The sequence below is a fragment of the Schistocerca nitens genome, chromosome 9, assembly GCF_023898315.1.
Source record: "Schistocerca nitens isolate TAMUIC-IGC-003100 chromosome 9, iqSchNite1.1, whole genome shotgun sequence".
Lineage (NCBI taxonomy): Eukaryota > Metazoa > Arthropoda > Insecta > Orthoptera > Acrididae > Schistocerca > Schistocerca nitens.
In genome coordinates this window covers 334,696,061-334,840,239 of record NC_064622.1, presented here as the reverse complement: position 1 = coordinate 334,840,239, position 144,179 = coordinate 334,696,061, and the positions used below count along the sequence as shown (strand labels likewise).

The 144,179-nt window shown below is 43.1% G+C and overlaps 1 protein-coding gene across 1 annotated transcript; it reads right to left on the bottom strand.

The window, feature by feature from the left end:
* Positions 1–64,353: 64,353 nt before the first annotated feature.
* Positions 64,354–65,802, bottom strand: LOC126204223 (uncharacterized). The gene has a single exon (XM_049938620.1). The coding sequence runs from the start codon at positions 65,800–65,802 to the stop codon at positions 64,354–64,356; it is 1,449 nt and encodes a 482-aa protein (XP_049794577.1).
* Positions 65,803–144,179: the final 78,377 nt, after the last annotated feature.

Genomic DNA, 144,179 nt, shown 5'->3' with positions numbered 1-144,179 from the left:
TACATTAACTTTTCAAAATGATATCTTGAAGGTGGCCTCCATTCTGCTCTATACATTTGGAGAGACGAAATCGGAAGTTTCGGTCCACTTTTTCCGACATGTCTCTGCCGATGTTGGCAATATCAACACAAATATTGTTCCATAGCTCAGCCGAGGTGTGCGGGCGATTGGTATACACTAAGGATTTGAGATAGCGAATAAGAAAAAGTCGCATGGCGCTAAATCTGGCGAGCGTGCTGGCCACTGGAGATCGCCCCTCAAAGATATGAGACGATCGGCGAAGTGTTCTTATAGCATGGTCATCGATGTTCGTGCCGCGTGAGCTGTGGCGCCATCTTGTTGGAACCAGACATCATCCATTTCTTCAAGTTGTGGAAGAAGAAATTCGGTCATCTGAACATAACGTTTAGAAGCGACCGTCACTGTCTTATCGTTCTCCCCGAAAAACCATGGGCCAATAAAGACCAACTTTAGACAGTGCACACCAAACAGACACACGTTCTGTATGCAGGGGCTGCTCATGAAATTCTCGGAGGTTCGTGCCACTCCAATACCGCATATTTTATATATTGACGCAGCCAGACATATGAAAATGTGCCTCGTCGCTGATGAATACCAAGGCGCCATGAGGCAGCTCGTCGATCAAGGATCCACATGCATTTTTTTTGTGAAACAAAATCATGTGGATGAAGTGTGTGCACCACTGCCAGTTTATACGGATGCAATTTCAAATATTCATAAAGAATTCGTGTCACTGTGCGTTCAGAAATTACAAGGGCAGCTCCATGTTTGCGTGCAGATCACTTGGGGGAATTCAAAACCGACATCCTTACCCTCTCGATGTTTTCAGACGTTATGTTGGTTCTTGAAGGTCCTGGTTTCTTTTTCTGCACATTTCCAGTATCCACGAAGGTGTCTACCCACATAACAATTGATTTCCTATCAGGAACACGACCTGCAGGCACGATGTTAAACTGTTTCCTGAATGCACGCTGAGTTCCTATGAGCGAACGTCCGTTTGAAAAGTATGCCGCAATCGCAAACGCACGCTCCTCTCTTGCCCACTGCACGATCGCTACTAAACTAACCTTTAAAAAAACGTTAAGTTTCGCACTTTTATTGCACTTAAACCCACTCAACAATGAGTAACAGCCGCTGTGTGCAGTGCGTTTCAAATTAGGAAGTTCCCTTCCCGCACCCTGTAGAACGCGAACAAAATGATCTTGAGAAACACGCCAGGTGGCATGTAGAAGGTAACCTCCCCCTTTATATGCAAACGCAGTTTGTGTTGCGTTCATCCAGTGTATTCTCAGTACCGGAAGTAAGGAGGTGCGGGCTGGTGCTATGTTAACGCGAGTTTAATTGCGTGCTATTATCGAATTTTTAAATGCTGAAGAAGTGACTCATAATCTTAGTTTAAAGGCTACTTATGGTGACTATGTTGTTGATCCAGGGTGTTTCAGAAATGACCGGTATATTTGAAACGGCAATAAAAACTAAACGAGCAGCGATAGAAATACACCGTTTGTTGCAATATGCTTGGGACAACGTTACAATTTTCAACAACAGATGGCGCTGCAAGTGATGTGAAAGATATAGAAGACAACGCAGTCTGTGGGTGCGCCATTCTGTACGTCGTCTTTCTGCTGTAAGCGTGTGCTGTTCACAACGTGCAAGTGTGCTGCAGACAACATAGTTTATTCCTTAGAACAGAGGATTTTTCTGGTGTTGGAATTCCACCGCCTAGAACACAGTGTTGTTGCAACAAGACGAAGTTTTCAACGGAGGTTTAATGTAACCAAAGGACCGAAAAGCGATACAATAAAGGATCTGTTTGAAAAATTTCAACGGACTGGGAACGTGACGGATGAACGTGCTGGAAAGGTAGGGCGACCGTGTACGGCAACCACAGAGGGCAACGCGCAGCTAGTGCAGCAGGTGATCCAACAGCGGCCTCGGGTTTCCGTTCGCCGTGTTGCAGCTGCGGTCCAAATGACGCCAACGTCCACGTATCGTCTCATGCGCCACAGTTTACACCTCTATCCATACAAAATTCAAACGCGGCAACCCCTCAGCGCCGCTACCATTGCTGCACGAGAGACATTCGCTAACGATATAGTGCACAGGATTGATGACGGCGATATGCATGTGGGCAGCATTTGGTTTACTGACGAAGCTTATTTTTACCTGGACGGCTTCGTCAATAAACAGAACTGGCGCATATGGGGAACCGAAAAGCCCCATGTTGCAGTCCCATCGTCCCTGCATCCTCAAAAAGTACTGGTCTGGGCCGCCATGTCTTCCAAAGGAATCATTGGCCCATTTTTCAGATCCGAAACGATTACTGCATCACGCTATCTGGACATTCTTCGTGAATTTGTGGCGGTACAAACTGCCTTAGACGACACTGCGAACACCTCGTGGTTTATGCAAGATGGTGCCCGGCCACATCGCACGGCCGACGTCTTTAATTTCCTGAATGAATATTTCGATAATCGTGTGATTGCTTTGGGCTATCCGAAACATACAGGAGGCGGCGTGGATTGGCCTCCCTATTCGCCAGACATGAACCCCTGTGACTTCTTTCTGTGGGGACACTTGAAAGACCAGGTGTACCGCCAGAATCCAGAAACAATTGAACAGCTGAAGCAGTACATCTCATCTGCATGTGAAGCCATTCCGCCAGACACGTTGTCAAAGGTTTCGGGTAATTTCATTCAGAGACTACGCCATATTATTGCTACGCATGGTGGATATGTGGAAAATATCGTACTATAGAGTTTCCCAGACCGCAGCGGCATCTGTTGTTGAAAATTGTAACTACTGTAATTTCGAAAGTTTGTCTGCCTGAAAATGTACTGTTGTTCCAAGCATATTGCAACAAACGGTGTATTTCTATCGCTGCTCGTTTAGTTTTTATTGCCGTTTCAAATATACCGGTCATTTTTGAAACACCCTGTAGGTCTGCTGTAAATCAATCGGTGTTTGGTACCTTGGAAAAGCCATAACTGTTGATGAAACACGCAGTAGGCGTCCGATCACTGCAACAGCCGATAAACATCTCAAAATCATCGACGATTCGATTCAAAATGACGGGTGTATCACTTAAACGCAAACCATAATGGAATACCTTACTGAATATGTTACTGAACAATAATCTTGCAACATGACAACACTAATCCACACACCTTGCACACCACTGAAGAGGCTGTGCGAAATTTGAGCCGATTCCGCATTCTCCTTATTCCCCCGATCTCGTGCCTTGCGATTTTTATTTCTTTTCTTCTACTCAACAGAGACTTAAAGGGACCTAGAACGATGAGGTGAAAGCAACTGCCAAGTCAAGTATTCGAGAAAAGTCGGAAGAACTTTTCAGAGTCGGAATGAAAAAGCTTGTTACACGTTGGGAGAAATGTGTTAGTCTTAACGGTGACTATGTTGAAAAATAAATACATGATTTTGGGGCTTAGGAATTGTGCTTTAAGTCCTTTTCGCCACATCTTCATAATTTTTTTGTCGTGTTCTACAAGCATGCGTGCATTACTTTTCAGCCTCCTCCGTATTTACAAACGGAATGTTATAAGTGACATTTTCGTGATAATTCCACTCATATTTGGTAAAATCATAGATACTTGATGTTTTATACATGTTACGGTATGCATATCAGTATTGTGTAAACATTTTTCAGCAAAAAATCAAAATGGGAGTCTAGAAAAAAATCTAAAACAGCTGTTCCTACGACTACGAGTTTGTTGAAAAGAATAATCAGGTAGCATAATTCATCAGAACCCAGATTTTCTTCAAACAGACTGCTTTTGTGAAATTATGTCTGGCAATCAAAACAGCATCTACATATATGGCATTCTACACACATCAAAAAAAGGTTTGCATCACCTCGGTTCAGAGAGTTCCGGAACCTGTACAGAAAATTGGGATAGAGATCAACATAAACATCATTTCCACCCTTTTTATTGCTCATTGCATGTTGTACCACCATACAGCGAGACCTTCAGAGGTGGTGGTCCAGACTGATGTACACACCGGTACTTTTAATACTCAGTAACACGTCCTCTCGTATTGATGCATGCCTGTATTCGTCGTGGCATACTATCCACAAGTTCATCAAGGCACTGTTGGTCCAGATTGTCCCACTCCTCAACGGCAATTTGGCGTAGATCCCTCAGAGTGGTTGGTGGGTCATGTTAACCATAAACAGCCCTTTTCAATCTATCCCAGGCATGTTCGATAGGATTCATTTCTGGAGAACATACTGGCCATTCTACTCGAGCGATGCCGTTATCCTGAAGGAAGTCATTCACAAGATGTGCATGATTGGGATGCGAGTTGTCATCCACAAAGACGAATGCCTCATCAATATGCTGCCTATACGGTTGCACTATAGGTCGAAGGATGGCGTTCACGTATGGTACAGCCGTTACGGCGCCTTCCATGACCACCAGCGGCGTACGTCGGCTCCACATAATGCCACACCAAAACAGCAGGGAACCTCCACCTTGTTGCACTCGCTGGACAGTGTGTCTAAGGCGTTCAGCCTGAGGGGGGTTGCCTCCAAACACGTCTCCGACGATTGTCCGGTTAAAGGCATATGCGACACTTATCGGTGAAGAGAAAGTGATGCCAATCCTGAGTGGTCCATTCGGCATGTTGTTGGGCCCACCTGCACCGCGCTGCATGGTGTCGTGGTCGCTAAGCTGGACTTCACCATGGACGTTTGGAGTGAAGTTGCTCATGTTGCAGCCTATTGCGCACAGTTTGAGTCGTAACATGGCGTCCTGTGGCAGCAGGAAAAGCATTATTCAACATGGTGGCGTTGCTGTCAGAGTTTCTCCGAGCCATAACCCGTAGGTAGAGCTCATCCACTGCAGCAGTAGCCCTTGGGCGGACTGAGTGAGGCATGTCATCGACAGTACCTGTCTCTCTCTGCATCTCCTCCACGTCCAAACAACATCACTTTGTTTCAGTTAAAGACGCCTGGAGACTTCCCTTGTTGAGAGCCTTCCTGGCACAAAGTAACAATGCGGACGCGATCGAACCGCAGTATTGACCATCTAGATATGGTTGAACTACAGACAACGGGAGCCGTGTATCTCCTTCCTGGTGGAATGACTGGAACTTATCGGCTGTCGGGCACCCTCCGTCGAATAGGCTCTGCTCATGCATGGTTGTTTACATCTTTGGGCGGGTTTAGTGACATGTCTGAACAGTCAAAGCGACTGTGTCTGTCATACAATATTCACAGTCAACGTCTATCTTCAGGAGATCTGGGAACCGGAATGATGAAAACTTTTAATGATGTGTGCATGATGTTTCAAATTTCATATCCCTAATTCTCCGTAGATTCTATATAATTGTAAAATTCTGTATAATTCCTTTAAATTCTGTATTATCGTAAACATTGTTTGACGCGTTTGTAAGTACATATTTTCTCGAACAGATAAATGAAGCTATTTTTCAATTCTTGAACGACACATTTCTCATTTTTGTTTCGGTTTTCCGGTGTGTGTAATCGCAGAGTTTTCCATACGACCTTTGTCAAGAACATTCACTATGTATTTCGTTTTCGTCGAAAATTAAGTCTTTTATCATTTTATCATTGCTCCTCCAACATTCTGTTATCATATTTCCTTCCTACATCCTGTTATCATATTTCGATTTTTTCGTAAAAAGGATAGTCCCGCACAACCTCACTTTCATCGCTTATGTAGCAAAGTGCACAGCAGACAGCTTAGACTGATGACCCAAAACATCATGAGCACCTGCTTAATAGGTTGTTTGTCCGTCTTTAGAACTAAATACATCGAAATACATCAGGGATCCGACATTTTGTTGGTGGATTTGTAGAGGTACGTAGCATTAGATGTCTAAGCACAGGTCATGTAATTCGCCTTAATAACGGGCCGCTGCTTTGCGGACGCTGTGATGGCGCCCGACAGCGACCCACACGGCCTCCATACGATTTACGTCAGGCGAATTTGATCGCAGAGACATCAACAGAGTTCACTATAACGCTCCTCAAACCACTGTAGCACGATTCTGGCTTTGAGACTCGGAAAGTTATACTGCTGAAAGGTGACGTCATCGTCGGGGAAGACATCAAGCATGAAGGGATACAGGTGGTTCGCAGCTGTCAGCGTGCCTTCGATTATTACCAGAGGTCCGATGCAAACGCCGCACAATGTCTCCTGTAGCACAATACTGCCCCCACCGGCCTGCGTCCGTGGCACGCTGCTCGTTTCGAGCCGCTGTTCTCCTCGATGACGGGTTTTGTGGAGGCGACCATCGGCCTTGTGTAGCAAAATTGTGATACACGCGAAGAGTCGACACGTTTCGATTGATCGACGGTCGATTCCCGATTGTCGCGAGCCCACTACAATCGTAATTGACGGTGTCGTTGGGTCGACATGAGGACGCTTAGGGGTGGTCTTCTACGGAGCTCCAGGTTCAACAGTGGACGATTAATGGTGTGCTCCGAAACACTTGTGAGTGCACCAGCATTCTGCTCTTTCGGCAGAGACGCTACAGATCACCGTGTATCCTATTTTACAGAGCAGGCAACACCACGTTCTGTGAAGAGTCGTGGACGTCCAACCATTTAGCGCCTAGTGGTATTTTCACTGTCCTCCTTCCACGACAGTAGCATGTGAACTTCGACATTTTTCGACGTTTTCGAGATACTCGTTCGCAGGCTCTGCGTAATTATGATCAGCCCTTTGTCAAAGTCGCTTATCTCAGTGTATTTACCCATTTGCAGCCCATACCTTCGCTATGGTGATCCTGGTTCGTATGTGCTCCGCTTACATACTTTTGTCACCGCGTCACGTGCCCCCAACGCCACCAGGCGGCATCCAACGTCGCGGTGGGCAGTGGTGATAATGTTTTGTCTCATCAGTGTACAACACAAAAAGTTTTCGTGACAAAAGACACTCAGCACAGGGATAAAACGCCAGGGGTGATGCCGTAGAGCCACGAGTAGTCAGTTAAGGAAGCCGATCTTGTATAAAGGTGGACGGACGCAGACCCCGCTTCCACTTTGCGACCCTACAGCAGACGTAGCGCTGGGGAGGCTGACCGGCCGCTCTGCGCTCGCCGCCCCCGCCTCTACCTCGCGGCTCGGTACGCGCTGCGCCGTGCGCGATGCGATGCGCTCCGACCGCCGGCTGCGCGGCAAAAACAACAAACAGCGGGGGTGCCGCCACAGTAGCAGCCGCCCAACATCTCCACTCCTCTGTTCTCTCCTCTTCTGTTACTCTCAAGGAGGACGGCATCCTCCGCGGTCGTAACACGCCACCCCTCTCCGTAACAAAGCTGTCCCGCCTCAGCCCGCCGCGAACAACTTACGCCACTTAAACACGCTACCTGCGCCCGCCAAACTGTTCCTCCCACGGCACTCTCGCATGATTCCCTGCCGCTTCAGCCCTCACGCTAAACACGGGGAAAACTGCCGACTCCCCGTCTTTCCGCTGCAGATGTTCCAGCCTGCCTCCGAGAGGCCGCTACATCGAGGTAATGTGGCAACGCACTGCACAAAATTCGAGAAACAGCGGAAACACCAAACCTCCGATATCAGCTGGCAACAGCACGTGCTGCGATGACGTGCACATGTCGATTGCCGTGCTGTGTGTAAAGATGCTATCCTCAGTGCAGCTGTCTATAGGATGATCCGGAACTCCACCAATAAACTATCAGAGTTTGTCCAGGGATAGTTTTGAGTATTTTGATAAAAGGGATCCCAGGGCTCCGGTTCGTTACAGCGTTATTGCGTTTCATTTTTTTCCTGCTCCAATTAGCCTTGTATCTGTACTGAAGTGAAAATAGTGCATACTACTGCCAATCTCGATGGTACGCGCTTCATGCCCTCTTTACTCCGTTGCCCTCTAATCTCCATCCAATGCCGCTCGGTTCTGTCAAGAGTTTTGTTTTCCGGCAGTGTTACAACCCATGCAAACCAACGTGAACATCGTGAACGCGATATTTCAATATATATAGATATTTTTCCAAAAATATCCATAAAACATTGGCGATGTTTTCTTTCCCGATATATCAACATCGGAATGGCAAAATCTGGTGCCGACATTTTTATTTTACATTATATCTTTTCCCAATTTTCGGTGAATATATGACATTGTAATACAACATAATTTTACTCCAGCCTTTCTCCTTGACTGTGTGAAGCAAGTATAGGTACGATTGCACTGTGCAGTGACGGTGTGAAGAAATAGCACACCAGTTGCGTTAAAAAAAAATTGTGCTTGGCGATTACTACAATTTTTAAACGCAGTTTTAAAAGCAACTAGTGTGCTAGTTCTTCACATCGGCGTTCTCCAAAAGCAGTTACTGAAAATGATGAAAAAAACTCTACATGACAAGATTGGTCTTTACGGTGGGCGGAGACGTGTGTGGGAAAATGCTGACGTAATCGGCGCTCGGCGCTAGTAACAAAAACTGCAATCCTTAACTTCACCATCCAATTTTCACACTACAACTGCCAGGTCGCTGGCGTTGTCTGGCCGTCCCCACCTTCTTGGTGCCCGAAGTTGGATTATTAACGTTTGGAGTAAGTTAGTAACTTGGGCGGCCGATCACATTTTCACAACACTTGCCACACTGAGATAGTGATACACTGCAGCGAGTGCCAGGGAGAGTCGAATTTAAATAACCAGTTCCGTTAATAATAAAAATACTCATTTTTATTGCTCTTCTTTGTTCTACATTAATGGCTCCTTATACATTTCCCTTCTGTGGTTTATGTTTCCGTAATCGTCTAGAGGATGAACGGGTTGATGTTTCAAGAATAATATGAATTCTGGTGGACTTTCTACTGAATTATACACATATTTTCAGGCATTTCACTTCACAATACAAGTCAATAAAATACACGTAACTCGTTCTCCATCCTCACACTTCAAACTCGTACAACCGACTGCCCAAAAGAATAAAGATTTACCTCTAACAACATGTAGCAAAGAAACTACTATCATATGTCGATCTATTTATGCAAAACAATCTTTCGAACATAAATTTCATAAATAAAAGACAATTAATTATCTATCTTCTTTGAGAAGTCTATAATCATCGTTGTAATTACATTAAGTATTTATAAACGTTGACATATAAACATTTTCGTGTAGCCGTGTAGTAGTGTATTTTAGGTTTTTACGTCTTCGGTGCCGTATCGTTCACTTCATATGAACCAAGATCTGGTAGTACATTTATCCCATCGTAATCAGTTTTATTACAGTTTGCAGACATGAAGTCGCCATGACGTGTTCCAGACAAATCCGATACGTGACGAAACCGAGCGACGGACCCATCGGACACCTTTTATTGTGCCACCTATATGCATTTACCACAGTTAGCAAAGTGGTTATCGTCAAGCGTTAACGTGCATCTTCTTCCTTCCAATTTTTGCTCTGCGGGGATAAACAGGCTAATAGCTTGTTCAAATGTATGTGAAATCTTATGGGACTTAACTGCTAAGGTCATCAGTCCCTAAGCTTACACATTACTTAACCTAAATTATCCTAAGGACAAACACATACACCCATGCCCAAGGGAGGACTCGAATCTCCTCCGGGACCAGCCTCACAGTCCATGACTGCAGCGCCCTAGACCGATCGGCTAAACCCGCGCGGCTACTAGCTTGTAGATGCGCAGAATATCAAATAATAAATCAATACATAAATATACAACTCTAAAACCGGCAGTATATTTATAATGTGCTGCTTATTTTTACACGCTGGTATGCCGATATTTTTTCCGTCGATATATCGGATATCTTTTGAAAGATCGATATATCAGATTCCCGATATTTTTTAAAATATTAACAAACCTAGTTGCCATCGAGTCAGGCGCAGTGCTCCACTACAAAGCAAGTTAAAGGGTAAAGTTCTTCACAGTCAAACACTCGAAGGGGTTGTAAATGTCTACTAATTTAAGAAGAAAGAAGCAGTGCCAGGTGTCCCATTAAAATCCACACTGAACGAGTAGACGAAGCTGTATCGTTTACTTCCGTTCGGCGAATCAAAGGAGATTTGGAAAGAGTTCAGGCAGGGGAATCCTCGACATTTTCAGAACCTCGTGAGGAAAGGCCCAGAAGGCCATTTTAGACAATTTCAGTGAGCAAGTCGTCTGATGGGAGATGAATAATTTCAACATTACAGATAAAAGAAGTCCCACTTTAAAGTAAATTCATAAAAAGTTGCAGAGTTTAATAAATTTTGGGATATTTATGAACACACTTCGTAAAAATTGTTCGCTCTGTAGGATTTAGGTGGAAGAAGATGGCTAATAACGAAAAGTTTTCGAGGAACAAAATGGTATCCGGGAAAACAGATTACTTACTTAAAAAGTATCCGAGAATACAGATACGAATGTCATCCACTTGTCTATATGGACGAGATATATGTTCACACTTGTCACACAGCATCCTGTGGATGGAGTGACAATTCACTGTACGGTTTGTTGAAATCTGTTTTGAAACAAAGTAGTATCGTCTTCCACGATGGAAAGGAGAATAATTTTCCCGAGCGCCTAAACAATGTTTAAATTTGACTATAAAACAGGGGATTATTACGACGACATGAACTTGTCAAATTATGAAAATTGGTGCAGGGAGAGGTTAATACCTGATCACTACCTCATCAGGCCGGCCGAAGTGGCCGTGCGGTTAAAGGCGCTGCAGTCTGGAACCGCAAGACCGCTACGGTCGCAGGTTCGAATCCTGCCTCGGGCATGGATGTTTGTGATGTCCTTAGGTTAGTTAGGTTTAACTAGTTCTAAGTCCTAGGGGACTAATGACCTCAGAAGTTGAGTCCCATAGTGCTCAGAGCCATTTGAACCATTTGAACTACCTCATCAGATAAAGCACCTTGCCACAATAAGCAACTGACTCGTGCTCCAACACAAACTCCATTTAGACAGAGATGACGCCCTGGTTAACAGAAAATGGAATTCCTTTCCAGAAGGAGATGCTGGGACCCCAGCTGCATTCATTTATCAAAAAGAACAAACCACGCTACACCACAAATAAAACAGACAGTGAACACAGTCATATTGTGTTACCACTTCCTGCCTACCACACAGCACTGAATCATATTCAGCTGATATGGGTAAGAGTTTCTGAGTGTAGTGATGCATTCAGAACGGACACGTTATTGACAGTTACATATGAACAAAATGCTTCCATAACAACAGAAGACAGGAATAAAAGCTGTGAGCACGTAAATCAAGTTCTCGAGCAATACATTTCAAGGGAAGGTTTACTGGGCCAAGCGCTGGAAATGATCATGAATGTGGGAAGTGGTACATACTCGAATACTTATAGTCATAGTGATGGAAGTAATGCTGATTCCGCATGTGAAGACGAAAGTGAATCAGCTGACACTTCAGTGGAAGTGAAACATACGTGGCTATTGGAAATGAAGAAAACTTTGTTGAAGAAACGTTTGTTCAAAATGGCTCTGAGCACTATGGGACTCAACTGCTGTGGTCATAAGTCCCCTAGAACTTAGAACTACTTAAACCTAACTAACCTAAGGACAGCACACAACACCCAGCCATCACGAGGCAGAGAAAATCCCTGACCCCGCCGGGAATCGAACCCGGGAACCCGGGAGTGGGAAAGAAACGTTTGTATGTGGAAATAATGATAGTGAAAGGTCTATAGTATTATGCCAAAAGATGAGCTGTTTTATTTGTAACGTGCAATGTATCTGCAATTGCTCTAGAGATATGCAAACGTCTTCTTAACAGTGAAGCTGCTATTTCCGATGAAACTGTACGTTTCACTTCGTTATGATTGTAAAATAAAGCCGCTTACATATTGTTATGAGATCGTATACTCGTCCCATCTGTAGCCTCTTTGCTCGTCCGCTAACCCGCGATATCTCTTGCCCTGCCTTGCATTTCCCCTCTTGCGCATACGAGTGTCCTCCTCTATTTGCGTGAAGTGTAATAGTACGTTAACAGTGTCGTACACAGCAGTACTATGGATAGTTTACTGGCGAATAGTTGGCCACTATATGATTCGTATATGGGTTCTCTGTTCGCAATGAAATAGCGACACAACGCGGCTTGCTGAGCTGTATCCGCACCGACGGCAAACAAGGTCACAGCAGTTTTGCGTCTGTACATACACGCCTACGAGAACTTTCATCCTTCTGCTTCATGGTGATTTAGTATTGCAGGTTTCATCATTGTTGTTATGGTATTTTCAGGGAAACGAGGGTGAGTGTGGTAGTTCAAAAATGGTTCAAATGGCTCTGAGCACTATGGGACTCAACTGCTGAGGTCATTAGTCCCCTAGAACTTAGAACTAGTTAAACCTAACTAACCTAAGGACATCACACACATCCATGCCCGAGGCAGGATTCGAACCTGCGACCGTAGCGGTCTCGCGGTTCCAGACTGCAGCGCCAGAACCGCGCGGCCACTTCGGCCGGCCTGAGTGTGGTAGCAAACCGAATAAATCACAGTTACATTTCCGTATTACTCCGTAACGAGCTGCCCGACACCGTAGGTCTGTTACAAAATATTAGGAAGGTATTCCTGAACAATCCCTGAAAGTTTATCGATGGAAATCTGGTTCACCCGGTAATTACAGAACGGCTAAATCTGTCACCCAAATACAACTGCAGGTTGCCTATCTACAGGCTTCCAGGGGAACCAAAAATTTGATCTGCAGTATTTCATACAACTATTGACGGAATTTAGCAATTATAAGAGATAGAACCTTACATTAAAGCCTTAACACAGTAAGTCAAGTGATAAAGTGAGAAACTGTGTACTCGTCTTAATGTAGCGTAACTCACGTGGCCCAAACAACCTGGCCTTTATTTATCCAGTATTTCAGAATCAGAGCAGTTAGCGATTTCCAACAGACTTTACCCATCATTAAAGGTTTCTTGAAACTGCTGCAACCAGTCGGCTTTTGTTTTGTCTTGTAATTCTTTTATTTTCCCGTTACCGGTTTCGAACCGCCCAGCGATTCATCGTCAGATGGTAAATGTTTTATGATTGCTGCAGCAGTGTGGGAGACTTGTAGCTGTGGCAATAAGTATTAACGCCGCACTCAGTGCTTACATGTTTCGTTTATACATCTTGCCACAGCTACACGACTCCCATACTGCTGCAGACAATCAGTAAACGAGTAGTATCTGATGATGAATCGCTAGGCGTTTCGAAACCGGTAAGGGTAAAACAAAAGAATTAAAGAAAAAAACAAAAGCCGACTGGTTGCAGCAATTTCAAGAAACCTTTAATGATGGGTAAAGTCTGTTGGAAATCGCTAACTGCTCTGATTCTGAAATACTGGATAAATAAAGGCCAGGTTGTTTGGGCCACGTGAGTTACGCTACATTAAGACGTGTCCACAGTTTCTCACTTTATTACTCGACTTACTGTGTTAAGCCTTTAATGTAAAGTTACATCTCTTATAATTGCTAAATTCCGTCAATAATTGAACTGAAGAACAAAACAAAAGGCGACTCGTTGCAGTAATTTTAAGAAACCTTTATTCATCACCGTCGCACTGTTCCTCATCCATACTGCACAAAAGTTTTGCACATCATTTCAAATATTCGATCAAAATAATGAAAGGATAAAAGTTTATCACTTCCTACATTTCTGCTGTTCGTGCCGTAAAACATCATCAGGCACTACGTTTTAAATTATTCCTTCGCTACGACTAACTCCATTCGCAACACATTTTACAGACAATATCCAAATACCGCTGCACGTACCTGCTATATATATCGTTGTGCGATGTGTAGTTCCGGAGGTATGGCAGGATAAACATTGACATACGTGGAAAACTAACTACTCTGAAAGCGGAGCTCAAATTACCCAGACTACACTCATCCAACGTTTGACAATAAGAACACTTAGCGACTGCCAAAGTGGATTCAGACCTATTTTTTCTCGCCCAGGACCTCCACAAAATTATGAAAGGAAAAGAGTATATCGCTTACTAGACGTTCGTTATTGGCGCGGTAAAAATTTCAGCATCACGCATGACGTTCTAATTTATTATTTCCTTTTGACTTTTTCGTTAGCCTGTAAGTAAGTAATCGAAATTGATGAAACCAACGTAATCAGGGTTTCGCATCTTCAACTACAAAAGTTTTCCCTGGTTAATGTCAAATATTTAGCAATATTTAGCATATATAGTTAAATATTTAGCACATTAACTCATTTATTAAGTAAACAAATGTTTGAAGCTGCTTTACACGCGGGAACTCGATTGTTTATGGAACCGTTAATGGAAGAAGGGGTTACGGTTTAAAAGCAAAGACGCTTAGCTCCTGTGCGTTCTGTTACCTGCGCGGCACAACACAGATGTTGCCGGCGTCGCGCTGTACTGCCTGCGTATCAAAGACACCGCACATTCTCGGAAGTGAGCTCCTACAAGGCCGCGTGCCAGATACTTTCTCAGCAGATCACAGGACAGAGGTAATTAGTGCAATATACCAACGACTACAAGTTAATAAGAGAGTAATAGAAGTTTAAAATCAAGTCGAGACTGAGGTAATAAGAAACCAAGGTTTTAATATTGGCTGGCGTTTCTTAAGAACTACTAACCTAGAAAGACATTTCAAATGCCCGGGATTCTCTTTTACTTCCCGGGTAGACATCGTAAAGTTCTATTCTAGCGGAGACACCATTTACCTGGGGTTGCTGTAATTCCAAATGAAAACACCGGGGGAGGAGGGCAGGGGGGGGGGGGGTATTACATCCAGTCTTTATGTAAACCACAATGGCTTACTTTTCTACAAAATCATATTTCTCGGTGCCTCGAAACTTCTTAAGTAACTCTTTCTTGGATATGATGTTATCATAGTATTGAGAACAAGAGAGATCTTTATAGTCATAATTGACGAACAAAAAATTCTTTGCACACTGTACTGAAACAAGAAAATATCCTTTCCACAGCAGTATTTTGGGCAAAGAATGCAAAAGAGAATTGCACAGTTTTCAAAAATTCTGAATATTCACCTACAGAGCGACTATTCGTGAAATCGCTCCATCTATCATATACAGTTTTCTCTAAAAATATAGATCTTGTTTCCGATTTGAGCTGTTCGCTTAGAAACAATGTTAGGCGAACGTTTTTATTTCTCAAAGGTGGCTACAGTACTTTACAAACTTTCCCAGTCAAGTTCTCTGTTAAGAGCTAACCAACTGAATACACTTAATACATCGTATTGCCTCTTCCGTTTGCTAATGTAATAGCATTCATATCTTTTCTGAACACGTTAAACAGATGGTCACTGGCACGTTTAGAGATCACGTATTTTACTTTCAGTGGAACAAAGTTACCTTTAGCCGTCTCTTGCAGACTTAACACAGTATCACTCAGGACAGAATAAACTTCCACTGCAGTCTTTTTTTCACCTTCACTTCCGGAACCGCGCTGCTGCTACGGTCGCAGGTTCGAATCCTGCCTCGGGCATAGAAATGTGTGATGTCCTTAGGTTAGTTAGGTTTAAGTAGTTCTAAGTCTAGGGGACTGATGACCTCAGATGTTAAGTCCCATAGTGCTTAGGGCCATTTGAACCATTTTGAATCACCTTCAGTGAGCAATTTTTGTTTGTGCAGGTAATTGGAGACACTATGAAGAAACCATAGGTATCCTTCAGTCAGATGATTTTCCAATAAATGCTTAATTGTAATGGGGATCTTATTTTCAGACATGAATAAGATTTACGAACCTGCTACATTTGCAGAATTGCTTCAGTTGCAGGAATAACTGAAGGCCAACTTCTCTAAGAATGAGAAAATATTGTCTTATTTCCAATTCTCACAAAAGAATAAAATTCAGCCAAGTCTTGTGCTCTCACAGTATAAATTGAAAAGCGAGACAAAAACTTCCAGATCCATCCTCAGAATGTCTGAAGCAATTCTACCAGTATTTTATGTATAATACGAGATGAGCAGCCACGTCCTTAAATGTTGTTCTCCAATTCTTTATTCAGTTTACGGAAGACGTTGTTTGCAACTAGACTGTTCTTGTCCGCCGAAGCTGCCATTGGCGTTATGATCGCCAAATGCAACACACTTTTGTTTCTCTGAAATACTTCCACTATACACTTGACTACAGTGTCTGACATTTCGTTTGTAATATTTTGCACGTCAATAAGTTTAGCCTGCATGCCCCCTCCCCACGTCCATACGAAAGAGCTGAACAACTAAACGAAAAAGTTCAATATTTCCATGGTTACTTCCATCAATAGTAAAACTAAGAAAATTAACTCCTTCCAATTGAACTTTTAACTGATATTGGCACTCAGTGGATAAAATATTGCTGATTATTGCTTCACACTTCATTCTAGCCAACCTTATACTCTCTCTCAATTTATGGCAATTTCAATTTTAGTCCATCAGGTGACACTTGACATCACAGAAAAACAGCTTGACATGGAAGTTTTCTTACTGTTTTATAAACTTGCAACCAGAGGTTAAAATTGAACATTAAAAGCAGAGTATAATCAGAATAAACTGGGTGATTTAGTAACCCTACATTCCTTTCTCATGCAGGCTTCATAAACTGGATATAACGGATTGTGATGCTGCCTTGGTCATCAGTAGCGATGTAGTATCTCGTTTCCGTCCGCAAAGCGTAAAACCTTACTTATATTGCTGCTACAGCTATGAAATGTTTGTGTGTTGTTGCCAGCAACCTGTTAGATGAACTGACGTTTGGCATGCAGTGCTAATGCTTTTCTAAATGTGTAACTAATGTTACTGTAACTTTAATATATGTAATTTCATGATTGATTCGAGATTTCATATTCCTGGCCCCTCGGTCATAACAAAATAAATGAAGTGTCCAGAAGACATGGTCGGATGTCAGTGTAGCTTTGTACATACACAAACCATCGGCGGTTGGTAAAAGGTTAGACTTGCAAACCTCTGTTCAAATGGTTCAAATGGCTCTGAGCACTATGGGACTCAACTGCTGTGGTCATAAGTCCCCTAGAACTTAGAACTACTTAAACCTAACTAACCTAAGGACAGCACACAACACCCAGCCATCACGAGGCAGAGAAAATCCCTGACCCCGCCGGGAATCGAACCCGGGAACCCGGGCGTGGGAAGCGAGCAAACCTCTGTGATATGTACAACAACCACCAGAAAACATTAGCGTTGTTCGTGTTTAGTGTTGTTATCAGGCCTGGTATAGTGTATAAGAAGGGAAGTAAGGAAGGAAAATTAGAGTTTGATGTTCCGTCGATAGCGGCGTCATTAGCGACGGAACACAACCTCGGGTTACGAAACGATGGGGGAGGAAATCGGCCGTGCTTTTTTCCAAAGGGAACATCCCAGCGTTTGCAGTTGTTACGCAAGCTTTTATGTGAAATATATTCCTATAACCAATGGCTGAAAGGTGTATAGTTTCTAAGTCTGATGCTGTCAGTGGCTTTTGTAGTGTTCCTGGAAACAGACAGGATTCATAAAAATGGTACACTGCAGCTGTCTGTCGTTGACAGCCTATTGTACAACCATGTCATTGTGTTGCAGTGAATTTGTACTGAATTAATGAGTGACCAGGAAGTTACTTCACTTCTGTCATAATTATCTGTGTTGATGGTAGACTCCATAAATCCTTCCCGTTCAGGAACTGCTGGCACTACCAGTGGGTTGCAGTGAGTGGAGCCACTCACCACATACCCACAGTATGTCTTCAGAAGTGGGTATGAATACGGCTGATGGAATGGGATTGATCATGTTCAAGTCTAGAACAGTAACCTGCTGTAATGCATTTCTTGACTTATGTTGAAGTATCTGAAATTCAATAGAACCTAGTTGGCCTACTTCTACTGTAGAAGCAGCCAATTTAAGCCTCTGAGCCTCTTCAGATGTTGCGTCAGTTGAGGCGAGGAAGGTGGTGGTGGTGAGGGGGGGGGGGGGGGAGTGATGCATTTGATAACCCTCTAAATGCGAAAACTACTCCAGCCACTGATAGTGGAGACAATGGAATCGATATTGTCGAATGCATATTGACAGCATGCTACATTTGGGACAGGCTCTGCAGTGTGGTAGACAGTTGACAGCTCCAGCTGTCGAACTTTTTTGGATAATAGCTCACTTAACAATAGCATGAAACAGCGTGAAACGTACTCACAGTGGCGAATATGGACAACCATCAGCTTTATAATAGAATGATGACAATGAAATTTGTACCGAACCGGCATTCGAACCAGGATTTCCAGATTATCGCGAGCTAAAGGTTTTCCATGTTCGCAGTTGCAAATTCACTTCACGCATTTCTTTACAGCTGCATGTTCCTTCGGGTATGGACGCGTATATGTAGCAACGTTTCATTGCGTTTCTGAACAACACAAGCACTGCAGTGTCGTACATACGCTCCTGGAAATGGAAAAAAGAACACATTGACACCGGTGTGTCAGACCCACCATACTTGCTCCGGACACTGCGAGAGGGCTGTACAAGCAATGATCACACGCACGGCACAGCGGACACACCAGGAACCGCGGTGTTGGCCGTCGAATGGCGCTAGCTGCGCAGCATTTGTGCACCGCCGCCGTCAGTGTCAGCCAGTTTGCCGTGGCATACGGAGCTCCATCGCAGTCTTTAACACTGGTAGCATGCCGCGACAGCGTGGACGTGAACCGTATGTGCAGTTGACGGACTTTGAGCGAGGGCGTATAGTGGGCATGCGGGAGGCCGGGTGGACGTACCGCCGAATTGCTCAACACGTGGGGCGTGAGGTCTCCACAGTACATCGATGTTGTCGCCAGTGGTCGGCGGAAGGTGCACGTGCCCGTCGACCTGGGACCGGACCGCAGCGACGCACGGATGCACGCCAAGACCGTAGGATCCTACGCAGTGCCGTAGGGGACCGCACCGCCACTTCCCAGCAAATTAGGGACACTGTTGCTCCTGGGGTATCGGCGAGGACCATTCGCAACCGTCTCCATGAAGCTGGGCTACGGTCCCGCACACCGTTAGGCCGTCTTCCGCTCACGCCCCAACATCGTGCAGCCCGCCTCCAGTGGTGTCGCGACAGGCGTGAATGGAGGGACGAATGGAGACGTGTCGTCTTCAGCGATGAGAGTCGCTTCTGCCTTGGTGCCAATGATGGTCGTATGCGTGTTTGGCGCCGTGAAGGTGAGCGCCACAATCAGGACTGCATACGACCGAGGCACACAGGGCCAACACCCGGCATCATGGTGTTGGGAGCGATCTCCTACACTGGCCGTACACCACTGGTGATCGTCGAGGGGACACTGAATAGTGCACGGTACATCCAAACCGTCATCGAACCCATCGTTCTACCATTCCTAGACCGGCAAGGGAACTTGCTGTTCCAACAGGACAATGCACGTCCGCATGTATCCCATGCCACCCAACGTGCTCTAGAAGGTGTAAGTCAACTACCCTGGCCAGCAAGATCTCCGGATCTGTCCCCCATTGAGCATGTTTGGGACTGGATGGAGCGTCGTCTCACGCGGTCTGCACGTCCAGCACGAACGCTGGTCCAACTGAGGCGCCAGGTGGAAATGGCATGGCAAGCCGTTCCACAGGACTACATCCAGCATCTCTACGATCGTCTCCATGGGAGAATAGCAGCCTGCATTGCTGCGAAAGGTGGATATACACTGTACTAGTGCCGACATTGTGCATGCTCTGTTGCCTGTGTCTATGTGCCTGTGGTTCTGTCAGTGTGATCATGTGATGTATCTGACCCCAGGAATGTGTCAATAAAGTTTCCCCTTCCTGGGACAATGAATTCACGGTGTTCTTATTTCAATTTCCAGGAGTGTATGTTAAATAAGAACTATCTTAATAAACTGAAAATAACTACATTATATTAACACGAGCCCAGTGAAGTTAATTTGTCTACTCACATAAGAGAACTGGTCAGGAAATGCTGGAAAGATATAGTATGTCCGCAAAATGAAAAGACAGCAGCGCTCATGTTGGGGGAAGTTGCCTTTCGCATAACAACGCTACAGCTGCCGTATGGGGCGACTAATTGTAAGAATCAGTGTTCGGAGTTTTGCACAGATTTTGCCCATTTGAGTTTCTAGAGTTAATTTTATTAGTAACTCTCATCCTTTTTCCACGTAGATTTAATCCGCTTTGTGGGGAATGAATACCCACCTGGCATGTCCGTGCACTGTTTCGCCATTTACCATAAGGCGCACTGCGGAGGATCGGTATAACCTTGTGAAATGCCCTGTAGTTGCTTCTTATGACGCAGTGGGGTAGGTTAAGACTCCTATATTCTGAGCTGAACTCTCCACCAAGTTTTTCCCAAAATGTAGAATATTCGTTTACATATGACTGAGGATGCGAGTGGAGATTTCTAATTGAATTTACCGAAGAATTTATCGTAAATATGAGTGCCTGCTCAGCTGAGAGCTGCGCTAACCGTTGCAAAAATGGTTTTCACACGTTTAGATTTCCAAGTGACACCAAACGAAGAAAAAGACGATCCATAAATTGCCGCGGAGACATCTGGGAACCAGCACCTGGAACTCAGTTATGTATTGTAACCATGTTTTAGTAAAAGGAGTTATAAACATGAAACCAGCTGTATACAAGTGCGTGTCTTTCCCCAGTTTAAAACTATACTGAAGCAGTTAGTCTTAATTTTTTTTTCGATTCCGATATTTTATCGCAATTAGCAAAGTGGAGAAGAATATTTATTGTGATGTATTTACATGTCGTTACCGTGATCATAGACACATAGATACACAAAGTGAATAATACTTAACCCCATTTCTTATACACGTAGGTACAGTAGGACGAGTAATAATTACTACTTTTTAATAGTAGGTTGGTCATTGTGAAGAAAGCTGTACAGGTAACATAACCGTCAAGAATAAAGATTTGAATGCAACTTAACAAGCAAGCAACAAATTTTCTGTCTTATTTTTGTGTTAGTGAGAAAGACATTTAATAACAGCGTGAATTCCAGATATACAAATTTTACAGTTCGTGTTTGGAGGGGTGGGGGGTTACCCACGTCTCACTACTTGGCAAGAGCTAATTTAATCTAATGGCTCTGAGCACTATGGGACTCAACTGCTGTGGTCATAAGTCCCCTAGAACTTAGAACTACTTAAACCTAACTAACCTAAGGACATCACACACATCCATGCCCGAGGCAGGATTCGAACCTGCGACCGTAGCGGTCGTGCGGTTCCAGACTGTAGCGCCTTTAACCGCTCGGCCACTCCCGCCGGATAATTTAATCTAAGCAACAAAAAGTAACAAAATGTTAGTTTTGGGTAACAGGGCTATATGAACATACTCCTAGGATTGAATTCATGCTCGGTGCAATTCAAGGGGCTTCATAATGACGCGTTTCTTAAAATACCTACTTATGATTAAAAAATAAACATCAGTTTTGCAAGTGCCTATATATGGGCGAAAACAGGTTCTTGCTGCATAGCAACTACATTTGAAGACAGTGGTACCGAGTTCTTAATTCATTACACTTAATATTTAAAAACTACCACGCAAGTTCTAAGCCTACATTTCTATAGCCTTGTAATATTTCATTTCAATTTTTCTGTTGTATGAAAATGGTATTTTAAATGTCTTTGAAGACATTAATAACTGTTCGGTACACTTCACACATTTAATATCAAATATTTTGTAATAAATGTGAATTATTCATAATATGTCGTTGTCTGATGTATAACGGGCTAGTAAATTTGACTATGACTTCATATGGTTTCAGTACTAAGTCTAGTTCAGCTGGTACGGTGCCTCGGTTTTTTTGGACAAATTGATCTTTCAACATCTTGCAGAGTAGACAGTGGTGCAGTGCTGCAGAACATGTGTAACTGGCTGTCGAGTTCTAAGAATTCAGGACTCTGTTCTCAGTTCAGATAAAACTACGCTTACTCTAAGGTAGCGCAGACCATCGTGAGTCTACTGGATATCTAAAGGAATGAAATGATGTTGTCCATCGAGAAAACTTGGATGGCTTTCGTCTCTCGGTAATTCTGCGAACTGAAGACGTCACTGACAAGAATAAGGCCATTACCAAAGAACGGGTTGAAACGAGCTAAATTAGAATTTCAAGACAGAGACTGTGGTATCGATAGTAACGATGCCACATAGTTTCAAAGGTTGGCACTACCACGAGACACCGACGGCAGCGCCCTCTAGCTGCTGCTGTGCAGCTCTACAATTTCCGCTACAGATTCTGCCCATTTCATCAGGTGCAGCCAGCCAGGACACTTCGCTTCAACTTCGCACTACCTTGCAAGTTATGTATTCTTATTGCTCGAGTAAAGGGGATTTAAATTCATATAGCAGTACCGACGTGTTTTAGCTTTTCCTGATCCAACCCCCGCGCCGCCTTCCAGGCGGGATACAAAAGAGACATATTGTTATATAGAACATGCATTTCAATCGAAAAATGTTGTTGTTGAACGAACTGAATCCAGTGTCTTGTGCTTCGTGCAAGCATGATGTTGTCAATTCTCCAGATTCCCTGTTTTCTTTCATCAAGTTTCGTTTAAAGCGAAATACTGTAAATCTTAACAGTTCGTGGTAGCTACTAAACCGTGTAATTCTTGCACTTTTAAACTTATCGTTTTAAAATATTTGTTTGGTTCGGTTTTTCATGTTTATAGAACTGAAAATGAAGGTAGCTCTCAGCCGAAACCAGTTAATGTATGAGTCAAGCCTGCGATGTTGTCTGGATAAATAAAAGAAAAAAGTATAGCATAATCAGTCAACTGTCTATTGTATTCATATGCGTATTACAAACACAAAACTGCGTCATAGTGGTTTCTTGATGTGAGACGCAGCAAGTGAAAGCAGTCTGCCATAAAGGAACCTTTCCTCGCACGGGGCAAAAAGGGTCGCCCGTATCATCAAGTCATATTTTTGGACACGTGTTTCTCGTCTTCCCGAATCTACAAATGATACGAGAGGTGCGTAAATTCTAGCTAATGCCCTCCCGAGACGGGGGCTGTCCCGGCCGCTATCTAGGTGGCGGCAGCAGCCAACTTGCTGTCGGCGCGAGCCCAGATAACCCCCAGCGCGGTGGCTAAGTGGAGGCGACAGATACCGCCTTACAGCTGCGACCCACGAGCTTTCATCAAACGACTCAGCCTGTCCGCTACAGCTGCGCCGCACTACATGAAAGAGAGAGGCAGACTTACTGCGAGTCCACCGAATCAGGGCGGATTTTGACAGGACGTCCACGTAGCTGAGCGTGATGGACTGACGTTCTGGAAAACAGCCACAAAGTCTTTTATTAGTTACGTGAAAGAAAAACGTACAGGGTACCAACCCGTGACGGAACTGCGATGAGATTTTATGTTGAATACGGTGAAAAATTGGCTCCTTTTCCACCTCATATTTATACAGCGTGCTCTAAAAATGGTTCAAATAGCTCTGAGCACTATGGGACTCAACTTCTGAGGTCATTAGTCCCCTAGAACTTAGAACTAGTTAAACCTAACTAACCTAAGGACATCACACACATCCATGCCCGAGGCAGGATTCGAACCTGCGACCGTAGCAGTCTCGCGGTTCCAGACTGCAGTGCCTAGAACCGCACGGCCACTTCGACCGGCAGCGTGCTCTAAAATTTCCCTAAAAAAATTCTAGGAGAGACTGACAAGGGGAACTCTCCATCACACCCTCTCAAATTTAGTAGTAAGATGCCCCAGTGGATAACCCGTCACAAACGTAACACAGATCAAGCATGAAAACAGGAAGAAGGTGTATTGAACTGTGAAAAAAAGCAAAATAAAAACAGTGAACGGTCCAAGAACAAGAAGTGCCACCATAAAGGTCACCAGAACTAGCAGCAGCGTGGGTAATTGGTCATGGTGTTGGATTGCACAACGGGCGCGCCGTGTTCAAAACTCCCTCTTGGTTTTTAATTTTTTTTTCCACAACATTATGAACTGTCACTGAAATGTTTGTTCTCTTTCTGTAGTCCTGACAACTGTCATACTGTACACTGGTTATAGAATATGAGTCATGTGGTAAGAACAGGTTACCGTCGCAAGTAAATGTGATGGATAGCGAGAGCAGGCGAGATACGACAGGACGTCTCACAGAAATCAAAAAAGCTAATAAACGGGTGTGAACTATGTTGCAATAAAGCAATTCAAGAGTCAAGACTTCCAAAACGGAATGCAACTTCGAAAACGTTAGAAACGTATGTTTTGATAGAGCACAGAGAAACTGTGTGATTGCAAACTGTTGTTGCAGCTTATGTGACAACCTATTATGTTTTCATCGTTTCCTTGGAAGCGATCACATTCAGATTCACACAAACGTCTATATATGGGGCAAGGAGGTGCAGCTCACTCACTTGCTAGTCGTACAGATTAGGTGCGTCGGTAAGAGATTCCTATCATATGACACACACGCACTGTCACTAATGCCGTGTATGACACACCAGGCGTGTTTTCCGGTGGAGGATTCGGTTGACTTGTCGCCTTGTCATCAAAGGTTTGCGGTTCCCATTCGAAAGCCACTTCCTTTCGGCTGCTGATGTAGTAGTAGTGCAGAATCAACTGTCATTATAGGTCCCTACTTTACATCTTGCTGTTGCAAACGGACGTTACACCACGACACACACACACACACACATACACACACACACACACACACACACACACACACACACAAATTTGAATAAAGCGAACAGCGGAGAAAAAAATTGGTGCGAGGGAGGTTTGAATACGGCTCTCCCGCATGGCAGTCACTCATCGTAACCACTTAACCGCGAGGCCATTTTGCTTACCACCTGCAATATATTGCACTTCTTGAAACTCCCTCGCAGATTAAAACTGTGTGCCGGACCGAGACTCGAACTCGAGACCTGTGCCTTTTGCGGGAAAGTGCTCTACCATCTGAGCTATCCAAGCACGACTCACGACCCCTCCCCACAGCTTCAATTCTGCCAGTACCTCGTCTCGTACTTTCCAGACTTCACAGAAGCTCTTCTGTGAACCTTACAGAAGTGGCACTCCTGGAAGAAAGACGAGGTACTGGTAGAATTGAAGCTGTGGGAGCCGGCCGGTCGCAGGTTCGAATCCTGTCTCGGGAATGGATGTGTGTGATGTCCTTAGGTTAGTTAGGTTTAAGTAGTTCTAAGTTCTAGGCGACTGATGACCTCAGATGTTAAGTCCCGTAGTGCTCAGAGCTATTTGAACCATTTGAAGCTGTGGGGACGGTTCGTGAGTCGTGCTTGGGGTGCTCAAATGGGCCGGCACGGTAGCTCAGCGTGTTCGGTCAGAGAGCTGGTTGCCCTCTGTAATAAAAAACTGAGTGGAAGGATCAACAAACGAACTTTAACGGATGTCATGTGACGTCCGTAACGACCAAACCCAACGATAAATAACGAAGGAAAATTCCGAAAAAAAAGGAAAAAAAAAGGATGGTAGAGCACTTGACCGCGAAAGTCAAACGTCCCGAGTTCGAATCTCGGTTCGGCACACAGTATTAATCTGCCAGGAAGTTTCATATCAGCGTACATCCGCTGCAGAGTGAAAATCTCATTGCACTTCTTGTTCTTGGACCGTTCACTGTTTCTATTTTTTTGTTGTTGTTGTTGTTGTTGTTTTCACAGTTCAGTACCTCTTCTTCCTGTTTTCATGCTTGATCTGTGTTCAGTTTCTGACGGACTGTCCACTTGGCCCTCTTGCCACTAAATCTGAGGGGGGTGCGATAGGGAGTCCCCTTTGAATTGTCCAGAAACGTCTCTGTGTCAACCATCACAGAACTGCATCTTTCTAGAGGCACTATACGACGCCGCTTTCCCGCAGGTTGCTGGTCACCCTCTCCGTCAGATCATTTACGTATACAGCAAACAAGAGCAGTCCTATCGCACTTCCTTGGGGCACTCCTGACGGTACTTTCACCCAAGTTAACGTATTGTTCTCTGAGAAAATATTCCATATGTTCGGAACTTCGGACCAGTCTCCACTGGGGCATTGTGTAAGAAACTTTCTGAAAATTTAGGAATGTGGAATCTGCCTGTTGCCCTTCATCTATGGTTCGCAGGATATCTTGCGAGAAAAGGGCGAGCTAAGTTAGGTACGGGAGTAGCAACGTTGGACAGTCCACGTTGAAACACCAATAAATCGGACAACTTCATTCACTGTATGGTCGTGGGCACGTCCAAACAGCATCGCCCGTTTCTGCCATTCTGTCTCACCTGCACGTCGATGCATCTCACTGTGCTGGTCAGCTCCTCAGTACTGCATTACTATTCTGTCGTTAACTGTAGTTATCGCTCGTTGCTGCGTTTCTACCAGTCAGATTTCTATTTCATATGAATATGGTACATGAAACGTTTTGTTTTTGAAACATAACCAGTGTAAAAAACTGTCCCAAGATATATAAACTCATCGCACACATCATTCTACTACGTGGCGCAATTACTGCCAGCACCTTCTCAGTGAAACTTTATATTTAACAACTGTAAAAAAATCCATTTCTTCTACACCCACTTTTATCCATTCCTGTCTGCAACATGGTCTGCAGAAAACCCTTAATTATCACTGTCCACGAATACGGTACATAAGACGTCCACGTTGTTGGAACGCCAGCCAACGACGACTTTTGCACGCCGACTAACTGCGCGTAGGTTGAACGCTGTAACAACAAGGACATTTTCACGCGACAGTGAGGTTCTTGTTCCATTGGCTTGGAGCTATGACGTGAAAGAATAAGTAAGCGAATGTATAGAAAGTATACACGCAGAATGTCCGCATGAAACCTCCCTCATTTCCAAACGCAGTTAAAATAAAAGGCTATGAGGTATAGGTACTGGAGCGTCGTCTAATGCAACTCAAAAAGCATTATACGAGAAATTTAACACACTTCTTCATGGGCTACTTTCGTACCCCGTAAAATGCCTACACGATACCGTAACTGCAATGTGGGCACAAGTGTGTGTTGAAAGGTGGCTACACTGAGCCACAGCGCCAGAGATCGCTGGAGAGCATTGTTCCGCCGCCTCCACTGGCAGTGATTATTGAGATGTCGTAGTAGTCAGAGCTTGTCCAGGACTCTTAGTAGTCAGTTCGTGTTCAGATGTGCTAGTAGAGAGTGCTTGCTGAGATGTGATACTGAAAAATTCTTGTTGAGATGTGGTAATAGCGAGTCGGTGTGGAGATATATTGTAATTATGAGAGTGATTTTGGTCAATATATGAAGGTAACGAAACTTGATTTATTTTTCATTATTTCCATGTTTTAAATAATGTGTCATTACAGGTTCAGTCAACAAAGCATCTGGCTTGGGTTCTTGGATTAGAGTGTAATTGTGGTTCTCTTGAGTAATTATGGTATTTGTATTTTCTTTAATTAATTCAGTATAATGTTATTTAAAAATTGTTGTGTTGTTGAAGAAGAACCGTGCCAGATGCGTACGTTGAGTCACACTCCCACACACAGAACAGTTACTCTTGTGCTTGTTGTTGCGTTGGTTTTATAGTTGCTGGGGGCTTAATTAATTAACTGTGTTAATGAAAATTTCCATTTCATTCTTTGTTATTGTTCTAAGCAGTCAGATTGCGTAACAATAACAGTCAGGGCCAACCGTTACGAGACTTCGTAATCGGACAGACAGCTACTAAAGCAAAAAAAAAAAAAATTAAAATTATTTGCATTAATATTTTTATTAAGCCCCCATGCACGTGGCGTCCACTGCTTCGGATCGTCCCTTGGAATTCTTCTGATTGTAGAAATAGTAGACAGTAGGATTGTTGTAGTAATTTGTAGTTAGTAATTGTAGTCTATATTGCATGTGTAGATTTGGTAATTAGCATTCTTCTAATGGTATTTTTCAAAATTTAATTTTTATTGCCTTGTATACGCGTTTGACAATTTAATGCAATTATTTCAATTGTTCGTTAATCGTGTTTGAGGGAAGCATTTCGTGTGAAGGGTATTGTTGGAGATAAAGAGTCATTGTGTGTAATTTTCATATAGTGACGAGTTTTGTATATTGTGTAAATGATTACGCGATCAATGCAAAAGGCAAAAATGATGAATAGTGAGAATGACGAAATTGTTGACATGGCGAACTCGCCAACACAGGAGAACAGTATGTTGAATAATGAAGTGGAAATCAATTTAATAAGTCGGGAAAGTAGTCCGGAACCATTTCAAAATTTTTCTCAATCAGAAAATTCACAGAATACGAGATTAACGATAGAAAATTCTGGAATAGCATCAAACACAGATAGCTTTACAGCTATGACGAATGAAACTGGTTTTGCGGGAAATGTTAGGGGCGAAAGGAATTGCGAACAAGCTAATATGGAGCAGTTGATGGGTGCAATATTAAATTTGGGATCACAAATAGGAACAATTAAAACACAGATGGGAACAATGGAAACACGGTTAGACTCACTGGGATCACAGTTACGATCTGAATTAAAAACAGATAGGGGAACAATGGAAACACGGTTAGACTCACTGGGATCACAGTTGGGATCACAAATAGGCACAATTAAAACAGAGATGGAAACAATGGAAACACGGTTAGATTCACGAATAGGGACATGTTTCAAAAATATGAAAGATGAATTAAAGAAAGAAATCAGAGAAGAAGTACAACCGATTTTGAATGCTCACAATAATAGATTAATTGCAGTAGAGATTAGACAAAGGGAACAGGATAGAGAACAGGAGGAGAGAGATCGCGTGATAGTACAGAAATTTTCAGAGTTAAATTTACAACGTGCACACGATAAGGAAGAAATATTTGAGAGAATCGAGGAATCCGTACCAAATGACAGAATAAATAAACTAACACAACAATATGAACAGTTAACTACCAAATGTGTTAATACTGAAACCCGAGTCGCGACACTTACGGAAGACGTAAATAGACAGAAAGAACAAATAGGTGATTTATCGGAAAGAGTTGAGGAGATTTCAGATAAATTGACAAGTCTTAGTTTAAATGGGGATAGAGATTCAGATGATACAGCTCCATTACCATTTGCAGAAACCGAAGAGTACCAGAACATAAATAAGCATGTTGAAAATCAGGGAAAATTTAATGAACGCGTTAAAAGGGAAGTTGAGGCATTACGAAAGCAAGTCAAACAAATTGAAGGCGAAATCGTAGGAAAAGACAGCAGAAGAAATTTAGAATCACAGATAGCAGAGGGGTTTGAAGAAAGTAATTTATTTCATTTACGGGACACAACAAGAGAGCGCCAGGCGCGCGAACTTGACAATAATCGACATTCAAACTGGGACAGACGCGGTAGGTCTTTGTCGCCACGAGGCGAAAACTTTGACTATAAACACTTTTTGACTGTTCGGAAATTTAAGATCTTCCGCAATTCTAAAAATGACATACATCCATGTGCATGGTTAGATCAATTTATGTATGCACTCCCACCAAATTGGCCACTAAGTCACAAACTGGAATTTATGTGTGGATATTTAGAAAACGAACCGGCGACGCGGATGCGTGCACTCATTAGAGATTGTAATAATCTGAATGATTTTTATCATGCATTTCTATCGGCATATTGGTCCGAAAACACGCAAGACAGAGTCAAACACAGTCTTATTATGCAGCGTAATTTCAAACAGTCTGAATTCCGCACGCCAGCAGAATATTTTGAAGACATGATTCGAAAGAATCAGTTCCTTTCCAACCCTTACAGTCCGACTGAATTAATTCGCATTTGTTTAACTAAGCTGCCACAATCCATAAGACAAATTGCTTTAGCCGGAAGATGTAAAGACGACATTGAGACTTTTAAGACTTTGCTACAAGAACTTGAGTATGACAACGACGACGGGACTTCTTGTAATTTTTTCAGTAGCAGTAATTACAATACATTTTCAGAGAAAAGGGATAGTGATCGGAACGGACGTTATTTGGGTAACTTTGAGAATGACAGACGTAACAGACAGGACAATAGATACCAGCCTTATGACAATAACAGACGTTCTAACAGAAATTACACAGACAATTATAATAACGGTAATTCCTACCGGAATGATCAACCATACGGAAACAGTAATCGGTATCATCAAGATAGAAATTATTCATACAGTAACAGAAATTGTTACTACAGAAATAACCAGGGTAGTAGATACAACAATAATTTCAGAAGTGACAGTCGAAATTACACAAGAAGTAGTTATGCAGACAGACAGGAAAACAGAAATTTTAATAACAGACACAACCAAGAATTTGCATCTAACAGACAGGAAGGACCTAATTGGCATCCTCCACGTGACAGAACTTCAGAGAGACAAGTGCAATTAGTAGAAATTGATCCGCGAAATGACGCGAATAATCAAAGACGTGACGCAAACAATCGACAATGACTAGCAGCTTCGGCTTCTGGCAGCAATATAGACGGTTCAGAAAGTAATGACACTTCGACTTTACACTACGTACGACTGGAAGACATGAGAGACATTTTGTTAGACGAAAAGGAAACTAATGTAGACGCATTTTTACATCCTGTTATTGAAGTATGTGTGGGTAAGAATAAGTTCACTGCAGTTTTAGATTCTGGGAGCCCATTGAACGTCATTAGTGAATCAGTTTTTCGTATATGTGAAAGAACTATTGCCTGTCCCGTGTTACCTATTTCTAAAACTACAATTCGAGGAGCGATTTCTGGAAAAGGTGTGGAAGTTAAACAACAGACCAACCTAAATTTCATTTGTCAAGGATACGAATTTTCTGCTAATTTTATTATTGTTCCATTACTCAGTACACAGATTATTTTAGGTATGGAGTTTCTTAACGCACATAAGGCAATTTTGAACTTTAAAGAAGGAAGTGTGAATTTGACTGTTGCCGGAATGCTGAAATGTTTGAAATTTTTCGAGTGTTTAGCAAGATCTGAATCAGATACAAAATGTTTAAGGTTTCTTACTTCTGATGCTTTTGTTGAGCATTATGACGACAGTGTGTTTATTCATGACAATGACAATAGATACAGGGACGCGATGGATGATGTAATTAATAGCGAAGAATTAATTAATGAAAAGGTTAAGAAAGCTGAAGTGCCAGATGACGTTGCAAGAGAAGAGCTGCACCATATTTTGACTTCACATGCTACAGTGTTTAGTCATCACACAGGAACTATACAAGGCTTACAATATTTATTTAAAGTAAAAGAACACACACCATTTCGCGGAAAAACGTACGCTATTCCTTTGGCTTACAGAGACAAGGTTAAGAATGAACTTCAATACATGTTAGATCAGGGCATTGTTGAGCCAGCAGTCAGTCCTTATACCAGCCCATTACACGTTGTTCTTAAAAAGGATGGGTCAATTCGTTTGGTTCTGGATTCCAGACAGATAAATAATATTATTATTCCTGAAACTGACCGTCCACAAAATTTAGATGAACTTCTTCAACATTTCCATGGAATTAAAGTTTTATCCACGATTGATATGCGCGCAAGTTTTTGGCAAATAGAACTCCACCCTGATTGTAGAAAATATACTGCTTTTTTAGCCTTTGGTAACTGTTTCGGAAATTACCGTTTGGACTTACTGTATCTTCAGCAGCATTCATTCGTAGCTTAAATGAAATTTTACCTGTTTATCTTCGTGACAATATTACTTCTTATGTTGACGACATTCTTATTGCTAAACGTTCTTGGAGTGAGCATAACAAAATTTTGGATTCATTATTACGTATTTTTGCACGAGTTGGCATGACATTGAACTTGAAAAAATCAGAATTTGGTCGTTCTCAGGTGAAATTTCTCGGTCACATTATTTCTACAGAAGGTATTCTTCCTGATCCAGAGAAACTAGATGCTATTCGTAATTATGCTGTTCTTACCACAAAACGTGATGTTCGTAGTTTCCTTGGTGTCTGTAATTTTCTTAGACGCTTTGTTAGATTGGATGATTTGGCCACATCTTGTTTACACATTTCAGTTATGCACACTTTGGTCCCAGAAAATGCTTTCATAAATTACGAGAAAATTGCTACTTCAGTAATATGGAAAAACGTATTCGATCTGTTCTTGCCAAATGCAAATTATGTCAAAAGCTAAGCCGCCAACTGTTTCTCACAGAGCACCGTTGTTTCCTACCATACCAGCGAAATTAAAGGAGATGGCTGCAGTCGATTTGTTCGGTCCAGTGGTTCGTTCTACTAATAGTTTTGCGTATATTTTCGTAGCAGTGGAATTAACATCAAAATATGTGTGTTTTACACCTTTACGCAAAGCAACAGCTCGTTCAGTATCTAATGCTTTCATCAAACATTTTCTTAAGGAAGTTGGTCATGTTGATAAGGTTATATCAGATAATGGATCACAGTTTCGCTCTAAAATTTGGCTTCGTACTCTACGGCGTCGGAAGATTAAACCAATTTTCATTTCACTTTTTCACCCTCAATCTAATCCTTCAGAGAGATGGATGAAAGAAATCAATAAATTGTGTCGTCTTTATTGTCATCAGAATCACAGAACGTGGGATCAGTATCTTCATCTTTTTCAAAACATTCTGAATGAACTTCCTAATGATTCAACTTCTTTACCGCCTATACTGATATTAAAAAATAAAGCACCGATAAATCGCATTTCTGAAATCGTTTCTTTTCCGCCTTCACGGAAACTGCGGCATTCTGAAGTTGTCAACCTGGCTCTACAAAATATTGCATCTGCGGCTGCTAGAAGAGAGAAATCAGCTAAGCGTCCTGGTCGTTTAAAAATCTTGTCAGTTGGTCAAAAGGTGTTAATTAAGTCCCATCGTTTATCTCATAAAGGAAAAGGCTTATGTCGCAAATTTTTTCTGCTTTATAACGGTCCATATAGAGTTCGCAAAATTATTCATGATAACACTGTTGAAGTAGAAACTCTTAAATCTCGGCGCTCTAAGGGAATACATCACATATCGAACGTTAAAATTTTTGTGGAATGATATAATTTTGAAACATTTTTGTGGAATGACATACTTTAGAGAAACTAACAGCTACATGTAAACATGCGGAGAGTACAAGGATACCGCGCTGTGTTTTGGCGGCGGCGCGTACTCAAAGCAACAGTCAAGTCGGCGCGCCGCACAAGGCAGTCGTTGACCGCAAACAATCACTTCTTACGTCACGCGCCTACAGCTGATCGAGCACTCAGTGCGAATGCACTGACAGACGTAAACAAATACACAGTCTAATTTCTCCGAATAAATTCTGTATAAAGCTATAAGGACTTCATAAATTATGTTATTAACGTTCAGTATTTTTCAGGATACGGTTGTATAAAGTATTTAAGACCTTCAGGTAAATTCTGTGCGTGTCCGACGTTAAGACGACTTGCTTTGGAGAAAATTTTCAGGAAGAAGGTCATTTCGAAGAAGAAAGTAATAAACAAAGAAAGGTAACGGTTAATTGAGTTTATTTTTCAGGTAACATAATTCCACTTAGGTACGTACTTCAGACGTAATTTGCTGCTCGCGATTACGTGACTCATACTTTGTGCTAAATTTTATGTTCTATGAATTTACTTGTGAAGCGACGTGCTTGTGTACATTTACTGATTTTGACAATTATTGATTAATGAACAGTGTTATTACTTGTGTATATTATGCATCGCTTGGCTGCTATGCTTTTTCACTGATGTCATATTTTTTTAATTATGTGCCTGCTGTGCTTATTTATTTAAATTATAATTGTCACCTGATTAATTGTGCTGATGTGGTTAGATATGTAAGTTACACTTTGTGATTTATCTGCTTGCGCCTTCATGTTTACTTATTAAGATTACATATGAACATTTATTTGCTTATGTCGATGCGATGCTAATGACCTGTTTATTGTGTAAGGCATGTTTGCTGCTGTGCGTATGGATTTCACATTTACACATTTCTGTTTTGTTGTCATAACTACTCTTCAATTTAGTATATAGAAATGCTGATATACTGTGTACAAACATGGAGTTTAGGTTACACTGTGGTATTAATTATAGATTGTTCGCTTGGCAGAGCCTTGTTATAGGGATTGTGCTGCATCCACTTGTTGACATTCTGTTCTCTACTGGTATATTTACTCGCTATTGCATGTTTTGCTTACGCTCAGTGCCTTATATTTTTAAGATAAGAAAATGAACTGCTATAATTCGACGAACGACATTAGTAAAAGAAAGTCATAGAAGTCACATGAGCTGAGGTTTTATGGAAGCTGTATAAATTTATGCTAATAGGAAGGAAGCTAACGACATGACAGACCAAAACTAGGTTTAGACCATTGACAGTATTACACTGCATTTTCGTGAGCAATTGAAATAGGAAGTGACAATTGACACAAAAAATACTCCACATGTTTGCTTCTGCTATGATTCTTGAAGTGGTGTACACACTGTGAAATGTTATGATCATTCACACTCCGTAATCGTACTTAATTACTGAGAGTTATTCGAACTAAGGTCTGTTAGAGGTCATGTATGCATTTCTTTTATTTAATGATGGACAAGGAACCAAAATGTATCTTATAATTTATAATGAGTAGAAAATTTGGGTCAGATGGATTACACAGAGGTTGTGTGTGGACACTGTGTCTTCGGATTGTATGGGATGATGAATTGAAGTTGCACTAGGATTTTGTCTGTACTTGTTCGAGGAGACTGATTAGAGGAAAGAGTTGTTATGGAAGTGAAATGATATTGGTGCTGAGGTTTATATGTATCGACGTATTATTGAGGTATTGAGATTAGGTGAAGTAGATGATTATTGGAGTTTTCGTGGACAAAAGGTAAGATAAATGATATTGATGATCGACGTATTGAAAAGGTATTAGTGAAGTATTGAGATTAAGTTGATGATTATTGGAGTTTTGGTGGATAAGAGGTAAAGTAAATGAGGAGCATATTTTTTTTTGTTGGTCCATATGGAACAAGGAGGATGAAGATGGCAGACTAGAACACTCAAGTAGAAAGAAGATTGCCTACACACACACTTTGTTAAATCAATAAGCAGTATACACTTTTTTTTTGAAGAGAGGAAGTATTTGCATATCTTGGCTCACTGACAGTTGTTCAGCAACAGTACAATTTGATCTGGCTTGGCAAACATTGGTCTAGACATGATGACTATGACGTTGACTAACTATTATTGACTGTTATACATTGCTGCCACTACTACTTGATACACATAATGAACATAAAATTTCGACAGAATTGCATTTACACAGTTAACACTATTCAATTACACAGTAGCACTAATGTGGATGAAAGATGAATGAGTGTGTTTTGTGTGTTTTCCTTTTATAATCCCAGAGAAGTGATCCCAACCTATCTCCTAAATATTATTTCACTTGTTTGTTGTGGCTTGCACTGACACCCATAAATATTATAGGTTAACTGTTATTGTGTACTGTAATAGTTAATGTGACAATTAACTGATATCATTTGTGTGTTTATTATGATTTGTATGTTTAGTGTAAGAGCATTGATTATATTTTGTTAAAGAAATTGTATGTGCATTCAAACTATTGTTCATGACTGAACTGTCTCAGTAGTTATGGTGAATAGTATGGACTGTTACTTGCACTTTTTCTACATGATTGGTGCCACAAGGACATGTTTAATTTCTGCTGATGAACTGTGTGATCAGTGATTGTAAAAAAAATTATGGACTGTTACTTGTACCTTTTCTACAATATTGGTGCCACTAGGACATGTTTAATTTCTGCTTATAAACTCTGATGAACAGTGTGATCAGTGACAGTGTATTTTATGGAACTGCTTCTACTGAAAAGATGTCACCTGTTGATGTCTGCACCTGCTCAACATTGCTGGGTGCCACTGATGGATTGCTTCTACTGAAATGAAGTCACCTGTTGCTGTGTGCACCTGATCAACATTGCTGGGTGCCACTAATGGACTGCTTCTACTGAAATGGTGTTACTTGTTGGTGTCTGCACCTGCTCAACATTGCTGGGTGCCACTGATGGACTGCTTCTACTGAAAAGATGTCACCTGTTGATGTCTGCACCTGCTCAACATTGCTGGGTGCCACTGATGGATTGCTTCTACTGAAATGAAGTCACCTGTTGCTGTGTGCACCTGCTCAACATTGCTGGGTGCCACTGATGGACTGCTTCTACTGAAATGAAGTCACCTGTCGCTGTGTGCACCTGATCAACATTGCTGGTGCCACTAATGGACTGCTTCTACTGAAATGGTGTTACTTGTTGGTGTCTGCACCTATTCAACAGTACTGGGTGCCACTGATGGACTGTTTCTATTGAAAAAATGTTACTTGTGGTATTTGCACCTGTTGACCATTGCTGGGTGCTACTGCTGGAACTGTCAACTGCTTATTCTTGGGCTATGGAAAGCGTTTATGTGAATATTTGTATAAACTGATTTATTGTGTATTACTGTTTGTGGAAAGTTATGAGACTCTTACCTGCACATATTCGTCATTGCTGACGCTATTGATTGAACTGTTTAACCACATAATACTTGTATAAACTGTTATGTAAAGTCACATGTATGAAAGAATTTGTATTGCTTACTGTATTCTATATAATAGGTTATTGAAAGGTCAGTGCAAAGCCAAAATTTTATCTAGTTATATGATATTTACGTATTAATATTATCTTTTATTTTTGTCTGTATTTTTTTGACGAATTTGGTGGTATTTTCACCACCAATGCTGGCAAAAATACCATCAAATTCTAGCCGTGGAGGAAGGGCATATGAAAGGTGGCTACACTGAGCCACAGCGCCAGAGATCGCTAGAGAGCATTGTTCCGCCGCCTCCACGGGCTGTCATTATTGAGATGTGCTAGAGGTCACTGCTTGGGGAGAGCTCGTAGTAGTCAGTTCGTGTTCAGATGTGCTAGTAGGGAGTGCTTGCTGAGATGTGGTACTGAAAAGTTCTTGTTGAGATGTGGTAATAGCGAGTCGGTGTGGAGATATACTGTATAGAGTGATTTTGGTCAATATATGAAGGTAACGAAACTTGATTTATTTTTCATTATTTCCATGTTTTAAATAATGCGTCATTACAGGTTCAGTCAACAAAGCATCTGGCTTGTGTTCTTGTATTAGAGTGTAATTCTGGTTTTCTTGAGTAATTATGGTATTTCTATTTTCTTTAATTAATTCAGTATAAATGATATCTAAAGTTTCTTGTGTTGTTGAAGAAGAACCGTGCCAGATGCGTACGTTGAGTCATACTCCCACACACAGAACAGTTACACTTGTGCTTTGGTTTCGTAGGTTTTATAGTTGCTGGGGACTTAATTAATTAATTGTGTTAATGAAAATTTCCATTTCATTCCTTGTTGTTGTTCTAAGCAGTCAGATTGCGTAATAATAACAGTCAGGGCCAACCGTTTACGAGACTTCGTAAACGGACAGACAGCTACTAAAGCAAAAATATAAAATTATTTGCATTATATTTTAATTAAGCCCCCATGCAGTGTGGTATTATGAAAACTGTTGCATCTTCTGCGCAAACCGCCAAGGTCATGTACGGGCGAGTCGTGACAGTGTCTTTCACATAGCTCCGCAAGAAGCAGTCACGGGGTCAGGCCTGGAAATCGCGGTGCCCACTTCGTTGCTCCATCACGTCCTATCCGGAGCTTTGAAAATATCGGTCCAGGAAGTCAAGAACATGTAAACTCCAGAGCGCTTGTGCACTATCCTGCTGGACGATCACATTTGTCATACATATCCACATAAAAGATTCCTATTACTGTCCGCTGGATGAAGATAAATGATCCAACTATACTGCTTTTCATCTGCGCAAAACACACATTAACGTTTTCGCTGTCTCTGACATCTTACAGAAAACTGTGGTGGTTTTCCGAACCTTAGATCCGCACGTTGTGCCGATTAACCTTCCCACATTGGAGTTGCTTCGTTAGAGAAAACGACGTTCCTAGATAGTTGGGGCTTAGACCGGATCGTGTTCAGCTTCTCCGTAGAAAATTCGTGAAAAAGCTGCAAGTCGTTTCGCTTCAGTGTTTGCACAGTCGAACATTGTAATCTTGCAAGTGATGTAGTTTACGCAGCACCTTGTAAACTGTTGAGCGATGTTTAGCACTCGTCATACTCGACTAACTTTGATGGGCCTCCTTGGAAGGTTTCTCTGATCTTCTCTACCACTTCATCATATGTGATTTTTCTGCCAGAAGTTGACGTTTTACGTTCCCAGTGGCTAGGAACTTGTCATACCAATCCTTAATAGTTCAGCGCCTGGGGGGTCTGTTTGTACTTCACGTCACAATTTCGTCGGACACCCATGAGTGATTTCGTTTCCCACGCAATACCATGCTTTGGGTTCTCTCTTGAGGGGCAGACATTTCCGATAATTATTTAGCATCTAAAGTCTTCGTGTGTACGCCCTGTATATAAATTAGGAGATGTGATGAAAAAGTAACGGGAATTTTTGTTTTTCTTACAAAATCTTTACTTACTCATCAAGTCAGCTTTGTCCCCTTGAACGTATTCCTCCTCAGATATAACACACTTGTGCGCGTGCGTTTTCTAATCTCGGAAGCATTTCTGGAACTCACTTTTCGTTGTGATGTTCAGCTCTTTCAGCAATTTTCTCTTTATCTCACCATTGTTGGTAAAACGACGTCCTTTCATGATTCACTTCATTCTCGGGAATAGAAAGAAGTCGCAGAGGGTCATGTCCGGCGAATGTTCTGGCTGAGGCAACATTCCGTTTTTGTTTTTTCGCCAAAAAATCACGAACAAGCATTGAGGTGTGACAGAGAGCATTATCGTGATGCAGTTTCCACGAGTGGTTTTGCCACAATTCTGGTCGTTTTCTTCAGACTGGTTCACGCAAACGGCACATAACTTCCATGTAGTAGTATTGCTTATTTGAAAAGCTAACTTCCTTACGTCAGTTACCTAAGACCGAACAGATTCTCTTCAAAGTCTAACATGACATTAACAAGTTCTTCTTCAGTTGAAAGAGGTAATGCTGTTTGTCTCCCATTCATTGCCCCATTGTTGCCACGGTTGACTCCCCGTATAACTTCGCCTCGAATATGTTTTAGAAACGTTTTCTTTGGTATTTCGTATTTTCTGCAGCATTCGTTTAGTTTTATTTTCCCTTCTTTAAAATCCTCCAATGTACGTGCCATACTTTCTGGAGACCATTTCCCGTATTTCCTCCCAGCCATCGCAATGGAAATCTGCAATGAAGAAGGGGAAAAAATAATACCTGTTATGAAACTTCAACTTCCACGAACACCGCGAAATTATTTTTCTTACAGGGTGGCGCACAAAATGTGTTACCAATTGTTTCTTTCACAATTTACGACTCACATTAGACATCCCCCTGGGATCTCTACAGCAGTACGAGTAGAGCTTGGAAAAACAAATGAGTTACGAAATGACGTGTAATTCACGATACTGCCGCTAGGAGATTAGTAAGCAGCAATGGCTGACAATGGAAGACTGACGACACAGCAACGATCGGCAATTGTGTTACTTTTTCATGAAACGAAAAGCCTTGTTGTGACTCAGAGGCGTTTTCGACAACAGTTTAACACACGATGGGTCCCTTGCAAGAAGACCATCCACAGGTTTTACGATAAATTTGTGCAGGAAGGAACAGTATTGGAAGCGAAGCGACCTCGGCCTAAGCCTGTTTGTTCGCCGGAGAATACTGAACCGGTACGAGTTGCTGTACAGAGAACTCCCGGGAAATCGTGTAGAAAGGCAGCAGTGCAACTGGGAATATCCAGACGCTCCGTTCAACGCATTCTTAAAAGTGGCCTCCATATGTACCCATACAAGATGACCTGTGCACAGAAGCTCACTGTTTGATCAGTGGGCGGAGGATAGGGAAGAAACTCTCAACAACGTTTGGTTTCCAGACGAGGCGCATTTTCATTTAGACGGTGTGGTTAACAAACAAAATGTACGCTTTTGGGCCACTGAAAACCCACAAGTGCATCATGAACGACAACATTATGCTCCGTGGATTACAGCGTGGGCAGCAGTTTCCAGTCACGGACTTATTGGACCCTTATTCTGTGAACAGCGAGCGTTATTTGAGAATGCTTCGCAATAGCTTCATTCCACAGCTTCTTGCTGCTGCCTTCCCTTCGACACGCAGTGGTTTATGCAAGATGGAGCAAGGCCACATTCTGCAAACAGTGTGTTGGAGTTTTTACACGAGCATTTCGACATGACGATCATTTCACTCAGGTTTCCAGGTCGCTTCAATGACGGACAAAATTGCCCCCCCCCCAATAGTCCAGACCTCAATCCATGTGACTTTTATCTTTGGGGGTACCTACAGGGAAAAATTTTCCCAAAACGTCCACGTGATTTAATGGAGCTCAGAAGACTTATTCTTCAAGGTTGCAGTGAAATTACGGAAGACATGTTGAAAGGGTACAGTACCGCCCAACATTGAGAATAGGTACGAAATTCTTGTCAGAACAACACACTTTTTGTGTAAAAGTAACTCAATAATTTCAATTAATACAGCGAAGCCGGATACCAGTGTGGGAAAGAATGACAAGTTATTTATTTAATTGATCACATGTGCACTTCCGCAAAATAAATCCCTACATCCCGTTTGGTGAGATCTGTGTGGTGTAAATGAATGAATGTATGGTCGTCTGCTAACCACAGATAGTGAATCGATATGAGCATCTTTGAGTCGATCCTTTGGCTACCTTTGGTGAGATCAAAGAGATGGAAGTTACCAGAGCTTTGGAGCGTCTGAAATGTGGCTGACCAATAAGGTAGCAAGGTGCTTCTCCCACTTCGAGAGAGGTGCGAGAGAACGAAAAGACGGCCATGTTTCAGACTCGGCACTCTGGCGCTGAACCTTCTGCTGTGAAGACCTGTTTTTTGTTGTGCTCCGTAATGAAAGCGTGGAGGCATGGTATGGATGTGGAATACTTAAGAGTAGTTAGAACTAATCATTTCTCTTTCCTAGGATCTTTTGTGGGGAAAATTACAAAGTGAGGCAGGTAATTTTAAAGGGATTATAGTAAACCAACGGTCACAAAGGGACCACGTGTAGTTATAAGTTGAGATACTAGCGTGGGTACAATAAGCTGAAATATTTAAGAATTAATATCGTGTGTACCATAAGCTGAAATATTTGAGAATTAATAGCGTGTGTACAATAAGCTGAAATATTTAAGAATTAATATCGTGTGTACCATAAGCTGAAATATTTGAGAATTAATAGCGTGTGTACAATAAGCTGATATATTTAAGAATTGCGTGTGTATCATAAATTGAAGTATTTAAGAAATATCATTCCGTGTGACGCTGAATTTAAACTCTGAGAGAAAATCAAGGTGAGTCGGCCGTTTTTCCAGCAACGCCACTTGGCTTGCATTGCACAGGAAGACGAGCGTTTATCTCCAGAGTTCACAGTAGGAAACTGGAATTACAAATTGGGGCAGTGTCGAGTGAAACTGGGTTAAATATTGATTGAAGTGGGAAAGCGGAAAATGATGAAGTTGTAACGGTCCTTGTGTATTATTTCAGATTGTTGTATTGGGTATGTCTTGTAATTTGAATATGTGTGTTTTGCATGGGAGTAGCAAGGTAGTTTCGGAAGATTTTGTGGGTATGCCTGTTCCTTCTGCATCGCTCGATCTGGAGGAATGTTTCTGGAGAATGATTGTGAGAGGCGAAGTGTGAGGTATAATAAAAGATCCACCATCCGATCCAGGGAGTGCACAGTTGTGGTAGATAGATTACGAGACCGTAGTATGGAAATTCTCTTATGATATTGTCGTAGGTTGTAGAATTTGTGTGCTAATGAATAAATCAAATAGTGAAAAGAAAGAGATTAGTGGCCTATTTCATTAAATTGTATGTTATCATAATGTCCCGAATTTGTATAAAAGCCGTTAAATCAAAGACAAAAAGTAAGTGTGGTATTGCCAGTGCGTAGTGTGCAGACAGAGTTCCATAGTCAGATGCGTGTTTCCGCTGCGTATTATTCATGCAGGAGGATAATTTATAACAAAATCGTAAGATACGAGAATTCATGTCGCTAATCCACTCGCTTGGCAAACCACCCATCTTGCAGGCCTGACTGCTTGATGCCACAGTATGAGAAAGGCAAGTGGGTGCCTCTCATAATTTCGACCCTGCCAGGATGTTTAAATTGTTAGGATAATTGTTGCCAGGATTATTTATTGGTTAGGATATTTTGTTGCCAAGATTCCGTTTTTGTCACGATAATTTTGTTGCCAGGATCATTTTTGTTAGGATATTTTGTTGTTAGGGTTTGCTGTTAAATTTTTTTTTTGATGGAATATATTGTGATAGCGCTAAGAAGTAAAGTTTTTTCCGTTTGCAATTTCTTTCTGGATTGGTGAGGATCTTTTATTTTATTTTATGTAATTAATTGCAGTATAGCACAAGGCTAGAAGATCGTTTTATAATTTTTTTGTGTAATGTCCGTAGTAACTAGGTCGCAGGCTAAAAGTATAGTCACCATGGAGAATAACGATTCTGGCGTGAATGTAGCAGTGCAGCGGGAAGTAGGTGTTGACCGTGAGTTAATGAGAGGGGACGGCAGGCACTCCGAAGAGGCTGTATTGTTCAGTGGACCGCTGCAAGGGGAGCCTTTGTGCAGGGGGCTTTGTTCACTATCGGGGGCCTTTCCGAACGACGCGGGCGAGCAGGGACTCGGTCAGGTAGAGAGTGAAAGTGCAGCTACCCTTAGCGAAGCAACGGTTTCTCAGGCGAACGAGGTGAGCGCGTCGAAAGTAGGAAATAACGATGGGCTACTGCAGTTTTTACAGAGGATGGATGAAAGATTAGAAGCGATGAATAGGGAGACTAAGAAAGGATTGGAAGCAAATAACGAGAGATTAGAAGCGATGAATAGGGAGACTAAGAAAGGATTGGAAGCAAATAACGAAAGATTAGAAGCAATCAATAGAGATAATAAGGAGAGAGATAGGGAGACTAAGGAGAGATTGGAAACAATGGATAGGGGAAATAAAGAGGCAATGAGGAAGCTCCACACAGTTATCGATGAGCGTTTGCCCGCAGTTAATAATCGGTTAGATGAGGGGGAGAAGAATCTGGATGCGTTGAAGCAAGTATGTGATGCCGTAAAAGAAAAAGCCAATAATCTGGAGGTACGAATAAGTGCAATAGAGAGCGATGTTACAGAACGTAGGGACGTTTTGCCGGATGAGCGAATCGAAGAGGTAGTGGTCAGAATGAATACGATTAGCGCAGATGTAGAAAAGATCAGTATAAGAGGCGAGACAGGTTCTGACAGTACGCAGCGAGAGGTTTGTGCCGATCAGGAGGAGATACAACCACCATTACAGTTTAAAGAGGGACAATTAGAAATAAGTAGGAAACATAGTGAAGAACTAGCACAGTTGCAATTAGCGTGCAGTAGCGGAGGTGACACACCACCAGGTAGATTGCAGAAGGAGAGTGAGATAAACTCAAAAGGCGAAAATAGGCAGAAAGAGGAAGACGAATTCACAGAGTCAGAAGAACGGTTGTGTCGGATAAAACAGGTGGCAGACTCAACTGGGTATAGTCCAAGGCTGTCTCAATTTCAAGATTCATTACCTTCATCGAGGGGACTGCTCCGCAAAACGAAGTTTGTGTATAACTATTTGAGGGACGAGGCTAGAGCGAAAATGCAGGAAGACCTTAAAGACTGTAGTAGCTATTTAAATGAATTCTGGTCGGAAAGTAAGGGGGACCAGGTTACGCAAAGCATATTGATGATGCCAAATCGTAACGAATGTGGTAGAAGGGATTCAGTGTCGTGCTATGAGGAAATGTTCAGACGAAACAGGTACTTGCATGTGACATACGAACCAGCGGAGTTCATTAGGATCCATATAACGAAGTTGCCAGTGAAATTGCGCAGAGGTATAGTGATGGCAGGCAGAGGCTTAGACGATTCCGCGTCATTTCAGCACTGGTTACAAGGATTGGGTAATGAGAGCAATATCGTGAACGGAGACACGACTCATAGGTCAGTTAGTGTCGAGGGTAGGAACGGCAGAAACTATCATAATGACAGGAGAGCGTGGAATCCAGGCATTTTATTCTTGTCACAATGGATTCAAGAATAGGAGAAACTAATCCAACATATCAGCCCTTAATATCTTGCCCTTAAAACACATGCAGCTGGCACTGAAAATTGTCTATGTAGCAGACAAACTCAACTAATATGTAGGAAGGAAAATACCATACTTCTGATCAGAGAATAAAACGGCAGTAATGGAATCTGTTAGGCTGGTATCTCAGTAAAATTTGCAAATTTTTTATTTCGAACAGTAAAGTAAAAGAAATGTTATGTAATAATGCCAATGAGTCCAGTTTAATTAGTGTGATTTGACTATTGTAGATACTAAACACGTAATGTAAGAAGTAAACATTGTGATCGAAGTTTTTAAATTAGATGCCATCTGATCTATAGTATGTCATTGTCGTGGTGACAGTTATAATGAAGTGCTGTGTATGGTTGTTCGGAATCTGGTGTTAGTGAAAGAGGCCACTAGCACCAAAGTTACTAACACTTGGGCTGCCCAATTCTCCCAGCTTGTATATTCTCTGCACACATTTAATTTTCGTGTAAGCACAGATTCCTAACCAGCAAGTTCTTTACTGTGTATAGTGGACCATTCAGAGTGAGGCGGATTGTCCATGAAAATGCTGTACTGATTGAGACGATCAAGGGAAAACAGTCTCGTGGGCTTCATCACATTTCTAACATCAAATTATGGAAAAGTTAAGAATAGATCTAAGGTAGGAAATTTATGGTAGATAGACAGTGTATTTATTTGTGGTGTGTAACGTTGTGCAGGGTCAAATCGAACGTAAGAATTTTCAGGCGGGATGTCAGGAAGTATGACGGAATAGACTGGTCAAATGAGTCATGAACAGGAGTCGACAGAGTGGTGTATGTACGTGTTTTTTTTGTCGTATGAATAAGGATCAAGCAGAAACGACGTGATGAATAATGAGTGAATAAAGATGGTAGATAGAGAAGCGACGTGATAAATAGTAGTGGATAAAGGTGAATTTTTGAGGAGAGAATCGACGTGAAGCAGTGTGAATGATGAAGGGAGATTCGACGTGATGAAGCAGCGGTAAAATAAAGGTGAGTAGAATTGAATAATGTGGAGATGTCTTAGATGTATGTTACAGAGAGGCCTGTGTATGCTGCAATAGAGATCGATGCCAATGGCGAAGGAAGACCAGGAAATGATGGAGTAATGGACGGACGGAGAGCCGAAATACGAATGAAGAGATGAGGACAACTGCACAATGTGAAAGGACGTAAAGGGAGTATGAGACCCAGATGGTGAACGTTGTGGAATACTGACGAAAGATGTAATGTAGGTGTAGATCTAATTCTTAGCATAACAATTGCGATTTGAGAAAAATATTTTTTGTTGTTGTTGAAGCCTCGTACCAGTATAACTAATCAAAACGGTACCAAGAATGTGTACAGCTATTTTTTGCAGGATGAATAATTTGTGTATTTTTTGTTCTTAGATGAAATGTCGCAATTCTAGGTTGATATTAGCATAAAGTGAATGCAGAGGTAAGCCGATGGAGAGAGGTGCCAGAGTGAAAGGACGAATTCGGAGACTGGAAAGCTATCTCCGAAACAGCTTCATGTGTTATGTGGTTGAGTATAAGGGAGCAAAGGTATGGTATGTTGTAGTGAGTGTGGTGGTGTTAAGGTTAACTGACTTCTAAACCTATTCTGTTAGTGTGTTAATGGAATGAATGAGAGGGAAAATGTGATGTCTGGTGAGTGAGAGTCGTAGAGTAGTGTGATCAATGCGCACACTCCTGAAAAGGGGATGCTACCGATCCATAACTAAAAGATTATTGTGTTTTATTGTTTGTTGGGATGAACCTTGATGTGAGGTCAGGATCTGTCATACGTGTCCTAGAAACGTTGTTATATATAATGAAATGTAAAGTATGTGAAGAGATACGAATTTTCAGTCTGTCACAAGCACAGAGGTGCATTATATGTTGTAGATTTAAAGTCACCAGTTTCTAAAATGTTTATTGTGTTAGGATGTTAAAGTAGTTTACTATTTAATAACATGTGGTAGGTAATTGAGAGTTGTGTAGATTATTTTCTCATTTTTTTGTTAGAACACTTTCAAGGGATTTTAATTTCAGTGTGTCATAAGCACAAAAGGTTCATTGTATATTGTAGCGTGAGAATCAACAGTTTCTAATATTTTTCACTGTGATAGGATGTTAGAGTAGTTTACTATTTTGTATTGTAATTATGAGTTGTATAGATTGTTTCTTATTCATTTTGTTCTTTATTTTACACCTTCATGTTTTGTATGAGGGACGACAGGTACAAAGAATAGCACGAGTGTGGGCTATCTATAGAAAAAGGATAGATAAATGTATGTTGTCTGTGTAGAAAACTAGGGTGTATAATTTTATGTTCTTTTTAGAACAAAGATTCTTTTGGTACCAATGTAGCTAATAGATAATACATGTAATCAATGAGTATTTAAATGCTGTATATCCTTTTGTCTGTAATGTTGCGAGATGCACGGAAGATCTGGCTAATTGGGTGTCGTAACGCCCATACCGCTAACGGGCCGAGCTGACGTCACCACGACGACAGGCGACACAGCCGCGGCACTCCCCACTCCATTGTCGGGACGAGGTACACTCCACGCGCCCGCTACAGCAGGTCAACGGCCTGGGGCGACACGCACGTATCACTGGCCATTCATGAGTTCCGCCACCCTTACGACTGGGGAAGGTATCCCGCGGAGGCAACAGCGGGTGGTTTCTTCTGCTCAACGGCGCGCGCAGCGACGCTACTGCTGAATGGACGAGGCGCGACAGAGCCCGGCGAGCATTTTTTACCTGCAGCTATTAACTTGTACTGGACTGTGGAGCCGTGAAACAAGATGACTGCGACTTTCCATAAGGTGGAAAGTGAAGGACTGGTGTTTCCACATTGTGAGAGGTGGAAAAGATGTTGTCCTTAGCAGACAGGACGATTGTTTTGTTTTGTCTTGACCACTGAATGGTGGGATCCATAAACTTTTGGCAGTGACTTGTTAAGTGTGCTTTGTGAATGGCATGTGGGACACTTGGTATACTTAGAGGACAGTTGTCGTTTGGTGAACAATTAGAGTGGGACATTGACATTTGCGTCTGTAGTAGGAGACATTTCTTGGATTGGCGCGGGAATAAGTGCTGTTTGTTGAAACTTACGACTTTTAATTACACCATGAACTGAAAGGACAGAACCGTGGGTAATAGTAGTTGTAGGGCCATTTTTTTTTGGACGAACAGTTTCGTGTGGATGGTACTCTGAGAGTGACTATGACATTTGTGTTTAATGAGAGATACAGTTTACTGTTCAGTGCGTGTTCAAAATGCCGAATTGAGTGACTCAAAGACTTTCGTCCGGGTAACCATGGGAGAGCTTTGACACCGAGACAGTGGTTCTAGGAAAACTATCAGCAACTTTTTGACCCCAAGAAAATCACAGAATGAAATGTTTCCGTGTGACTCGCAAGATAGGGAACAATGTATTTGTAATTGTGTAAATGTTTTTTTTATATGTTTCATTCCTGAAGGGACAGCAAGCGTAATTGTATTTTATTAATATTTGTGTTTAGAATAGTTAGTGTTAGTTTTTTGGTTTGTTCTGGGTTATCAAGTTCACGTAGCATGTTTATTAGAATATTTGGTACAATGATGCTTTAACTATTAGCCAGTGGCGTAATACTAACGTAGCGGCTCTTGTAGTATTGATCAGTAAGGTTGTCACAGGGGAGAAGAATTTGCATTGCACAACAAATATCGGAATTAACTGATGTATTTTGATGTCGTGCATGGTAAATCTTGTTGGTGTTTTGACTGAAGCCACTTATTTTTTTTTATTATCACAGTGGTGACATTTCACATTAAAGTGTAACGAAGGCTAGTTGAAATGCAAGTTCTTGTCGTCTATATGTGTGACAACAGAGAAATAAGCAGTAGAGTAAGATAAGAAAGCTACTGGTGGATTCAAGCACTTATTGCTAACTATTTATTGCGGGTATTGATCAAAGTTGATGGACTGACTAGCTCAGCACCAGGTATTTGTACTGATGGATATAGGATAAGGTTAAACTCACTGTCGAGTAGCTGTGGCAATTGCTTAGGTGATGATAGTTAATGAGGTATGACATGATGTCTTATATTTCATTGTTTTTCTTCTCAGTTTTATTTCTCTGTAGGTTTGAGGTATATTTTAGAGTAATGGTATGGAACCTGACATTCTACGTGTAACTAGTGTACGAATTTATTTCTTTTGTTGATTTTGTTTTGTATTTAGACTTTGCTGTGTAAGGGTTTTTACAGCGCAATTTATGAATGTCAGATTACTTGCTCTGTGTTTGGACAGTGAGCTATTCAAAATTTCATGAGTACAATTAGTATTTTTTTTATTTGTTTTAGAATTATTGAAATTTGGATTACTCATAAAAGTAACGAAGATCCCAGTAACTAAAGCAAAATTTTATCTCAATATTATTTTTTTTATTTCTATGATGTGATGTTTTATTTGTCATGTGGATTGTTATATATTTGTATGTGTACGTTACTCCGGATTGTGGAGAGTACAATATAATTTGATCGTCTATTTGAGGTCACCAGGGGCTAAGGTCTCCTCCTGGTTATTTTGATGAATTGCTACGTTTGTTTTAATACAGTTTTCTTAAAAAAAAAAAAAAAAAAAAAAAAATGTTCGGAACTACCCTCGCATTGCAAGGATAGTACCGTGCCATTTTTTTTCTGCATGGGTAGCCAGTGATGAAAGGGTACAGTACCGCCCAACATTGAGAATAGGTACGAAATTCTTGTCAGAACAACACACTTTTTGTGTAAAAGTAACTCAATAATTTCAATTAATACAGCGAAGCCGGATACCAGTGTGGGAAAGAATGACAAGTTATTTATTTAATTGATCACATGTGCACTTCCGCAAAATAAATCCCTACATCCCGTTTGGTGAGATCTGTGTGGTGTAAATGAATGAATGTATGGTCGTCTGCTAACCACAGATAGTGAATCGATATGAGCATCTTTGAGTCGATCCTTTGGCTACCTTTGGTGAGATCAAAGAGATGGAAGTTACCAGAGCTTTGGAGCGTCTGAAATGTGGCTGACCAATAAGGTAGCAAGGTGCTTCTCCCACTTCGAGAGAGGTGCGAGAGAACGAAAAGACGGCCATGTTTCAGACTCGGCACTCTGGCGCTGAACCTTCTGCTGTGAAGACCTGTTTTTTGTTGTGCTCCGTAATGAAAGCGTGGAGGCATGGTATGGATGTGGAATACTTAAGAGTAGTTAGAACTAATCATTTCTCTTTCCTAGGATCTTTTGTGGGGAAAATTACAAAGTGAGGCAGGTAATTTTAAAGGGATTATAGTAAACCAACGGTCACAAAGGGACCACGTGTAGTTATAAGTTGAGATACTAGCGTGGGTACAATAAGCTGAAATATTTAAGAATTAATATCGTGTGTACCATAAGCTGAAATATTTGAGAATTAATAGCGTGTGTACAATAAGCTGAAATATTTAAGAATTAATATCGTGTGTACCATAAGCTGAAATATTTGAGAATTAATAGCGTGTGTACAATAAGCTGATATATTTAAGAATTGCGTGTGTATCATAAATTGAAGTATTTAAGAAATATCATTCCGTGTGACGCTGAATTTAAACTCTGAGAGAAAATCAAGGTGAGTCGGCCGTTTTTCCAGCAACGCCACTTGGCTTGCATTGCACAGGAAGACGAGCGTTTATCTCCAGAGTTCACAGTAGGAAACTGGAATTACAAATTGGGGCAGTGTCGAGTGAAACTGGGTTAAATATTGATTGAAGTGGGAAAGCGGAAAATGATGAAGTTGTAACGGTCCTTGTGTATTATTTCAGATTGTTGTATTGGGTATGTCTTGTAATTTGAATATGTGTGTTTTGCATGGGAGTAGCAAGGTAGTTTCGGAAGATTTTGTGGGTATGCCTGTTCCTTCTGCATCGCTCGATCTGGAGGAATGTTTCTGGAGAATGATTGTGAGAGGCGAAGTGTGAGGTATAATAAAAGATCCACCATCCGATCCAGGGAGTGCACAGTTGTGGTAGATAGATTACGAGACCGTAGTATGGAAATTCTCTTATGATATTGTCGTAGGTTGTAGAATTTGTGTGCTAATGAATAAATCAAATAGTGAAAAGAAAGAGATTAGTGGCCTATTTCATTAAATTGTATGTTATCATAATGTCCCGAATTTGTATAAAAGCCGTTAAATCAAAGACAAAAAGTAAGTGTGGTATTGCCAGTGCGTAGTGTGCAGACAGAGTTCCATAGTCAGATGCGTGTTTCCGCTGCGTATTATTCATGCAGGAGGATAATTTATAACAAAATCGTAAGATACGAGAATTCATGTCGCTAATCCACTCGCTTGGCAAACCACCCATCTTGCAGGCCTGACTGCTTGATGCCACAGTATGAGAAAGGCAAGTGGGTGCCTCTCAATGTGACGTAGGGTAATCACTAACTTCAGTGTTCGTTTGAAGGAAGTCAGGAAACGAAATGGTGAACATATTGCGCATGTGCTGAGTTGGAACAAATCTCCATGGACGGCTCTTCATTGTAGTATATGTTCCTTTCAGATTGTAGGCGAGCGAGGTGGCGCAGTGGTTAGCACACTGGACTCGCATTCGGGAGGACGACGGTTCAATCCCGTCTCCGGCCATCCTGATTTAGGTTTTCCGTGATTTCCCTAAATCGCTTCAGGCAAATCCCGGGATGGTTCCTTTGAAAGGGCACGGCCGCTTTCCTTCCCCATCCTTCCCTCACCCGAGCTTGCGCTCCGTCTCTAATGACCTCGTTGTCGACGGGACGTTAAACACTAATCTCCTCCTCCTTCAGATTTTATTGACAATAAAGTTTATATTCAAAAACAAAGTGGTAACACATTTCGTGCGCCTCCCTGTAGATTGGGAATATTAGACTCCATAAATGTATTAAAATATTTGGCCTTAATCACTTTCAATGCTAAAGCTCTTAACTCTCACTAGTAAAGATTCCTAAATCGCACTGGTGCCATTTAGGCAACTCAGCAGTGTTGCGATTTCGGCAACCACGCCATTTTGTGAGTTTGTCATGCTGTAAGCTAAACAACTGATTGAATGAGAATTATAACGATGTCAAAGAGTACTTAAATATATCTTAATTATATGTAATAGATATGAATGGATTTATGTTTCGTACCTCAGTAGCAGTCTCCTTACTAAAAGTACACAAATCTTACATGCAAATCGCAACTTTTCTAATAAACCAAATACAAAACAAACTACCACAGCCACTGAAACCAAACTATCATCATGGGAGTCTTCCCTAGTTCAACTACTCCCACTAGGTGGTGCATAAGTATGACCGGTAAATCTAAAAACGTGGTGGTGCGATTTGCGAGCCGGTGCGATTTAGGCTACTTTCCCCTAAATTAAAAGTAAGTTACCTTTATTGATTTTGTCAGTAGGCTGTTTAGGTTTTTATTTTGATAACGCCACGTAGCGCTTTATATGAAAATCACTGACTGTTCTGTGTGAAGTCTGTGGCTGGTTTGCATTGTTGGAATATTTGCTATTGTAGTGTTGGGCAGTTGGATGTGAACAGCGCGTAGCGTTGCGCAGTTGGAGGTGAGCCGCCAGCAGTGGTGGATGTGGGGAGAGAGGTGGCAGAATTTTGAGAGCGGACGATCTGGACGTGTGTCCATCCGAAAGGGTAAATTTGTAATACTGGATATCATAAACTTATATATATATATACAGGGTGAGTCAACTAACGTTACCGCTGGATATATTTCGTAAACCCCATCAAATACTGACGAACCGATTCCACAGACCGAACGTGAGGAGAGGGGCTAGTGTAATTGGTTAATACAAACCATAAAAAAATGCACGGAAGTATGTTTCTTAACACAAACCTACGTTTTTTTAAATGTTTTAGTTTTGTTAGCACATCTGAATATATATATGATGACTTTTGAACATTATTAAGGTAAATACATCGTTTGTTCTCTATCAAAATTTTTCATTTGCTAACTATGCCTATCAGTAGTTAGTGCCTTCAGTGCCTTTAATAAGCCGGCAGTATTGGCGCTCGCTGTATTGCAGTAGTTTGAGTAACGGAAGTTTTTGTGAGGTAAGTGATTCATGAAAGGTAAGGGCTATTGTTAGTCAAGGCCATTCTTTTGTAGGGATTATTGAAAGTCAGATTGCGTTGAGCTAAAAATATTGTGTGTCAGTTTAGTGATGATCAGAATAAGTAAAGAGAGAAATGTCTGAGTACGTTCAGTTTTGCTTAGCAGTTTGAAAATCAAATAACGTAAGAGGTTTATCAGCACAGTAGTTCATTAATTTTTCAAAGGGGATGTTTCAATTTTACCTACAAGTGTTAATTTTATGGAAAGAGTAAATTAATGATACCTTATCGAAACTTGTTGGTAGTAACAAAATATTTGCAATTGTTACGACAGACCCATTTTGAAGAAAGCCTGTTCGAACAAAACTGGGCAGACAACAAGAAGAAAATGAAACCAAATGCCATCCCTACTCTTTTTGATGTGCCAAATCCTCCACTTCCAGTTGCTCAGCTATGTTTGAGAAGTAACGGTTAAAAGTATTAGCGACTAGTGAGGGGTCAGATACTTTATTGCTTTTTCAGTCATTTTCATATTACTGTAATTATCTGACACAGCACTCAATACCCCTTTAATAACTCGCACAGGTTGCTTTAGTTTTAGTTCCTAGGTTTACCAGTTTTTTTTACTTTTTAAATAACTTGTGACACTTCCTTTAAAGCTTTTGAAATAGTCACTAAAATTTGGAACAGTTATAGATTGAGTACTCTTGTAATTCCCTTTTGTGCGGCATGAAATTTTTATGCCTGTTGTGTTCCATTTTAACATTATTCCGTAATTGTTTACGAATGCAACTCTTACTTACTATAAACTTAAGTGGATGTACCATATATAAACGAGAAAATACGATACTGGTAATGCATTTTTACCGTATTTGGTAAACATTTAGAACAGCAACGTACGACTTATGTGGAATGTAAGTGAATGTATCATACCTCGTAATACTGCTCTGATCACCTACTTTAATTTGCTTGCCTCTGAAAGTCAAATGTAAGCCAATACACTTCCTACGCTGTAATATTATCTGCGCAAGGAATTACATTTGATGGTCTTAAAAGCATAGGAAAAAGCGCGAGTGTCCCGTAGAGTTTAAACGAGTGCCTTCAACGTGGGATTCAAAATAGCGAATTGTTCAACTTGTGCTATACGGTGTTCTAGCCACGGTCTGTTTTTCTCGTGGTACTCCTATGTTCTCCTTGTGACGTGAAACGACGTCGCGTCTCGTGTTCGTCTCCACGAAGCAAAAATCTAATCTTTTTTTGAAGCTCTGCACTGCAGTGGAACGTGGAATTCCATGCCGTGACGTCACCAGCTCCTAGTCCACGAGCGTTTTCACGTCCGGTGTGAGCACGGCTGTAAGTCTCGTAGCCGGCAGTGACGCGACGTCAGACGCTGCCGCTGCACGAGCAGAGGGGCGCATCGCGTGTGAGGCGGACGGGCGGGGTTTGCTTTGCTTTGCTTTGCGTTCGCCGTTAGCGCGTGTCCCCCACCCCCTGGCAGGCGGGGCGCAAACAAATGGAGCGCGGGGAGCGGGCCCGCGCGCTGAATAGCCGCTAACGCCGCACAAAGACCGCCTATTTGGACGGACGGCCGACCCGGCTGCCGCGACGTCGCGTGATTAATACGCGACGCCAGTGGCAGGTTAAAATAAAGTGCCGGCCAGGGACGGACGGCTACACGCTCGCTAAACGGCACGGCTCGTCCCGCAAAAGCTATGACAAAGTTACCTCCGCATTTTGGGATGCGCCGGCCAGCAAGAAGGGTGCATGCAGAAAAGGCCACCGAGCGAGGTGGCACAGTGGTTAGCACACTGGACTTGCACTCGGGAAGACGACGGTTAAAACCTGCGTCCGGCCACCCTGATTTACGTTTTCCATGATTTCCCGAAATCGCTTCGGGGAGATGTCGGGATGGTTTGTTTGAAAAGGCGCAGCCGACTTCCTTCCTCATCCTTCCCTAATCCGATGCTACCGATGGCAACCACAAAAGGTCGTGTTTGGTTTTGACGCTTTCTCAAAGTGCAGAGGCTGCTATGTCAGCGATACTAGAATCGATAGTGGTCTGATATAGTTGATCGTCGGTTCTCTGGAATTTCGGCAGGAGGCATTATTTTACTGTTTCACTTCAAAACGCTACCGTTCACGCGTCTTAATGCGAGGCAAGGACACTAACGATAGGTGTTTGGTTAAGCGTCGATTAATTGGCCGTTCCGATTATTTAAGGGGAATTGGAATGGACATTTTTTTCACATTTTCAGATTTTTTCTCATTATAAAATTGCATATATATGTGACAACTGAACAGATCGATTATCGATACCTCACTGAAGTTAACTTTACACATAATAACAATGTTAACTTCAGTGAGGTATTGAAAATCGACCTATTCAATTGTTGGTACATCTTTTCACTGCCTTAAACGCTTCATTGAATAGTATTTGAATTAATTTGCTCAGAGAATGAGTATGCCACGCAAATACGTTTATGAGGTTAAATAGACAGAATATTACATATTTACGCCAAGTAGCAATGATGAAACAATGTATCTCTGATAACTGTCATGCCAATTATGTAAAGGGATAGCTGAGATGGTTTTGTAAGTGATGTAAGATGTGATGAATTTAGTGTTGTTTCACGCAATCAGCTGCATTACCTTAATGTCACATGCTTTGATATGTGTCTTTTTGTTCTTATTTGGAACTGTGGACCAGATGATGGTCTGATCCTAGACCGAGATCAGTCATCTCTAATAAACTATACCGTCACAGCTGCATATCGTATAATGCAGTTCTCAACATTAAGCGATTCATTTAAGGGGAGTTGGAACGCCTCATCCCGACAATGTTAAATTTAGTGAATTGGCCTCCCTGATTTCAGGAACCACTGTGGTCATTGACATGAAACTTTTACGGGACATTACACTGTATGTTCTGAATTTACTGAACTACAATAACTGCATTTCAGCGACTGCTTTCGGAAATACAATTTTTAATTACAAAGTTAAAATTTTGTGTACTTTTTTGTACGTTATCCAAAATAATTTTAATAATACATAACCTTATGTTCTTCTTTTAGTTCAGTGGACTCAGGATATGTATGTTATTACTTCCGGAAAATTTGAATACTATACTCGAAGTGGTTTCTGAGATTTAGGGAAAAATGCAACAGAAAATGAAATTTTCAGGAACGGCTTCTAAAGTTTCAAAAGACTGTAACTCACATCATACATGCTTATTTTTATTTTTATTTTTAATCATTCAGAAGCACCCTGCACCGCACTGTATATCATCCTCTTGATCTTTTTCCAAATTTTTTCTTCTTTCCTTCTTTCTGGACTCCTTAGTTGCCAACTGTGCTGCATACTCTGCTTCATCAATGCGAACCTTGGCCATCCGTTCAAGTTCTCTGATGCAGTTAGCTCCAGGATTAATTCCCATATGCTGTAGTCCTTTCACCCTACCAATGTTGCCATCATTAAAAGCAATAACAACATCACTGACCCCCCACCTTAGTGTCTTCATTCCAACAAAAACATTTTTTTGGCAAGCGAGTCCATATAAGATTGTTGAACGACTCACTGGGATTTTGAGTCCTTCATTCCAACAAAAACATTTTTTTGGAGAAAGCGAGTCCATATAAGACTATTGAACGACTCACTGGGATTTTTAGTCTGACCATGCAGATACTTCTCCAGTAGTTCAGGGTTTGCCAGGACTCTGTAAATAGGTTTTATGGTATCCATGACTGCAGCTGGGATGGAATGTTTATGGCTGCATGAACTGTTTGAGTACTGCGCATTGCGGTAATTGCACCGTGAATCAGGTCCAGGAGGGTAAAGGTGGTGTACTGGTTTTTCATCAGTTGACAGTCTGTGGAAGAAGGTAGCCCATACTGCCTGCTTCATTTTCAACAAATCCTCGGTATTATTTCTAATGGCCATCCCATAATACTGCTGTAGTTCATCTGTCATTTTGCCTGTCAGCCTGCCTCTTACGGTTTTACTATCAGAAAGTTTCTTGTGTCTCCTACTTTGTTTCAACTTCCTCAACCTGGCGCCCATCCTCTTCTGGACATGACTAACACATTCCAGTTTTGTGATAATCTTCTCACCACAAGGCTGAGCGGCTACTACACTGTTATATGCGTGGCATATTCATCACGGCACACATGGTTTCTGCTGCAGTGTGTCCTTTACCAATATGTCTCAATCCATAAAACCACCTAACATTTGCTTCAAAATAATTATTTTTACACTTATCAGAATTCCAAAATGAATATTTACAACTGGCACAACTAATGATAAGTTTCCTGGCTAGTCAATTTGATACCTCACTGTCTTCATCTAAACTAACTGGCACTCCACATACTTTACAACACACACATTCACCTAACACCCTTGTTAGAACGTGTAAGTCTATCAGAATGTAACCTAAACTACCATTTACATCACTTCCGTTTCGAGAAAACCGTGTATCACAACGTTTTATTTTGACCTTCGAAGCACTAATGGGTGTTTCTCTAGATACTGACGAGTTTGCCTGTATTTCATTGTCTGTAACTTCACATGCCACAAGTAGAGCGCAATGCTTCTCTTTATTTGAAAATCTATTACCAGTAAACCCACGTTTCTTGAAAACACTTCGTTTTGGCGTTATATTTTACTTTTTCAGAGATTTACCAATCTGTTCGTAACTTTTCTAGGAAGAACGTTAGCGCTTCGATATACAACGCGTGTTTATACACTCCTGGAAATGGAAAAAAGAACACATTGACACCGGTGTGTCAGACCCACCATACTTGCTCCGGACACTGCGAGAGGGCTGTACAAGCAATGATCACACGCACGGCACAGCGGACACACCAGGAACCGCGGTATTGGCCGTCGAATGGCGCTAGCTGCGCAGCATTTGTGCACCGCCGCCGTCAGTGTCAGCCAGTTTGCCGTGGCATACGGAGCTCCATCGCAGTCTTTAACACTGGTAGCATGCCGCGACAGCGTGGACGTGAACCGTATGTGCAGTTGACGGACTTTGAGCGAGGGCGTATAGTGGGAATGCGGGAGGCCGGGTGGACGTACCGCCGAATTGCTCAACACGTGGGGCGTGAGGTCTCCACAGTACATCGATGTTGTCGCCAGTGGTCGGCGGAAGGTGCACGTGCCCGTCGACCTGGGACCGGACCGCAGCGACGCACGGATGCACGCCAAGACCGTAGGATCCTACGCAGTGCCTTAAGGGACCGCACCGCCACTTCCCAGCAAATTAGGGACACTGTTGCTCCTGGGGTATCGGCGAGGACCATTCGCAACCGTCTCCATGAAGCTGGGCTACGGTCCCGCACACCGTTAGGCCGTCTTCCGCTCACGCCCCAACATCGTGCAGCCCGCCTCCAGTGGTGTCGCGACAGGCGTGAATGGAGGGACGAATGGAGACGTGTCGTCTTCAGCGATGAGAGTCGCTTCTGCCTTGGTGCCAATTATGGTCGTATGCGTGTTTGGCGCCGTGCAGGTGAGCGCCACAATCAGGACTGCATACGACCGAGGCACACAGGGCCATTGAGCATGTTTGGGACTGGATGAAGCGTCGTCTCACGCGGTCTGCACGTCCAGCACGAACGCTGGTCCAACTGAGGCGCCAGGTGGAAATGGCATGGCAAGCCGTTCCACAGGACTACATCCAGCATCTCTACGATCGTCTCCATGGGAGAATAGCAGCCTGCATTGCTGCGAAAGGTGGATATACGCTGTACTAGTGCCGACATTGTGCATGCTCTGTTGCCTGTGTCTATGTGCCTGTGGTTCTGTCAGTGTGATCATGTGATGTATCTGACCCCAGGAATGTGTCAATAAAGTTTCCCCTTCCTGGGACAATGAATTCACTGTGTTCTTATTTCAATTTCCAGGAGTGTATTATGAAACGATACGATACTGTTTTTGACAGTGCTACCAATACAAAGACGTAATTTAACGTTTATAACACAGCAATCCACAGCCTTCTATATAAAAAATTACCGATTTTATTAGATCTTGAAGTAATGTACGTAAAAATTTCAACATTTTCAATCAGTGTAGATTATATTTAAAATATAAAATAAAACACTTCCCATGTGAGTTTATAATTTTCTCACCATAAGGCTGAGCGGCTACTACACTTTTATATGCTTTTGTATATATATATATAAGTGTAGTAGCCGCTCAGCCTTATGGTATATATATATATATATATAAAAGCATATAAAAGTGTAGTAGCCGCTCAGCCTTATGGTGAGAAAATTATAAACTCATATATATATATATATATATATATATATATATATATATATATATATATATATATATATATATATATATATATATATATATATATCTCAAACGCTACCGTTCAGGCGTCTTAATGCGAATATATATATGCACGTCTTCCTGTGCAATGCAAGCCAAGTGGCGTTGCTGGATAGACGGCCGACTCACCTTGATTCTCTCTCAGAGTTTAAATCTAGCGTCACACGGAATCCTATTACACAAAGTAATATTAAGCACACACGCGAGTCCTCAACTGATACCATGGACGAGTACTTCTCTTTATCCTTTGTCTCATACACAGATTGAGACTCACACAGTACTCACCACGTGGAAGTATTCGTCTCTAATTTCAAGTCCTGCACACGCCATTTCTTAAATATTTCAACTTATGATACACACGCTATTTCTTAAATATTTCAACTTATCGTACAAACGCTAGTAATTCAGCTTAACTTAAGCACACGGAAGTATTTCAACTTATTGCTACACGTGGTTTCAATGTGACCGTTGGTCACTTCCGAAGATTACTACAATCCCATTAATGTTACCTGCCTGACATTTAATTCTCCCCACAAAAGTTCCTGAGATAGAGAAATTATTAGTTCAAACTACTCTTAAATATTCCACATGCATACCATGTCTCCACTCTTTCGTCATTACGGAGCACAACTAAAACAGGTCTTAACAGCACAAGGTCCAGCGGCAGAGTGCTGAAATATGGCCGTTCTCTAGGTCCTCTCCCATCTCTGTCGCGGTGGGGGACACACCTTGGTACCCTATTGGTCAGCCACATTTCAGGCGCTCAAAGCTCTGGTAAATTTCATGTCTTTGGTCCCACCAAAGGTGGCCAAAGGATCGACTCAAAGATGATCATATATTCACATTCACTATCTGTGGTTAGCAAACGACCATACATTCATTCATTTCACAGATCTCACCAAACTGGATGTAGGGATTTGCTTTGTGGGAGTGCACATGCGATCAATTAAATAAATAAATTGTCATTCTTTCCCACACTGGTATCCGGCTTCGCTGCATTAATTGAAATTGAGTTATTTTTTACACAAAAAATGTGTTGTTATGACAAGAATAATGAAGTAAGTTGTACCTATTTTCAATGTCGGGTGGTACTGTACCCTTTCACCACCGGCTACCCATGCAGAAAAAAATGGCACGGTACTATCCTTGCAATGCGAGGGTAGTTCCGAACATTTTTTTTTAAGAAAACTGTATTAGAACAAACGAGCAAGTCATAAAAATAACCAGGGGGAGACCTTAGCCCCTGGTGACCTCAAATAGACGACCAAATGCTGTTACTTTACCAAATTATTGACACAGTTGTTGCATTATTGTACTCTCCACAATCCGGAGTAACGTACACATACAAATTTACAACAATCCACATGACAAATAAAACATTACATCATACAAATAAAAAATAATGGTGAGATAAAAATTGGCTTAGTTACCGGGATCTCCGTTATTTTTAGGAGTAATCCAAACTTCAATAATTCTAAAACAAATGAAAAATACTAATTGTACTCATGAAATTTTTAATAGCTCACCGTCCAAACACAGAACAAGTAATCTGACATTCATAAATTGCGTTGTAATAATCTTTACACGGCAATGTCTAATTACAAAACAAAATCAACAGAAGAAAAAAACATTGCGTACACTAGTTACATGTAGAATGTCAGGCTCCATACCATTACTCTAAAATATTCATCAAACCTACAGAGAAATAAAACTGAGAAGCAAAACAATGAAATATACCACAAGTTACATACTGGTTACGTAATATAGTCAACCTAAGACATCATGTCATACCTCATTAACTGTCATCACCTAAGCAATTGCCACAACTACTCGACAGTGAGTTTAACCTTATCCTTATCCACCAGTACAAATACCTGCTGCTGAGCCAGTCAGTCGATCAACTTTGATCAATATACGCAGTAAATAGTTAGCAATAAGTGCTTGAATCCACCAGTACTCTCGTATCTTACTCTACTGCTCATTTCTCTGTTGTCACACATTTAGACGACAAGAACTTGCATTTCGACTAGCCTTCGTTACACTTTAATGTGAAATATCACCACTGTGATAATGAAAATAAGTGGCTTCAGTCAACACACCAACAATATCATTACTGTCCACGACATCACAATGCATCAGTTAATTCCGATATTTGTTGTGCAATGCAAACTCTTCTCCCCTGTGACAACCTTACTGGTCAATGCTACAAGAGCCGCTACATTAGTATTACGCCACTGGCTAATAATTAAAGCATCATTGTACCAAATATTCTAATAGACATGCTACGTGAACTTGATAACCCAGAACAAACAAAAAACAAACACTAACTATTCTAAACACAAATGTTAATAAAATACAATTACACTTGCTGTCCCTTCAGGAATGAAACATATAAAAAAAACATTTACACAATTGCAAATACATTATTCCCTATCTTGCGAGTCACACGGAAACATTTCATTCTGTGATTTTCTTGGGGTCAAAAAGTTGCTGAAAGGTTCCCTAGAAACACTGTCTCGGTGTCAAAGCTCTCCCATGGTTACCCGGACGAAAGTCTTTGAGTCACTCAAATCGGCATTTTGAACACGCACTGAACAGTAAACTGTATCTCACATTAAACACAAATGTCATAGTCACTCTCAGAGTACCATCCACACGAATCTGGTCGTCCAGAAATGGCCCTACAACTACTATTACCCACGGTTCTGTCCTTTCAGTTCATGATGTAATTAAAAGTCGTAAGTTCCATCAAACAGCACTTATTCCCGCACCAATTCAAGAAATGTCTCCTACTACAGACGCAAATGTCAATGTCCCACTCTAGTTTCTTGCGTTCATACAATAATTAGTCACCAAACGACAACTGTCCTCTTCAAGAATACCAAGCGTTCCACATGCAATTCACAAAGCACACTTAACAAGTCACTGCCAAAAGTTTATGGATCCCACCGTTCAGTAGTCAAGACAAAACAAAACGATCGTCCTGTCTGCTAAAGACAAAATCTTTTCCACCACTCACAACGTGGAAACACCAGTCGTTCACTTTCCACCTTATGGAGACATACGAGCCATCATCTTGTTTCACAGCTCCACAGTCCAGTACTAGTTAATAGTTGCTGGTAACAAATGCCCGCCGGGCTCTGCCGCGCGTCGTCCATTCTGCCGTGGCGCCGCTGCACGCGCCGTTGAGCAGAAGAAACCACCCGCTGTTGCCTCCGCGGGATACTTTCCCCAGTCTTAAGGGTGGCGGAACTTATGAATGGCCAGTGGTACGTGCGTGTCGCCCCAGGCCATTGACCTGCTGTAGCGGGCGCGTGGAGTGTACCCCGACTGGCAATGGAGTGGGGAGTGCCGCGGCTCTGTCGCCCGTCGCCATGGCAACGTCAGCTCGGCCCGCTAGCGGTATGGCCGTTACGACACCCAATCAGTCAGATCCTTCCGTGCATCTCGCAACATTACAGACAAAAGGATATTCTTACATTATTTAAATACTCATTGGTTACATGTATGATCTATTATATACATTGGTAATAAAAGAATCTTCGTTCTAAAAAACATAAAATTATACACCCTAGTTTTCTACACATACAACATCAACATTTATCTCGTCCCTCATACAAAACATGAAAGTGTAAAATAAAAAACAAAAGGAATAAGAAACAATCTATACAACTCATAATTACAATATAAAATAGTAGGCTACTCTAATATCCTATCACAGTGAAAATATTAGAAACTGTTTATTCTAAAACTACAATATACAGTGAACCTTTGTGCTTGTGACAGACTGAAATTAATACCCCTTAAAGTGTTCTAACAAAAAATAAGAAATAATCTACACAGCTCACAATTACATACCACATGTTATTAAATAGTAAACTACTTTAACATCCTAACACAATAAACATTTTAGAAACTGATGACTCTAAATCTACAACATACAATGCACCTTTGTGCTTGTGACAGACTAAAATTAGTATCTCTTTATATATTTTACATTTTATTATATATAACAACATTTCTAGGACACGTATGAACCATCCACATGATGTCAGATCCTGACCTGCCATCGAGGTTCATCCCAATCAAACAATACACAATAATGTTTTAGTTATGGATCGGTAGCATTGATCACACTACTCTACGACTCTCACTCACCAGACATCACATTTTCCTTCTCATTCAATCCATTAATACACTAACAGAATAGGTCTAGAAGTCAGCTAACCTTAACACCACCACACTCACGACAACATACCATACCTTTGCTCCATTATACTCAACCACATAACACATGAAGCTGTTTCGGAGATAGCATTCCAGTCTCCGAATTCGTCCTTTCACTTTGGCACCTCTCTCCATCGGCTTACCTCTGCATTCACTTTACTGATCAATGCTCCTGCTAAATATCACTTTAGAATTGCGACATTTCATCTAAGAACAAAAATACACAAATTATTCAACCTGCAAAATAACTGTACACATTCTTGGTACCGTTTTGATTAGTTATACTGGTACCAGGCTTCAACAACAAAAAATATTATTTTTGCCAAATCGCAAATGTTATGCTAAGAATTAGATCTACACTTATATTACATCTTACGTCAGTATTCCACAATGTTCACCATCTGGTGTAACACTCCCTTATTAATTTGGTGTATCCGCTCGTTCGCGGATCTGAATACCAGCCCAAATTAAGTAATTAATTAATGTGACCGTGTACCTAATGGGGCTGGCAATCGGATTGGACTGCTTGGGGGATGTTACATTCCATATTGTCCTTCGCAAATGCTGTAATAATGTACTGTTTGGTGGCAAGGAGGACAACAAACACAGCTTCACTAATCAAGACCTATATTCATACCAAAAACCACAAAGATAAGGAGACAGCCACTGCCTTCGTCAATACACTTTAATAACGGCTAATCTCAGCACAGGTTTCTTCGTTATTCATCGTCGTCACACGCAAAATCCAATCACTGTAATCCAACACTGCAATCCAAATAATGCCGGCGCGGTAGACGCGGAATCTCAATAACGGCACATAATATCACTGAAATCACTCTGTTAATTATACTTTCTCACTTTCCCGTATAATACTAACACAAAGGGGTTAAACCGCGGCGATGGCCACTCCCTTTGTCGGTAATTTTTATCAATTGCTGGCTTCTGCACAGCTCTCTGCCCGCCTCGCGGGAAACTCCAACACACACTCTGACTGAACTGACTCTCGCTCTCGCGACCCAACACACTATCGATAGTTGCCCTGTCGACCTGTGCTGATGCAAACTAAGTAGTAAGGGCCTGCGGACCCCTTACATCCCCGCCCTCGAAAACTTCTTTAGAGCCGCAGGCGAAAAAGAATCGGCAATGGAATTAAACATTGCTACATTTGAACAAAACACACAGTGTAAATAATGAAAGAAATTACAATTCATCAAAATAATCCCTCGACTCCGGTAGTGGGCTGCCTCCACAATAATTCTTACAAAAATTTATTACATCACATAAATGTGGTATATCAAATTACAATTTTTTATCAAGCAGTAATAGTCCTCTCAAGTCCAATATTGAATGAAACACACCACATACACTCAAAAATTATTACTTAAACACATGACATATAAATTACTACACTACAAAATAGTTGTTACAGATTTTGTACCTATTCTCAGATAATCTTCGATAAGAAATATGCAATTCTATTGTAATACATCACAAAACACACTGTAAATAAACATTTCCCTTTTTAAATGTCCGTTTTGCAACTAAATGTCCTAAATATCTTAGCAGGTTTATTCGGGTCCTGGTAGCCCTCACTCTTGACTGGACCTCACCTGGAGTGTCATTCAGTTTTCTTCGGTTCCTCCACCTCTTCCTCTATAATCAGATGAATGATTAAAATGATTCCTTGGGTCATTACTTCCCTCTTCTATATGCATTGTGTCATTCATTCGACTATCCCATCTTCTCTCATGATCTCTTGGTTCTTCACTCCTTCTCCAATCATTTCTCCATTGACGTTCACCACCATGGTTCCTGTATCTATGACTGCCACTTCTTCCTCTATAATTAGACGAATTACCAAAATGATTCCTTGGGTCATTACTTTCCCCTCGGTTTTGATCATTAGGTTGATTGTGTCCCTGTGATCGAACAGATTCCAACTGTTCCAGTATTTTCATCAAGGCCTCCCTATCTTCAATTAGGCTCCCGAATACAGTTTCTTGCATTCTCTGGCTCATTCTTCTTTTTATCGCTGATATCATTACGTCATCACTCAGGGGTTGTTCCAAGGTCTCGTTCAGTTCCCACAAATGTTCGGCAAACTCTCTCAACGTTCCTCTCCATGTGCTAAGTGACTTGCGATGGAGTAGGTCCTCAATTGCTGCACACTGATGGCTTTTGGACCAGTATTTCTTCAAGAATTCCTCTTCAAACTGATCATAATTAGTAGTCCCTTCCTTCTTCCTGACTCCCCAAGTGAAGGCCTCACCTTCCATTCTATCTATTGCAAATTGAATCTTGTCTGAGTCCTTAAGATGTGCTGGGAAAACTCCTCTTAGCCATTTCATAAATATCATTGGGTGCAACCCTCCTTTCGGTCTAAATTTCTGCCCTGTATTACTTTGGATGCACCGATTATCACTGCTCATCAATGTAACGACCTTATCTCCCCCAATGGCTAAGGTGGCATTGCTAATTCGTTTATCAATTTCTTCTGTCTTGTTCTCCAATTGCTGCACTCCCTGTTGTAACTGCTTGACTTCCATTTCAACCCTCTTGTTATCCTCTTCTCGTTGCACGGCTATAGCATTTCTCAGATTGACAGCTAGTTGATTTTGCCTATCTCCTATCCCCTTAACAGCATCGTTGCATTGTTTCTGCATCTGCGTCACCTCGGCGATTCGATGATTGCAACTTGTTTCCACTTTGTTGATTCTTTCTCCCAATTCGGCTTTCGTTTCTTCAATATCGTCTTCTATCTTTCTTGTTAACTTTCCTTCCACCTTCTCCACATCTCCCTGGACTTGGTCTATGCTCTTCTGTAGCTTCCTCTCTCTTTCGTCGATGTCCATCTTCAGTCGTTCTTGTAACTCCTGCATTTCCTTCTTCAAATTATATTCCATCTTCATTTGTGATGTTTTGATCTCTTGTAAATCTTCCTTTAGTGATTCTCTTGTTTCTTGTGAACTCTTCTCTAATGATTCTCTGAGACCGTTCTCTAATAATTTTCGGGATATTTCTTCCCTTTCTCTAGCTTCTTGTGAACTCTTCTTTATCAAGTCTACCAACATCGACCACCTATCAGCGTCCTCTGAAACTGGCTTAGCTCTCATCGTTTGTCCCGGTGTCTCAGGATAACTAGTTGAATGTGCTGATGGGCTTCCTAATGACAATCCACAATCACTGATTCCTGAATCATCTCTGTCCTCCTGTCCTGTCCCTTTCCTTTCAACTACTGCCTCACAGACTTGCTTATCTTCCGTAGACATGTTTGGTTTATTTTCAATACACAGGCAAGTAATACAAAATAACCTCTAGTAACCCAAAACACTCCTAATTACCATGAAACTAATCAAACAGCACCTGCAATCCTTTCAGTTAATCCCCAAAATGATACTACATGCATGAGTACCGAACATCACAACTCTCAAAAACCTATTAATTTCCAATAACAATTTTTTTACATACACAGTTTATGTAAAAATGTTTTAAACAAGATAATCACAACACTCACAAAATCTATAAATGTAAAATCCCCAAAAACAATTACCATTTAGTCAGTGTAGTGTGCATAAATAAGCATGCTATATTTCAGAGTGTGTTTCGCAAATTTTTCGGAAATTACCGCAATTTAGCACTTTTCCTAATGTAAATATCAGTTAAAACTGTTTAATTATCGCGAAGATTGCACACTGCAATTTAACGTTATGTCAACCAGTCGTCTTCACTCACCAACCGACGTTACCGCTAGTCGCGATGTTTTGACGTTTGAGGTGGCCGTGGCGCTGTACTGTCGCTGGAGCTGGGTGAGGTTGCGCTGCCGTGGCGAGTCGTCGTAGTTCTCCGTCGGCCGCTCCGTAGCTCTGCAGGCGGGCGTAGTCCGTAGTTTAGCCGCTAGGTGCCAGGACTGCGCTCGGTGTTTCGAAGTCGCGTCGCTCGCTGTGGTGGGATGTCGTGTGAAATCACCTTGCGGACCGAAGCTCTTTGACGCAACTGCTACACAGGTCTGCGTGACGTCACTCAACAATTGCGTCGCCACAACACATTTCGTCTGCATAACAGTTTATGGGTCCACACGAAGCTGTCCGATTTTCACTGTTCAAAAAGCAATTTCAGTCGAAATACTACCGCTAAACACTTTTTTAACAACTTTTGTGACGAAATCTTGGCTCGTTTTGCTATTTTACTGTTCACACATGTCTTTCTTTAGTGTCCACTTTTCACAGTTTTTCGCGCGGATTTACGCGTTTGCACTTTACAACCCAGTTTATTGACACTATTGTTCTATTTAATATGGCAAGAAAAAAGTTTAGTCACAAACGTAAGATATTATTACTTCGCATTGTTCAAAAAAATGCACTGTTCCTTGTCGCGATTTTAACGTTCATGCACTGTCCCGATTCCACATTGAAAAAATATTTTCTTGCGTTAAGCACGGTAAAATTACCTATTGTTCATTACGATTCGTCCGAAAATTGTACTTGTCCTTTCACGGTAAGCCTAGGGTGTAACACTCCCTTATTAATTTGGTGTATCCGCTCGTTCGCGGATCTGAATAGCAGCCCAAATTAAGTAATTAATTAATGTGACCATGTACCTAATGGGGCTGGCAATCGGATTGGACTGCTTGGGAGATGTTACATTCCATATTGTCCTTCGCAAATGCTGTAATAATGTACTGTTTGGTGGTAAGGAGGACAACAAACACAGCTTCACTAATCAAGACCTATATTCATACCAAAAACCACAAAGATAAGGAGACAGCCACTGCCTTCGTCAATACACTGTTAATAACGGCTAATCTCAGCACAGGTTTCTTCGTTATTCATCGTCGTCACACGCAAAATCCAATCACTGTAATCCAACACTGCAATCCAAATAATGCCGGCGCGGTAGACGCGGAATCTCAATAACGGCACATAATATCACTGAAATCACTCTGTTAATTATACTTTCTCACTTTCCCGTATAATACTAACACAAAGGGGTTAAACCGCGGCGATGGTCACTCCCTTTGTCGGTAATTTTTATCAATTGCTGGCTTCTGCACAGCTCTCTGCCCGCCTCGCGGGAAACTCCAACACACACTCTGACTGAACTGACTCTCGCTCTCGCGACCCAACACACTATCGATAGTTGCCCTGTCGACCTGTGCTGATGCAAACTAAGTAGTAAGGGCCTGCGGACCCCTTACAGTCTCATACTCCCTTTATGTCCTTTCACATTGTGCAGTTGTCCTCATCTCTTCATTCGTATTTCGGCTCTCCGTCCGTCCATTACTCCATCATTTCCTGGTCTTCCTTCGCCATTGGCATCAATCTCTATTGCAGCATACACAGGCCTCTCTGTAACATACATCTAAGACATCTCCACATTATTCAATTCTACTCACCTTTATTTACCACTGTTTCATCACGTCGAATCTCTCTTTATTAATCACACTGCTCCACGTCGCTTCTCTCCTTATATATCACCTTTATCCACTACTATTTATCACGTCGCTTCTCTGTCTACCATCTTTATCCACTCATTAATCATCACGTCGTTTCTGCTTGATCCTTATTCATATGACAAAAAATACGTACATACACCACTCTGTCGACTTCTGTTCATGACTCATTTGACCAGTCTATTCCGTCATACTTCCTGACATCCCGCCTGAAAATTCTTATGTTCGATTTGACCCTGCACAACGTTACACACCACAAATAAATACGCTCTATCGCAACCTTGACAATTTCTGTGTGCCTCTGCTTTCCTGATCGCGGAAAATCTACCAGCTCCCTGACTCGGTCTGGTGGTGGTTCATTCTTTAGTACCGTAATTGGTGATAAACCAGTTGCTCCATGTGGTAGCTCATTGAGGATGTCCTGAAAATCTTTGAGAAAAATACTCCAACTTCTGTGTTGCCTATGGCAATAGATCTTACACAATTTTCCCAGTTCTTTTACCACTCTTTCACTGGGGTTACTTGCAGCATGGTATCGGGATATGAACACCGGTTTTATCCTTCTTCTCTTCAGTGTGGTTAGCCATTGTCTGGATCTATATTGCGGTCCATTGTCAGCTATGAACTTTTCTACAGTTCCTACTTCTCGCAAAAAGTTTTTAACGATCGCTGCTGCCACTGTCCTTCCCGTCGCACGTTTCAATGCGGTAAAAGTCACATACTTTGACACCAATTCCACTGCTACTAAAACATATCTATATCCTTGCACTGACTTAGGTAGCGGGCCAAACAAATCTGTTGCTCCGAATTCCCTCAATCTACCTGGCACTATCGGAAAAAGCGGTGCTTTGCATGAGATAGTTAACGATTTTGCCTTCTGGTACAGTTTGCAACTACCAAGCACGTTCTTGATCCTCCTCTCCATACTAATGAAATAAACTGATTCCCTTAACTTCTTACAGCATTTCCTTGCCCCGTAATGCCCGTAACTTAGGTACGTGTACCAGATCAACTTGTTGACTATTTCATTTGGTATACACAACACCCAGTCCTGTGTGTTCGGATTTCTACGGTAGAAAAGGACCCCGTTCTGAATTGTATAAAAACGTGCTATATTGGCATCTAAGTTCGCTCTAACTCTGTCCTTCACCATTCTCCATGACGCGTCTTTATCCTGCTCTTTCGCGATATTTGTGAGTACCGCCCCTATGTATTTCTCGAACGGCACGCCCTGCATATACAATATATCATATCTGTTCTCGTTTACCTCCTCATCAAAGCATTGACCATGACCTACTGGGTTCCTTGACAACGCATCTGCCACTATATTCTGTGGCCCAGGAATATACATGACCGAAAACTGAAACTCCTGTAAATAGAGTGCCCACCTAGCGAGTCGTCTATGGTTAAGTTTGGCCGACATCAGAAACTGTAGTGACTTGTGGTCAGTATAGATTTTAGTATGCCTTCCATACAAATAGTATCTAAACTTACTAAAACCCCATACTATTGCCAAAGCTTCAAACTCAGTTACCGTGTAATTTCTCTCAGCTTTGCTAAGCACTCGGCTCGCAAATGCAATAGGTTGTTGTATTACTTCTCCTCCTTGCTCTTGCTCTTGGAACAATGTTACCCCAAGTCCACTACGGGAACTGTCCGTGGCCATACAAAACTCTTGCCCTAGGTCTGGATGCCCGAGAAGAGGTGCCGATAGCAGTGCCTTCTTTAACGCCTCATACTCTTCCTGTGCGACAGGGTCCCAATTCCATACCGTTTTCTTTCCAGTCAGCTGACATAGTCTGGGTGTCGCTGCACCCCCAATCTTAATGAACCTCCTGTAAAAATTGATTAATCCTAAATAACCCCGTAGCTGACGTTTTGTTCTTGGCACCGGAAAATCTCTGATTGCTTCGAGTTTGTCTGGATTTGGTATTATTCCCTCTGGTGTCACAATGTGACCTAGAAACTCGATTTCTTTTCGTCCAAATTCAGACTTTCCCAAATTCACGGTCACCCCATGTCTCTCCAGCGCACCGAGCAATATGCTTATCGTTCTATTGTGGTCTTCCCAGTTTCTTTCGGCTATCAGGACATCATCCACGTACTGTGTTACCTTGTCTTTTATACCATTAGGAATGACAGTATTTAGCGCTCTGATAAATGCCGCGGATGATACATTTAACCCAAATGGTAGTTTCCGGAATTGATACGATTTCCCGTAGCACAAGAAAGCAGTGTATTTTCTACACCCCCTATCTAACTCCACCTGCCAGAAACTCATTCTCAAATCAACTGAGCTGAGAACTCTGATCCCGTGGAACTTTTGTAGCAATTCGTCAAGTGTCAGCGGCCGATCTGTCTCTGGCTCTATTATCTTATTAATCCTTCTTGCGTCCAAAACTAATCTAATTGACCCATCCTTTTTTTCAATACAAACTAAAGGGCTGTTGTACGGACTGGATGCTGGTTCGATAATCCCTTGTTGTAGCATGCTTTCGATCTCAGCTTCCACTCTTTCTTTGTACACAACAGGTATCGGGTACACTTGGGCCCTAAACTGTTCATGTGGCTTGACCTTGAATCTATACACAAAATTTCTTATTGTACCCGCAGTATGTTTAAATACCTTTCTATTCTCGTATAAAATTTTCTGCAATTCCCCGTAGACCGTGGACCCTCGTAAATGCCAGATTTTCTCCCTGATCTCCTCCTCCAAACATTTATGAATTTCCTTCTTCTCTTGTTCGAACCCCGTATTCTGTGCCTGTCTACCGGACTTTACCGCCAGACATAATGCTAAGTGTGCGTTATCTTTACCATATAAGCAATCGTCGAATCTTAATGTAATTTCCTCCGAATCTCGTTTCAACTCCATCGAACCATTTCTCATGTTAACGACTGCTTTATATTGGTTCAAAAAATTAACGCCTAATATCCCTTCAACAGTTAGAGATGACACAATCATGAACACTGTACTAAACCTCTTCGCCTGGCACACAAAGTCTACCTGCGCTTGTAACTTCACCTCAATTCCCTTTCCTGTAATTGCCCCTCTCACTGTTGTCCTTTGCAATGGCAACGTTGGCCATGGTTTTGTAAGACTACAACACTTAAACACATCTTCCCTCAAAACACTCATTACACTGCCTGTGTCGATGACACAAGGTACGATTATATTATTTATTTCTACGCTAATTATTGGGTGGACTTAACTCCCCACATCTCCTACCTCCTCTAACAGATTCTCCCTTAGTTTTCCGTAATCGATATACCTAATATTTACATCATTAATGGTCCTGGTTTGTACCCGTCTATCAAGTAGTCACCTTCTTGTCCGTCCGTCATTGTGACAATGATTGTCCTGTCGTGAACCCAATGACTGCCTATCCTCTCTTCGCCCATCATTTTCATTTTCCCTCCTTCTTCCACCTCTGTCCCATCTTCTATTTTCCCGGTTTGCTGGTCGATATCCCCATGAATTCTGCCCCCTATTTCCTCGCCATCTTCCATTTCCGTCATTCCTCTGATTCCATGCTCTCTTGTCATTCTGATAGTTTCTGCCGTTCCTATCCTCAACTCTGTCTGACCTATGAGTCATGTCGCCGTTCACAATGTTGCTCTCATTACCCAGTTCCTGTAACAAGTGCTGAAATGACGCAGATTCGTCTAAGCCTCTGCCTGCTATCATTATATCTCTGCGCAATCTCACTGGCAACTTCGTTATACAGATCCTAATGAGCTCCCCAGTTTCGTATGGCACATCCAAATACCTGTTTCGTCTCAGAATTTCCTGATAGCACGACACTGGATCTCTTATACCACCTTCGTTACAATTTGGCATCATCAATATGCCTTGCTTAACCTGGTCCTGCTTACTTTTCGACCAGAATTCATTTAAAAACTTGTCACAAAACATCTTGTAGCTACTACAGTCTTTAATAACTTCCTGCATTTTCGCTCTAGCCTCGTCCCTCAAATGGTTACACACAAACTTCATTTTCAGGAGCGGTCCCCACGATGAAGGTAATGAATCTTGAAATTGAGACAGCCACAGGCATGGATGTTGGTAATTATCAGGATCCGGAAAACAAGTGTACGATTGTACCGACACGAAGTGCCTCCTACATTCTTCTTCCGCATTTATGTTTTCCGACCTTGGGCTATACCCAGTTGGGTTTGGCACCTGTTTTATCCGACACAACCGTTCTTCTAACTCTCTGAGTTCGTCTTCCTCTTTCTGCCTATTTTCGTTTTTTGAATTTATCTCACTCTCCCTCTGCAGTCTACCTGGTGGTGTTTCACCTTCGCTTCTGCACGCTAATTGCAACTGTGCTAGTTCTTCCCTATGTTTCCTATTTATTTCTAATTGCGCCTCTTTAAACTGTAATAGTGATTGTATCTCCTCCTGGTCGGCATAAACCTCTCGCTGCGTACTGTCAGAGCCTGTTTCGCCTCTTATACTGATCTTTTCTACATCTGCGCTAATCATATTCATTCTGGCCACTACCTCCGCAACTTCATCCCTGTGTTTATTTAGCGCCATTTCCTGCCGTGTGACTTGAGCTTCCACGCTGTCTAATGCCCCTTGTTTATCTGCAAGTAAGTCCTCCACTATCTCTCTGATTCGCTCATCCGGCCACACGCCCCTATGTTCTGTAATATCGCTCTCTATTGCACTTACTCGTACCTCCAAATTATTGGTTTTTTCTTTCATGGCATCACATACTTGCTTCATTGCACCCAGATACTTCTCCCCCTCATCTAACCGATTATTAACTGCGGACAGACGCTCATCGATAACTGTGTGTAGCTTCCTCATTGCCTCTTTATTTCCCTTATCCATTGCATCCAGTCTTTCCTTATTTGCTTCCAATCTTTCCTTAGTTGCTTCAAATCTTTCCTTATTCTCCATATCTCTCTCCTTATTATCTCTATTCATCGCTTCCAATCTTTCCTTACTATCTTTATCCATCGCTTCCAATCTTTCCTTATTATCTTTATTCATCGCTTCTAATCTTTCGTTAGTTGCTTCAAATCTTTCCTTATTCTCCCTAGCTCTCTCCTTATTATATCTATCCATCGCTTCTAATCTTTCCTTATTATCTCTATCCATCCTCTGTAAAAACTGCAGTAGCGCACTGTCATTTGCTACTTTCGGTGCGCTCACCTCCTCGCCTGAGAAACCGTAGCTTCGCTAAGGGTAGCTGCACTCTCACTGCATACCTGACCTAGTCCCGGCTCGCCCGCGTCGTCGGGAAAGGCCCGCGTTTGTGGACAAAGCCCGCCGCATAAAGGATCACCCCGCAGCGGTCCACTGAACAATTCAGCCCCTTCCGACTGTTTGTCTTTCTCGCTCATTAACCCATGGTCATCAGCTACTTCCTGCTGCACTGCTACGTTCACCCCAGAATCGCTATTCTCCATGGTGGCTACACTTTTCGACTGCGACCTAGTTACTACAGACATTACGCAAAAAAAATTATAACGATCTTCCAGCCTTGGACGATACAGCAATTAATTTCATAAAAAAAATAAAAGATCCTCACCAATCCAGAAAGAAATTGCAAACAGAAAAAATTTTACTTCTTAGCGTTATCACAATATATTCCATCAAAAAATAAAAAAAATCTTAACAGCAAACCCTAACAGAAAAATATCCTGGTAGGGCCGAAATTATGAGAGGCACCCACATGCCTTGCTCATACTGTGGCATCAAGCAGTCAGGCCTGCAAGATGAGTGGTCTGCCAAGCGAGTGGATTCTTTCTTATTTGACGAGTAACATGAACTCTAGTACTCACACTTAGTTACAAGTTATCCTCCTATATGATTACTACGCAACGGAAACGCATATCTGACTATCAGTGATTTACAGAACTCTGACTGTACACTACGCACTGGCAATACCACATTTTCTTTTTGTCTTTTATTTAACGGCTTTTATTAACACGTGGCCATCCCACTGAATATGAATGCCGCACACATTATAAATTCGGGACATTATGACTACATACAATTTGAAGGAAAAGTCTACCAATCTCTTTCTTTTCACTATCTGATTTATTCCGATAAATTCTCTAACCTAAACACACAAATTCTATAACCTACAACAATATCACATGAGAAATTCCGCCCAGTGGGCATGGCTTTACATTAGTGAATCTCTATATTATGGTCTCGTAATTATTTAACGCTACAGTGCACTTTCTGGATAGGATGGTGGATCTTTTATTATACCTCACACTTCGACTCTCACAATCATCATCACGAAACTTTCCTCCAGACCGAGCGGTACCGAAGGAACATGCATAACCCGCTAATCTTTTGAAACCACCTTGCTACTCTCCCATGCAAACCACACATACCCAAATTACATGACATACACCACACAACAATATGAAATACTACACAGAGAATGGTTACAACATTATCACTTTCAGCTTTCCCACTTCAATTAATATTTATCCCAGTTTCACACGACACTGCCCCACTTTGTAATTCTACTTTCCTACTGTGAACTCTGGAGATATATGCACGTCTTCCTGTGCAATGCAAGCCAAGTGGTGTTGCTGGATAGACGGCCGACTCACCTTGATTCTCTCTCAGAGTTTAAATCTAGCGTCACACGGAATAACATTAAGAACATATTCATCACACACGCGAGTCCTCAACTGATACCATGGACGAGTACTTCTCTTTATCCTTTGTCTCATACACAGATTGAGACTCACACAGTACTCACCACGTGGAAGTACTCGTCTCTAATTTCAAGTCCTGCACACGCCATTTCTTAAATATTTCAACTTATGATACACACGCTATTTCTTAAATATTTCAACTTATCGTACAAACGCTAGTAATTCAGCTTAACTTAAGCACACGGAAGTATTTCAACTTATTGCTACACGTGGTTTCAATGTGACCGTTGGTCACTTCCGAAGATTACTACAATCCCATTAATGTTACCTGCCTGACATTTAATTCTCCCCACAAAAGTTCCTGAGATAGAGAAATTATTAGTTCAAACTACTCTTAAATATTCCACATGCATACCATGTCTCCACTCTTTCGTCATTACGGAGCACAACTAAAACAGGTCTTAACAGCACAAGATCCAGCGGCAGAGTGTTGAAATATGGCCGTTCTCTAGGTCCTCTCCCATCTCTGTCGAGGTGGGGGAAACACCTTGGTACCCTATTGGTCAGCCACATTTCAGGCGCTCAAAGCTCTGGTAAATTTCATGTCTTTGGTCCCACCAAAGGTGGCCAAAGGATCGACTCAAAGATGATCATATATTCACATTCACTATGTGTGGTTAGCAGACGACCATACATTCATTCATTTCACAGATCTCACCAAACTGGATGTAGGGATTTACTTTGTGGGAGAGCACATGCGATCAATTAAATAAATAAATTGTCATTCTTTCCCACACTGGTTTCCGGCTCCGCTGCATTAATTGAAATTGAGTTATTTTTTACACAAAAAATGTGTTGTTATGACAAGAATAATGAAGTAATTCGTACCTATTTTCAATGTCGGGCGGTACTGTACCCTTTCAATATCAGTGATGGAACAATGTACATCTGGTAACTGTTATGCCAGTTACGAGAAGGCATAGTTGGTATGGTTTTGTAAGTGAAGTACGCTACGTGATCAAAAGTATCCGAACACCCCCAAGAGCATACGCTTTTCATATTATGTGCATTTTGCTGCCATCTACTGCCAGGTACTCCATATCAGTGACCTAAGTAGTCATTAGACATCGTGAGACAGCAGAATGCGGAGCTCCGCGGAACTCACGGACTTCGAACGTGGTCAGGTAATTGAGTGTCACTTGTGTCGTACGTCTGTATGCGAGATTTTCACACTCCTAAACATCCCTAGGTCCGCTGTTTCCGATGTGACAGGGAAGTGGAAACGTGAAGGGACACGTACAGCACAAAAGCGTACAGGACAACCTCGTCTGTTGACAGACAGAGACCGCGGACAGTTGAAGTGGGTCGTAATGTGTAATAGGGAGACATCTATCCCGACCATCGCACAGGAATTCCAAACCGCATCAGGATCCACTGCAAATACTATGACAATTAGGTGGGAGGTGAGAAAACGGATTTCATGGTCGAGAGGCTGCCCATAAGCCACACATCACGCCGGTAAATGCCAAACGACGCCTCACTTGGTGCACGGAGCGTAAACGTTGGACGGTTGAACAGTGGAAAAACGTTGTGTGGAGTGACGAATCACGGTACACAATGTGGCGATCCGACGGCAAGGTGTTGGTATGGCCAATGCCCGGTGAAAGTCATCCGCCAGCGTGTGTAGTGCCAATAGTAAAATTCGGAGGCTGTGGTGTTATGGCGTCGTCTTGTTTTTCTTGGAGGGGGCTTGCACAACTTGTTGTCTTACGTGGCACTATCACAGCACAGTCCTACATTGATGTTTTAAGCACCTTGTTGCTTCCCACGGTTGAAGAGCAATTCGGGGATGGCGATTGCGTCTTTCAACACGATCGAGCACCTGTTCATAATACACGGCCTGTGGCGGAGTGGTTACACGACAGTAACATCCCTGTAATGGCCTGGTCTGCACAGAGTCCTGACCTGAATCCTTTGGGATGCCTTGGAACGCCGACTTCGTGTCAGACCTCACCGACCGACATCGATACCTCTCGTCAGTGCAGCACTCCATGAACAATGGGCTGCCATTCCCCAAGAAACATTACAGCACCTGATTGAACGTATCCCTGCGAGAGTGGAAGCTGTCATCAAGGCTAAGGGTGAGCCAACACTATACTGAACTCCAGCATTACCAATGGAGGCTGCCACGAACTTGTAAGTCATTTTCAGCCAGGTGTCCGGATACTTTTGATCACATAGTGTATGATGTGTTGTATTCAATATTGCTTCACGTAATATCAGCTGCGTTACTTTAATGTTACACACTCTGATATTTCTTTTTTTTTTTTTTTTTTTTTTTAGGCTTGCTATACATGGTGTCCCATTTATCTTGACCACCCTAAATAATAACTGTTTGTCCACATGCAAATTAAAAAATGTTTCAAGCAAATGTTCTTTAGCCGTGAGGGGGACATCAATCAGCATGATTGCCTTCGTTGTAGCTTTGTTTTCTACAAAGATATGAATAGAAGTATGATTTTTATAAATGGCACCCTGTATCTCATTTCCTCTCCCAAATATCTATTCAAAAATGTATCGCAGTGTACCATTTACTGAAACACAACGTTGTTAATTACATAAATCAACTTTGACTTTGAGCCTGGGATCACAAACTCGTCCACTTGCTGGAGTTGTCAGAAAACAAATGAAAACCAAATAAAAACATAACACAAAATTGACTTTGACTCTCCTGTACCATTGTCCAGGAGTAGAACATTCAAAGGTGCTCAAAGTGGTGACCCTGGACACCGATACACTGGTGCAAAGATTGAATGAAAGTATTATTTACTGCTTCCAGTATTACCTGCTGAAGAGAATTACAAGCAAGCACGATACGTTCTTGCATATCCTCTGGAGTTATTGGAATATCGCGATAGACAACGTCTTTAATGCATCCCCAAAGAAAAAAGTCCAGAGGATTTAAATCAGGAGACCTAGCAGGCCAAGTAACTGTTCCTCCTCGACCAATTCATCTGGCAGGATACCTTCGGTTCAGAACACGACGTGCACGAAAGGCATTATGTGCTGGACATCCATCGTGTTGGTACCACATAAGCCTTCTGGTTCTTAGCGGCACTTCATAGAGTAGGAAAAATTCGTCTGAGGAAGTTGGGATAGGCTATGCCGTTTAGTCTACTATTGGTGAAATAAGGGCCAATAATTGTAGTACCAGGCATCCCACAGCAGACGTAACTCCCCACTGACGTTGATGTTCCACCTGTAGTAGCCATCGTGGGTTGCCGCTGGACCAATAATGCATGTTCCTTGTATTTACCTGTCCTTTGAGAAGGAACATTAATCGGTAAATAGAACAGTGGAGAAGTAGTTCGGGTTGGCGAGGATTTGCTGCTGTGCCCACTGACAGAACTGTACACGGTTCTGGAAATCATTCCCATGCAATTCTTGATGTAGGTGTACATGGTAAGGATGGAACCGGTGACGTGTAAGAATACGATGTACACTGGTTTTAGGAATGCCCATCTCGTGTCCAAGCTGTAGTGTGCTCACCTGTGGAGTCATAGCAACGAAAGCGAGAACAGTAACTTTGGCAGCTTCGTCTGCGCGAGTGCTACGACGATTGCGTTGTCGTGGGTTGAAACTTCCCGTTTCCTGAAGTGTAGCAACAAGACGAGAAAACATCCGTCGGGAAGGTGAGTTCTTGTCAGGATATCGCTCTCTGTACAGTTCTGCCGCCTGCGTAGCATTTCGCCTACCTTCAACAACAACAATAAGAGAAACGTTATGTCGATGCAGTTTGTAGGAAGTAGAGCCTTTACTGTATGCCTACTCTACACAACAGTATTTAAAGGAACTAAACTACTGTACTAAATGTAGCCGTACATAAAAAAACGGTATTGCAATTACTGTTCTACTAACTTACATTCCCCATAGATGAGTAGCATTTCTACCTTCTCTTCGTTGGTGTACATTCTGCTCACACAACTCTTCAGCTGACGATGGTTGACGGAATAACGGGTATGCATTCTACTTATGTTTACATTTGCCCTCTGCCAACGTCAGCACGCGAATGTGTTCCATTACCCCGACTATCTGCACTAAGCGCTGGGAGCGTCAGCATCGATGTTGTGTTACAATAATTAATAACGTTGTGTTCCAGTGAATGGTACACTGTGATAATTTTTGAATAGGTCTTTAGGAGAGGAAATGAATTACCGAATAAAAAATACAGGGTGCCATTTAAAAAAGTCACACCTCTGTCCTTATCTTTGTAAAAAAAAAACAAAGCTACGACGAAGACAATCATGCTGATTTATGTCCCCCTGACGGTTAAAGAACATTTACTTGAAACATTTTGTAATTTGCATCTGGACAAATAGTTATCTAGGATGGTCAAGATAAATGGGACACCCTGTATAGTCTGTGCCCCAGTGTGCCCTCCGTTGTCCTGTATACTTCGACGTCTGGAAATGGAATTCCACCATTCTTCTCTACTTCTAGCGTAAACTGTATCTTCCCGTGCATGTTGTTCAAATATTCGTGAAACTTGTGTAGCTCCGTTTCACCATGAGGCGATACAGCGAATATCGTCCACGTATCTGAACCAGCAACGTGTGCGTAAAGGAGCTGAACCAAGGACCGTTGCTTCAAGGCTTCCATGAATATGTCGGCTGCCAGTGGAGATAGAAGAGACCCTATTGCTACGCCGTCTGTCTGCTCGTAGTATTTTCCTTACCTAATCTGCAAATTCTGTACATAGTCTTATAGGGATTTCACTGGACCTCACAACCTTCTACACTCTACAGTAATAATGTCATCGCCTGCCAAAAGCATGAATATTTACCTTTTGCAGTGCAGACCGCAGCGAGATGTACAGGAAGAGTGTCAGTGAGGTTCTGTAAAACACCGATAGGGACGTGGAGCCATGTGGACTGATGTGCTGTGGGCATCTGCAGTAGGTTTCTTGGTTGAGGATCCACGACGCCAACAGCTCCGTAGAAGTGGTCTCACAGATTATCAAATGGTTCAAATGGCTCTGAGTACTATGGGACTTAACATCTGTGGTCATCAGTCCCCTAGAACTTAGAACTACTTAAACCTAACTAACCTAAAGACATCACACACATCCATGCCCGAGGCAGGATTCGAACCTGCGACCGTAGCAGTCGCGCGGTTCCGGACTGAGCGCCTAGAACCGCTAGACCAACGCGGCCGACCACAGTTTATTGATTGGATTTAAATCCAGGGAGTTTTTTGGTCAGGGGGGTACAGAAAAGCTCATCCAGGTTGTATTTGAACCACACACCTGCACTGGGTGACACTTTGCATTGTCCTGCTAGAAGATGCCACTGTCCGAGGAAAAAGAAACTGCATGGAGGGTTGGGCATGGTCCCCAAGGAGAGATACATACTTGTGTTGATCCGTTGTTTCTTGCAGAATGACGAAATTACCCAGGAACTGCCACAGAAATATTCTGCAGACCATAATGCATGCAGGGTGTTTGCTCTCAGACGTTTCACGCCGTACAAGCCAATGTCCATCTGTCCGATGGAGCGTAAAACGTGATTCATCTGAAAAGAGCCACCTGTCGCCACTCAGTGGATGTCCATTTGCAGTGTTAGCGTGCGAATTCCAGCCTTCATCTCCGATGAACAGCAGTCAGCGTAGATGTTGAAAGGATCCTGTAGTCCTCATTTATCATCATTTTATTTATTTTCCAGTGATACAAAATTCTCTGGCAGGCGTGAGTGAATGAATGTGGGCGTGTTTCATGTTGCTATACGGTAGTTTAGTCTGCTGCAGAGAATCAGCGGTAGTCGTACATAATGGCCAACCCCTGTAGTTTTCAGGTAGGCAAAGAGGTTTGCTCTCCTTGCGTGAAAGTTACCGGTGTTAGGTTGGTGGCGGAAGCCTCATCTCTGTTTTCCTGGCCACGGAATCGCGTGGGAGACGTTGGAGTGTGTGAGACGGTCAGTCTGCTTCCAGCGCGCTGAGGGTCTGCAGCCGAACTCTCTTCGAAGGACGGTGAGTTGGTTTAACCGCGTGGCGCGTTGACTCGATGCGAGAGGGGAGTTTTTAGGTTTTGGTCTCGCGTCTCGTCTTATAAAGATTGTTTAACCTTGTCGCAGCAAGGAATGCAAAGCTTCTGCAGACTTTCAGTTTGATTCCTAATGCAGACTTTGATCCGTAAGAAGAACGTAACAAAAGGTGTTGCATATGTAAGAAGAGCGCTCTCGGTTCAGTGTGAATATTTGTCTGCCTGCAACTGCGTCTGTATACGTTCTAATCTTTCCTGAACCTTACTAATTTTGCCTCTTTCGTGAATTTTCTTTGTCTCTTTTACCTTATGTCTGTTGGAAGCCATCCACTTGGTTTAGTATTAGAGTTTGTAGGCCCACTGCCATCACCCTTTGCCTATTCAAATGTGCCTTCTGAAAAATGTTAATTGTTCGCGGCTGCGTGGTTTAATGTGGTTAAAACTTGGCCACGATATGTAGAAATTGTGTGGGCATACGAGTGTGTTGGGAATCGTGTACCGTTTCACAAGAAATTTTAATTAGTTATCAGGCAATAGCAGTTGTGTAGACGCATTATATCAGTGTTTTAAGGAATAAATAATTTTGTCACCAATCTTATACTGTGTACCCATGTTACGTGTCTATTAGCTACGCCATTTACCTTTTAGTTTCCTTGCTAGCCCATCCATAGCGTTTCCATGCGCACAGGTCCCTTTTTATTTAAAACAAATTCTTTAGAATAGATTTTCTTTTCATGAGTGCTGCCGGAAGCTGCTCTTATGCACAGTGTTTACGCATTATTTACTTTACAGGGTGATTCAAAAAGAATACCACAACTTTAAAAATGTGTATTTAATGAAAGAAACATAATATAACCTTCTGTTATACATCATTACAAAAGGTTTTTTTTTTCACTCAAAAACAAGTTCAGAGATGTTCAATATGGCCCCCTCCAGACACACGAGCAATATCAACCCGATACTCCAACTCGTTCCACACTCTCTGTAGCATATCAGGCGTAACAGTTTGGATAGCTGCTGTTATTTCTCGTTTCAAATCATCAATGGTGGCTGGGAGAGGTGGCCGAAACACCATATCCCTAACATACCCCCATAAGAAAAAATCGCAGGGGATAAGATAAGGGCTTCTTGGAGGCCAGTGATGAAGTGCTCTGTGACGGGCTGCCTGGCGGCCGATCCATCGCCTCGGGTAGTTAACGTTCAGGTTTCATAACACTTTTTTCGTAGAACTCTCCATACAGTTGATTGTGGAATTTGCAGCTCTCTGCAAGCTCTGCGAGTCGATTTTCCTGGGCTGCGAACAAATGCTTGCTGGATGCGTGCTACATTTTCATCACTCGTTCTCGGCCGTCCAGAACTTTTCCCTTTGCACAAACACCCATTCTCTGTAAACTGTTTATACCAACGTTTAATACACCACCTATCAGGAGGTTTAACACCATACTTCGTTCGAAATGCACGCTGAACAACTGTCGTCGATTCACTTCTGCCGTACTCAATAACACAAAAAGCTTTCTGTTGAGCGGTCGCCATCTTAGCATCATCTGACGCTGACGCCTAGTCAACAGTGCCTCAAGCGAACAAATGTACAACTAAATGAAACTTTATAGCTCCCTTAATTCGCCGACAGATAGTGCTTAGCTCTGCCTTTTGTCGTTGCAGAGTTTTAAATTCCTAAAGTTGTGGTATTCTTTTTGAATCACCCTGTATTTTAATATTTGATTCACGTGAACAAAGCCTGGAACAAACTAATAATTACATCCCATTCTTTACGAGTGATAGTAGAAAGAATGTTCTGTTTTGAGTCTTTTTTCTTGTGATTACATTAATTAATTTTCCGATTCAGCCAAACCTTTTATTTGTCGTGTGGCTAGAGTTGGTGGCGACCCAATTTTTTACGTTGATTTCAATGTCAGATAGCATTTTCTTATTCAAAGTAAACTTCACGCAACTTACACATAACACCATTTTTTTCCCCGGAACTTACACATGTTGACCATAACGCAAGCTAACTTACAATGTATGAACCGGGCTCCTACGGTGGATGCCCACACACTGCAATGTTCGCTGAACTGTCGTCGTGGAGACTCATTTGATAGCCCTTCGGTTTATCTGGGCGGCCTGTTGCTCGACAGTTACACGTCCCTTCCCCCGCACACATCTCCACAGCCGTCGTTCACACCTGTCATCTGTCGCCTGTGATGCATCACAGCTGCCTCGTTGTCGGTTTTGGATACCACCGTTTTCCTACGCAAGGTATACATAACCACGGCAGCACGGAAACAGTTTACAAACTTAACCGTTCCGGAAATGCTTCCGCCGTTGGCCCGAAAGCCAATGATTATGCCCTTTTCGCTCCGTTTTTGCATTGTGACGACGACTGCACTGTTTTCGGCGTCCCCCGACACAGTTTATGTACACTCCACTGCTAGTGCTGCCATCAGTCGTCTGTGAATGGTTACTCCACATTGAAATCACATTAATGTGAAACTTCCTGGCAGATTAAAACTGTGTGCCGGACCGAGACTCGAACTCGGGACCGTTGCCTTCCGCGGGCAAGTGCTCTACCAACTGAGCTACCCAAGCACGCCTCACGCCCCGTCCTCACACCTTTACTTCTGCCAGTACCTCGTCTCCTACTTTCCAAACTTTACAGAAGCTCTCCTGCGGACCTTGCAAAACTAGCACTCCTGAAAGAAAGGATATTGCGGAGATATGGCTTAGCCACAGCCTGGGGGATGTTTCCAGATTGAGATTTTTACTCTGAAGCGGGGTGTGTGCTGATATGAAACTTCCTGGCAGATTTAAACTGTGTCCCGGACCGAGAGTGTGCGCTGATATGAAAATGAAATGATTCAAATAGTTCAAATGGCTCTGAGCACTATGGGACTTAACATCTGAGGTTATCAGTCCCCTAGAACTTAGAACTACTTAAACCTAACTAACCTAAGGACATCACACACTTCCATGCCCGAGGCAGGATTCGAACCTGCGACCGGAGCGGTCACGCGGTTCCAGACTGAAGCGCCTAGAACCGCACGGCCACACCGGCCGGGTGAAATGGTTCGCAGGAGAGCTTCTGTAAAGTTTGGAAGGTAGGAGACGAGGTACTGGCAGAAGTAGAGCTGTGAGGACGGGGCGTGAGACGCGCTTGGGTAGCTCAGTTGGTAGAGCACTTGCCCGCGAAAGGCAAAGGTCCCGAGTTCGACTCTCGGTCCGGCACACAGTTTTAATCTGCCAGGAAGTTTCATATCAGCGCACACTCCGCTGCAGAGTGAAAACCTCATTCTGGCCACATTAATGTGACTGGACAGCGTATGAACAGGACGGAGAGTGACACCCAGGTGAAGCGATGTAGTTGGGGAGAAGGGGAGCAGCACTGGTGGAAGAGGTGGGAGCGGGGAGAGGAGAAAGTGTACAGAGCGTGCAGATGCGGCTACTGTTGACACAGTGACCATTACGGGCACCGGGGTCAGTGGCCGGCTAGTGGTCAGCCGCGGGCGTGTCCGCTGCAACGCTACACCTCCCGGTACATCCGAGCCAGGCGCATTTTTCTCCAAGTTCTTAAACCGACCGGGAAGTAGCAAAATAAACACCGCGCGGCGCGTGCCCCGGTGTCACCCGCCAGCGCCCTCTGTCGCCCCATATGCGCGCTTTTTGAAAACTGGCGCCGCCTCACGCTATCCGGTGACCGCCTCCCGGGACGACAGCTGCCGCAGCGCCGCACGCCACCGGCCTCTCGGCTGCTCGTGTGTCCGGACTCTGGAAACCAGAGTGCACCTTCTATTGTCGCTCGCCAGCGCCCAGTTTAGAAAACAAATACGGCGCTACAGCCGCTCCGCTCAAGTTGCGACATACAGTGCATCTGATGCGGTGCGGTGACATTACCGGTGACAGATGGTCGCATGCTTAATCTGCTAAACCCGTGTGCTTCAGTCTGCACGTCAAAAACCTGGCAGAGTCGCTCGTATTCTTTAGCATGAAAATCCCGTTGCATAACTATTTATTTATTTACACAGTTACAGCCTGTTAAGTAAGATCGTGGTCGGGTCAATCAGTAGAAAAATGTATTTTACATCAGACTGTAAGTAGGCTGTTTAGATGTTAATGTTGGTAACACCACGTAGCGCTCTGTATGAAAATCATTGGCTGTGCTGTGTGCAGTCTGCTGGTTGGCATTGTTGGAAGATTCGCTTGTGTAGTGTTGGGCAGTTGGTGTGAACAGCGCGTAGCGTTGCGCAGTCCTTGACCCGCCAGCAGTGGTGGATGTGGGGACGGAAATGCCAGAGTTTTGAGAGGTCACTATAAGCGGACGATCTGGACGAGTGTGCGCCAGAAAAAGGAAATTTGTAAAGATGGATGTTATATATATATATATATACAGGGTGATTCAAAAAGAATACCACAACTTTAAAAATGTGTATTTAATGAAAGAAACATAATATAACCTTCTGTTGTACATCATTACAAAGAGTATTTAAAAAGGTTTTTTTTCACTCAAAAACAAGTTCAGAGATGTTCAATATGGCCCCCTCCAGACACATGAGCAATATCAACCCGATACTCCAACTCGTTCCACACTCTCTGTAGCATATCAGGCGTAACAGTTTGGATAGCTGCAGTTATTTCTCGTTTCAAATCATCAATGGTGGCTGGGAGAGGTGGCCGAAACACCATATCCTTAACATACCCCCATAAGAAAAAATCGCAGGGGGTAAGATCAGGGCTTCTTGGAGGCCAGTGATGAAGTGCTGCCTGGCGGCCGATCCATCGCCTCGGGTAGTTGACGTTCAGGTAGTTACGGACAGATAAGTGCCAATGTGGTGGCGCTCCATCCTGCTGAAATATGAATTGTTGTGCTTCTTGTTCGAGCTGAGGGAACAGCCAATTCTCTAACATCTCCAGAGACTGTAGTCCAGTTACAGTAGCACCTTCGAAGAAAAAGGGACCAAAAACGTTATTGGCTGAAATGGCGAACAAATGTACAACTAAATGAAACTTTATAGCTCCCTTAATTCGCCGACAGATAGTGCTTAGCTCTGCCTTTTGTCGTTGCAGAGTTTTAAATTCCTATAGTTGTGGTATTCTTTTTGAATCACCCTATATATATATATATATATATATATATATATATATATATATATATGTGTGTGTGTGTGTGTGTGTGTGTGTGTGTGTGATGACTTTTGAAGATTATTAAGGTAAATACATTGTTTGTTCTCTATCAAAATCTTTCTATGCCTATCAGCAGTTAGTGCCTTCAGTAGTTAGAATCTTTTATTTAGCTGGCAGCATTGGCGCTCGCTGTATTGCAGTAGTTCGAGTAACGAAGATTTTTGTGAGGTAAGTGATTCATGAAAGGTATAGGTTATTGTTAGTCAGGGCCATTCTTTTGTAGGGATTATTGAAAGTCAGATTTCGTTGCGGTAAAAATATTGTGTGTCAGTTTAGTGATGATCAGAATAAGTAAAGAGAAAACTGTTTGAGTACGTTGATTTTTGGTCAGCTGTTTGAAAATCAAATAATGTAGAAGTTTACTAGCACAGTCACTCATAATTTTTCTAAGGGGACAATTTCGAAACTAAAATATATCGATAAATCATATATGCACAAAAGAGAGCTGCTATTACAATTAATAATACGTCCAGTCACTCGTAGCGTCGGTAACTGCTTGGCATCTCCAAGGCATGCTTGAAACCAGGCTTTCCACGTATTCACGTGGAAGAGACCTCCAAATTAGTCGAATTTGCGTTGACAGCTGTTTCAATGTGAAGATCTTTTTTTCTTGCAACTTCTTTTTGGTGTAAGACCGCAAATTTTCAATAGACGAGTGTGAGGGGCAATCCAGTACGTGCACACCTTTCTCCTTTTTCCAGTCGCTGTACAGCCTGCTGCGGTGCATCGTGGTGTGTCGTCGGGACAGGACATAGTCAGGGCAAAAGTACCACAGAAGCAAAGATGCGAGCTGGAGCCAGGGCCGTAGAGGCTTGCCACTTGCGCGACTCCCACCAGCGCCACGGCCGACGCTGATGATGACGACATCGACTTCGTCTCGGCCAATTGCCCGTCGAGTATAATCCGCCAATGACCGGACGACAACGGACAGTAACCTACTCGGAAGACAGAAGAGCAGCTCTCGCCCACTTGGTTGCAGATCATCATCCATGGCTGACTTTGACAGGGAACTGTTAGAAGTGAACAGAAAGTCGTTCTAAATTTCATTTGCTACGCGCTGTGAAATTTACCTATGATTATTTGCAGTTAGCCATTGAGGGCCTTTTTTGTGTTGTTTACGTGCAGTGTTGCAAACTTAATAATTCAACCAAAGATAAGTAAACGTTTTTAACACGTTTGTGTTGAAAGGGTACGTCGCCCGACATTGAAAATAGGTACAACATTCTTTGTTATTCTTGTCAGTACAACATATTTTTTCTAATAATAACTCAATTTCAATTAATACACCGAAGCTGGATACCAGTATAGGAAAGAATGACAATTTATTTATTCAATTGATCACATGTGCACTCCCACAAAATAAATCCCTACATCCAATTTGGTGAGATCTGTGAAATGAATGAATGTATGGTCGTCTGCTAACCACAGATAGTGAATGTGCAATATATGATCATCTTTGAGACAGTCCTTTGGTCACCTTTGGTGGAACCAAAGAGATGAAATTTACCTGAGCTTTGAGCGCCTGAAATGTGGCTGACCTATATGGTAGCAAGGTGCTCCCCCACCTTGACGGAGGTGCGAGCTGACCTGAAGAACGGCCATGTTTCAGCACTCTGCCGCTGGATCTTGTGCTGTTAAGACCTGTTTTAGTTGTGCTCCGTAAAGACAAAAGAGTGGAGACATGGTATGCATGTGAAATACTTAAGAGTAGTTTGGAATAATAATTTCTCTATTTCAGGAACTTTTGTGGGGAGAATTAAATGTCAGGCAGGTAATATTAAGGGGATCGTAGTAATCTTCGGAAGTGACCAACGATCACAATGAAACCACGTGTAGCAATAACTTGAAATACTTCCGAGTGCTTAAGTTAAGCTGAATTACTAGCGTGTGTACTATAAGTTGGAAATATTTAAGAAATGGCGTTTGCAGGACTTGAAATTAGAGACGAGTACTTCCACGTGGTGAGTACTGTGTGAGTCTCAATCTGTGTATGAGACAAAGGATAAAGAGAAGTACTCGTCCATGGTATCAGTTGAGGACTCGCGTGTGTGACGAATATGTTCTTAATATTACTTTGCGTGTTATGTTTCCGTGTGACGCTTGATTCAAACTATAATACTCTGAGGGTGAAGCAAGGTGAGTCAGCCGTCTATCCAGCAACGCCACTTGGCTTGCATTGCACAGGAAGACGTGCATATATCCTCCAGAGTTCATAGTAGGAAAGAAAAGTTACGAAGTGGGGCAGTGTCGTGTGAAGCAGGGATGAATACGAATTGAAGTGGGAAAGCTGAAAGTGATGTGATTATAACGTTGTGACTATTCTTTGTATTGTATGTTGCCAGTGTGATGTATTTCATGAAATTTAAGTATGCGTGGTTGGCATGGGAGAGTAACAAGATAGTTTCATAGGCATGTCGGCATGTAGGCATGTTCCATTTTCTACCGCTCGGTCTGGAGGAAAGTTTCGTGATGATGGGTATGAGAGTCGAAGTGTGAGATATAGCTAAAGATCCACCATCCTATCCAGAAAGTGCACTGTAGCGTTAAATAATTACGAGACCATAAGATAGAGAATCACCAATGTAAAGCCATACCCACTGGGCGGAATTTCTCATGTGTTACTGTTGTAGGTTATAGAATTTGTGGGTTTAGATTATAGAATTTATCGGAATAAATAAGATAGTCAAAAGAAAAAGATTGGTGGCCTTTTCCTTCGAATTGTATGTTGTCATGATATCCAAAATATATAATGTGTGCGCCATTCATATTCAGTGCGATGGCCACGCGTTGATCAAAGCCGTTAAATAAGAAAGAAAATGTGGTATTGGCAGTGCGTAGTGAACCGTCAGAGTTGTGTAAATTACTAATAGTCAGATGTGCGTTTCCGTTGCGTAATATTTAAACAGGAGAATAACTTGTAACTTAATTGTGAGTACTAGAGTTCATGTTACTCGATAAATCAGAATGAGTCCACTCGCTTGGCAGACCACTCATCTTGCAGGCCTGCCTGCTTGATGCCACAGTATGAGCAAGGCATGTGGGTGCCTCTCAGTGTGACTTTGTTACTGATTTCTTGGAGTGTTGTAGAAGCCTCGTTCTCCTATCCTGTTACTTGACCCTGGGGCACAGCTCTGTAATAGTGTCAGGGAGAAACTGTCTTTGCGGTGTACTGCACGAGAAGCGCTGCACTCAGAGACTGTGCGGCTGGTCCCGGCGGAGCTTCAAGTCCTCCCTCGGGCATGGGTGTGTGTGTTTGTCCTTAGGATAATTTAGGTTAAGTAGTGTGTCAGCTTAGGGACTGACGACCTTAGTAGTTGAGTCCCATAAGATTTAACACACATTTGAACATTCAGGAACTCACGGGTCCGGCCTCCACAGCAGTCGCGACGAGGCCTTTACAAAACTGGCGACGAGGGTTTGCAAAACATCGGATCATTGTTCTCTTGCAGTATCCAATCTTCATTTTTGGCGATGAACAGACGTTTGGCAGTTGGCATCAAACTTCTTTGATAAACGCAACGCGTAAGCTGCATCGAGTCTCTTCTTAGGTATGACTGTCAAGATTTCAAAGTAAGCTATTGCTTTATGAACATTGCATGGAGGACAAAAGGTTCCCTCTGTTGAGCTGTGAAACAAGCAACGCGATCTCTTTTACCATTTGTGTACAACTCCGACCACGGTCTTACTTAACAGACTGTATTTCACGTGGCAATACTTTGCCTTCAGGCCACTTCTTACACATAATCAGACATCCTTAGTGAGTAAACACAGTAATTTGTACACGGAATGAACGATAAATAATAATGATAAGACTCGTAATAAGCTCCGTCGCTTTAACCAAGGACGGATCAAGCGGGACCGACCGACCGCCATGTCATCCTCACCGTGGCGTCAGCTGGCTGCCCTATGGAGCAGCGTGAGATCAACACATCGCTCTTCTTGCACCCGCTCATTTACATCCAAGCAGCTCCTCACTCGGTATCACGATGGTGAGTCCTCCCACCAAGGAAAGATCCTTGGTAGTACCGGAAATTAAACCCGTCTCCTCAGCAATGGACCCAATTACACTGACTTCTCAGCCACGGAGGCGGATAATAATGATAATAATACTACGGTAATAATATTAAGATCAGGCCATTTTGACAAGAAACTACCGGAAGTATACGCAGAGAGTGCAGGAAATAGACTACAGGTGCAGGATGTGTGATGATGGAAAGGAGATCATAACCATAATTACCTCTAGATAAAAACCTTACTATTCAGGAAATATCTGAAAGGGTATGATGAGGTAGCAAAAAATTCCAGCAGAATTTAGGACAGCAGTATCAGTTAATGTAAGACTTCTTCCATAATCAAAAATGATCCTCGCGGTTTTGTAGAAAAAGAAAATTTCAAAATTTTCTGGAACCGCAGAGCAATAACCGACAGAAAAATCCGTTGCAACAGATTTGAGATATCAGTGGTTAATAAAGATAAGCAACACATTTTACTTATCGTTCTACCGAACACCTTTATTCTGCAAACCATCTGCAGTGACAACGTTGCCAAATACAGCAACTTGACACGGGAGATAAAAGACACGAGAAGTCAAAACTCAGTGCACATCGCCCACGCGGCATTGTCGGACACCATCGGTCTTCAAAAACCGACTGCGAATGATTCATAGTAAAGGTGGACAATAGTTTTGTCTTGGGAGCCACTTTGTGGAGGCAGAGGTTAGCGGAGGGCTGCACCTTTTAAATTAGTTAATTTTGCATTTTAGGAAGGGTAGAAATTGTTACACAGAAATAATGTCTTGACGGATCGCACAAAATCATTAGTAGGCCTCTGTTTGCTCACACTTAGTCTACAGTTGTTAAAAGTACACCGCTCGCTCTGCTCGAACATCTGCAGCAAACAGTCCAGCTGAACGCATGCCGAAAAGCTCTTCGGTTCTTCGAGAACATAGTTAATTTAGCGATACCTTGTTATTTAAACCGTTATCATTGAGAAGTACCTTGTAAAAGTGAATGACACAATAAATGATTATAGCAATAACAATAGTAATACAGTGTTTTGGAAAATCTGAGGATGCAAGCAACTTTCACATGAGACATCAAAGCAAATTAACAGAACTCAATGAAACCTAGACCATACACAGAAACAACTGCTGCATTATTGAACAGAACGTAACTAAAAGAAATACGCAGTGAGTCAAACAGAAATGACGCTTTTATACAAGGCAATGATTACGCTGAAGTGTCCGCGAATTATGGTGGGTCCTTATAGAAGGAAGGACACGGTTCTTAATAGGATGTGTAATTACGACAGCAAGCTTTGTATACTTTGCAACGCGCTCCCCGTGCTGGCCACAGGACGGATGAGGAGTTCTCGTGGCAGGGAATGCCATTCCTCCACCGGTGCGGCTCACAACTGTTGGATGGTCGTCGGTGCATGTGGACGTGCCGCCATACCTCTCCCTAACGCGTCCCATATTTGCGTGAATTTAAGTCGGGGTACGACCAGACCAGTACATTCGACGAGCATCCCACATCCCAAGCTGCGCTCCATCTATGCTGTTCCATGCGGTCGTGCATTATCATCCATAAAAATGAAGTCACGGCCGAATTCATCCCTGAAAAGACGCAGATGGGTAAGGAATTCAGAGACACAATAACGTTAATTGGCCAGTGTACCGCGTTCAAAGATTTGTTGGTCAATACGGCCATCCAACATTATGCATCCCTTAACCATAACAGCTGGACCAGCGGAGGGATTACATTCGACGATGTTCCAGCGTGCATTTCGTTTTCCCATCTCTCAGCATATCAGGCTACGTCTAGAATCACTATTCAGACTGAATCTCTTCTCATCTGAGAACAGCACGCGATCGCACTCCACGTTGATCCTGTCCATGAAATAAATAAATAAATAAAAATCTAGGTGGTGGCAGTAATGTTAGCGACGTTTTCTTGTAATTGTAACAGTTGCGTAGATTGCTATTGTGTCTTGTAACAGTGGCAACAGGAGTAGGCATATAACCAAAACTGTAAATTAGTCACGACAATTTGAAATAGCGGAAACTATGTCTCTCTTTTTGTCACAGTAAAAACACGACTTAGGGTGAACAGAGATTCCGTACGAAAGCGATAGGTAGCCATCTAAATGTTAGAGTAACAGTAGTAGAAAAAAATGACGACAAGGATAAATAGTAAAATATACAACGTAAACTTCTCTTGAAGAAAGAAGGGATGAAGGTGGCCCTCAGTTAGGGATGGTGGTTATCACTGAAACAAAAAGTTTTGGTTTAAACCGGATTTCTTTCCATTTCCAGTTTAACCTATTAATACTGCTCAAAATAAGCTGTTTGTGAAGTAACCGCTTTTTGGTTCTTTATTCCCATTATGTAGAACAATATTCTTAAACATCGCACAAAGGTCGAAAAATTCTGCAATGCCCTAAGTTTTCTGTGCTATAGATTTCGAGATACATAGAATCAACATATCGAATAAAACAGGTAAGTAAAAGACACCTTATCCCATTCACCGTTCGTTGCTTTTCTCAAAAAATAATCAGAGTTTAAATACTACAAACAGTTCATCAATATTCTTCTACTAATTATAATTTTTTAAGTCTCTGTTAGAAATCACATTGTAATGCAGGATCATATCACTATTTGGTCACTACGAAGAGTCACTGGTAGAGTGTGAAAACTTAGTTTGGACAATTCTACCCGTTTCTAAGAATTGCATGCAGATAAAGGCGTATCAGGTAGATACAGACGGCAAAACAGCTAAGTTCTATTTTTATTATAAACTGTGAATGAATTGTTAAGTTTTCAATCGTCTTGTGTTGCTCGTCGGCAAACTTGATGCTCTCGTTGCTAATGACAAATGGGTGGTAGGGGACCAAAGGATCTGTCTCCTTAGGAATCTCGACAGGCAAGCAAAAGATTAGTAGACACAAATGCAGTCTGAATAATTGTATCGTTCTCAACTTATTCTGAAGAACTGCTACGATGCTGACAAGTTTTTACAGTCGTGGCTACAGATAAGCAGAGGTGTGCGTCTATATACATTGAATGTTTGCCGGTAGAGCTAATTATCAACAATTTGGAGTAATGTTCGGCACCAATTAGCAACACGAAACCCTCACTACAAGTACGGAACTATAAGTAGGAGCAGAAGACTTGTGCCTAGGTGTCAGCCGCTTACACAAATAACATCGTCCTGATGGTCTTAATTGGTTGGCGGCCTGGAGGGAGCTGCGCGAATCGTGGCAAGGTGACTACAACAGCAACATCATCTTGATGTCTCTGAAGATAGGCTATTAAGGTTTTATAAATGTCACCAAAAGTTCAATTCTTGGGCCACACGACATGGTGGATAAGAAATCCTCCATCTATAACAAAGAATTCCAATCTATTATTGTCAATATTCCTTTCAGTTACTTAATTGAAAAGATTGTACAGCGACGACTTTTTTGTTTTCCTCTTCAATCCACTGCTGTCAAATAAAGACATTGGTACACTCGATAATTTGTACTTGAAGCAATCCTTTAAATCATCAAGTGAATGATACGTGCACAGTATTCTCTGAAATCACTGCGTTGTACCTACTTCACTTACATTTTTTTCAAGCATAACAGTTGACATGCACATTGTCTTAACCATGCTGTACAGTAACCATTATTCGAAGAGCTTCTTCACCAACGCACAGCTATGTAGCAGTTTACTTCCTGAGAAGCTTCTAATCCGGATCCTAATGAATACAGTTGCTCCTTATAAGCAAATGGAGTGTGTTGTTGCAACTATAGCTGAAATGTTCTACGAATTTTCTGGTCAATTTCTACCCTCCCACTCCTCACAAGGGAACCTCCCCATCGCACCCCCCTCATTTTAGTTATAAGTTGGCACAGGGATAGGCCTTGAAAAACTGAACACAGATCAATCGAGAAAACAGGAAGAAGTTGTGTGGAACTATGAAAAAAATAAGCAAAATACAGGGTGGTCCCGAATTCATGGTACAAACTTTAATGGTAGGTGCAGGACATTGTAACAAGGATATATTGTATAGGAATGTATAGTCCCAGGTGACGCGGTGAGGCGTAAACAGGGGAAATAACGGCCGAAAGGAAAACGAAAGATTTTATTGAAATCGTTGTTGACAAGTGTCATGTTTACAGTAAGTGTTCAAAATTGCGTCCACCATGGGCGATACATGCTTGACAGCGTCGGTGCAGCGATTGGCGTACACGTTCAAAGATGCCTGGTATTTCACGCACACCTGCAGCAGCTACAGATATGCGAGCAACGAGATCCTCATCTGAGTCAACTGGAGTCTCATAAACAAGGCTCTTAAGATGTCCCCATAAAAAGTAATCGAGGCAAGAGAAATCAGGAGATCGGGGTGGCCAAGGGACTGGTCCACCACGCCCAATCCATCTAGCACCAAACGTGGCATTCAGGTAATTCCGTACAGCAGTGCTGAAGTGTGCTGGCGCTCCATCGTGCTGAAACCACATGCGGTTACGAATGGCGAGCGGAACATCTTGCAGCAGTTCTGGTAACACTTCTTGCAGAAAAATAAGATAGCTTTCGCCACAGAGTCGCGTGGGTAGTAAGTATGGCCCAATCAAAAAGTCGTTCACAATACCAGCCCACACATTAATACCGAAACGTTGTTGATACGCATGTGGACGCGTTGCATGTGGATTATCTGTTGCCCACACATGGGAATTGTGCGCATTAAAGACACCCTCGCGTGAAAATGTCGCTTCATCTGTAAATAGCACATGACCTACGAAATCCGGCTGCAACGCACATTGCTGCAACAACCACTGGCAGAAGTTCACGCGAAGAGGATAATCTGCCGGATTCAATGCTTGTACTTTTTGAAAATGGAAGGGGTGTAAGCGATTTTCATTTAACACTCTGCATACAGTCTGATGACTCACATGTACGTCACGCGCAACAGTTCTTGTGCTTGACTCGGGTCTATCAGCCACTATGTTCAAGATGCGTTCTTCCAGTCGTGGAGTGCGTACAGCTCTTAATCGACCAGCGTCATGTCTGTTGACGTCGAACGTACCTGTTTCACAAAGTTGACGATGTAACCGTTGAAAAATTCTATGATCCGGCATTCGTCGATTAGGATACTCCGCGCGATACATTCGTAACGCAGCTCTGGCGTTACCATTTGCACGGCCGTACATGTAATGCATGTCTGCTTTTTCTGCATACGTAAAGTCACCCATCGTCTACGGCAGCACAATTGTGAATGGCGCTTGTCCCTACTGCGATACATCATGTTCATCTACTGCCCTCTACCGGCAGCGACACCAACCGATCACTCCATTTCTCTTTCCCCTGTTTACGCCTCACCGCGTCACCTGCGACTATACATTCCTATACAATAAATCCTTGTTACAATGTCCTGTACCTACCATTAAATTTTGTACCATGAATTCGGGACCACCCTGTATACAAACTGAGTAGTCCATGTGCAAGGTAGGCAACATCAAGGAGAGCGTTGGCTTACGAGCGCCGTGGTCCCGTGGTTAGCGTGAGCAGCTGTGGAACGACAGGTCCTTGGTTCAAATCTTCTCTCGGGTGAAAATTTTAATTTTTTATTTTCAGATAATTATCAAAGTTCAGGCACTCACACATAATCAACTTCGCTCTCCAAAATTCCAGGACATGTTCAGATTTGCTTGGACATATACAGAATTTGACGGTCTACGCACGGAAACATTTGAAAACGTAAAAAACATATGTTTTGACAGAGCACAGGGAAAACTGTGCGACTCTGAAACTGTTGCATTCATCTGATGCAGTTTATGTGACAAACTCTTATGTTTTCATCACTTTTTTTGGAGTGATTATCACATCCACAAGAAAACCTAAATCGGGCAAGGTAGAAGAATCTTTTTACCCATTCGCCAAGTGTGCAAGTTAGGTGGGTCGACAACATATTCCTGTCATGTGACGCACATGCCGTCACCAGTGTCGTAAAGAATATATCAGACGTGTTTTCCTGTGGAGGAATCGGTTGACCTATGACCTTGCGATCAAATGTTTTCGGTTCCTATTGGAGAGGAACGTCCTTTCGTCTACTAATCGCACGGTTTTGCGGTGCGGTCGCAAAACACGGACACTAAACTTATTACAGTGAACGGAGACGTCAATGAATGAACAGACAGATCGTAACTTTGCGAAAATAAAGAAAGCAAAATTTTCACTCGAGGGAGGACTCGAACCAAGGACCTTTCGTTCCGCAGTTGCTCACTCTAACCACGAGACCATGGCGCTCATCGGCTAATAATTTCCTTTATGTTGCCTATCTTGCACATGGACTACTCAGTTTGTATATTTTGCTTATTTTTTTCATAGTTCCACACAACTTCTTCCTGTTTTCTCGATTGATCTGTGTTCAGTTTTTCAAGGCCTATCCACTGTGTCATTTTATAACTAAATCTGAGGGGGGTGTGATGGGGAGGTTCCCTTGTCAGTTCAACAAGTTGATCACTCGAAACCGAATGTAAATTCCAGAACTGTTCCATAGCTTCACATATTTGATTGGCTATTGGTATACCGCAAATCCATCGGTTCAACATATTATCGGTGAAACCTCTTTCGTGTGAAACACCTCCAACACTCTTCAGGTTCTTCAGAAGCGTTTGTTCTATCGTCATGTCGGTCCATACTTCACACCAACACTTATCAGAGCATCGATCTCCGCGAGTTTCTGGTTTCTTTCAGTTTTTCATGTCGTGGATGTACAAATGACACGCCTTAGCATAAGGAAAGTGTCCAGTTGCGTGGAATATTGGGAGCATAGCTCTCACACATTCTATATTGAGCTCCCAATTCCCCATATCCTCTGCCTGGATGAAATGCAATGCCAAGATGACAAGCTGAATATATTGTATCCATCACTGGGAAGTTTGCCCTCTTTGCTTCGTATCATTCATTGTGTTGACAAATTTATTTTTCAGTTTTTCAATCACCCTCCAGTATTATGTTGGAAAGAACACACACGACTGCAGAGTGAACCTGAACTGCCCTCATGTATGCACGACCAGAAAGTATATGGCGAACTGAAGCTGCAGCGTACACAGTCTCCAAAAGTTGAGAGAGTCCACTGTATCTCATTAAGAATCCTATTGCTCCTAGAAAAGACATTAGCAAGTGAAAGCCTCCTAATCGATTAACCGCATTACTGAATAGCTCATTCCCTCCTTTAGCTTTCATGTAGAGTGGTTGATCAAACGTCACGATACATGTTTGCTGTGTGGTCTTCTTACTCTCTGTGATGGCATAAGTTAAAGCAGTTAAATTAGTACTATAATCTGCGGGCGGCTTGTTGATGAATGGAAGCGCTAATACATTTGATTGCGTATAAAGTTCTCCAGTTGTGATTTTCTCCGTATAACCTTTCCATGCAGGAATAGAAAGCTGTAAAACCTTTCCCATCATCCAAGTAAAATCGTGATCTGTAGGCACTGTTTCTTGGCATTGTGGCAAACAAGACCCCACCACGGAAATGTTCAGTCAATTTTTCAGAGTTTTTATAGTCATTGTCTCTCCTTCTGGGAGACATTCATTAACTTTCTCGAACAAATGGGGCAGTGAAAACTGACACTCCTCTGAACTATCTATAGATAAATTTGGGTAATTCTTGAAAAGCGGCGTCAACGTTGGTACTCGTATCTTGAGCGCGGCCTCTGTTTCGAACAGAGGAGGGGTTCGACACTAATTTAGCATAGCAATCTTGATGATAATGGGCTTCTGCAGCTATTAAACACAAAACACTGTTGATGCGTTCGGCAACCTTTCTACCGAAACCATCATCGCGTTTCTCTGCTTTCTAAAGCAGCGTGTTTCACTGTTAAAGAGCGAACTTCGAACACTGGAGTGGTTTTTCTGTTTCCACCTCTACGTCACACTTTGCAGAACATACGAAACAGTCTTTTTAAAATTGAATGGATAAGAGGAAGAGGATCTCAAGCTTTTATCAACTGCTTGTGCAACATTCTGAATAATTAGTTTACTTAGATTTCATTCCTTAATACGAGGGCAGTTCAATAAGTAATGCAACACATTTTTTTCTCGGCCAATTTTGGTTGAAAAAACCGGAAATTTCTTGTGGAATATTTTCAAACATTCCCGCTTCGTCTCGTATAGTTTCATTGACTTCCGACAGGTGGCAGCGCTGTACAGAGCTGTTAAAGTAGCGTCTGTAACGGATGTGCGTTGCAAACAACGGGCAGCGATCGAGTTTCTTTTGGCGGAAAACCAGGGCATCTCAGATATTCATAGGCGCTTGCAGAATGTCTACGGTGATCTGGCAGTGGACAAAAGCACGGTGAGTCGTTGGGCAAAGCGTGTGTCATCATCGCCGCAAGGTCAAGCAAGACTGTCTGATCTCCCGCGTGCGGGCCGGCCGTGCACAGCTGTGACTCCTGCAATGGCGGAGCGTGCGAACACACTCGTTCGAGATGATCGACGGATCACCATCAAACAACTCAGTGCTCAACTTGACATCTCTGTTGGTAGTGCTGTCACAATTGTTCACCAGTTGGGATATTCAAAGGTTTGTTCCCGCTGGGTCCCTCGTTGTCTAACCGAACACCATAAAGAGCAAAGGAGAACCATCTGTGCGGAATTGCTTGCTCGTCATGTGGCTGAGGGTGACAATTTCTTGTCAAAGATTGTTACGGGCGATGAAACATGGGTTCATCACTTCGAACCTGAAACAAAACGGCAATCAATGGAGTGGCGCCACACCCACTCCCCTACCAAGAAAAAGTTTAAAGCCATACCCTCAGCCGGTAAAGTCACGGTTACAGTCTTCTGGGACGCTGAAGGAGTTATTCTGTTCGATGTCCTTCCCCATGGTGAAACGATCAACTCTGAAGTGTATTGTGCTACTCTTCAGAAATTGAAGAAACGACTTCTGCGTGTTCGTAGGCACAAAAATCTGAACGAACTTCTCCTTCTTCATGACAACGCAAGACCTCACACAAGTCTTCGCACCCGAGAGGAGCTCACAAAACTTCAGTGGACTTTTCTTCCTCATGCACCCTACAGCCCCGATATCGCACCGTCGGATTTCCATATGTTCGGCCCAATGAAGGATACAATCCGTGGGAGGCACTATGCGGATGATGAAGAAGTTATTGATGCAGTACGACGTTGGCTCCGACATCGACCAGTGGAATGGTACCGTGCAGGCATACAGGCCCTCATTTCAAGGTGGCGTAAGGCCGTAGCATTGAATGGAGATTACGTTGAAAAATAGTGTTGTGTAGCTAAAAGATTGGGGAATAACCTGGTGTATTTCAATGCTGAATAAAACAACCCCTGTTTCAGAAAAAAAATGTGTTGCATTACTTATTGAACTGCCCTCGTATATTCACGTCGACATACCTTATGAACCTCACTCAGTCCAGCTTTCTGTAGAAGATTATGAGCCCCATCCTTCCGTTGCTTGTTGACGCGTATCAGAGTTTCCAATCCCTTCGCCACTATTGATATCTCTCCTTCCGAAAGAAATTCACCACAAGTAAAACAGGTAGTAGGATCCAGCATTATCGTTTTCCCAGTCCAGACAAAATAAATGATACTAAGAAGGAACACTTCATAGCACCGCAAACTGATAAATACTGTCACAAAACAGAACTCTCTGGCGCTACCCTGACAGTTCACAACATTAACTCAATTGAACTGGACGCTGGGTAAGAAGAAATGGCAGAGACAATAGTGGTAGAAGAGCGTTGAGTGAATGGGAAGGACAACTTGACGTTTTCATTGTTGGCACGTACTCCTGATTCCAATAATACTGATCACACAAGAAATATCATCAAGTAGAATATATAGCCTACGAAATATTTCCATACACTTAATTACGCTTTTCATTTAAATACTTTGCTAAGTAACAAAACCTGTCTACTATTACGATAATAGAATTCTGTTCCATTCTTATAGCTCAAATACCATTCGTATAAATGAAAAGATGCACAAGATCTTTTTGGTGTATAATTTTGAGGGGCATATGTTTACTAATAAGCTGTGATCGAAAAATGAGCGTTTTTGGGTATAAATTTAAAATATGGAACAAATTGAGTTTTGGAGGAGATTAAAGGGGGGGACGCGCTCCCCCCTACCTCAGATGTTAAGTCCTATAGTGCTCAGAGCCAATTGCACCATTTTCATGAAGATCCATAGCCAGAGACTCGACAGTTGCAAAAGTCGCACCAATAACAAAGAGAGGAAACAGGAGAAATCCGCTGAATTTCAGACCCATACGACTAACGTCGATTTGCAGTAGGATTTTGGAACACATACTGTACTCAAACATTATGAATCATCTCTGCATGGGCCCTTCTGTAGTGGCACCTCTGTAGGGGTGGTGAACGTGTTGTGATGCCATAGGTGGTGCATAGGGAGTGGAGAAGCTGTAGACAATTTAACAATATAATTTTATTATATCTTCAGTACTACATGAGAAAGGCATGCCTCTCCTCGTGAGCTGCCGCCGACTGCTAGGACGGTGCCTGGCGATGCTGCGTTAGGACTCGAGGCCGGCGGTCAAGGCAAGGCCGTGGCCACTCACGACAGCGGCGCCTCCCTGCGGAGCGACTCGCCAGACCCCGGCCCCGCTGCTCTTTGCCCTGCGGTGGCGGAGGCGGGTGCGCACGGGGCTCGACCACGCCCTTCGGGTAGCTGGCGACTGGCGTTGCGACGTCGATTCCCCCCCTGGGCCTCAGCGTCGGCGGCAGCAGCCACGGACAACACAGCGGCACCAAGTCCCGTGAATGACCCAGTGCGGCGGCAGACGTTGCCTGGCCTCGAACAGGAGACTTCCGCCGGCGCTGCCCAGTCGTTTCACGGTCCGGCGGTGCTCCGGCGTCGTGATACAGTTCCTCAGCAATGACCAAGTCCCCGAATCGAATACTGACCTCAAATTCAGCCCCACTTATACCCCGTTACTGTCCATTTGTTTCTCTAAAACCTGCTGTCTAGTCACGTCGCCCACAATAGAGAGACTCGCTCGAGTACGGTGGCAACGACTCGCTTACTACAAAGTTCTTTGCTGCACGAGGCAGTTTACTGCTACGCACAGCTATCATCGCTTCATGGCTGACACCCAGCGCTGTCACCGCTATACTCTGCGGCTGCCTGCAAGCTACCTTCAGTCACTTACACTAAAGATTTAATACTTTTACCTAAATACTGTCCAATGCCACTACACTCGGAAAATACCATTTATTGACAAATAGCCAATACGAATTCAGAAAAGATTATTCTTGTGAAACGCTACTGACTTTATTCTCACGAAGTGCAAACGGTGTAAATGGCTCTAAGCACTATGGGACTTAACATCTGCGGTCATCAGTCCCCTAGACTTAGAACTACTTAAAACTAACTAAGCTAAGGACATCACACACACCCATGCCCGAGGCAGGATTCTAACCTGCGACCGTAGCAGCAGCGCGGTTCCAGACTACGCGCCTAGAACCTTTCGACCACAGCGGCCGGCTCTCACGAAGTAATGAGTGCCGTCGACATGAGGTGTCAAACTGTTTCAAAATTTTTAGATTTCGAGAAAGATTTTGACACCGTTTCTCACAAACGACTTCCAATTAAATTACTTGTAATGGAATATCGTCTCAATTGTGTGACTGGGTTCGTGACTTCCTACCAGAAAGGTCACAGTTCGTAGTAACTGACGAAAAGACATGGAGTAAAACAGAAGTATTATCTGGCGTTCCCCACGTAAGTGTTATAGGCTATCTGCTGTTCCTGATTTACATGTTTTGCAGATAATGCTGTCATTTACCGTCATGTTATGGCATCAGATGGTCGAAAGAAATTGCAAAATGGTTTAGGCAAGACATCTGTATGGTGCAAAAAGTGGCAATTGACTCTAAATTGTAAAAAGTGTGAAGTCATCCACGTGAGCATTGAAGAGAACACGCTAAATTCAACTTCACGATAAAACCCAGAAATGTGTAGTCTGTAAACTCAACTAAATACTTAGGGATTACAATTACGAGTAACTCAAACTCGAACGATCATATAGGTAATGTTCTGAAGAAAGAAAACCAAAGACTGCGATTCAGTGGCAGAACATTTAGGAAATGTAACAAGTTTACTAAGGAGACTGCTTTCAGCACGCTTATCCACGCTCTTCTGGAGTACTGAGCGGTGTGGGATCCCCGACAGATAGGATTGACGGAAGACAGCGAAAAAGTTCAGAGAAGTACAGTTCGTTTTGCATTATTGCGAAATAGAGGAGAGAGTGCCTCGAATGTGATACACGAAGTGAGGCGGCAGTCACTAAAACAAAGGCGTTTCTCGCTGCGGTAGGACCTTCTCTTGAAGTTTCAATCACAAACTTTCTCCTCAGGGTGTGAGGGACAAGTTCGTGACGGAGAAATCATCATCATAATAAAATAAGAGAAATCAGACCTCGGACGGAAAGATTGAAGTGTTCATTTTTCCCGCGCGCTGTTCGAGAGTGGAACGGTACAGACGTTGGTTAAAGATCGTCCGACGAACCCTCTGCTAGGCACTTAACTGTGAATTGCAGAATAATCATGTAGCTCTAATGTAGATACAGATGAAGACTGCCACGTCAGGACAATAGGTTCTTTCTTCAAAGCTCTTTGCGGATGAAACTACCTTTAGAAATAATGGAAAGCTGAGTGTAGTAAATATGCGTTATGGGGTCCCTGAGAAGAAGCGCGTTGAACAGCAGACGCAGTGCAGTGTGTAAGTTTGGTACGGGATTATTGGGGAGTACGTGATTGATCCTTACTTCATTGAAGAACCTTAACGCTAAATATACGCAAACCGAAACGACGAATGAAAATTTGTACCAAGACTGGGATTCATTTCTTACCGGTACTCCTAAACGGAAGGATAACTTGAAAAGCGTAGGTGTATGTGGCAGCAGGACGATGGGTTGCCGGCTCACTACTCCCTTGAGACTAAGAAAGTGCTCACTCCGTTCTTTCCTGGTGGCCGATTTGGACGTGAAGGTGTTAAAGTTGACCTGCAAGTTTACCTCACTAGACGACACAGGACATTTTCTCTGGGGTACACTGAAAAATGAAGTCTTCGCATAAGATCACACGACCCAAGAGGATTTAAAACGTCGCACTGTTGCACCATATGCATCGAAATCGACGAAATCTGTTCAGTCTGTCCAGAAGTCTTTGCACCAGTTATGAAAAATGAAATGAAATGAGTGTATGGCATCGTTGGCCGGGAGGCCCCATTCGGGTAAGTTCGGCCGCCAAGTGCAAGTCTTATTGCAGGGCGACTGATGAGGATGAAATGATGCTGAGGACAGCACAATACGCAGTCCCCGAGCGGAGAAAATCTTCAACCCGGCCGCTCGTATGGGAGGCGAGGACGTTGCCACCCAGCTAATCAGGCGGACGCACCAGTTATCAAACGTGTATTGTAGCAGACAGTGGACATTCCGAACACTTGATGACGTAACGAAATTTTAAAAAGATTTTATGAATACAGTCTTTTGTGATTTGCACTTGTTGCTGTCACTGATGTGATGTTGCAGTGTGCATCTTGACATTAAACTCATGAAACGAAACTATTACGTAACAGTCTTTACACCTCAACACCCTGTTTTCCAAATGCATTCATTTTTGAAGTTACTTATCTTTTAAGGCTGCGATAGAAACAAGAGCAGAACTGTTACAGGAACTGCTGAATTATTCAAGTGTGATTAGTATCAGTTTTAAATTAAGCTTTTCTCCAGTCTGTCAGTTTTGCAAGTATACAAGTGACACTAGTATTAACTCCAAAACAAACTTTTCTCCACTTTGTGGTTTTCTAATCTTAATATAGATTTTCTACAGAATTCTTGAACATATTCTCAATTCGAATATAATAAATTTCCTGGAGTCGAAAAAGCTTCTGTCCGCGAATCAGCACGGATTTAGAACGCATCGCTCGTGCGACAGTCTGCGTGCGCTATTCTCACATGGTATCCTGGAAACCATGGATAAAGGGCAAAAGGCGTACTCCATATACCTAGATTTGGAGAAAGAGCTTGACATGGAGCCCCACTGAAGACGGTTAACGAAGAAGGTCCGAGCATACGGGAGAGGATCCCAGATATGTGAGTGGCCTGAAGACATCTTAAGTGATAGAACCCAGTACGTTGTCCTCGATGGCGTGTGTTCATCAGAGACAAGGGCAGCATCAGGGATGCCCCAAAGAAGTGTGACAGAACCACTCTTATTCTCTATACACATAAACGCCCTGACGGACGAACTGAGCAGCAACCTGCAGCTGTTTGCTGACGATGCTGTGGTGTAGGGTACTGTTTCGTCATTGAGTAACTGTAGGGGGATATAAAATAACTTTGTGACGAATGACAACTTCTTCTATATATAAAAAATGTAAGTTCATGGAGATAAGTAGGAAAAACAACCTCACAGGGTTAGAATTCAGCATTAGTAGCGTACAGCTTCAAACACCTACGTCGATTAAAGCGACGTGAAATGGAGAGAGCACGTAAGGACTACAGGTGGGAAAGCGAATGGTCGAGAACTGAGAGAATTTTACGAACGTGTGGGTGTCTGTAAAGGAGACAGCGTATAGAACAATAGTGTGCTCCATTTTTGAGAAAAATCGAATGTTTGGGATGCCCACCAAATCAGATCTACATCTACATCTACATCTACATGTACACTCTGTAAATCACATTCAAGCGCCTGGCAGACGGTTCATCGACACAGCTTCACAATTCTCTATTATTCCAATCCCGTATAGCGCGTGGAAATAATGAACACCTATATCTTTCCGTACGAGCTCTGATTTCCCTTATTTTATCGTGGTGATCGTTTCTCCCTATGTAGGTCGGTGTCAACAAAATATTTTCGCATTCGGAGGAGAAAGTTGGTGATTGGAATCTCGCGAGAAGATTCCGTCGCAACGAAAAACGCCTTTCTTTTAACGATTTCCAGCCCAAATCCTGTATCATTTCCGTGACACTCTCTCCCATATTTCGCGATAATACAAAATGTGCTGCCGTTCTTTGAACTTTTTCGATGTACTCCGTCAGTCCTATCTGGTAAGGATCCCACACCGTGCAGCAGTATTCTAAAAGAGGACGGACAAGCGTAGTGTAGGCAACTTCCTGCAGATTAAAACTGTGCGCCCGACCGAGACTCGAACTCGGGACCTTTGCCTTTCGCGGGCAAGTGCTCTACCATCTGAGCTACCGAAGCACGACTCACGCCCGGCACTCACAGCTTTACTTCTGCCAGTATCTCGTCTCCTACCTTCCAAACTTTACAGAAGCTCTTCTGCGAACCTTGCAGAACTAGCACTCCAGAAAGAAAGGATACTGCGGAGACATGGCTTAGCCACAGCCTGGGGGATGTTTCCAGAATGAGATTTTCACTCTGCAGCGGGGTGTGCGCTGATATGAAACTTCCTGGCAGATTAAAACTGTGTGTTTCTCATTCTGGAAACATCCCCCAGGCTGTGGCTAAGCCATGTCTCCGCAGTATCCTTTCTTTCTGGAGTGCTAGTTCTGCAAGGTTCGCAGAAGAGCTTCTGTAAAGTTTGGAAGGTAGGAGACGAGATACTGGCAGAAGTAAAGCTGTGAGTACCGGGCGTGAGTCGTGCTTCGGTAGCTCAGATGGTAGAGCACTTGCCCGCGAAAGGCAAAGGTCCCGAGTTCGAGTCTCGGTCGGGCACACAGTTTTAATCTGCCAGGAAGTTTCATATCAGCGCACACTCCGCTGCAGAGTGAAAATCTCATTCTGGTAGTGTAGGCAGTCTCCCTAGTAGATCCGTCACATTTTCTACGTGTTCTGCCAATGAAACGCAGTCTTTGTTAGCCTTCCCCACAAAATTTTCTATGTGTTCCTTCCAATTTAAGTTGTTCTTAATTGTAATACTTAGGTATTTAGTTGAATTTACGGCTTTTAGATTAGACTGATTTATCGTGTAACCGAAATTTAACGAGTTCCTTTTAACTCTCATGTGGACGACCTCACACTTTTCGTTATTTAGGGTCAACTGTCACTTTTCGCACCATTCAGATATTTCTTCTAAATCGTTTTTTAGTTTGTTTTGATCTTCTGATGACTTAATTAGTCGATAAACGACAGCGTCATCTGCAAACAACGGAAGACGGTTGCTCAGATTGTCTTCCAAATAGTTTATATAGATAGAACAGCAAAAGGCCTATAACACTACCTTGGGGAACGCCAGCAATCACTTCTGTTTTACTCGACGACTTTCCGTCAGTTACTACGAACTGTGACCTCTCTGACAGGTCAGTCACATAACTAAGCACGCAATTTCACTACGAGCAGCTTGTGTGGTACAGTGTCAAAAGCCTTCCGGAAATCCAGAAATACGGAATCGATCTGAAATCGCTTCTCAATAACAATCAAGACTTCGTGTGAATAAAGAGCTAGTTGTGATTTAAGGAAGACATCGAAGCAAATCAAAGGCAGGCTGCTAGATTCGTTACCGGCAATTTCGATCAACATGTCAGTATTACGGAAATACTTCTTGAAGTCGAGTGGCAATCTCTTGAGAGAAGACGACGTTCTTTTCCAGGAAGATTATTGAGCAAATTTATTGAACCGTCATTTGAAGCTGATTGCAAAACAGTTGTACTGCTGCCAGCGTACATTTGGCGTAAGGACAACCAAGACAAGAGAAATTAGGGCTTGTGTGGAGGAATATTCACTGTCATTTTGCCTTGCTCTATTTGCAAGTACAATACGAAAGTATCGAATAGTAATGGTACAAAGCACCCTCCGGCACGCACCAGGTGGTGGCATGCGGAGTATGTATCTAGATGTAGATGTCGACTCAGATTTTCTCATATCTTCGCCGAAGTCGATCTCCCCATCATTCTGTCATGAGTTCCACAACACGAACATCCACATAAGGCAGACCAATGGGTTTCGTGTTCAAAACTGATTTACATTAAGTTCTAAATATCGTTATTTCTCCGAAAGTACAAAACGGATTTTGAAGAGTGATACGCGTTGACAGCGTCTCTTTCTGACCTACGACACTAACACCAGGAATTACTACAGTTCTATTTTAAAAAGCCAAGTTGATACCAATATCTCTGTAATTAATGTAACTATGAAAGGAGACAATATGTCGTTTAGTGAGCACTTTCATAGTTAATTTGGATGGAAAAAATATCTTTAACAGGTTCAGGAAATATGACGTGAACAGCTTAGTTGAATTACCGTGTACTTATAGGATGACAATTGTTGAACTACGTGATACAATCGCCATAACTTCTGTATGGTTTGCGTTAGGACGTTCAAACTGCACAGCTGGCCGTGGGACGTGATAGGAATTAGTATGTGAACATGGTTTGGTTTAGCGAAGAAGCCCACTTTCATTTGGATGGGTTCGTCAATGAGCAAAACTGGCGCATTTGGGGACTGAGAATCCGCATTTCGCGATCGGGAAATCTCTTCACCCTCATTGGGTGACTTGTGTGGTGTGCAATGTCCTGTCACGGAATAATCGGTAAGTGGGTTTTGGAAGATGATTTCATCCCCATTATCCAAAGTTACCCTGATTTCGACAAGATGTGGTTTATGCAAGACAGAGCTGAGTCTATCTAAGCAGGAGTGTGTTTGATGTCCTGGAGGATCACTTTGGGGACCGCATTCTGGCTCTGGGTACCCAGAGGCCACTGGGAAGGGTGCGATTGGCCGCCATATTCTCCAGATCTGAACACACGTGACTCCGTTTTGTAGGGCTGTATTAAAGACAAAGTGTACAGCAATAACCCCAAAATCATTGCTGAGATGAAAACACTCATACAGGAGGTCATCGACAGCGTCAATATTCCGAGACTTAGGCGGGTCATGCAGAATTTCGCTATTCGTCTGCGCCACGTCGTCACCAATGATGGCTAGCATTTAGACCATGTCATAACCTAAATCCGAATATCTGTAGTGATGTTTACAAGTTGAATAAAATGTGTTCCCGCCGTACTTTGTAGCTCATTTACTTTTTTTCATATAGTTCAATAATAGTTACCCTGTAAAAGGTGTTCAACAATTCTTATTACAGGCCATTATGGGCTTAGACGAGACTTAGTAGATAAAGTTTTGATAAGGAACCAATTTCCGGAATGTGCCAATTTGATATAAAATAAGTTTGAAAATCAGATCACGTTCGAATGTCCCGCTTCACGATACGGACACAAACGGTGAAGAGGACGCTGTCGTCAGTCTCGTTGTAGTTATGACGTCACATAATATTTTACCGACTCGAACAACGTCTGCCAGAAACTGGTCCATTCGCATCTACGAGGAGTGACTGAGGTCTCCACTCACGTCCTCCGTCTGGTAGAAGAGGATAGGTATCCGAAACACTGCCCATGCCGTGGGCTACCATAGAGTACACACAAGTCAGAGCTCAGTCTACATGGATTCCTTAACAAAACTTTAATCTACAAAGTCCCCTATGCAACTCCTAGAAGCCGGTAGTAAGAGTTACGAACACCCTGTACACATTGTGATTTATTTGCCTTTACTGATGTCGTTTATGCGACCCACGATGTTATATCTGGCTTTCAAAAACCACGCGAAAAATTCTCGTATTCTCTATACGTCCCATAGAAAAAGGAACAGGATCTTTTTGTAGGAAATGTAATGTAGTTCAATGTAGTACTGGGATAGGTTTTCGCTAGAGGCCGTAGTTTTAGAGTTATTCGAGAAAACCGTACAAAGGTAAACTTCAAACGCACTCCTTCTACACACTCGGCCCCCACAGGTCATAATTTCTGGTATGTTTGTCATGGCACTCCCTCCTGCCTCTGTAAAAAAGTTTGCGATAGCACGAATTATTTCCCACATTCCACCTTTTTTCGGTCTTCATTGACCGATCTTATTACGCCACCGGCTTAGTCGACCACTTACAAATTGTAAAGTTGACGTTTGTGTAAATTTTACGTAACAATTTTGTGAATTTTCACAGCACAACGTAAACAATTACATCTTTGTATTTTTCAAGTCTGTTGACTACGAAACTACTGCGCTTTTAAGGATTAATTTTGAATCGAATTGCCGACGTAATTAGTTTTAGCATGAAGTTTGCAAAATTCGTTTTTTCTTTCATTGCCCTCATTAGCACGTTTAAATTAATAACGTTAGCGAAATGGCCGACTGTGCTGATGGCATAACAGCCCAATCAATACAGACCCAAAAAAAATCGAATATCGGTAATAATTCGTGTAATTGAAAATTTGTGTACAGTTATAGAAGGGAGTGCCACGAACAGCATACTAGAAGTCTTGAATGGTGGGGAAGAGTGTGGGATGGAGGTGCGTTTGAAAGTGACTTTTGCACGTTTTTCTTGAATAACTTGAAAACCGTGACCTCGAGCGGAAGCGTATTCCTGTACAAAACTACATTAAATTTCCTACGGAAAGGTCCAGTTCATTTTTTAATTGGGAAGGAATACGAAAATCTCGTGACCTTTGAAGGCCAGATGTAACATTACGGGTTGCACAAACCTAAGTCAACAAAAACATGCACCTAAGCTGGAAGCGGGTGAAAATTATTGTTGTGCTGGTGGATATATTGTGTTTTACGGGTAGGAGCGGAAAACGACTAGTTCGCCACGGGTTTTTTTTTTTAGTTGATACTCTTAATAGTCCTTTAGGGCTAACCTAAAATACACACATCAAAAAAAGTTTTGCATCACCACGGTTCCCAGAACACCTGAAGACAGACGTTGACTGTGGATATTGTATCACAAATACAGTCCCTTTGACTGTTCAGAGGTGTCACTAAACCCGTCCAAACATTTTACATCTTCCATGAGCAGCGCCTATTAGACGGAGAGGTGGTCCGACAGCCGATCAGTTCCAGTCATTCCATAGGGAAGAAGGTACACGGCTCGTGTTGGCTGTAGTTCAGCCAACCCTAGACGGTCAATAATTCGGTTCGATCGCGTCCGCATTGTTACTTTGTGCCAGGAAGGGCTCTCAACGAGGGAAGTGTCCAGGCGTCTCGGAGTTGTTCCGACATGGAGGAGATACGGAGAGACAGAAACTGTCGATGACATGCCACACTCAGGCCGCCCAAGGGGATACTACTGCAGTGGATGACCGCTACCTACGGATTATGGCTCGGAGGAACAGCAACGCCACCATGTTGAACAATGCTTTTAGTGCAGTCACAGGACGTCGTGTCACGACTCAAACTGTGCGCAACAGGCTGCATGACGCGCTACTTCATTCCCGACGTCCATGGCGAGGTCCATCTTTGCAACCACGACACTGTGCAGCGCGGTACAGATGGGCCCAGCAACATGCCGAATGGACTGCTCAGGATTGGCATCACGTTAGCTTCACCGATGAGTGTCGCATACGCTTTCAACCAGACAATCGTCGGAGACGTGTTTGGAGGCAACCCGGTCAGGCTCAACGCCTTAGACACACTGTCCAGCGAGGGCGACAAGGTGGAGGTTTCCTGATGTTTTGGGGTGGTATTATGTGGGTCGGACGTACACCGCTGGCGGACATGGAAGGCGCCATAACGGCTGTACGACACGTGAATGCCATCCTTCGGCCGATAGTGCAACCATATCGGCAGCATATTGGCGAGGCATTCGTCTTCATGGACGACAATTCGCGTCCCTATAGTGCACATCTTGTGAATGGCTTCCTTCAGGATAACATCGCTCGACTAAAGGGACCAGCATGTTCTCCAGACATGAACGCTATCGAACATGTCTGGGATAGATTGAAAAGCGCTGTTTATGGACGACGTGACCCACTAACTACTCTGAGAGATCTACGCCGAATCGCCGTTGAGGAGTGGGACAATCTGGACGAACAATGCCTTGATGAACTTGTGGATAGTATGCCACGACGAATACAGGCATGCATCAATGCAAGAGGACGTGCTACTGGCTATTACAGGTACCGGTGTGTACCTCTGAAGGTCTCACTGTATGGTGGTACAACATGCAATGTTTGGTTTTCATGAGCATATAAAGGGCAGAAACAATGTTTGTGTTGATCTCTATTACAATATTCTGTACAGGTTCCAGAACTCTCGAAACCGAGGTTACGCAAAACTTTCTGTATGTAATGTGTGTATATGCTTTTCAAGTGTTTACACGCAAGGTCACAATAAAGCTTTAGTTATTACCTAGAAGACGTCAAGCTGCGACCGTGGAGCTTGGTGGTTTTGGTCCTCCTCTACGTTCACCCTTCAATGCGACACATTGTTTACAACTATGAATGACTTGGTGGATACCTGAGTTGTAGAGGATTTCATTTCAGCTGTTTAGGGAACGTCGTACGCCGAAGATCGCTTCGTCGTCTTCGTGGAAACGCTAACTAAGGAAAGAAAAAGAAGACGAAGAAGAAGAAATCACACGCTGGCTTGTCAAGAGAATACTGGATGGGGAGGAGGGGGGAGGACGCGAGAACTTATAGACGAAAGGTACAACTTATGCTACTGAGTACTGTGCAAATGAGTTGGAACGTTGTCGTGGTTCGAAAATACCGGTTGGACAGCTTCCCGTGACCCTTCGTCATAAAAGCCGCCAGCAACCTTGTCAGCAGGTATGCCTCTGTGACGGTTTGCCTGATAAAAGCATATCTGTTAGCGCCACACCATGGCAGTCCTGCAAACAATGAGCATCGCCTCATTTGATGATGACTGGGTGTTCGCCTTTTACCGCAGTGGTGAGTCCAGATGTTTCCAGAGCTTGCTTTGCTCGTTTAGCTCGTGGTCAGAGGGATACACTCGGCACTTGTCCATTATGATTACGATTAAACAAGTCATCTGAACTGATGCGACATAGCTGCGACATTTGCGCTGCCTCCTCGATGCGTCGAGTTTTTACAATGTGTGCGAGCATCTGCGGTACCCTGACAACGGTGATATCTGCCATGTTCAAAATGCCGCGATAGATGTTGAGAACTGATCCGTGACTGATTTTCGTTTTTTCCACTATCGCATCGACTGTGATGCGTCAGTCTTGGAGCACTAGGGGCTCCACGCCTGCTGCAGTTACCGGTTCTTCACAGAGGGACGATCTGCTACTGCGTTCTCCGTAAATCAGATTTGCTTGACCACATGGAGAGCATCACAGCCACCAAGTTTGGCCACGGTGTCATATGATGGTACACTGTTCCCAAACATACACTTATTCCAACTCAGCAAGGAGCGATGTAGCGTTGGTTCGGTTCAAATACGGGAAATGAATTAGCGCACACTACTTGACTTCGTCACTAGGTTAGGCCAATTTGCTTTGGTTCCTCCACTTGGGTGTTGCGGTGTTGTGATGCGGGCATTTCATTGTCTACCAGGATTTCAGAGATCTACTTGCAAAGGAAAATATACAAAAGTTGAATTTCGTAACTTTACCCTCCCGCTGTGATAGTAGAAATTTTATAGTCACCCCTCACATCGTTCTCAGTCAGGCAAGTTGTAACTTCTGCTTTTTAACTTTTCTGTTTCCGTGAGGATCTGTCTGGTTTTTATTCTTGTTGAGATGTGTGTAACTGTTAGTTGTACAATCTGTGTGAAGGCTACAGATCTGACCTAGATATGATTACTGTATCCATTAATACTACAAAAATGTACGTACACATTTGTATATATATATATATATATATATATATATATATATATATATACATATGTGTGTGTGTGTGTGTGTGTGTGTGTGTGTGTGTGTGTTTGTGTGTGTGTGTCACATCTCTTTCTAAGCTACGGGACCTATTTCAACTAGACGTGGTACACATATCCTTGTCATGCAAGAATCGCTGTTCGGATAAGAACCGTCTACCGCTCATAGTTCGAGAGATAATGCGTAATAAGCTGACGCATCATGAGTGGCGTTTAAATTTATTACTTCTGTGCAACTAACTCTATTCGCAATAAACTTCACAGGCAGCATTCATATATGCCGCTAAATGGACTTATAAATTATATCTTGGTACCACACATAGTACAATAGATATGACGTCATAAACACTGAGACGCGTTAAAAACTACCGCATCGTGCATGGCGTTTAAATTAATTACTTGTTTGCTTCTAACTCTATTCGCAGCAATTTTCCGAACAGTATCCGCATATGCCGCAGAATGTACCTACACAAGTATAACACTGTACAACACATAGCTCTAAAGATATGACGTCATAAACAGTGACATACATGAAATAATGCCGGATCCTGAATGAAGTTTTAATACATCTATTCTTCACTACTGAGACGCTGCTACAGTCGAATCAACTTAAGGAAATCCCTGATAGCCAGCATCGCTTTTGACAGCTTCCAAATGCGAAGCGCAAACAGGTGTAAGCGAAAACGATAGCCGTCTATTGAATTATAAGGAGGGGTTGCCATAGGGACATTTACAAAATCGCCTTGTAGACACGCGAAGCAACTGTTCTTATACACTGAGTACATTATGCATATTTCTTTGTGTCATTGTTTCATAATTTCAAAGGCGATTTCAGGAATGAATGGAAATGATTTGTTTTCGATTATTACACTACAAACACAGTTCATTTCTGTTTTCAGACTGTAATGGAAAATTTGCAGAATGAATACCCGCGTAATGCCATGTTTGTCGGCTAGAAACTGCACAAACATCCTGCGTATTCTTTATTCGGGCTTTTACTGCAAAACATTTACACAATCTTTGAGTTGTAGAACTTCGGTACTTATGCTAACTAAACTAAAATTGACTTAAAACTATTGTGACTTAGTTGTGTATTAACTATCGGGTTTTGAGAATGTGAACATGTATACATTGGAAATCATTGTTATTAGCAGTTGCAGTAGTTTTGTGTACAGACCACACAGCTCATCAAATGAACACCTGAGATAAAACTTCCTCTTATATTCAGTAATATTTACGTAATTGTGTAATATCCTTGCATCATGACTGAACAAATCACTGAATATAAATTGTAGCTATCCGCTGCTCTGAATACAGAACAGCACAATGTTTCCCAACACAATGCCGTGAGTACGCTAGTACATTCGACATAACGACGGTAATTAATATACATATAAGGTAAACATATATCGTAGCTACAGGTAATCTGAACCTATGCAAAATGAATAAACAGTAGCTGTTCCTTAAACGCACTAGACAATGTCTGAACCTGGCCATAATAATGATCTGGCTTACCTGTGCAACATCGGAAACTTAGATCTACTCGATAAGGTAGGTACAGTCATCTACAACAAGATGAGGATTAAAAAATCACGCTGGTTTTGTAAATAAAGCTCGCTAAGTGCAATACGAGCAAGCCAAGTGCCAGCACATCACATTTCAGTTATGGGACACGCGATCTGCAGTGCGTGTCCGGATAATCTTAATTTAGGAAACCTTTAATAGGTAAGTGGGATATGAAGGTTCAGTAACGAATAACTTGAAACTATTGTGATTTAGTTGTGTATTAATTATAGGAATTTCAAAATGTGAGTTGTACGCAGAATCAGATTTTTCACTCTGCAGCGGAGTGTGCACGGATATGAAACTTCCTGGCAGATTAAAACTGTGTGCCTGACCGAGACCCGAACTCGGGACCTACGCCTTTCGCTGGCAAGTGCTCTACCATCTGAGCTACCCAAGAACGACTCACGCCCCGTCCTCACAGCTTTACTTCTGCCAGTATCTCGTCTCCTACCTTCCAAACTTTACAGAAGCTCTCCTGCGAACCTTGCAGAACTAGCACTCCTGAAAGAAAGGATATGCATTGTGGATCATTGTTATTAATGACTGCAGTAGTTTTGAATTACAACAGAAAAAATGGCTCTGAGCACTATGGGACTTAACTTCTGACGTCATCAGTCCCCTAGAACTTAGAACTACTTAAACCTAACTAACCTAACGACATCACACACATCCATGCCCGAGGCAGGATTCGAACCTGCGACCGTAGCGGTCGCGAGGTTCCAGACTGCAGCGCCTCGAACCGCTCGGTCACCCCGGCCGACGAATTACAACAGAACGCTCATCAAACGAACACTTGAGATAAAACTTACTCTTATATTCAGTACTTTAAAAAGAAAAGGGTAAAGAGTGATGTGATTCTCTCATGCATGATATATAGTGTTTTAACTGGCAGTGCTCTGGTAACCAAGACATAAGCTACAATGCTGAGAAAGGTAAAACTGAAAATGTTCTCTGAATGCAACATTCCGTTTCCTGGAATGCCAGTGTTCGCGAATGCATAGCCAGATATTACCTTGTTCGATATATTCGAAGCTTCAGCAACTGCATTCCGCGATGAAGCCTTCAGGCCAGCACAATCCAAGAGAACATATCCGATTGTACCAACGCTCAGAAAAGCTCACCAGTGCGTACTGACTATGTGGTATTGTCCAGAATTCGTGGTGCTGCACCAAAGTCGGCATCGCGGATCGATACCGCAGACATTAGTTAGGACTCGATGCAAACCACAAGTGTGTATGGGAGGTGCTCCTGAGGACCACGCCTCCCTTTCAGTATAGCAGCGCCCTCACAGTGAGTTCAATATTGAGTCGAGCATGCAAGATCTCAGCCTTGTTCGAGACCTCAGCTACAGCAGTCAACAGCATCGTTAAAGTTTCTGATGCAACGAACTTTAGTGAAGATTGAACAGTGTACTGCAACAGAACAGGTTGTTAATCTGTGTATCAGTGACAGCTATAAATTATCCAATACTCCTGCAGCTAAGACGTGTGTCAAAGGTAAATAAACATTTCATTCGTTTATGAAATAATGTGAACTAATATTTCACATATACTAGTTTGATTAGCCTTCTCACAGAGCTGTCAAAAAACCCGCAGTTATGGCAGAACGGAAGTAGTTTTGTCTGGTCACAACAGAGTACTCGATACCAATATAAACTTTCGAATCCAAAGACTCCTCTGTCTATGACAATACAGAAACCTTAGAAAGTGATAAAAACCTTTATAGAATTTCGCAGTATTTGAAAGAAATTATCAGCACATTTGATTTTTTTTTTTTCATGTCTCCCCACTTTGAGTGAGGAACTAGCAGTCAGACGCATGCTGAGTACACAGTGAGGCTCTTAAATCCAGAAAATTATTTTTAAAGCAAATTTATTAAAACAAAATACAAATGAAACAGAAAATCCTTTTACATATAAGTAGTGGTGTCTTTCAAGGGTAGGATTACTCTATTCAGTCGCTATGACCACCTCCAATTTTGTCCTGAAGCGATCGCCCACACTCTTTAAAATAGCGCTGTCCATATTTGCGAATGCTGCTTCGATAACGATGCGTAGAGATGTGACATTATATCCGATTGGTAACTCTTTCGACTACGCTCCAAACATGGTAGTCGAGAGGGTTCAAATCTGGGCTATTTGGGGACCAGAGCTCCTTTGACCGGAACATGTCATTGTTGTTCGAGAGCCATCTGACTCATTGTTCGTCGCTGACATTCAATACTGCCGCCAGTTCCCTCAGTGATTGCCCCGGGTCCTTCGAAATCAGTGCCTGAGCCTTCTCGATGACTGCCGCAGTTTGTACTCCGCACTTGTCCATAACATCTCGGCCATTTTGAGGTTCTGACTGTTAACTAGATGCCTATGGCTTTCGAGAAGGCCAATTGCGACCTCCGGCGGAACTACGATATGACAGGTGAACTGTGAATTTACTTTCAAAACCTTTTCTTAAGAATTTACTTTATTTACTAACGATTCATCAAGAACATTAACACATTTAATGACACTACGAGAGCGTGGAAGTAGTTGCCAGTGGGTAACTGATGAAAACAAATTAAATTTCTTTCAACAAATGGAAATTTTATTCCTAAAAGCCCTTTCTTAGAAAAAAATAAAAATAAAAAACAGATTTAAAATTATAATCAGAAACCACCCTCAAAATATCAAGTTACAATTTTATTCAGAGGCAGAAAGAACAAATATTGACAGTATGAGCTTTCGGACTGAGAACCTTGCCGCTGCCTTTTGACACGGTCGTAGTCACGACCGCTCACAACAACCTCTGAAAGACTATGAGAGGTGGCATGAGTCCCCTCTCATATTTCTATCTTACGATTTTCCTCTCTAATTGCATGCTGTGAAAAGTTGCTATTCCTTCACACGTGGACTTCCCACGTAGCGTCTCTTGTCACCCAGGTGGTCTAGTGACAGGCGGGCTCTGCTGATCTTCAAAGCGTAAGCCGATGGGTGTGAGGGAGTCGAGTGAATGCTTTCCAGACGCCGACATTGTCAAAAGACACGCCCGCAGGGACCTGAAGTAGCGGCTGGGCTAGAGGTTCCGTTACTTCGCAGAAACTTAGCGAAAACACTTTCTGGCGGGCTACCAGCAAGGCGTGGGAATGACTTGTGTTCCCAAGCAGCCTTGGCGCGCAAATTCCCGCGTTTTCTGCCATATAGTAACTGTGATTGGCTTGCTCAGAGCATAGCTCCGTGACGTAGCAAAATCGGCGCAGAAATTGGCGCCAAGAATCTCCATTGGTGGAATGATAGTGCTCCGGCAATAGAGTGGAATTTTCCTCCGGTTTCCGAGTTGCTGATTGGAACGTTTAACCACGGCCACTGTCGTGGGGGCGGGAATGTTCTGTGTTCGGCCTGTACAGGTGCTCTAGAGGAGTCGGCTCTCGCCTTTCGGTCGGGGTAGGTTACAAGACTGAGCTCTCGCTGCTCTGGACAGCCTGCCTTCCGTTGGCTGTCTAATATACTTTTATTTAATTGTAACTGTTTGACGAAGTTGCTGAAGTTTCGACTTCAACGTAACTATCCGAGTACAGTTGGCAATTGAGCGTTCTGCGTACAAGCGGCCTATGTTGTCTGTCTTGAGCAGTTTTGGCTAAAGTTAACTGTATCGAAGTTACAGTGTGACTTTGTTTGATAAAATCAATCACTGTACCATCAGTGATTGTGTGGCGAGCCTTCTTCGTCTCCCTCAGAGGCGCATTTGTATTGCTAGGGAGTCTTTAGTCTGGAACAACCAGACCAGGATAATTAGTTTTGGGCTATACTCGCGACATTATCATTACCACGACGGGATGTCGAAGCAACCAGCCATCGCCTCCGGTACGCCAGATCGTATTCTTGCAGTTAAGAAGACAGTTTGGTAATGTATGTCCACAGCACCAGCAGATAGGGATTTTCCTAGGTGATAATCAGAGCTAAGCAGAGTGCGCCTGTTCGTCTTTCTCTAACTTTGTTCTGTCTTGGATGTTCATTGTCTGAATTCTCACTACTGTAGCAGCAATTAATGTTGGGTTGGCTGTGTGTCTCTCTTAAGACTTGAGTTGCAAGGAATTGGCTCCACATACCACTTCGTCATAAATGTCACAATCTAGTTTAGGGACAACTTCACCTTCACAGCATTTATTTGAGTATCCAATTTGAGCCAATTTGATGTATTGTAAAATGTTTCATGTGTTTTGTTTATTATTTTGATTTTAGTCATAATAAATCATATTGTTATTTTGGACAGAACTTTCATTTTGTTAATCGGTAGCGCAACCCTTTCATTTCTCACTACGTTAATGAAACTTTCCTTTATTTAACTTATTTATCAAATTAAATTATTGCAGGTGCCAAACTCTTTTCTACTCCACTTGCAGCCGGCCGCGGTGGTCTCACGGTTCTAGGCGTTCAGTCTGGACCCACGCGACTACTACGGTCGCAGGTTCGAATTATGCCTCGGGCATGGATGTGTGTGATGTCCTTAGGTTAGTTAGGTTTAAGTAGTTCTAAGTTCTAGGGGACTGATGACCACAGATGTTAAGTCCCATAGTGCTCAGAGCCATTTGAACCATTTGAACTCCACTTGCAGGGTCGATTACAGTCAGTTTGCGTTTCTTTTTTAATCCATGTGCAACAGCAAAAGTCAGAGCTGGAATAGGGGGGGCTTAAGGCATACTTTATATATGAAGATTCTAGAAGAATTTAGTGTTAAATACACTGCTAGCCCCGGCACCTCGCATAAAATGGCGACCCTTAGCCTCGGATCTTTCCTGTGAATCACTGATAAGCAAACAATATTGTTAGTAGGAACATTCAAGTTTTTTTTCTCTACTTTTTTTTTAATGATTAACAGCCAAGTTCTTTTTCTTATAGTTCTGTGATTAGTTTTAAGTAGCGGCGCATGACTACAGTTTTTGTTTTAAGTATATATTTTTGTTTGTTCATTGTTTTTTTGTGTTTCTTTTATGTGGTGTCCGTACCACATCACACTTTGTCGGGTTTGTGTGTGGTTTCTGTACCACAACAAATCGTGCATGTAATTATAGCGTTGGAACGACGTTGTTGATATTTTATGTTTATGTGTAGATTATTTTTATTGTGCATTTTTTAGATAAATTTGTTGTTCATGAATGATCACGAAAAGTAAGGCACGACTATTATCGAGCGAAGCTAAGACGAAAGAGGATAGCATAATGGATAAGGGGTAGTTTACTGACGGGGATAGGTTCGGAGATGAGATGGGCAAATTTTTAGCAGGACAGGACGCTGGGGTCATTGATGAGGAAGGTGATTTGGACGCGATCTTAGAGCAGCGTCGCGGCCGTGATTATGATAGTGAGGTAGAGGATGAAACAGAGACAGGCACACAAGTCGAGACGGTAGCAGAAGTTTATAATCAAACGAACGAGAGCAGACAGGGGCCAGCTCGGCCACGTCAGAGCTCTAGCGCCCAAGTGTCCAGAGTTACATCGCCCATGTTTGAAGAGGATCAAAAAGATGACGTAAACCCAATATTGAGCTTCCTACGATCAATGAAAGAAGAAGTTGACGAACAACGTAAGAAGGAGAAGGAAGAAGATGAGTAACAACGTAAGAAGGAGAAGGAAGAAGATGAGAAACAACGTAAGAAGGAGAAGGAAGAAGATGAGAAACAATGTAAGAAGGAGAAGGAAGAAGATGAGAAACAACGTATGAAGGAGAAGGAAGAAGATGAGAAACAACGTAAGAAGGAGAAGGAAGAAGGTGAGAAACAGCGTAAGAAGGACACAGCGGCAATAATTTCGCATATAGGGGAAATTCGTGGGGAATTACTAACAATAAGGAAAGAATGTGGAGAAACAAAACAAATGTCAATGGTAGCACAAAAAGTAGCAGGCTTAGCCAAAACGGCAGCAACAGGGGCAATGAAAATCGCAAAAGTAACTTCTCAACTTGCAGGTCGCTTGAGACGTGCGACACAAGCCCACTCAAAATCCCTAGCGTTCTTAAAAACTCAAGGTAATATTGCGGTTACGAACATCACGAAACGAATGAAAGAAGTATAGAGTCGGATAGCAAAACTAGAGCGAAACGGGCACACGAGCACTGCGCGTTCGGATACAAATGATGGAGTACACAAAATTGTGTCTCCGAGGAAAAGCCCGCCGTGCTCTAGCCCAGTGACAGAGTGCGGAACTAACAACTCCCACGCAGAAACACCTAGTAGTAGCTCCAATAATTGTAGCCCACATAGGAGAGTGAATTCGGAGTGCCACTTCCACTGTGATACAGAGGTAGCACATCAGAGTTATCAGCAAGATGGATCAGGACACTCAGCAGACGTGCAAGTATCGGAAACGAGTGACAACACCAGTGCGAGGATCGGACAGGATTTTGATCAGAATCACTTCCTGTCGATACTAAAATTCCAGAAGTTCAAAGATAATGGAGGGTCGATGCATCCGAAGAGCTGGGTGATGCAGTTACCGTCGTCATGGCCAACCCAGGCAAAATTAGAATTCATGTGTGGACACATCGAAGGCCAAGCCGCGGAAAAGATGCGAGGTGTGGCAGCGACGTGTCGGACTTATGAGGAATTTGTTGGTGCATTCCTGCGGACCTACTGGTCAAAGGAAACGCAAGACAGGATTAAAGAGGAAATAATATTTTGTCCTGAACTGGAAGTGTACGGGCATAGGAGCGCAACCAAATTATTTGATGATTTACTCAAGAAGAATCAGTTTTTGGATAGTCCATATAGCAATGGACAAATCATCAAATTTTGCTTTTCCAAATTGCCAGTTAGGTATCAACAGACACTTGTCGGGAAGTGTGCATCTGACAAAGAAGCATTCAAGAGTCTATTGCGCGAACTCGAAGTAGTCTTTGATAAACAAGACGCAAAGGACAGGAAGAAGGCGCAAAATAACAAATACCACTGGCCAGCAAGGGAAGACGACAACAGATCGCTTAATCGCACTGGTCAGTTAGGAAACCAGGGTTACGGAAATCAAGGTTACGCTATTCAAGGTTATGGAAACCAGAGACACGGAAACCAGAACGTCAGGGAACAGGGTCAACCTAGACAAGGAATCTGGGACAGGAGGAATAACGAACGGCAAAGCGACCGTAACTGGAGAGAGCGAAACCAAGGACAACAGGAGAACCAGGAGATTCAAATTAGACCTGCAAATCCCAATGCACGCCAGAGGAGGGGGAGTCTGACAAGGGATTGGCGCTAGTCCATAGGACTCCACCACATCTCTCACACAAAGAAGTTCGTGGAATAATAGTAGTTTAAGTGGTGTACATAGTAGAATAGGCAAATATATGAACCTTTCTTCGGGGAACAATAATCGTTGCATTAATAGATTACGATTGTTAAAGTATTAACACGCTGCGTTTTCTCGTATAAGAATTTACTGCTGCTAAATTTTTTTTGTTTATGTTCGCGATTTCCAATGTCGATGGAGTAGGAGACACTACCTTTCCATGAGCAATGTTTTTGTCCTTCCCTGTGTGGTGTCCATGTTGAGGGATAATGATGAGTGAGGAGATGTCGCACAAATGGGCGCATACAAGAACGTGCTCTTAGAAGCGTTCTGAGAAGTCGTGATACGCTCCATAGCGGCCAAAACCAGTTCGTGAAACATTCGTACCAACGCTTGCAGGCACGCGTCAGTGCACTGCAAGACTGTGGTATATTGCGTGATTTCGAGGTTGAATATGGGCAGTATAGTTTTTACAGTGATGCGCCAGCATCGTTGTCTTGCAAGTCGGGGTGAACCTGTGAGCGTTTGACTCCAATGATGCCCTAGACGGTAGAAAGGCGGCCATAAAGCCTACCATGCCAATGTGCTGGTTGGGGATTTAGCGTGCCGCTCGTGACTGTCACAGATGAATAACCAAGGAATTATACTTGGAGATTCGTGACATACTGTGTAGCTGGCGTGTGTTGGGCGACTGAATCCGCAACAGGAACCAGTCCTGGCTTGGTCATATTACATTGCCTCTGGAAAGGGGTGCTTTGATCGCTAAAACTGCATCACATACAAAATTAAGTTCAACTATAAATTCATTGTCTTGTATAGCTATGGCTAACCCAATCTCTGGAGTTTCAGTGAGGCATAGTAAGAACTCGGAGGCCGTGTCGTACGGCGCGCACATCACTGTCGTCGTCAATAGCGGCGAGCAGCGAGACATCTCAGCGTAACAGGAATTATGCAAGAGTATTGTAAAAAAAAAAAATAAGGTACGATATACTAGGATAAGTTAATCCGTAGGATTTAACAATAACTAGATTAATATTATTGGGGTTTTCTACCACAAGTAGGAATGTTTGGCGCGCGCCTGTTGGGATGCTATTTTTCAGGTCACCAAACCACAGACCTGAGATGGAGGGACGACAGGCGAGCTAAAGTGGAATAGCTGCATGTTCTTTATAGCACAGTAAAACTTCGACCTGCATAACAACATAATTTAATTAAAAGACATAGAATGTAGATCATTGGCAAATGGTAGTTAATTCTTGAGCATGTCTGCTGTCGCTCTATATAAGTAACAGTAATATTAGTGCGGGCCCGCACATTTAGTTGTTCATCCAGTATAGCGTCACACACCATGTACAGTAGTGAGATCAGTCTCTACACAAATATCAAGATAGATTATTTCCATGTCTAGATTAGATACACCAAGATTTTGTTATAATGATAACCGTAGATTGATAACTATAAAATTAAAATAAGAGTGTCTGAAATGACAGACCATCAATGTATCGTTATGTAAATTTATTATAACATAGAAGGTCATGGGAAAAAGTTAGGCATAAGATTTTTGTCAGAACTGTGCAGATGACGGGAATCATGGCAATGCAGAGGCCAGGCGGAGCAAAAACAAGAGGTCATCGGCTACCTGCAAGAAGGGGAGCGTCAGCGCGCCACCTGACGAGAAGGGAGCGGGAGCATCCGGTCCTACAAGCTGTCAGTCACCGGGCCGTACACCTGAGGGATTAGGCGGCAGACAGCCCTCGCCGGGCCACAAGCGAAAGTGTGGCTGGCCGTTAACACTGACATGCGACCAGCACGCAACAGCCAGCTAGCTCTCCGGACGCGGCAGCCGTTTGGAGGGATTCCCTGCTGCAGACCACGTTGTCTTGAGTACACGAAGATCACATAAGGTGTCAGAACCTGCGCCTCATGTGCCTCAGGACAGAAAGGGACGCTATATAATCACCTATTTGAGTGTTTACAACTCACTAGCATTGGCCAATCTGCATACACAAATCAGTATCGTGCCACAAACACTAACAAATGAATTGTCTCATTTTTAACTTCGCCTCTCACTTAGAGAGCAGTTGTAGCAATCGTCGCTCCTAGTTCGATCCTGTCTGGATCACCTCACACACTTGTGGAGTCACTCCATATTCCATCATCACTCGTCGAACTGCAATATTGGGAAACTTAAAGTACTGTCCAGGGAGAGAAGAGACCTGGACTAGTGATGCATCCCAACTAGTAGTCCTCAGAAACATTTAATCGACATGAGGAGAGCCTATGTCTTCCTACCGTACTGCCGTGATCATATGCGTGGGTCTTGCTGCAATCTCAACAGCATACAGCAGATGCTCCAGCACACCCCATTGCTGTTGCAACAACGTAGCAACAACACCCGACGTTTAGCCCTATGTGATGTCAGTACTGTGGCCCCATCCCAAAAGCCCCCCTCCGATGCTCAAGACATGGAACCACGTGCATCAATGCATATGACTCAACATACCAACCCCCTGAGAGAAACTAACAAATTTGTGTAGTGCTTCAAATATTTCTAACAACATGATTTAGTGCCTCATTCTCAGCACAGTCGTGAACATTGTGCAATGTGCAAGCACAACATGATGCCCCATGAGCCTTATGTTTTTTTTTTAATTTCTTTCTCTAGTGTTGTTTTTGTAATGTATGTTATACCTTGTATGTGTTTGTGTTTTACACTGTAATTCTTATGTAAGTGATAGAGTAGGGCACACAAATTACAAATTACTGTATTGTTCTCCACACCATATTTTTTTTGCTTGTATTTTGTATTTATTGTTGTGTGTATGCAAACAGTGTGCCTGAAGTCCCCATAAACTGAAGCAGATACCACCACTGTCATTGTGATGGACCATCAGTTCAGGGAACATTTTGTAAAGGTTATTCTTGCCGCAGGGAGACAGAATGAATTGGAGGTTGTAATTAGATTCTGAAAGCTCACAAAGAGATTGTTAACTTAAATAGTATCATGTGTGAGTGAGTTCAGGTTAGTTTAATGATTCAAATTGTTGTAACATCTTGGGCATTTAATTGCGGAGCACTCCAACTCTGATTGTAAAGTATAAATTGGTCCATATTTGGCTCACATGCCCGGGCCATATTTAGAGAGTGAATGTCTGTGTGAATCGGTGTTTGGAAGCGGCTCCCTGGGTATGGATGTGTGATGTGAGTGTTAGAGTTCCATATTAAGAAGGTGAAGTTGGCTACATCATAAATAATCCTCCCTCTATGAGCTGCATTTTTCAGTTGCAGTGACTTTTTTATAGAGTGCGGCATGTGGAGTCAGTTTGTAAGATTGTTCTTGGGCGATTGACTCACTACCTTGCTCCTAAGTGAGCCAAACGCTCACCAATTACAATCTAAAATGGCGTAGGGGCTATGAGAGGTGGCATGAGCCCCCTCTCATATTTCTATCTTACGATTTTCCTCTCTAATTGCTTGCGGTGAAAAGTTGCTATTCCTTCACACGCGGACTTCCCAGGCAGCGTCTCTCGTCACCCAGGTGGTCCGGTGACAGGAAGGCTCTGCTGGTCTTGAAAGCGTAAGCCGACGGGTGTGAGGGAGTCGAGTGAATGCTTTCCAGACGCCGACTTGTCAAAAGACACGCCCGCAGGGGCCTGAAGTAGCGGCTGGGCTAGAGGTTCCGTTACTTCGCAGAAACTTAGCGAAAACACTTTCTGGCAGGCTACCAGCGAGGCGTGGGAATGACTTGTGTTCCCAAGCAGCCTTGGCGCGCAAATTCCCGCGTTTTCTGCCGTATAGTAACTGTGATTGGCTTGCTCAGGGCATAGCTCCGTGACGTAGCAAAATCGGCGCAGAAATTGGCGCCAAGAATCTCCATTGGTGGAATGATAGTGCTCCGGCAATAGAGTGGAATTTTCCTCCGGTTTCCGAGTTGCTGATTGGAACGTTTAACCACGGCCACTGTCGTGGGGGCGGGAATGTTCTGTGTTCGGCCTGTACAGGTGCTCTAGAGGAGTCGGCTCTCGCCTTTCGGTCGGGGTAGGTTACAAGACTGAGCTCTCGCTGCTCTGGACAGCCTGCCTTCCGTTGGCTGTCTAATATACTTTTATTTAATTGTAACTGTTTGACGAAGTTGCTGAAGTTTCGAATTCAGCGTAATTTTTCTAGTACAGTTGGCAATTGAGCGTTCTGCGTACAAGCGGCCTATGTTGTCTGTCTTGAGCAGTTTTGGCTAAAGTTGACTGTATCGGAGTTACAGTGTGACTTCACTTGATAAAATCAATCACTGTACCGTCAGTGATTGTGTGGCAAGCCTTCTTCGTCTCCCTCAGAGGCGCATTTGTATTGCTAGGAAGTCTTTAGTCTGGAACAACCAGACCAGGATAATTAGTTTCGGGCTATACGCGCGGCATTATCATCACCACGACGGGATGTCGAAGCAACCAGCCATCGCCTCTGGTACGCCAGATCGTGTTCTTGCAGTTAAGAAGACAGTTTGGTAATGTATGTCCACAGCACCAGCAGATAGGGATTTTCCTAGGTGATAATCAGAGCTAAGCAGAGTGCGCCTGTTCGTCTTTCTCTAACTTTGTTCTGTCTTGGATGTTCATTGTCTGAATTCTCACTACTGTAGCAGCAATTAATGTTGGGTTGGCTGTGTGTCTCTCTTAAGACTTGAGTTGCAAGGAATTGGCTCCACATACCACTTCGTCATAAATGTCACAATCTAGTTTAGGGACAACTTCACCTTCACAGTATTTATTTGAGTATCCAATTTGAGCCAATTTGATGTATTGTAAAATGTTTCATGTGTTTTGTTTATTATCTTGATTTTAGTCATAATAAATCATGTTGTTATTTTGGACAGAACTTTCATTCTGTTAATCGGTAGAGCAACCCTTTCATTTCTCACTACGTTAATGAAACTTTCCTTTATTTAAATTATTTATCAAATTAAATTATTGCCGGTGCCAAACTCTTCTCTACTCCACTTGCAGGGTCGATTACAGTCAGTTTGCGTTTCTTTTTTAATCCATGTGCAACAGCAAAAGTCGGAGTTGGAATAGGGGGGGGGGGGGGGGGCCTTAAGGCATATTTTATATATGAAGATTCTAGAAGAATTTAGTGTTAAACACACTGCTAGCCCCGGCACCTCGCAACTACACAGGTGTAAATCTGCAACAAACCAGATTACTTTAAACTAAAAATTTTAACAACTCACACAAGCACATGAACTATGCACCCCGTAAGAGGAATGGAAGTAGTACAAAACAGTAACATTAAAAAATTAATTTGCCACCGAAGATGCAACTTGACTTTTAAAAAAAAAGTCTTACGGTGGAAGGGTGGCAACTTTATATACTCAAATGACCATTTAATTAAAAACCCATGAAATGCAGTCTTACATAAAATATACAAGATTGGCCACATATGCTCTACATTACACATATACCGCCTCTCAAGATGATGGGCAAGAGAAAAACATATTTCAGGAATTCGGCTGTTACACATCAAGCAATAAATTCGTTAACACCGAATCCGACAAACATGACAGAGGCAGCTATTAACGTACGGCAGACCGACAGACAGACAGACAGACAGTTACTGCCTAACAAATGCGGACGAGAGACAGACGAGCAATCTGGGGACGAGAGGCTGACCAAGAAAACAAGTAGAATTTAACAAGTAAATAAAACAACATATCACGAATCAGTTAACGTCTAATAAACTGCGATGTCTGGCGAAGACCTAGCGCACCACCCCCAAAACGCTCTCCCGAAGCGTCCGCTGCCAGCCGCTTCAACGTACGCAGGAAGGCGCGCCGATCTCCCATCTCACGGCGTCGCAGCTCGCCCCGGCCAGACCGATGTCGTGGGTGGACTCCTGTTGCTCTCGTGTCGGCCGCGAAGCCACTACCCCTCGCTATACGGCGCGGCCCACTGGACTGACGTGGCGACCTCACATGCGCCGACGCTCAAGACGGACAAGTCATCTTGTGTCTCAGTGCGCGACCGACCAACCGATGGATCCAACCGCCAATGACCATCGCCTGAAGAAACTCAAGCAGACTGGCGGCCTAACACTTACTAGCACTACGGACGACAGACAGACACTGACTGACCCGGCTGACCAACTGACCAGACTCGCCGCCTAGCGAGCTCATAGCGCCCCTTAATGCACGTGAGCAGGCTGCCTTTCCCCTTTCCCACCAGAGGAAGACACCAAAGGTGCGATTGCCAAAGCGGCGCCACCGCCGGAAACAGAGCGCGACCGCTTCAGACTACGCGCTCTTCAAAACAGCAAATTTTACCACGGCTCAAGGGAAAATTCAGATTGAAATTCGTCCTGATTGAAGCACCGCACCCTGTAGAGGGCAGGAGCCAGGCAACCAGCACGTTCTCCCTCTGCCGCTGCCGCCCCACCCCGAGCAGCGACAAATCGGCCAGAGTTACGACTTCCTGCACGCCCACCGCTCGCCCCATTATTCGCCGTTTTGCAGCGCGCGCCGCCGTTGCCGCCGGCGGCGGAAGCGATCGCACCGGGCGAGGAGAATCGATTGCCAGCGCGGCAGCGGAAAACTGGCCTCGCTGGGCCCTGCTGGGGCGGTTCCCGCGACTAATCCACGCCGACTGCCGACTGCCGACTGCCGCGTGCCGAATCCGCGGAGCCGGCAGCCACGCACGTGGGCGGGGGACAGGGGCCACACACACACACACATCTGGGCCGCGTGGCGCCATGGAAATGAAGTCGTTACCGCTTCCTGCCGGAAGCCGCACGCCGCTCCGACTGGCCTCAGTTTCCTGTGCCGAGGCGTCATTCGTGTCAACTGTGGGCAATTTGTCTAGGGCCAGATCAATTAACTGCTGCCGCTAGTGTCACACACGGTTCCGCACCAAGTGCTGAAACATTAGTTTCTGCCGTAACTTGTCTGATGCCCACTCCCGACACAAACACGCAATCTGCAAACAAAACGTGCGGATTAGAAAGAAAGCTCGCACTTGCTTCATAGGAGTTCTTTATCAGATCGTGCAGTCGTTAGCTAGCTGGAGCTTGTATTTCATTCGGAGCCTACGACTATACGGCCCCTGTAATGAACCTGTGACGCCACACTAAATAGTTTGTCCGTCACTCCGTTCAGGCCCCAAGTGAAATTAATACACTACTGGCCATTAAAATTGCTACACCAAGAAAGAACGCAGATGATGAACGGGTGTTCATTGGACAAATATATTATACTAGAACTGACATGTGATTACATTTTCAAGTAATTTGGGGGCATAGATCCTGAGAAATCAGTACCCAGAACAACCACTGCTGGTCATAATAACGGCCTTGATACGCCTGGGCATTCAGAGCGTGGAAGGCGTGTACAGGTACAGCTGCCCATGCAGCTTCAACACGATACCACAGTTCATCAAGAGTAGTGACTGGCGTATTGTGACGAGCCAGTTGCTCGGCCACCATTGACCAGACGTTTTCAATTGGTGAGACATCTGGAGAATGTGCTGGCCAGGGCAGCAGTCGAACATTTTCTGTATCCAGAAAGGCCCGTACAGGACCTGCAACATGCGGTCGCGCATTATCCTGCTGAAATGTAGGGTTTCGCAGGGATCGAATGAAGGGTAGTGCCTCGGGTCGTAACACATCTGCAATGTAACGTCCACTGTTCAAAGTGCCGTCAATGCGAACAAGTGGTGACCGAGATGTGTAACGAAAGGCACCCCATTCCATCACGCCGGGTGATATGCCAGTATGGCGATGACGAATACACGCTTCCAATGTGTGCTCACCGCGATGTCACCAAAGATGGATGCGACCATCATGATGATGTAAACAGAAACTGGATTCATCCGAAAAAATTACGTTTTGCCATTCGTGCACCCAGGTTCGTCGTTGAGTACACCATCGCAGGCGCTCCCGTCTGTGATGCAGCGTCAAGTGTAACCGCAGCCATGGTCTCCGAGCTGATAGTCTATGCTGCTGCTAACGTCCTCGAACTGTTAAGGCAGATGGTTGTCTTGCAAACGTCCCCACCTGTTGACTCAGAGATCTAGACGTGGCTGCACGACCCGTTACAGCCATGCGGATAAGATGCCCGTCATCTCGACTGCTAGTGACACGAGGCCGTTGGGATCCAGCACAGCGTTCCTATTACCCTCCCGAACCCACCGACTCCATATTCTGCTATCAGTCATTGGATCTCGGCCAACGCGAGCAGCAATTTCGCGATACGATAAACCGCAATCAAGATAATCTACAATCCGACCTTTATGAAAGTCGGAAACGTGATGGTAGGCATTTCTCCTCCTTACACGAGGCATCACAACAACGTTTCACCAGGCAACGGCGGTTAACTGCTGTTTGTGTATGAGAAATCGGTTGGAAACTTTCCTCATGTCAGCACGTTGTAGGTGCCGCCACCGGTGCCAACCTTGTGTGAATGCCCTGAAAAGCTAATCATTTGCATATCACAGCATCTTCTTCCTGTTGGTTAAATTTTGCGTCTGTAGCACGTCATCTTCGTGGTGTAGCAATTTTAATGGCCACTAGTGTAGTACAGTAGATATGACGTCATAAACACTGAGACGCTTTAAAAACTACCACTTCGTGCTTGACGTTTAAATTAATTACTTGTTTGCTTCTAACTCTATTCTCAGCCAGTAGTGTAGTTAATTGAAAAGGTGCCCGACAAAGGTCTTAATTTTGTTGTGTACGTCCGAGAACTTCCAAGCATTTAAACACGCAATCGAGAATACTAAATTCGTCTGAAATAGTTATCGCTCTCCACCGGGGACGGCTGCTGGCATTTACAGGACATGCAGTGTCACGTGCTGTGACGTACGCACCACGGCCTTTCTCGTGGGCCTCGATTTTATCCATGCGACGCAATTGGTCAGGTGTAATTGAAACCGACAAACTGAATGTGTATCTGCGGAACTGAACTGTTTCAATGCGACTTCTAACGTGTTGGAGCTCTTATCTTTTTTCTTTGTTTCTGGAGGTTATCTGCGGAGTTTACAAAGAACCAGTCGAAGGTAGTGTAACTGTTTAGCGCAGTACGTTTCACGATCCGGCGGGCGGATCTGGCAGTTTTTCTGAAAGTAGTCAGACTGCTACGGGAGCATTTTTTATTGGAATTCTAGTCGTGACAATTTTAACGCTGACTCACGGATTTATCCGAGGCCGTCGACCATGGCTGTTCCGAGGGGATCCTTGCGCTCCTGGCAGAAGGAGCCCGTGGCAGTTCTGCAGAGTTACACTTGCCCAGCAATCGAATTTTTAAATACGTCTACGGAGCCGACGACACAGCAGATAGTTTTTTGCATTCGCAGTCGTTGGCTTCGCCAACTGACAGTCACATTCCAACCTATAGTGCGTTTAAAGTAAGTTGTGATTTTTGGCAGTTCAGTACGGAGCAAGTGGAGGGAAGTACAGTTGCCAGCATGAGTTCGGCGCGTCAGCAGGTGACCACAGTATATTCATTCTCGCACATTTTATAGTCTAATTCACCAGCTTCATTTCGATAGTGGCTCTGAGCACTATGGGACTTAACATCTGATTCCCCTAGAACTTAGAACTACTTAAACGTAACTAACCTAAGGACATCATTCACATCCATACCCGAGGCAGGATTCGAACCTGCGACCGTAGCGGTCGCGCGGTTCCAGACTGAAGCGCCTAGAACCGCTCGGCCACAAAACCCGGTATTTCGTTAGTAGTCATAGTTATTGTGATATTTCGATAGTAGGTAAACTACTGCAAGAAATTGTTAGTTTGCAGTGAAAAATGGGCGTCGCTATGAATTTGTGTTTGGTAAGTGTTACGTTACATGTTGCTGCGTATTAAATGTAGATAATATTCTTTAAACTTGGAAGGACAGCGCTGCCTTTCCGATCTCTAGAAAATGGGATGTATGTAAAGCGCTCCGTCACGAATTCGTGTGCAATGGAAAAAAAAAACTAAAATGAAATATTCATAGCCGGCAGTGTGCCCGAGCGGTTCTAGGCGCTTCAGTCTGGAACCGCGCTACCGCTACGGTCGCAGGTTCGAATCCTGCCTCTGGCATGGATGTGTGTGATGTCCTTAAGTTAGTTAGCTTTAAGTAGTTCTAAGTTCTAGGGGACTGATGACCTCAGATGTTAAGTCCCATACTGCTCAGAGCCATTTGAACTATTTGAAATGTTCATAAATTACTCGTTGCTCTTACATTGTCTGAGATATCGAACAAAATTTTGGCAAACGATAGCGCCCAAAGATGAGACTGCTTTGCTATATGATTAATATGCGAAATTTCGATATCTACCGCGATATTCAAGTGACTACACATTTTTTCAATGAAATAATGTAACCATGGAGGGCCATCGATAGCTGGTGAAACGAGAATTATTGTAGGTTTTGTAACAACATAAGTAAAGCAGTTACACGTTTATATTAGACTGAGAGTGGGCAATTTCGTAAACTATTCACCTAACTAGCACTCATTTGTTAGTCTAATAGTATACTATTTCATGATTCTATCGCAGTTTCAACTGCACTAGAATTTTAGTGAGATGAATATTTCTAAACTCTGCTGTGTTTTAACAAAACAAGCAGATTTCAACATGGCAGTAAAAGAAGTTACGTATTCCTCAAAATTAGTCACATTCCTCTATCAATCAATGTCTCCTAAACAACCTTCTTGGTATGGCTGACAATTCAAGACCAGTCCTGTCGTGTAACATTTGTAATAGCTTCTTTTGTCAGCATTGCAATCTCAGTGAGCCTAAACTTCTTCTTGTTTTATGCCACATTACTTTTCACCAAGGTCCGTATACTCCAGTTGTATTTAAATGAGCATGTTACAGAGGAAGCCTGATCAAATTATGCCCTTTACTGTTACCCAGTTCGTCGAAGTGGCAGAATGAAGTTTTGGCTTGTAATGCACTACAGGTTCCATTAACTTCGCCTTATACATGCTAGGTTAAACTTTATCTCATGGAACATTTCTTTGTACTCAGAGCAAAATATCCGCTTTCCTCCATGGCATTGTTCGAGCTTTATGCATCACTAGAGAGTAGTATGTCGTTTCGTCCATTACTGCTGCTGAATTCCATGGAGTTTTTTGCAGCAGAATGTTATCTTCCCAGGAGGAGAACGTATTGTTGTACGACACTCACAAGGGGAGGCCGCCAATTGTGAAATTCAGATTCAATTCATACTGCGCATAATAAAACCTCATGGCCAGAGGTGTAATGTGGCAAAGCACCAAGATGCACTTCTCAGCCGTTGTCGAGAAATTCGACAGTTAAAAGAAACCGTTGCGGTGAAATACTCTCTACGATTAATAATTTTCTACAGCGGTAAGCGCTCGGGTTCGTAATCCGAAGGTCGCCGGATCGAATCTCGCGCATGGAACCTTTTGTTTTTAGTATTTGTTTTTTGCAATTCAAATGTGTGTATACACACACACACACACACACACACACACACACACACACATATATATATATATATATATATATATATATATATATATATATATATATATATATATATATATAATTCCCGGCAATCAGTTGCAACAATTATGCATATAATAAGTTGTTGAAAGTCGTTTGTCGTGGAAAAACTGGCGTCTTCGAACATCATTATGTTTTCCGCAAACAAAGTTGTATTTCACAAATGTTATTAATTGTCTTCATAATGTTAACCACGTATAGTTAACGGAAGACGTAGAAACGATATTCCGAAACGAATATGTATAGCGTAAGTCAAACGTTCGAATTAGAATAGAAACCCCACTAACACAAATTTGCTGTGGCAGGTATGAAATATAAACTCCGTTACTCGCTCGTTACACTTGAAGGACAGATGTTGAATGGGCCGAAACGAGCCGCCGCATAACAGCGTAGTTGCCTGCTAACTTCGAAAGAAGGTAGATGCGGTCCCTAGCGCAACTTATATATATATATATATATATATATATATATATATATATATATATATATTCGATCCGGCGACCTTCGGATTACGAACCCGAGCGCTTACCGCTGCGCCAGGACGCTGTAGAAAATTATTAATCGTAGAGAGTATTTCACCGCAACGGTTTCTTTTGACTGTCGATTTTCTCGACAACGGCTGAGAAGTGCATCTTGGTGCTTTGCCACATTACACCTCTGGTTATTAGCTTTTATTATGCGCAGTATGAATCGAATCTGAATTTCACAATTGGCGGCCTCCCCTTGTAAGACACATTTATTGCAAATCTTGTAATCAGATGTGGTGCACTGTTGTTATTAATGTCAGAACAAAGCACATGTTCTCAATACCTGACAGCTACAGAACACTTCAACACCAGAAAATACAACTTTACAAGAGCTGAGGAACGTCGATGCATCTAATGCGTGACACCACGTGGTACTGTTAATTCATCATGTGGCAACAGGGATGCTTTACCAGCCGAACCGCTCAAAAAACGCAACTAATTTTAAACGCACTATGACATAGACCACTGGCTAAGCTCCAGATAAATCTTGTGCCCACACTCACCTGCGAAAAGCCGCTTATCCCAGCAAGAGCCCTAGGCTCCGCAGAAATGTGTCTCTGCAGAAGAGTTCCAACCCCGGCACAACTACCAAAGGTGCCACCCCCTTCCCCTATTCGCTCCCCATAAAATAACATTCTGCAGTTTTTCCTACACAGATTTCACAAGTTTTATAATACTGAAATTAGGTTTAAAAAAGATTTTGCACAACGAAACAGAGTGTTCGCTGGTATTTGATACAAGGACTAGAGGCGTTAAATGTTGGCACAGCGATTAGCAAAGAAACTAGAGACTTCACTTCTGGCATAACAACACCAAAATACACAGTACATCAATAACGCCTACTTCCAGTGGTCTTACGGCATCAGATGGTTGAGCAATGCCAATGCAAACGATGACCAACGGCAGAGCATACTTTTTTTATACACTAGGGTTCATTTCAGATGAACAGAGTACAAGTACAACACTACGAACTGCCGTAATATTACAGATCTACAACTGCATACTTACTCCACAAGCCAGCATATGGTGCACGGCAGAGGATAATTCCCTTTCTTGTTCCACTTCGAAATGGAGGGAGGGAAAGCGACTATTTATATGCGTCCGTACGAGTCCTCATTTCTTTTATCTTGTCTTCGCGGTATTTCTGCAAAATGTATGTTGCCGGCTGTACAATCGTTCTGCATTCAGAGGGAAATGCCGATTCTCCAAATTTTCTGAATATATTTCGCGGAAAAAACGTCGCCTTCTCTCCAAAAAAATTGTTAAAATGGCTCTGAGCACTATGGGACTTAACATCTATGGTCATCAGTCCCCTAGAACTTAGAACTACTTAAACCTAACTAACCTAAGGACATCACACAACACCCAGTCATCACGAGGCAGAGAAAATCCCTGACCCCGCCGAGAATCGAACCCGGGAACCCGGGCGCGAGAAGCGAGAACGCTACCGCACGACCACGAGCTGCGGACCTTTTTCTCCAGGGATTCCAATTTGAGTTCATAAAACATCTCCGTATTACTTGCATTTTGATCGAACCTATCGCTGACAGATGTACCAAACGCCTCTGAATTGCTTCGATGTCTTCCCTTAATCCGACCTGGAAAGGATCCCAAAGACTCGAGTAGTACTCAAAATTGGCCGCACTAGTATTCCATACGCGATCTCTGCCACACATGAATTGCCATTGCCTAAACTTCTCCCAATGAACCGAACTTGACTTTCGTTCTAATTCCATTTCATATTCCTTTGCAATATTACGCTCAGATATTTAATCGCCGGCCGCTGTGGCCGAGTGGTTATAGGCGGTTCAGTCCGGAACCGCGCGACTGCTACGGTCACAGGTTCGAATCCTGCCTCGGGCATGGATGTGTGTGATGTCCTTAGGTTAGTTAGGTTTAAGTAGTTGTAAGTTCTAGGGGGCCGATGACCTCATATGTTAAGTCCCATAGTGCTCAGAGCCATTTCAACGATTTTTTTGAAGATATTTAATCGACGCGACTCTGGCAAACAGCGAACCATTAATGCTGCATTACAGTATCACCAGTATCATAACATATCAGTTAATTCAATTTTTTCCCATTTAGGGCAAGCTGCCAATCATCGCACCAATTAGAAACTCTGTCTAATTCGTCTCATTCATCCTGTATCCTCCTAAAATCACTCAACGACTACACTTCCTAATACGCTACAACGTCATTAGTAAACAGCGGCAGATTCCTTCCCAACCTGCCCGTCAGCCACAGATAGCTTAGTCTCGAATTATTTTTTATTTATGCAACAGGTCGTACCAACCGAAACTTGGAAGCAGCAGCAGCGCCTGTATTAAATGTCCCCTCCACATTTTAGTGTTCGTGCTTCAGTCGGCAAAAACGAAAGAGTTACAGAATCACTTTGTTGTCAGACTGTCCGTCTGACCCTTTTTTCTCAGAAACGGATAGACGAATCAGGTTGAAATTTACGTCACATACTAAGGTCTATGGCCCGTTGAAGGTGTAAATCACACTCATGTTCGGAAAAAAACCGAACAAAAAAATGGTTCAAATGGCTCTGAGCACTATGGGACTCAACTGCTGTGGTCATCAGTCCCCTAGAACTTAGAACTACTTAAACCTAACTAACCTAAGGACATCACACACATCCATGCCCGAGGCAGGATAAAACCGAACACCTTGATCGACTAGGGATATGACGTTCATATTCGTACATTGGTATGATGTACAGAAATGCTTAGCATTTCACACACCTCGGTTCAGCATGTGCCCTGTTGCCTAGGAGGCTGACAGCTTGTTCCATGCGTGATGGCATCGAAGCGTATAAGGCGCGAATGGCGACCTGTAGTGTAGCCATCCATGCCACATTCATCTGGTCCCAAAGTTCATCTGTGGTGGTTGGCACTGGGTCACAGCGCTACACCCTTCGTTTCACCATATCCCACACATTTTCGAGTGGCGACAAGTCTGATAATCCGCTTGGCCAGGGCAAAAGGCTGACTCTTGTGACACCAAGAAGGTGCGTGCTCGTGCAGCAACATGTCGTCGCGCATTGTCTTGCTGAAAAATGGCATCTGGGGCGTTGTGCAGAAAGGTTATGGGTACGGGTCGCAGGATGTCGTTCACATAGGTCACACTGATCACAGTGCCCTGGACACGCACCAACTATGATTTGCGGTTGTACCCAACAGCATCCCACACTATAAGGCCTTGAGTTGGCGCTGAATGTCTTGCGCAAATGCAGTCACTGTGGTGCCGCTCTCCCTGTCCCGGCGAACAAAAATGCGGTCATCATTTTCAAAAAAACAGAACCTGGATTCGTCAGAAAACACTATCTGACACCATTCCTGTCCCCAGTGACGTCGTTCCATACACCATTGCCTTCCAGCATGTTCCTGCACATTCGTCAAAGATATACGGAGAAGTGGACGACGCGCATGTAAGCCGTGCCGCAATTATCGGCGACGGACTGTCGCCCCTGATAGTTTATGATGTGTTACACTATTGTACCAGAGCCGAGGAGGACGCAGATCTGTCCTGCAGTGCCATGCGGATGAGTTGTCGATCTTCTAGGATGAAGGGGGGGCGGGGGGGGGGGGAGGTGTCAGGGTTTGGGTGGTGTTCTACGGCGTTCCGTGAACCATTCTGCACACACCCATTGCACTGCCGAAACACTTCGTCCCACACGAACAGCAATTTCCCAGATGGATGCATCAAATTGTCTCATGCCAATAATATGCCCTTCTTCAGACTCCCTGATTTGACGGTACGGTTTGCGCAGACGTCTGCCAGGCATCCTGCACGTCTGCTCAACTCACACTCATCTATTACTTTCGGTTTATAGTGGCAACGAGAGTGGCAGGCACATTTTACCGAGAGGTAGTGTTGCGGTATCGATGTTGACCTTGAATCCACCGGCCGACATGGTTCGAATGCTAATCAACTAGTTCATATGGCTCTAAGCACTATGGGACAACATATGAGGTCATCAGTCCCCTAGATGTAGACTAACCTCAGGACATCACACACATCCGTGCCCGAGGCAGGATGCGAACCTGTGACCGTAGCAGCAGCGCGGTTCTGGACTGAAGCGCCTAGAACCGCTCGGCTACAACGACCGGCTCGAATGCTAATCATTTCTGCAGAACATACTAAAATATATGTCTTGTCAATCTGAATATCCTACGCTCCTGGAAATGGAAAAAAGAACACATTGACACCGGTGTGTCAGACCCACCATACTTGCTCCGGACACTGCGAGAGGGCTGTACAAGCAATGACCACACGCACGGCACAGCGGACACACCAGGAACCGCGGTGTTGGCCGTCGAATGGCGCTAGCTGCGTAGCATTTGTGCACCGCCGCCGTCAGTGTCAGCCAGTTTGCCGTGGCATACGGAGCTCCATCGCAGTCTTTAACACTGGTAGCATGCCGCGACAGCGTGGACGTGAACCGTATGTGCAGTTGACGGACTTTGAGCGAGGGCGTATAGTGGGCATGCGGGAGGCCGGGTGGACGTACCGCCGAATTGCTCAACACGTGGGGCGTGAGGTCTCCACAGTACATCGATGTTGTCGCCAGTGGTCGGCGGAAGGTGCACGTGCCCGTCGACCTGGGACCGGACCGCAGCGACGCACGGATGCACGCCAAGACCGTAGGATCCTACGCAGTGCCGTAGGGGACCGCACCGCCACTTCCCAGCAAATTAGGGACACTGTTGCTCCTGGGGTATCGGCGAGGACCATTCGCAACCGTCTCCATGAAGCTGGGCTACGGTCCCGCACACCGTTAGGCCGTCTTCCGCTCACGCCCCAACATCGTGCAGCCCGCCTCCAGTGGTGTCGCGACAGGCGTGAATGGAGGGACGAATGGAGACGTGTCGTCTTCAGCGATGAGAGTCGCTTCTGCCTTGGTGCCAATGATGGTCGTATGCGTGTTTGGCGCCGTGCAGGTGAGCGCCACAATCAGGACTGCATACGACCGAGGCACACAGGGCCAACACCCGGCATCATGGTGTGGGGAGCGATCTCCTACACTGGCCGTACACCACTGGTCATCGTCGAGGGGACACTGAATAGTGCACGGTACATCCAAACCGTCATCGAACCCATCGTTCTACCATTCCTAGACCGGCAAGGGAACTTGCTGTTCCAACAGGACAATGCACGTCCGCATGTATCCCGTGCCACCCAACGTGCTCTAGAAGGTGTAAGTCAACTACCCTGGCCAGCAAGATCTCCGGATCTGTCCCCCATTGAGCATGTTTGGGACTTGATGAAGCGTCGTCTCACGCGGTCTGCACGTCCAGCACGAACGCTGGTCCAACTGAGGCGCCAGGTGGAAATGGCATGGCAAGCCGTTCCACAGGACTACATCCAGCATCTCTACGATCGTCTCCATGGGAGAATAGCAGCCTGCATTGCTGCGAAAGGTGGATATACACTGTACTAGTGCCGACATTGTGCATGCTCTGTTGCCTGTGTCTATGTGCCTGTGGTTCTGTCAGTGTGATCATGTGATGTATCTGACCCCAGGAATGTGTCAATAAAGTTTCCCCTTCCTGGGACAATGAATTCACGGTGTTCTTATTTCAATTTCCAGGAGTGTATTTCTGGTCGTTCATGGAGTTCTGTTTTTTGTGAACATGGGTGATCTAAGCTCCTAGCTCAACGCAATCAAAAGATACGGCCATATATGTCACTTATTTTTATAGTCACAAACTCACTCATCAAAACTTAAAGATGGACTGCCTATATATATGTCGAGAGGCCAGGTCCAGCGGTGAAGCGCGTACCTGCAAACCGAGAAGTTCCGGGATCGAATCCCTGTCGGAACATGGATTTTTCAGTCTTCGTTTTCACGAGTTCACATCTCAACGAGGTGAGGAGTCGTCAGACACAACATGTTGTTCGGACTGCACGTTACACTGTGGGTCCTCTTTACCCTGTTGGGTAACTGGGGTAAGTTAGGGACACGCAAGTCACCAACCTGGCGTCCAATAAAAAGACTTGCACCAGGCCGATGAGTCACACGAAAGCAATATTATTATCTATGTTGTTGTGATCTTCAATCAGAAGACGGTTTGGTGCAGATCTCCATACTACTGTATCCTGTGCAAGCCTCTTGACCGCGGAATAACTATTGCAACCTACATGTATCTGAATGTGGTTGCTATATTCATCTTTCGGTCTCCCTCTACGGTTTTTACGCCCCGCACTTGCCTCCAATACAAGACTCGTGACCCCCTGGTGTCTGAGAATAAGTCCTAGCAACCGATCCCTTCTTCTAATCAGATCGGCCGGCCGAAGTGGCCGTGCGGTTAAAGGCTCTGCAGTCTGGTACCGCAAGACCGCTACGGTCGCAGGTTCGAATCCTGCCTCGGGCATGGATGTTTGTGATGTCCTTAGGTTAGTTAGGTTTAACTAGTTCTAAGTTCTAGGGGACTAATGACCTCAGCAGTTGAGTCCATAGTGCTCAGAGCCATTTGAACCATTTTTCTAATCAGATCGTGCGACAAATTTGTTTCCTCCCCATTTCTACTCAGTACCTCCACCTTAGTTACATTTTCTCCTATCTAATCTTCAGCAGTCTTCTGTAGCACAGCATTTCAAAAGCCTCTATTTTCTTCTTGTCAAAACTGTTTGTCTTCCATGTTTCACTTCCTGACATGGCTACACTCCCCACAAATACCTTCAGAACTGACTTCCTTTCATTTAAATCTATACTGCATGTTAACAAATTTCTCTTCTTCCGGCACATCTTTCTTGCCACTGCCAGTCTACATTTTATATCCTCTCGCCCAAATAGCAAAACTCATCTGCCACACAAAGTGTACCGTTTGCTAATCTAATTACTTCACCATTAGCTGTTTTAATTTGACTACATTCCACTATCCTCGTTTTGATTTTCTTGATGTTCATCTAATACCCTTCTTTCTAGACACTGTCCATCCTATTCAAGTGCTCTTCGAAATCATTTGCTGTCACTGACAGTGTTACAATGTCATCAAGAAACATCAAAATATTTATTTCTTCTTCCTGGAATTTAATTACTATTCCAAATTTTTCTTTGGTTTCCTCTACTGCTTTCTCAACGTACAGTTTGAATAACATCGGGGATAGGCTACAACCCTGTCTCACTTCCTTCTCAACAACTGCTTTCCTTTCATGCCCCGCGACTCCTATAAGAGAGGCATATACAAAAGGGGACAGACTTGTTCCTAACAGAACACAGCATGATAAGAAAAGAATGCCTCGGCTTCAAGAAATAGCTTTCGATGGAGCTACAGTCTCTGCAACTAGGAGAACGTATTACAAACAATCTCAGTCTCTCGAAGCACACTGCAGCGCTCTTCTTGGACTGTGAACATATACATGGTGGTCCATTGACCGTGACCGGGCCAAATATCTCGCGAAATAAACGTCAAATGAAAAAACTACAAAGAACAAAACTTGTCTAGCTTGAAGGAGGAAACCAGATGCTATAGTTGGCCCGCTAGATGGCGCTGCCATAGGTCAAACGGATATCAACTGCGTTTTTAAAAATAGGAACCCCATTTTTTATTACACATACGTGTAGTACGTAAAGAAATATAAATGTTTTAGTTGGATCACTCTTTTCGCTTTGTGATAGATGGCACTTTAATAGTCACAAACATATGGCTCACAATTTTAGACGAAGAGTTGGCAACAGGTAGGTTTTTTAAATTAAAATACAGAACGTAGGTACGTTTGAACATTTTATTTCGGTTGTTCAAATGTGATACATGTACCTTTGTGAACTTATCATTTCTGAGAATGATGCTGTTACAGTGTGATTACCTGTAAATACCACATTAATGCAATAAATGCTCAAAATTATGTCCGTCAACCTCAATGCATTTGGCAATAAGTGTAACGACGTTCCTCTCAACAGCGAGTAGTTCGCCTTCCGTAATGTTCGCACGTGCATTGACAATGCGCTGACGCATGTGGTCAGGCGTTGTCGGTGGATAATGATAGCAAATATCCTTCAACTTTCCCCACAGAAAGAAATCCGGGGAGGTCAGATCCGGTGAACGTGCGGGCCATGGTATGGTGCTTCGACGACCAATCCACCTGTCGTGAAATATGCTATTGAATACTGCTTCAACTACACGCGAGCTATGTGCCGGACATCCATATGTTGGAAGTACATCACCATTCAGTAATGCAGTGAAACATCTTGTAGTAACATCGGTAGAACATTAAGTAGGAAATCAGCATACATTGCACCATTTAGCTTGCCAACAGTAAAATGGGGGCCAATTATCCTTCCTCCCATAATGCCGCACCATACATTAACCCGCCAAGGTTGCTAATGTTCCACTTGTCGCAGCCATCGTGGATTTTCCGTTGCCCAATAGTGCATATTATGCCGGTTTACCTTACCGCTGTTGGTGAATGACGCTTCGTCGCTAAATAGAACGCGTGCAAAAAATCTGTCATCGTTCCGTAATTTCTAAAAAAAATGGTTCAAATGGCTCTGAGCACTATAGGACTCAACTGCTGTGGTCATAACTCCCCTAGAACTTAGAACTACTTAAACCTAACTAACCTAAGGACAGCACACAACACCCAGCCATCACGAGGCAGAGAAAATCCCTGACCCCGCCGGGAATCGAACCCGGGAACCCGGGCGTGGGAAGCGAGAACGCTACCGCACGACCACGAGATGCGGGCCCGTAATTTCTCTTGTGCCTAGTGGCAGAAGTGTACACGTCGTTCAAAGTCGTCGCCATGCAATTCCTGGTGCATAGAAATATGGTATGGGTGCAACCGATGTTGATGTAGCATTCTCAACACAGACGTTTTTGCGAATCTCGATTCTCACGCAATTTGTCTGCTACTGATGTACGGATTAGACGCGACAGCAGCTAAAACACCTTCTTGGGCATCATCATTTGTTGCAGGTCGTGGTTGACGTTTCACATGTGGCTGAACACTTCCTGTTTCTTTAAATAACGTAACTATCCGGCAAACGGTCCCGACACTTGGATGATGTCGTCCAGGATACCGAGCAGCATACATAACACATGCCCGTTGGGCATTTTGATCACAATAGCCATACATCGACATTATATCGACGATTTCCGCAATTGGTAAACGGTCCATTTTAACACGGGTAATGTATCACGAAGGAAATACTGACCGCACTGGCAGAATGTTACGTGATACCACGTACTTATAGGTTTGTGACTATTACAGCGCCATCTATCACAAAGCGAAAAAAGTGGTCCTACTAAAACATTAAAACATTCATATTTCTCTACGTACTACACGAATATGTAATAAAAATGGGGGTTCCTATTTAAGAAAACGCAGTTGATATCCGTTTGACCTATGGCAGCGGCATCTAGCGGGCCAAACATAGCGCCATCTGGTTTTTCTCCTTCAAGCTAGACGAGTTTCGTCCTTTGTAGTTTTTTCATTTGACGCTTATTTCGTGAGATATTTGGCCAGGTCACGATCAACGGACCCCCTGTATACGACGAACTATGGAAGGAGAATTTAATCAAGAAAATAACTCAAATAACCATCCCAAACTGTTGCACAGAAATTTGACAGTCTCTTACAAAGGAGAAAAATCACCGTCACCTATGATAGCAAATACCTGACACCAAAACGCTGGCAGCAGAAATGGCGCGAGCCTTTTTAACATTTACAATAACGACCTCCAAGCTGAACAAGGCATCAAACTAGAGCATTACTTGTAAGGTGTCAGGCAAATCCAACACCTTCCATGAAAACCCTGACATGATAAGCAAATCCAGTAGTATGTCACATAGCTCCGAATAAATCGTGACATTAAATTAACCAAAGTAATACGAGTAACGGATGAGCAAATGGAATACCACAGACTAACACAAGAATGCCTAAATGCATGTCATACCTTCCCACCGCGAGACATACGCAGTTCCGAGGGGAGAAACGAACAGAAGCCGAGAGCAGAACCGTGTCAAGTTAGAAGGCCCTACGATAAGGGACGGACACCCACGTATCCAGCTAAGCACCAGGACCAGCACCCAGCCCATGTTAAAAGCTAGAGCCCTCCAGAAGAACAGTATAGATCTTACAATAACACTAAAAGGGCCACACCAGCTGAAAGTTTTAGCGTGAGACATTTTCGCGTCTCTGTTACGTTGCAAACTTTAAAAACATTGCCCCACCACGAAAAGTATAACGTTTCTCATTGGATAGACAGAATTTTTGTAGGCGGAGCTTAAGGTTAACATTGAGACCCTGATTGGTCAGATGAAAACACAGCCAGATAGTTTTTTTTAAAACCAATTTCGGTAAATTGTATTAAGGAGAAGTTAGGGAGAGTTGCTTCCGAGACGGCGAGCTGTATGGAGCTGCTCCGGCCGCCGCCCCTGACGAACACCGACAAGGTAATGAACGCACGCGATGCCGCATTTTTGAGTGCATAAGGCTTCACTCAGAACTGCAGAAGTCTCATCTGTTACATCCCCTTTTTACCTAATACTAGTGTCGATCGTCAATTGAAGCTCATGGTATTCACATTTGCTAGGTAAGTTAAAATCTGAAACGTGATGATTTTTCTGTTCTATAATTATTGAGAAGCCACATCAGCCACTGTAATTTACGACAAGTTAGATAAGTAATTAAAGATAAT

What these genes read in the sequence shown, in the direction of transcription:
- LOC126204223 (XM_049938620.1), bottom strand. Translation starts at nt 65,802, where the DNA reads ATGTTGGTAGACTTGATAAAGAAGAGTTCACAAGAAGCTAGAGAAAGG.